General features: G+C 40.6%; 1 protein-coding gene, 1 long non-coding RNA gene and 2 pseudogenes across 7 annotated transcripts; 2 read left to right on the top strand and 2 right to left on the bottom strand.

Annotated features, from left to right (window-relative positions):
• Positions 1 to 13,919: 13,919 nt before the first annotated feature.
• LOC125091540 (ATP synthase subunit 9, mitochondrial-like) lies at positions 13,920 to 14,397 on the top strand (annotated as a pseudogene).
• Positions 14,398 to 28,432: 14,035 nt separating this feature from the next.
• MBTPS2 (membrane bound transcription factor peptidase, site 2) lies at positions 28,433 to 75,126 on the bottom strand. Of its 6 annotated transcripts, none has more exons than XM_047715452.1 (12): positions 74,908 to 75,118; positions 71,682 to 71,830; positions 68,242 to 68,476; positions 61,782 to 61,885; positions 59,088 to 59,215; positions 51,022 to 51,140; positions 49,938 to 50,118; positions 41,431 to 41,525; positions 40,886 to 41,081; positions 39,434 to 39,509; positions 37,717 to 37,935; positions 28,433 to 28,709 (listed from the first exon to the last, which is right to left on the bottom strand). In XM_047715452.1, the coding sequence occupies exons 1-12, from the start codon at positions 74,980 to 74,982 to the stop codon at positions 28,658 to 28,660; spliced, it is 1,629 nt and encodes a 542-aa protein (XP_047571408.1). In that variant the 5' UTR covers positions 74,983 to 75,118; the 3' UTR covers positions 28,433 to 28,657. The 6 variants fall into 6 exon arrangements, with proteins under 6 accessions (XP_047571408.1, XP_047571409.1, XP_047571407.1 ...); XM_047715453.1 differs by lacking the exon at positions 28,433 to 28,709 and adding an exon at positions 35,010 to 36,707; XM_047715451.1 differs by lacking the exon at positions 28,433 to 28,709 and adding an exon at positions 35,010 to 36,952.
• Positions 75,127 to 82,305: 7,179 nt separating this feature from the next.
• Positions 82,306 to 83,636, top strand: LOC125092451 (uncharacterized). The gene is made up of 3 exons (XR_007124931.1): positions 82,306 to 82,438; positions 83,221 to 83,241; positions 83,341 to 83,636. It is a non-coding gene; the product is annotated as an uncharacterized LOC125092451 (long non-coding RNA).
• Positions 83,637 to 88,404: 4,768 nt separating this feature from the next.
• Positions 88,405 to 89,806, bottom strand: LOC125091541 (keratin, type II cytoskeletal 8-like; annotated as a pseudogene).
• Positions 89,807 to 144,179: the final 54,373 nt, after the last annotated feature.

The raw sequence follows: 144,179 nt of genomic DNA on the forward strand, positions 1-144,179 counted from the left end.
ACTCTGTAGATCTTGAAATCACTGTCTTATAGCTCCTCAAGCCAGTCTAGAGTCCAGTATTTTTAGCCTGCCTGCTAAAGTTTCTGCAAATAGCAGGCAAATCTGCATTCCACCCTGTCAGGAACATGATTAATTATCTGTTTGGATCAGCCAACAAAAAACTATGTTCCTGCGTTTCTGTGACACGCTTACTTAAATTTCTTAGCTTTGGTCATGCCTTTAAGTTACAGCGCTTTCAAAAACGTTTGTCTTTGCTTTCTTGCAAGACTAAAGGAAAAACAAAAGAAAAACAAAACAAAACAAACAAACAAAACCCACTGCCAAGCAGTTGGCAGCCAACATTTAAAGATTTCTTGTTGCCGCACCAATGTGCGTTCTTAGATTTCTTCAACTTTTAAAGGAAAAGCTTTGTGTGCATTCTTGTGTTTTCCACAGCTGAATAACCTTAATATGGAAACGTGCTCATGTTACACACACCATAGACATCAAGAGACAGTTTGAAAATTTGAGCTTTTTAATCAGATGATCTTGTGCTCTACTCAGAAAATGAAATTCCATGGGGAAACTGCTACTCAGAGTAGGCTTTGTTCTTTTATAATATTCATTTTCTTTCATTGCTCTCTAACCAAGAGAATACCAAGAGAACCATTTGAATAGGGAGGATGGTATTACAAATGAGCCGTTACGAAATTTTTAAAAATCAGATCTGTTTTGGAAACTACTATCAGTTGAAGAGTGGTTTATATGTGAACTGTGCTAAATTCCTTAAAGGTAAGCCAACTCTGAATATGCTTGACTGAGGAAATAATATTTGTCACTTCAGTAAACAAATAGGCTAGCATACATTACATGGGCTGTAGTAACCTATGTAACCTATGATTGAAAAATAATCACATGTCCTTATGGTTTCATTTAACCAGATTAATCTGCTTTGGTAATGGAATCACTTATGCGTAATTAAATAAATCTAGATTATGATTCTAAGGAAAGGGTAATTTGTGACTAAAAAGATGTCTCTAAAACTTGCAGGTGTTAGAGCAACATCACAATTTTAGGTTTTTGAAAATACCTCTTCACGTGTACCTCTAAGGCAGAAAACTGGCCTTGCTTTAAATAAACCACATCTTTTATTTCTATAGGCTCTTCATAAATCCATTCATGGCCCTTTATTTCATCAGCTCCCACCATACTGGGTTTATAACCCTTAAGGTGGGTGGGATGTATGCAACATTTCATTATGTGAGGAAAAGTTACTTAACACTTGGAACCAAAGCAAAAGGATGACTGCTTGTCCTTTGAACATTGGACCAAAGCTTTATTTCAAGGCCTTTCTCTAACAGCCCCACCCAAGAAATATTTAGTTCTTGAGAGGAACACACTGCTTGGTCAAAGCTCAGACACGTTAACTTGTAGATTTTTGTCCAGGAGAGATGCAAAAGATTTCTGTGCAGAGGTTCTGGATTTATTGTCCTGTTTTGCTTCTAATTTAGCAAACTTATTTCAGCATGCTTTTCCTTTATGAACGTATATATCTGTCTTTCGAATTCTCCTTTGTACCATATTTACCATTCTCCCGCTTCTCTCATTAATGCATAAAACCTGTGACATGTATTCATTCTATATTTTCATTAGGGTCATGTTTTTGAAAGTTATACTTTGTCTCTATGAAGAAAAAGATATGGTGCTCACAAGACACCTAAGAAAATGAATCTCCTTTCTTTAGTTCATCCAATTTCACCTGTCTCCTTGGGGGACATGTTTTATAGGTACTAAACCAATGCATTTTGATTGTCCCCCCCGCTTTAAATCCCAGGTCCTGCTAGCCTTCTGACAGAGTCATCAACCTTACTGTCCCAAGAAAGGAAGGATGGACAGGTGCTCTCATAAGAGAGAGGCCCTTCACCTCTTTTTAGTAAGACAATGTACAGAAAACTCAGGCTTTTTGGGGAAAGGGCTTTCTAAATGACAAAGCTTCCTTTTAAATACATAGGGCCTGTGTGCACAGTAGAAGGGAGACCCTCCAGACTGTAAAGAATGAGGGGGAAAAGCAATTCTGGAACAGTTACAGGGAAACGGGCGGGGGGGCGGTGTGGAGTGGAGTTTGGGAGGAAGGTCACAAGACACAATTGTCCTGAGCTCCTCCTTCCAGGCTGAAGTACTGGGGCAGGAAGTAGGTTAGCTAGGCTCCTGGGAAAGCAGAAGACAGAAGTGGGGCCATCTGGATTCTGCTTTTCTTTGGGAGGATTAACATACGCCCTTTGCCTCTTTGAGGTCATGACAGCCACACCCCTTGCTCACACACCTGGATGTCTTCTTGGAGAGGAGTAGAGAGAGAGTGGAAATCTGAAGGACTGAGTTCTTCACTGAATCATCCAAGTAGAGACTCTTTACAAAGACATTTTATAGGATTGAACTCAGGTAAATAAATTAGACTTGATCTTCTTCCTCCTACCAGTGTCCACACAGAATACAGGAGCTTGTAAGGTCGATGAGGGCAAACTTACAGAAATAAGAAAGCTACATTTTTAGCCCAGATAGGTATATCATGAATAAATTTGAAAGGTTGTGTCAAGGAGGAAAAATTTCTTCTGCCCTTCAAGGTCCTTCCAACTGGACCAAGAGTCAAACTGACATGAGAAAGATTAACGGGAATAAATCAAATTTAATTTCATGAGTATGGGGAATCCACAGACAAGGAAATCCCAAAGATAGTAAAGGAACAAGAGGCTTAAATGAGCTCAGGAGCCCGGTAGGGGTCTGGATACAAAGGGGAGAAAGACCATTAGCAGAAAGGTGAGAGGTATTTGGAAAACAAAGTTGCTCTAGTATGTGGTTAAGTCTCTTGGGTAGAGAGGAATCTTTGTAAATAGCTCTCTTCCTGGAACCAACAAGCAGTTGAGGGAGAGGTAAATAGTTTTTCTTGAATGTGGTGGGTTCTGATTGCTTTTGACTCAAACTAACATTAATGCCAAAGTGGCCCATCTTGGGACATACTTCCTTGGTCCTAGTTTCCTCCTCTGAAACTTCCCTTAAGTTTTACATATAAAATTTAATCAGGGAGATCATTCTGTCTTGTTGAACGAGCTCTGCAATAAGTCAGTTCATTTAAAGTCATTTCAGGAGGCAGTGAGGCAATTGTGTTCTCAAAGTTAGGCCTATGGTTCAAGCCATCAGGTTTTAAAGATGTTTATTTATTCACTCGACAGACACAGATCACAGGTAGGCAGAGAGGCAGGCAGAGAGAGAGGAGGAAGCAGGCTTCCCGCTGAGCAGAGAGCCTGATGCGGGGCTCAATCCCAAAACCCTGAGACCATGACCTGAGCCGAAGGCAGAGGCTTTAACCCACTGGGCCACCCAGGTGCCCCCAAGCAATCAGGTTTTAAATAAGAGGCATTTCTATGGAAACAAAAGGAAAAGAATGGTTAATGGTTGGATCAAATTCTAAACCAGTTTCTGAGTTCTGAGGCGAGCCAGCCAGTTGAGATCTCTGGATGCCAAGCTTGAATCATCTTTGGAGAGCATGACAGCAGGCAGTGTCAGTCTGATAGATTTTCTTGTAGTTCAAATGTTTGTGGTGATTTTTTTTTCTAGGGGAGGTTTATTTAACATTATTTCTATTAGGGATGCCTGGGTGGCTCATTGGGTTAAAGCCTCTGCCTTCTGCTCAGGTCATGATCCCAGAATCCTGGGATCGAGGCCCGCATCGGGCTCTCTGCTCAGCGAGGAGCCTGCTTCCCCCTCTCTCTCTGCCTGCCTCTCTGCCTATTTGTGATCTCTGTCTGTCAATAAAATAAAATAAAATCTTAAAAAAAAAACACATTATTTCTATTAGAATTACATATTTCTGGAAGCCTAATTTCTTTTTTTTCTCTTTCTTTTCTTTCTTTTTTTTTTTTTTTAGTAAGCCCTACGCCCAATGCAGGCCTTGAACTCATGACCCTGACATCAAGAGTCACACACTCTAGTGAGAGCCAGCCAGGTGCTCCGTGTTAATCTTTTTGAATGGCCCAAAGAGCAGTAGACATGTAGATTGCCTACATGTGAGCTACTGAGGCTCAGTCAGGTAAGTGTCTGTCTGCCTTCGGCTCAGGTCATGATTCCATCCTGGGATCATGCCCCATGTGGACTCTCTGTTCATCAGGGGGTCTGCTTCTCCCTCTCCTCTGCCCTTCCCCCCATCCCCACCTCACATGCGCCCTCTCTCTCTTTCTCACTTTCAAATAAATAAATAAAATCTTTTTTAAAAATGGGAAATACAGAGAAGAGATAGCTATTTAGAATGCTCATAGAACTTTGGTAACATCACAGGTTTTTAGATTGAGGAACATTCTCCCAAAATATGAAATCGCACACACTTTTGGTTGCCTACCGAAAGCTATTCCTCTCTCTCTTTTACCTTCTGGCAGGGTCTGCCTCCTATAATAGAGGATAATAATGCCAGATACTCTCTTTCCCACTCTCCTTGCAAGTAGCCAGGCCATGTGGACTAGGTTTGTCAGTGAGCCCTTCAGCAGCACTCTCTTTAGATGCTTCTAGAAGGATTTTCCATCCTGACGAAAGCAGGATATTCAGGGAGAGCTTTCTTTCCCACTTCTTCCTTCCTGTCATTTCATAGGCTATGGGAGCTGTGGAGACCATATTGCAGCCATTAAGCACTAGACAACAGTGCATGGGTCACTGACAACACTATTTAGCTTGGGATGACTGCCTACCTCTAAACCTCTTGTTAGGTAAGATAATGAAACTTCCTGTTATATCTGCCACTTTTAGTTGGATATTCTTTTTTTTTTTAGATTTTATTTATTTATTTGACAGACACAGATCACAAGTAGGCAGAGAGGCAGGCAGAGAGAGAGGGGGAAGCAGGCTCCTCGCTGAGCAGAGAGCCCGATGCGCGGCTCAATCCCAGGATTCTGGGATCATGACCTGAGCAGAAGGCAGAGGCTTTAACCCACTGAGCCACCCAGGCGCCCCATTAGTTGGATATGCTTATTCATAGGCAAACGCATGTTAACTGATTCAAGATTTTAAACATAGTCCAGAGAAAACTATTTTATACCAAATATTTACCAATTTTCCCTCAGATATTGGGAAGGCATGTTACTGAACATAAGCGTATGAGAAAATCCTTTTAACATTGGGATAAAGGGAGGCTCCCAGCACAGAGTCCTGAGGGTTGACCTGGTGACATGTCAAGTTTTATGGTGTCAGAAAGACTTGTTCATAATGTTCAAGAAAAGACATACTATCACAGTGAAAATATATGTTAGGAAAATTTTTTTGGCTAAATTTAGTGGCACAATTATTAGAATACAATTCAAAAATAATTGGTTTAAACTTTAAGACCAAAGATATGACTGTTAATCTTAATTATTTGAGATTTTTCTTAAGGATTTAATTCAAATGTGTCATTTATTCTGATTGTAACAGGAATTTTGAATTGTCCTATTTGAAATGCCATATGAATTCTCAAGATTGAAAGTAGAATTCATAAACAAAGTAGCTTTGAAATTGTTTCTGAAATGTCTTAGAAAACCCAGATAGCAACGCCTGGGTGACTCAGTGGTTAAGCGGCTGCCTTTGAATCCGGTCATGAGCCCAGGGTTCTGGGATGGAGCCCTGCATTGGGCTCCCCGCTCAGTGGGAAGCCTGTTCTCCCTCTTCCACTCCCCCTGTTTGTGTGTCCTTCTCTCACAGTGTCTCTCTCTGTCAATTAATTAATTAAAATCTTTAAAAAAGAAAACCCAGATATCTGACCTGGTATTTTTTTTTAATTTAAATTTTATTATTATTTTTTAAACATATAATATATTTTTATCCCCAGGGGTACAGGTCTGTGAATCACCAGGTTTACACATTTCACAGCACTCACCATAGCACATACCCTCCCCAATGTCCATAACCCCACACCCCTCTCCCAACCCTCCTCCCTCCCATCAACCCTCAGTTTGTTTTGTGAGATTAAGAGTCACTTATGGTTTGTCTCCCTCCCAATCCCATCTTGTTTCATTTACTCTTCTCCTACCCCTTAACCCCCCATGTTGCATCTTCTCTCCCTCATATCAGGGAGATCATATGATAGTTGTCTTTCTCCGATTGACTTATTTCGCTAAGCATGATACCCTCTAGTTCCATCCACGTCATTGCAAATGTCAAGATTTCATTTCTTTTGATGGCTGCATAGTATTCCATTGTGTATATATACCACTTCTTCTTTATCCATTCATCTGTTGATGGACATCTAGGTTCTTTCCATAGTTTGGCTATTGTAGACATTGCTGCTATAAACATTCGGGTGCACGTGCCCCTTCGGATCACTACGTTTGTATCTTTAGGATAAATACCCAGCAGTGCAATTGCTGGGTCATAGGGTAGTTCTATTTTCAACATTTTGAGGAACCTCCATGCTGTTTTCCAGAGTGGTTGCACCAACTTGCATTCCCACCAACAGTGTAGGAGGGTTCCCCTTTCTCCACATCCTCGCCAGCATCTGTCATTTCCAGACTTGTTAATTTTAGCCATTCTGACTGGTGTGAGGTGATATCTCATTGTGGTTTTGATTTGTATTTCCCTGATGCCGAGTGATATGGAGCATTTTTTCATGTGTCTGTTGGCCATCTGGATGTCTTCTTTGCAGAAATGTCTGTTCATGTCCTCTGCCCATTTCTTGATTGGATTATTTGTTCTTTGGGTGTTGAGTTTGCTAAGTTCTTTATAGATTTTGGACACTAGCCCTTTATCTGATATGTCATTTGCAAATTTCTTCTCCCATTCTGTCAGTTGTCTTTTGGTTTTGTTAACTGTTTCCTTTGCTGTGCAAAAGCTTTTGATCTTGATAAAATCCCAATAGTTCATTTTTGCCCTTGCTTCCCTTGCCTTTGGCGATGTTCCTAGGAAGATGTTGCTGTGGCTGAGGTCGAAGAGGTTGCTGCCTGTGTTCTCCTCAAGGATTTTGATGGATTCCTTTCTCACATTGAGGTCCTTCATCCATTTTGAGTCTATTTTCATGTGTGGTGTAAGGAAATGATCCAATTTCATTTTTCTGCATGTGGCTGTCCAATTTTCCCAACACCATTTATTGAAGAGGCTGTCTTTGTTCCATTGGACATTCTTTCCTGCTTTGTCAAAGATTAGTGGACCATAGAGTTGAGGGTCTATTTCTGGGCTCTCTATTCTGTTCCATTGTCTGTTTTTGTGCCAGTACCTTGCTGTCTTGATGATGACAGCTTTGTAATAGAGCTTAAAGTCCGGAATTGTGATGCCACCAACTTTGGCTTTCTTTTTCAATATTGCTTTCGCTATTCGAGGTCTTTTCTGGTTCCATATAAATTTTAGGATTATTTGTTCCATTTCTTTGAAAAAAATGGATGGTACTTTGATAGGAATTGCATTAAATGTGTAGATTGCTTTAGGTAGCATAGACATTTTCACTATATTTATTCTTCCAATCCAGGAGCATGGAACATTTTTCCATTTCTTTGTGTCTTCCTCAATTTCTTTCATGAGTACTTTATAGTTTTCTGAGTATAGATTCTTAGTCTCTTTGGTTAGGTTTATTCCTAGGTATCTTATAGTTTTGGGTGCAATTGTAAATGGGATTGACTCCTTAATTTCTCTTTCTTCTGTCTTGTTGTTGGTGTAGAGAAATGCAACTGATTTCTGTGCATTGATTTTATATCCTGACACTTTACTGAATTCCTGTACAAGTTCTAGCAGTTTTGGAGTGGAGTCTTTTGGGTTTTCCACATATAGTATCATATCATCTGCGAAGAGTGATAGTTTGACTTCTTCTTTGCCGATATGGATGCCTTTAATTTCCTTTTGTTGTCTGATTGCTGAGGCTAGGACTTCTAGTACTATGTTGAATAGCAGTGGTGATAATGGACATCCCTGCTGTGTTCCTGACCTTAGCGGAAAAGCTTTCAGTTTTTCTCCATTGAGAATGATATTTGCGGTGGGTTTTTCATAGATGGCTTTGATAATATTGAGGTATGTGTACGCTATCCCTACACTTTGAAGAGTTTTGATCAGGAAGGGATGCTGTACTTTGTCAAATGCTTTTTCAGCATCTATGGAGAGTATCATATGGTTCTTGTTCTTTCTTTTATTAATGTGTTGTATCACATTGATTGATTTGCGGATGTTGAACCAACCTTGCAGCCCTGGAATAAATCCCACTTGGTCGTGGTGAATAATCCTTTTAATGTACTGTTGAATCCTATTGGCTAGTATTTTGGCGAGAATTTTTGCATCTGTGTTCATCAAGGATATTGGTCTGTAGTTCTCTTTTTTGATGGGATCCTTGTCTGGTTTGGGATCAAGGTGATGCTGGCCTCATAAAATGAGTTTGGAAGTTTTCCTTCCATTTCTATTTTTTGGAACAGTTTCAGGAGAATAGGAATTAGTTATTCTTTAAATGTTTGGTAGAATTCCCCCGGGAAGCCATCTGGCCCTGGGCTTTTGTTTGTTTGGAGATTTTTGATGACTGTTTCAATCTCCTTACTGGTTATGGGTCTGTTCAGGCTTTCTATTTCTTCCTGGTTCAGTTGTGGTAGTTTATATGTCTCTAGGAATGCATCTATTTCTTCCAGATTGTCAAATTTGTTGGCGTAGAGTTGCTCATAGTATGTTCTTATAATTGTCTGTATTTCTTTGGTGTTCGTTGTGATCTCTCCTCTTTCATTCATGATTTTATTTATTTGGGTCCTTTCTCTTTTCTTTTTGATAAGTCTGGCTAGGGGTTTATCGATCTTATTAATTCTTTCAAAGAACCAGCTCCTAGTTTCATTGATTTGTTCTATTGTTTTTTTGGTTTCTATTTCATTGATTTCTGCTCTGATTTTTATGATTTCTCTTCTCCTGCTGGGTTTAGGGTTTCTTTCTTGTTCTTTCTCCAGCTCCTTTAGGTGTAGGGTTAGGTTGTGTACCTGAGACCTTTCTTGTTTCTTGAGAAAGGCTTGTACTGCTATATATTTTCCTCTCAGGACTGCCTTTGTTGTGTCCCACAGATTTTGAACCGTTGTGTTTTCATTATCATTTGTTTCCATGAATTTTTTCAATTCTTCTTTAATTTCCTGGTTGACCCATTCATTCTTTAGAAGGATGCTGTTTAGTCTCCATGTGTTTGGGTTCTTTCCAAATTTCCTCTTGTGATTGAGTTCTAGCTTCAGAGCATTGTGGTCTGAAAATATGCAGCGAATGATCCCAATTTTTTGATACCGGTTGAGACCTGATTTAAGACCGAGGATGCGATCTATTCTGGAGAATGTTCCATGTGCACTAGAGAAGAATGTGTATTCTGTTGCTTTGGGATGAAATGTTCTGAATATATCTGTGATGTCCATCTGGTCCAGTGTGTCATTTAAGGCCTTTATTTCCTTGTTGATCTTTTGCTTGGATGATCTGTCCATTTCAGTGAGGGGAGTGTTAAAGTCCCCTACTATTATTGTATTACTGTTGATGTGTTTCTTTGATTTTGTTATTAATTGGTTTATATAGTTGGCTGCTCCCACGTTAGGGACATAGATATTTAAAATTGTTAGATCTTCTTGTTGGACAGATCCTTTGAGTATGATATAGTGTCCTTCCTCATCTCTTGTTATAGTCTTTGGCTTAAAATCTAATTGATCTGATATAAGGATTGCCACTCCTGCTTTCTTCTGATGTCCATTAGCATGGTAAATTCTTTTCCACCCCCTCACTTTAAATCTCGAGGTGTCTTTGGGTTTAAAATGAGTTTCTTGTAGGCAACATATAGATGGGTTTTGTTTTTTTTATCCATTCTGATACCCTGTGTCTTTTGATTGGGGCATTTAGCCCATTAACATTCAGGGTAACTATTGAGAGATATGAATTTAGTGCCATTGTATTGCCTGTAAGGTGACTGTTATTGTATATTGTCTCTATTCCTTTCTGATCTACTACTTTTAGGGTCTCTCTTTGCTTAGAGGACCCCTTTCAATATTTCCTGTAGAGCTGGTTTGGTGTTTGCAAATTCTTTAAGTTTTTGTTTGTCCTGGAAGCTTTTAATCTCTCCTTCTATTTTCTATGATAGCCTAGCTGGATATAGTATTCTTGGCTGCATGTTTTTCTCTTTTAGTGCTCTGAATATATCATGCCAGCTCTTTCTGGCCTGCCAGGTCTCTGTGGATAAGTCTGCTGCCAATCTAATATTTTTACCATTGTATGTTACAGACTTCTTTTCCCGGGCTGCTTTCAGGATTTTCTCTTTGTCACTAAGACTTGTAAATTTGACTATTAGGTGACGGGGTGTGGACCTATTCTTATTGATTTTGAGGGGGGTTCTCTGAACTTCCTGGATTTTGATGCTTGTTCCCTTTGCCATATTGGGGAAATTCTCTCCAATAATTCTCTCCAATATACCTTCTGCTCCCTTCTCTGTTTCCTCTTCTTCTGGAATCCCAATTATTCTAATGTTGTTTCGTCTTATGGTGTTACTTATCTCTCTGACCTGGTATTTTATCTAATGAAACAGAAAAGGCCATTTGCTAAAAAAATTGTTATTCACAGATAACATTATGAATTAAATTATAGATAATTATATTATGAATTACATTGTTTTTTACCAGCATTTTGCTAGAAAACTCTCTTCATTAAAATTTTAGATTTGGGGTACAGGGGTGGCTCAGTCCGTTAAGCATGCCTTTGTCTCTGGTCATTATCCCAGGGTCCTGGGACCAAGCCCCACGTTGGGCTCCCTGCTCAACCCTTCCCTCTGCCCCTTTTCCCTGCTGTGCTCATTCTTTCTCAAAAAAATAAATAAAACCCTTAAAAATATTTAGATTTACTGTAATTTATATGGAACACACATATTCTACTTATAGATTTGGAACACTTAGCAATTGATTCCCATTTTCCATTTGCTGTGACAAGGCATATAATTTTTCTAAAATGTATTAGATCAAGTTGAAAAAGTGAAATTAATATGAAAATATCTATTAAAGGATGTTAGTATCCAAGCTGTCCACCTTTTCCATCTGTCATTCATCTAGATGTAACCAGAGTTTATTAAATATACCATATGTACCATACCAGTGGTACATAAAATATACCATATGTACCACAACCGGGATAATTGTGTTCCCCAGGGAACATCTGGCAATGTCTGGAGACACTTTTGATTGTCACTACTGGGAAGGGGGCAGGGTGCTGCTGGCATCCAGGGGGCAGAGGCCAGGGATGCTGGTAAGCATCCCACAATGTACGGGTCAGCTCCCCAAAAGAAAGAATGATCCTGACCCAAAATGTTAGTAGGGCTGAGAAACTCTGGCCTACACCAAGCATTTTGATGTTTAAAATACAGTACAGGGCTGCCTGGCTAGCTCAATCAATAGAGCGTGTGATTCTTGACCTTGGGGTCATGAGTCAAGCCCCATGTAGGGAGTAGAGTTTACTTAAAAAACTAAGTAAGGGGTGCCTGGGTGGCTTAGTCAGATAAGCATCTGACTCTTGATTTTAGCTCAGGTCATAATCTCAGGGTTGTGGGATCCAGCCCTGCGTTGAGCTCTGGACTCAATGGGGAGTCTAAGATTCTCTCTCTCCCTCTCCCTCTGCCCCTCCCCTGCTCTCTTTCTAAAATAAATAAAGACAAAAATCTTTAATGAATAAAATTAAAAATTAAATAAAATATAACACAAAATGGTTCTTGATAAGGAAAGAATAGATTATTATAATTTTAAAGTCATCTTAAGAGACTGTCAGGGGAAACCTTGATTCTTACACACTGCAAAATATTAGGTTGAAGTCTAGCTTGTATGTATGTATGTATTATTATTATTATTATCTTGGTTTTTGTGTGAGTGTTTTTTTAAGTAATCTGTACACTGAATGTGGGGCTCAAACTCATGACCCCAAGATCAAGACTCAGATGCTCTACTGACTGAGTCAGGAGGGCCCCTGTATTACTTGTTTTGTATGAGAAATTCCTTCTTTTGATGTGATAATATTTTCTTTCATGTAAAGATGGAATTTAGATGGAGCCTTCCTTCCTGGAATTCCATCTTTGAAAAAAAATCTGTTGTTTTTCTAGTCCGTCTGGAGGTGAACCCGAATGTTACTAACATTGCAAAGATTTCTCACCAAGGTATGAAACTATAGATGTGAATTTAGCATAAATTATACAGCTATAGGAAAGTCAATTTAAAAACTTTTTTAAAAAAGATTTTTATTTATTTATTTGCAGAGGGATAGAGAGCACAAGTAGGCAGAGTGGCAGGCAGAGGGAGAGGGAGAAGCAGGCTCTCCACTAAGCAGGGAGCCTGATGCAGGGCTAGATTCAGGACCCTGGGATCATAACCCAAGCTGAAGGCAGCTGCTTAATCGACTGAGCCACCCGGGCACCCCTAAAAACTTTCTTTGTGTCTCAGTGTTTCCCTGTCCATAGAATAGATACCCACCTTGCTTATACAGATAATGCGGTAACATTTTATTTGGAAAGAAAGTCACAATCCAAATCTAAGATCTGATATAAGAGAGAAGGTCAAGAACACCAAGTCCACGTTAACCTTCCTGGTGTTTGTAATTTAATGTCTTTTTTAAAAAGATTTATATATTTATTTGAGAGAGAGAGAGAGAGAGAGAGAGAGTGTGAGCATACACACATGTGAGTTGAGGGGAGGAGCAGAGGGAAAGAGAGAGAAAGAATCCTCAAGCAGACTTTCTGCTGAGCGGGGAGCCTGAGGTGGGGCTCGATGCCAGGACCCCGAGATCATAACTTGAGCTGAAAACCAGGAGTCAGACATTTAATTGACTGAGCCACCCAGCAGCCCCTAAACATCTTTTCTTTTTAATTGAGAGATGGCATACATTTCTTATGTCTGTGAAAGTTTAAACTGCAACACAGAGAAGGAAATTTGCTTTCTTTTTTTTTAAGGTTTATTTATTTATTTCAGAGAGATTCAGAGAGAGAGACAGAGAAAGAGAAAGCAGGGGAAGGGGCAGAGGGAGAGGAAGAGGGAGAAGCGGACTCCCTGCTGAGTGTGCAGCCTGATGTGGGGTTCAATCCCACCACCCTGAGATCATGACATAAGCAAAAACCAATAGTCAGACACCGAACTGACTGAGCCACCCAGGCACCCCAGGAAAGTTCTTTTCTTTTCTTCTTCTTCTTTTTTTAAAGATTTTATTTATGAGAGAGAGTGAAAGCAGGAGAGATCACAGTGGGAGAAGGAGAAGTAGAATTGCTGCTGAGTGGAGAGCCTGATGTGGGACTTGATCCCAGGACTCTGGAATCATGATCTCAGCTGAAGGCAGTTGCTTAACCAACTGAGCCACCCAGGCACCCCAAATTTATTTTCTTTTTAATGATCTCTAAGGAAAGTCGTTCTGTAGCCCATCAGGTTGTTCTAATATCTAACCTATGTAAGATATGACACATTACAATGTAGACTGATATAACTAGTTTGGAAAGCAGTTTGGCAATATTTATCAACTAATGTCAGAAACTTCCAGGGTGCCTGAGTGGCTCAGTAGGTTAGGCACTAACTGTCGATCTCAGCTCAGGTCTTGATCTCAGGGCCCTGAGCTCAGGCCCTGCATTAGGCTCCACACTGGGCATGGAGCTTACTTAGAGAGAGAGAGAGAGAGAGGAAAAGAAATATCCATGGCCTTTGAGGCAGTAATTCCTTTTTTGAGAATTTATCCTGAAGTGTCATCCTAAATATACACTAGCCTTTCTACAAAGAGATATTCCTAAAAGTGTGTTTTACCCCAGTAAAAAAGTAGAAAGTATCTAACTGTACCACAACTGAAATAGTAGATTAAATTGACTAACTTGATTCAGCTTTATGTCTACATAACAATATTAAAAATTGGGGACCTATTCTTGGTCAGGAGCACCTCTCAGCTGTTGAGCCGATCACTGTGTGCAGTGGTGCTAAAACCACCTGAGACACTGACAGATGAGGCACCTCATAAGGGCCTCAGCATCTTGGCAGCCCCACGTCCCTTGACCTCACTTATTCCTAGCCAAAGCTTCCAAACCAGCGCCATTTCAAGGGACATCGATACAGCAGCCAAGTTCATTGGGGCTGGGGCTGCCACGGTAGGGGTGGCTGGCTCTGGGGCTGGAATTGGGACTGTGTTTGGGAGCCTCATCATTTGTTTTCCAGGAATCCCTCTCTGAAGCAACAACTCTTCTCCTACGCCATTCTGGGCTTTGCCCTCTGGGAGGCCATGGGGCTCTTTTGCCTGATGGTGGCCTTTCTCATCCTCTTCGCCATGTGAAGGAGCCATCTCCACCTCCCATAGGTCTTTCTCCCATGTCTCGTCTGCCCTGTATAATCCTTTTCCTATACCTCCCCAGGCAGTCTGGGGAAAGTGGTTGGCTCAGGGTTTGACAGAGGGAAGACAAATAAATACTGTATTAATAAGAAAAAATAATTGGGGACCTGTCTGGCTCAGTTGGAAGAACATACGACTCTTAATCTCTGGGTCGTGGATTGAAGCTCCATTTTAGGTACTGAGATTACTAAAAAAATAAGCTTAAAAATTGTTTTACAGAACACATGTGATAACATGGGGAAATATTTTCATTAAAAATAAAACAGGATATGAAACATCATTTGCTGCATGACTATAACAGCATAAGAAAATAAATCATTTGAACCCACCCAGGGACTCAAAAAAAAAAAAAAAAAAGAAGAGAAAAGAAAGAAAGAAAGAAAGAAATCAAACAAAATCCTATAAACTCATATAATCAAGACTGTTTACCCAGAAATTCCCCTTCTAAGAGATGATCTTAGGGACATGATTGGTATAAGAAAATTAATCACTAAGCAAAAAAGTTTAAATGACTTTAATGTTTTTTTAGTAAAAAAGTAGAAACAACTCAAATGTTATATCTGTGTGGATACACTGTATGTTTACTATTAAATTTGACTTTCTTCTATGATCTGTCTCATGTCACTTTGACATGAGCTAGAGGGTCTTTTTAAAAAAGATTTATTTATTCACTTGAGAGAGAGAGACCATGAGCAGGCAGGGTAGAGGGGTGGGGTAGAGGGGAGAGACTCTCAAGTGGACTCCATGCTGTGTGTGGAGCCAGGTGCTGGGCTGGGTCTCACAACCATGAGATCACGACCTGAGCCAAAGTCAAGAGTAGGATGCTTCATCAACTGCATCACCCAGGCACCTCCCAGCTAGAGGGTCTTGAAAGGCAGAGGAAATTCCTCCTTCCCAACAGCTGATGCAATCTGTAGGAAACTTGCATTCACTGGGCACCTGTCACCCTGACACTGCTGCAGCTGAGAGACCCTTGGGACATCTGACATTCAGCCAGTATCAGGTAAGATTTCTTACCACGTACGTCTCCTGGAATTGCTATCTGGGGAGGCAAATGGAACCAGAGTGGTGAGAGGCCTTTTTCTCTCTAAGTTTAGATTAGCAGGAAGGGGCGCCTGGATGGCTCAGTGGGTTAAAGCCTCTGCCTTCGGCTCAGGTCATGATCTCAGGGTCCTGGGATCGAGCCCCGCATCGGGATCTCTGCTCAGCAGGGAGCCTGCTTCCTCCTCTCTCTCTCTCTGCCTGCCTCTCTGCCTCCTTGTGATCTCTCTCTCTGTCAAATAAATAGATTAGCAGGAGAGAATACTTATGGAACCAGTTCCTTGCGCTGGGTTACTCTTTGGCTACGTTTGGTAGAGTACTATTTGGTCCCTGATCCATTTCCTCCCAGAGATGGTTTTTGTTTCCCTTTGTCTGTCTTCCGTGTCCTTTAATGCCCACTTGAGGTAAAGGCTGTTGCTAAGGGACGTGTTGGAAGCCGAAGCTGCAAAATTTTAAGTGTTTTAAGTCAAACACTTAACTGTTAGAGTGTTTACCACCTCAAGAAGATTCCAGTAAGTTGTCACAGAACAGGTTAGATCAACACTATGTCACCCCTGAACCTCAAGAAAACATCCATGCAATGAGATATACTGTAAAACAACACATAATTCCTAATCTCACTGCACTTCCCTCCTAAGTATTAGTGTGGCTGTGGCTCCAAGAGACCCAAGGCCTAGCCAAGGCTGTTAATGTGCATGTAAGAGATTTCTCCTTTCCCTCTTGTCCTCTGTGTGTGTGTTTAAAGATTTATTTGTTTATTGGAGAGGGAGAGGGAGCATGAGTGGGAGACGGAGAGAGGGAAAGAATGCCAAGCAGACTCCCTGCTGAGTGTAGAGCCCAACATGGGGCTGAACATAGGCTTGGATCCCATGACCCTGAGATCATGACCTGAGCTGAAATCAAGAGTCAGATGCTTAACCAACTGAGTCACCCAGGTGCCCAGTCACGTGTTCTATGTCTAAGAGTATAGCCGGGGCACAGGAGTGCAAAAGCACCTGGCTCTGGGGCTCCCAAACAGAACAAACAGGTTTGGCCACTTGCCACTGACAAAATCCCACGGCAGAGAAGGGAGTAGTGCTGAAACAAGAAAGGAATTTATTTCAGTGAGGCCAACACCAAGAAGACAGTGGAGTAGCGCCTCAGAGTCTATCACCAAAGTGCTAACAATACTTCCAGGTTTACATCAGGAAAATGTGGGGCAAAGGTGGGTCGGTACCTGCAGGCGGGCAGGGAAGGTCAAGTCGATCACTGAACTGTAAGTCAAGCACGGTCAGGGTCTTGCTGGCTCAGGATAGTCCTTATTGCTTGAAGGAGTAGTTTTGGTTCCCATCAGGAATGCTTTGCCCACAAGGTCTTTTGCCTGAGTTAAGAGATAAACAGGAAGGAAGAACTTAATCAGTTAGAAAGTTTGAGGTCAAAATGGAGGTAGTTAAAGTCCTCTTTTAAGAGCCTTGCTTTGTGAGCAGTGAGAATATTCTCTTGGTCTCCACCATCCAGAGGGTGCACTTTCTTGAGTGCAGTGGGTGGCCAGTCAAATACACTGAGATCCAAGGCTCGCTCTCTTTGTCTGGCGGTGGGAAGTTTGTCATGAGAGGTTCCCGCCCAGAGGAAACCCTGTCATCTCAAACTTCATTGCTTGTCAGTGCTGGAAAGTCCCATTCCAGTAGCACCTGCCCCATGTCACAGATGACCAGGTCTGTAACCGAAGGCATCTCACGATTTTGTGAGGACCAGAGACAGTTTCCCCTACACCATCCTTCCCTCATATGCAAGAAAGGCCTTTGCTTTCTCAGATGAATTCTAGAAGTTAACTTTTGATTCATGGATGCTGTGTCATCTAACCCCTCTTTGGATGCCTTGCATCTCCAGTTGAACTGTTAAGGCTTATTGGTTTATTAATCCATCCTACTCATCAATGGCTGAAGGATGGAGCCTTTAAATTGGTTATATTAAAAACATTTTTTAGGGGTGCCTAGGTGGCTCAGTTGTCAAGTGTCTGCCTTTAGCTTAGGTCATGATTCCAGTGTCCTGGGATGGAGCCCCCTGCTCAGCAGGAAGCCTGCCTCTCCATCTCCCACTCCCCCTGCTTGTGTTACCTCTCTCGCTGTCTCTCTCTGTCAAATAAATAAAATCTTTAAAAAAAAAGAACATTTTTTATTTTTTATTTTTATTTATTTATTTATTTATTAAAAGATTTTTAAAATTTATTTATCTGACAGAGAGAGATCACAAGTAGGCAGGGAGGCAGGCAGAGAGAGAGAGCAGGAAGCAGGCTCCCTGCTGAGCAGAGAGCCCGATGTGGGGCTCGATCCCAGGACCCTGAGATCATGACCTGAGCTGAAGGCAGCGGCTTAACCCACTGAGCCACCCAGGTGCCCCAAGAACATTTTTTTTAACAGACAGCTCTCAACTGTCTTATTATTATAGTGGCTAGCCTTAGGGACCTCCTTGACAAGATGAAACAACAGAAATTAGACTTATGACTTAAAAATAAATGTCCAGGGCTGCCTGGGTGGCTCAGTGGGTCAAGCCTCTGCCTTCGGCTCAGGTCATGATCTCCGGGTCCTGGGATAGAGTCCCACATCGGGCTCTCTGCTAGGCAGTGAGCCTGCTTCCTCCTCTCTCTCTCTCTCTCCTTGTGATCGCTCTCTGTCAAATAAATAAAATCTTTAAAAAAAAATGTCCAGGGGCACCTGGGTGGCTCAGTCCGTTAAGCAGCTGCCTTCGGCTCAGGTTGTGATCCCAGGGCCCTGGGCTCAAGCCCTGCATCGGGCTCCCTGCTGAGCAGGGAGCCTGCCTCTCCCTCTCCCTCTGCCTGCTGCTCTGCCTACCTGTGCTCTCTCTCTAGCTCGCTCAAATAAATAAATAAAATCTTTTTAAAAAAATAGAAAAAAATAAATGTCCACATCCAAAGTAAATTCCCCCCCCCCTTTTTTTTAAGATTTTATTTATTTATTTGACAGAGATCACAAGTAGGCAGAGAGGCAGGCAGAAAGAAAGAGAGAGAGAGAGAGAGAGAGAGTGAGGAAGCAGGCCCCCCACAGAGCAGAGAGCCCAATGAGGGGCTCAATCCCAGGACCCTGGAATCATGACTCAAACTGCAGGCAGAGGCTTTAATCCACTGAGCAACCCAGATGCCCTGTAAAGTCCCCTTCTTAAAACCCAGCTTCACCTGCCTGTTGTAACTTCCCTTTCCCTGCAAGATTTACAGGGAGCACTCCAGCCTAATCTATAGGCTCAAAGTACACAGGTTGGGTGCCTGGGTGGCTCAGTTGTTAAGCATCTACCTGGGTGGCTCAGTTGTTAAGCATCTACCTTCGGCCCTGAGTCATGATACCAGCGTCCTGGGATCCAGCCCCGCATTGACCTCCCCGTTCCGCTGGAAGCCTGCTTCTCCCTCTCCCACTTCCCCTGCTTGTGTTCCCTCTCTCTCTGTGTTTCTCTCTGTCAAATAAATAAATAGTCTTTAAAAAAAAGTATATAGGTTGTTCATGTAAATGTTACATGATTTTTGTCCCCTTAGTGCCTGCGGTTCTCAATCACACTGCTTCGAAGAATGAAGAGGTTGACCAGATTGCAGAGTGGTGGGCAGCAAAGCAACGTTTGTTGAGCGAGAGTATAAAGCTCCCGGAGAAGAAGGGGGGCCCAGAAGGGTTGCCCTCAGAGTTTCTAAGGTTAAGGGTTTTTATGAACTCTTTTGCAGAACTTTCTTAAGCAATCAGGGCTTTGGCCACATATCTGTCTACCTATTAGGTTAATGTCTCTGAGCTGATGGTCCTTTTTGCTCACATCTGGAGGCTTATGTCTTAATTGCCTCTTGCCTGTAATAGAGACAAATACTTTGTGGTTAATTGCCTTATTTTAGGAGGTTTTGCAGAACTCATTTCTGCAAAGGCTGCAAAGCAGAATGCTAGTGTGGTCCTGCCTAAGCTGTAAAATGAGATGTTAGTGTTTTATCTTAGCTGTCCTGACTCCATATTTTCTTGCTGGGGACTCTGGCCCTGACCACCTACCTGTCCAGCTAACTCCCAACAGTATTGCTAAAATTAACTTGTAAAAGGGATATAGGTAGCCAGTTTGAAGGCAAGAGTTTGTAAGATTAGGCATATAAAACTCAGAATGACAAAAACTAACCTATATGTTTTTCACGTTCACATAATCTGGGAAAGTATTCAATATGAAAGCTAATTAAAGGTTGTTGATTAAATTAAAATAACAGTTTTAGAGTTAACAGCATTAAATATAAAACTTAGAGTCTGCCTGTGTTCACTGAAAGTCAAATAAGTCTGTCATCTCTGCTGGAAAATTTGTCCAAAAAACCCCAGAGTAATGGTTGACTTTGTCCAATGGCTCATAAAGTTTTGTGGGTAATCTAAATGTAATTGTTAAGAACAAGTAGATTAAATAGATGTACAAAGGCTTATAAGTAAGCTTGTAAGTAGTTTCAAAATCTTTAGTAACCTGAACTTTAAAACTTTTGCTAAGTTAAATGATGAGTTAAGTTAAATTTATTGAATACCTAAATCATTTCCAAATAAGACAAAATAATAAAGCATCAAGTACTAAATAGAAGTTTATCTGTTTTTCTCTTATACAGAGAAACTAAAGATAAATATGGGTCTATTAGTAAACTTGGCTTTGTTTTATTGAAATATTATACTATGAAAAAAAAAAGAAACATTATACTATGAAAAAGCACATTTCTGGAAATATGAAATGTATTCACAAATTTGCTAATGTAAAGAATAATTGTGTAGCAAATGGCTCAGAACTGCTTACCAGTTTTCACTAGAAACTAAGTTTTCAAAAAGTTATGATTTCTAATAAATGTAAATGAGACTACTGGAAATAAGGGGAACAACTCTGTATGCAAGGAAAATATGACATGTGTTTTTTTTTTTAAAGATTTTATTTATTTATTTGACAGAGAGAAATCACAAGTAGGCAGAGAGGCAGACAGAGAGAGAGGAGGAAGCAGGCTCCCTGCTGAGCAGAAAGCCCGATGCGGGGCTCGAACCCAGGACCTGGGATCATGACCTGAGCTGAAGGCAGCGGCTTAACCCACTGAGCCACCCAGGCGCCCCTGACATGTGTTTTTGATAACAAGTAGTATAGGGAATAGAAATGCATTTTTGTTGAGTTGAGGGAAAGAAAATGATTTTGTCCTAAAATGAGACTGGTCATTTTAAGTGGGAAAACTGGGGCTCCTGGGTGGCTCAGTGGGTTAAAGCATCTGCCTTCGGCTCAGGTCAACCCTAACCCAGGGTCCTGGGATCAAGCCCCGTATCGGGCTCTTTGTTCCGCAGGAAGCCTGCTTCCCCTCCTCCCCTTTCTCTGCCTGCCTCTCAGCCTACTTGTGATCTCTGTCTGTCATATAAATAAATAAATACATCTTAAAAAAAAATAAAGTGGGAAAACTGAGGACAAATGAGAATGTAAAAAAAAATTGCAGAAGTTTTATACAAAAGGAATCTTTTGAAAGGAATTTGTGTGGTCAATACTGGCTAAGATTAAGATAAGTTTAAGAAAGTAAATGAGTTTTAATATCAAAAACGAGAATTGTGCTTTCTCTTTACTAAAAGGATGCAGTTTTCTTGAACTATTGGTCTGGTCTTAATATGACATTATAAACAAAAGTTTTTCTTTACCTTTAACGTTTTCTGCCTAGTGGTGCCTTGGTGACTCTGTTAAGCATCTGCCTTAGGTTCAGGTCATGATGCTGCTCAGTGGGGAGCCTGATTCTCCCTCTTCCTCTGTTCTCCCCCTGCTTGTGCTTTCTCTCACTCTCTCTCCTGCTGTCAAATAAAAATAAGTAAGTAAGTAAGTAAATAAATTAATTAATTAAAGTTACTTGCCTAAAAAACAAGGATTCTATGTTTTGCCAAAATAATTTCCTGTTTGTCAAGTCTTTGATTATTTGAAAAAAAAAAGTCAAAACAAAAATTAAAAAAAAAACCTGAGTCTTAATATTAAAAAAGCTAAATTTTGTTCACTATTACATAACCTTCTGTATTTGTCTTTAATATATTTTATTGTCACTTTGGTTAAACGGATAAATATCATTTTGTAATAATTTGTGATTTTACTTAATTACGTTCAAACCTTTTAATATTTTTTAACATACTTAGCAAAATCAAAAATTTTTTTAAAAGATTTATTTGTGAGAGAGAGAACACATGAGAGGCAGGGAGAGGCAGAGGGAGAGGGAAAAGCAGATACCCCACTAAGCAGGGAACCGGACTTGGGGCTCAATCCCAGGACCCTAGGATCATGACCTGGGCCGAAGGCGGACACCTAACTGAGCCACCCAGGCACCCCACAAAATCAAATTCTAAAATAAAGTCTTTTGGCCACAATCTGGTGTTAAAATGGGCCCATGGAACATTTTAAAGTTTTTGTGAGACATTAAACTAATTAGGCTTATTTGGTATGTTAAATTACATGAGAAGCAAATTCAAAAAAGTGGTACTAAACCCTCTTAGACTTTGAGTAGATGTGTTATTAAGATGAGTGTTCTAAAAATGGTATGAAATGCCAAAAATCTGATGTCCTGGTATGTAATTAACTTGAAATGTTCATTTACAGGTACTTTACTCTGATGCTGTTACAAATGTGTTTCATACTCAAAGATACTCATAGAAAACCTCTGGGTATAGGTTTCTGATAACCTTAAGATCCTAAAACTGAACTGAGTAAGAATTTCTAAAACAGGGAAAACTGGATTTAAGTAGAACAAAAAGTACTAACATGGAACTACATGAACTGAGGAGGGTAATTACAATTTTTATGACTTTGTTTAATACATTGCTGAGCTTTTAAAAAATGCTTTGTTTTTCCAGATTTTAAAAAAAGTACTCTTAAGCTTATTGATATATAACAACTTGATAAAATGTACTTTTGTGAACAGATTGAAACATTTATCTTTTGTCCCTACATGATCCCAGAATTCAGAAACTGTCAGTGTTATTTTTTTTTAGACTTTAAACTTTTTTAAAAAAGATTTTATTTTTAAAGTAATCTCTGTACCCAACATGGGGCTTAAACTCACAACCCTGAGATCAAGGTTCACATGCTCCACTGACTGAGCCAGTCAGGCTCCTTGAGTGTTCTTATATTTTTATGGCAATATATATTTGTATAAATTCAATAAGAATTTGTTTTCCTTGTAGCAGGACACAATTGGAAACATGGATTATACGACACAATAGAAAATGAAAGACTTTGGCTGCCTCCATTTTGACCTCAAACTTTCTAGCTGTGTTCTTCTTTCTGGCTTATCTCTTGGCTCGGGCAGATCTTTTTTTTTTTTTTTTTTTTTTTTTTTAGATTATTTATTTATTTATTTGAGAGAGAGAGCAGAGTGTGTGAGAACACAAGTAGGGGTGTTGGGGCAGAGGGAGAGGGAGAAGCAGACTCCCCACTGAGCAGGGAGACCAATGTGGGGCTCAAAACCAGGACCTGAGCCAAAGGCAGAAGCTTAACCGACTGAGCCACCCAGGTGCCCCTGTACTTCCCATTTTGATTTGAAAATTTAAAAAAAAAGGAAGGAAGCTCCTTTGAGATGGTGTGCGTTGTCTGATCTCCGCAGAGCCTGCATGTTCGAAACTGATTCTGGCTCAGAAACACATGGGTGAATGCCTCAGGCTGTGTCTCTTCTGGGTACCCTTTCTTGAAGAAGAGTTAGGCTGGTTGGGGCATAGCCTTTCTTCCTGAGGAGCAGGTGGCCTCTGCTTTTTGGATATCCTCCTTGAGAGGTCTGCTTCAGGAGTAGGACTGGTGGCATGTGGTCCAGCAGCATCTTCTGTTAGACAAGGGGATGAAGGCCTTTGAGTTTCTTGGGGCTGCTCCTGACAAGACTACAGTCTCTCTGGTCTCTGAGGCCAGGTTGGCCCTTGAAGTTCTGTAGCTCGACAGGGGTGAAGGCATGGGTGTACTAGTGAGAAGGGACTGTAAAGTCTTCCCCTCCTTGAAGTCACGAGTAGGTGGCAGAGCTAAAACTTGGACTCAAAATATTTCTTATTCCATTTCTCCTCTTTTTATCCTTTAATGTGTATAGGAACTATGTAATAATCAAATAGCATGGCAAGGCAAATCTATCCCCAGCACACTCCAATGATATCAAGGATTGATGACCAATCATCCAAAGAGTTCATTCTTACCAGAATGTGGCAAGCCACTTTTATTTTTCTCAGGGGAAGAAACAAACATTACCAAACTTTCACTCATATGACTACAAGATTTTTCCCTCTTTTTAAAGACTACTGCGTATATGATTTTTATAGTAAGCATGGAGCTAAATATCCATGAGTAAAATTCCTGTGCCATCCTTCCAAACCTGGGGAAATTTTTTATGTTATGTCTGGCCTTCCACTGTAATAGTAGAGAGAACAGTTATGCTCATCCATCTTCATGTCTCCAGTAACTGAGGGTAGGTGTGAAATTGGAAAGTACCATATAAGAAGGAGGCTCATTTTCTACCTTATAGAGTGGCCTTAGCCATCTGCTCAAGAGAGCTCATTTTTTTTTTTTTTAAAGATTTTATTTATTTATTTGACAGAGAGAGATCACAAGTAGACGGAGAGGCAGGCAGAGAGAGAGAGAGAGGGAAGCAGGCTTCTTGCTGAGCAGAGAGCCCGACGTGGGACTCGATCCCAGGACCCTGAGATCATGACCTGAGCCAAAGGCAGCGGCTTAACCCACTGAGCCACCCAGGCGCCCTCAAGAGAGCTCATTGACTACCATTATGAACTAGGCCCTATGAGGGTGGCCATACCGAGGGGAAACAAAGAGTCACAGCTCTCAAGGACTTTATAAACCAGGAAACGAAATAGGACACATGAGGTCATAGGTAAATGCCATGAGCACAAATATTTATAAAACACATGCTACAAATGGATAAGCCTTGAGGACACTAGGCTAAGTAAAATAAGACAGTCACAAAAGGCCAAATACTTTATGATTCCACTCATATGAGGTAGCCACAGTAGTCAAATTCACAGAGACACAAAGTAAAATGGTGGTTTCTCAAGGGCTGTGGAGAGGGGGGAATGGGAATTATTGCTTAATGGGTATGGAGTTTCAGTTTTTCAAGATGAAGAGTTCTGGAGATGGACAGTAGTGATGGTTGCATAACAAAATGAATGTATTTAATGCTGTACAACTAAAACGGCAAATTTTATGTTATGTATGTTTTACCACAGTTAAAAACAACACTTGAGGAGAAATATCAAATTATGGTGTAACAAAAAACACAAGAGTTGGAACTAAAAGAACCTGAGTTCTCATCCTTACATTTCTACTGACTGACTGTGTGAGCCTAGCCAAGTCATTTAACTTCATTAAGTGTCCTAATCTATAAGGCAAAGAAAATGACTGTGAGGTTATTGGAAGAATTCAAAGATGTAATGTATGAAAGAACCACTTAGCTAAATGTAGGGGTGATACAAAATAACTTTTTTTTTTTTAAATTTGACAGACAGAGAGCGCTAGTAGGCAGAGAGGCAGGCAGAGGGGGGTGGGGGAAGCAGGCTCCCCACCAAAGCAGAGAGCCCGATGTGGGACTCGATCCCAGGACCCCGGGATCACGACCTGAGCCGAAGGCAGCAGATTAACCCACTGAGCCACCCAGGTGCCCCCAAATAACTTTTATCTTGGAGGTGATGAGGGAAGGTTCCATAGGGCACTGTGATTTGAACTGGTCCTGGAAAGGTAGGGGAAAACATTTATTGAGTGCTGATTTTGTGACTATTTCAGTTAACACAACAAAGTTTTGAAGGTATCATTCTCAAAAAGAAGAAATTAAAACACAAGGATATAATTTGCCCAAATCCAAAAAGCAGCTCTGTCTTTAAAATCCCTCATGCTTGCCATTTATAGGAAGCTGTGAAATAAAAAGTGTTGAAATTGGGAATCAAATAAAACAGAAAGTTAAAAAGTGGAGATTCAATAAATGCAGAAGCTGGTTCTTTTAAAAAAATCATTTTATTTTGAAGTAACGTCAAACAAAAATTTCAAGAATACAAAGGAAAAAAAATACAAATGACTCCCTCATGCCCTTCATCGAGCTTCAAAAATTGTTAACATTTTCCATTTTTTGGAAAGATTTATTTATTTGACAGAGAGATAGAGAGAAAGCACGCACAAGCAGGGGGAGCAGCAGGCAGAACGAGAGAGAGAAGCAGGCTCCCCGCTGAGCAGGGAGCCCAACTCAGGACTTGATCGCAGGACGCAGGGACCATGACTTGAGCCCAAGGCAGACGCTTAAGCAACAGAGCCACACAGGCACCCCAACATTTTGCCATCTTGGCTTTATTATCTCTCCCTCTGAACCATGTGAGAGTAAGTTTCACATATCATGCCCCTTTAGTCTATCAGAGAAAAAAAAAAACTTTTCCTCTACTCTGTTAGGTTAATAATTTGACATCTGCAAATTAAACTAGACAGATAAACAAGAGAAAAAACAAACTTAATTACACACACAGCACAGGAGTTCACAAAGAAATGTGACTCAAGGCACTTTGAATTTGGAGCTTATCTGGCATCTACCAGGGGATAGATAGGAGCAGAGAGTCACTGATGGGAGAATAAATGACTTCTCCGAAGGAGGGGAGAAAGGGCACTTATGAAAAAACAAATGTCTTTTTGGAAAGATAAATGGGCTCCTAAAAGAACTGGTGGGAGATATGATAGTTTTGTGTCAATGCCTGTTTGAGAAGATTTGAGGGGCTCCTGGTAGGAGATTTATGACAACTGAGTTCCTTTGGGAAGCCCTGCTTTTAGGCAGATAAGGCATTTTAGGAACTCAAATGTCTTCAGCTCAAAATCATTTTTATGCCAGACTGTCTTATTCTGGACCCTTTCAACTTCTAAACTTCTGCCCTGTGTTGTCCGAGAACTTAGGTAAACATAGAACATTCTCAAAATCAGGAAATTCAATGCTATCATCCCAGAGCTGAGTACTCTGTACCTGTTCTTCAATTACTTCTGCCAGTGTGTCTTATCTAGAAGGGGGGTTGGTTCAACTGCTCCTTGCAGCTATAGGAGAACTCCATCTCACTCAACAAGGATTTCTGGAGTGCCTACTCTGTGCCAAGCACTGTACTATACACTTAGGATTCAAGATAACTGTATTTGCCTCCATGTTTCCTCTTCCCCCCTCTGACACAGGGCATCTCTCTTGCTGAAGGCTATTGCTCTACTTGTGCTCTGGGGCCCATCTCCTCCCTTGATGATCTGCTTTCTTTTTCTTAGGTTCTTCCCATCAGCACCAAAAACATGCCCATGGTTTTCCTATTGCTAAAACAATAAAAACAAGACTGACACTTTCCTCTATATCCTTTACCAAGTCCCATTTCTCCCCACCCCTTCCAAATAGAACTTTGTTTTTTAAGATTTTATTTATTTATTTATTTACTTATTTGAGAGTGAGGGAGAGAGAGCAAATACGAGCAGGGAAAGGGGTAGAGAAAGAGGGAGAGAGAACCTCAAGCTGACTCTGCACCATGCCCAGGGTTCTACCCTGCGATGCCAAGATCACAACATGAGCCAAAACATACAGTCACAACATGAGTCAGATGCCCAATCAACTGAACCACCCAGGCACCCCACCAAATGGAATTTCTTGGGTATGTTTTCTGCATTTGCAGTCTCTCCCTGCACCCCCACTCCCCACCCCTCCATCCACACAACTAGGCTCAGCTTTTTGTGCTGCACTGGGGCTGTTCTCTCAAGATCACCTATGAACTGCTAAATGGACATCTGGCAGCCTCTCTCAGTAACATCTCACGTTATCGGCATCTTCTTGCTACATTCTCTTCCCTTTGTTTCTCTAATACCAAACTCTCACTTGTGATTTTCTTCTTAATTTTCTAAAGTTCGTTTTTCCTCTTCTGTTGTACCCTTTTTACCTAAATGCTGGTGTTCCTGAGTGCTCTATCCTAGGACACCTACTCTTTCTTTTTCCTTTTCTTCTCTCCCTAGACTATCTACTCCCATGGGTTTAATCACATATTTGGGGTAAATCAGCTTATACATGGTGTCTCCAACTAATGTCTCCAGAGTTCCAGACCTATCTGTCCAACAAACTACTTGAACTTCTCCCAGGCAGTCAAACTCAAGAGTTCCAAATTGAACTGCTCCTTGTCTTGTGTTCCCTAGCCACCATTCAATTGTCCAAGCCAGAAACCTGAAGTCTTCTTGACTCCTTCCTGAATCTAAACCACATGAAACCATCAAATAGAGTGGATCCTACTTCTGATTTGTCTTTCTCTCTTTCAACCTCTACTATCACCATCCTGTTTTATATCACCATCAGCTCTTGCCAAAATTAGTGAAATAGTCTCCTAACCAATTTCCCTGCCCCAGACTTGCCTCCCTCCAATCTATGCTTTATCCTTAGTCAAGGTGATCCACCGAAATGCAAATATGATTATGTCACTCTTTTGCTTGAGACTTCCAAACACTTCCCATTTGCAATTAGGCTAAAGTCCAAAACATATTTGTAGGACCTGGCCTCTACTAACCTTCTTGGCTTAATCTCTTGTCACCCCATGCCTGCAACATTTAGTAATGCTTAGCATATATATTTTGTTTTAAAAATAAATGGTACAAAATACAAAAGAGAAAAACTGACTTATGTATTGCTGTATCCCCAGAGCCCAGAACAGTGCCAAGAACACAGTAAGTATGCAATAAATGGTTCTTAAATGAATGGAAGAATATTTGTATCAGTTCTAGTGGCTATAGAATGGGAATAAGCAAAAAAATGGAAACTTTCAAATCCAATAACCATATTCTGGAATAGCGCATTTACAAGAGTCATATTCTAAAATTTGGCAAATTTAAAAACCAACTACGGGGCGCCTGGGTGGCTCAGTGGGTTAAGCCGCTGCCTTCGGCTCAGGTCATGATCCCAGGTCCTGGGTTCGAGCCCCACATCGGGCTTACTGCTCAGCGGGGAGCCTGCTTCCTCCTCTCTCTCTGCCTGCCTCTCTGCTTACTTGTGATTTCTCTCTGTCAAATAAATAAAATCTTTAAAAAAAAAAAACAACTACAATGATCTCAGAGGAAAAACATTTTGAATGGGGAAAAAAGCACACTTATTCAAATTTTATAAGAAATAAAATACAAATTCATAATATCTTCATTACCTCTTATTTTCATGATTTTAAATTATGACTAAAAATGCATATATGTGAACAAGTAATCAAGGAATGCAGTGTTCCAAACTTAATCATTATATAATTAAAACAGATGAAGATAAGATACTTACTTTAAAGTCTGGACATCTATTCCAAAGACAGTTTTTTTTTAACCTTTAAAGACTAATATTAAACAATCCACAGAGAGAGGAATTAAAGCTTGAAAATCTAAGAAGCAAAAAAATAATTAAGAAGATGATGAAAACAGTACCTTTAGATAATGATATATATATATTAAGGATAATCTCCAGATTGCTAATCTATATTGCTTAGGAATGAGAAACACTATTTCAATAAACTAAAAATGCCTCAGGGAAAAAAATGATTTAAGGACTCTTGGACTCTTGTCAATTAAAGTACAAGACATATTCTCCATTCACTATATTACTAAACTGAAAAAGTTAATAATAAGTAGCTGCCTCCTATATGAATAAGAATGGTTTATTAAATGAGAGATAATTTCACGTATTATATCCATTCTCTCCAAAGGATATAAATTCATGACTTCTTGGCTGGCATGAAATATCTCTTAAGACTAGCCATCTCCTTTCAGATGACTGGCTAATCATTTGGGGATAACAAAGCACAAGGTTATATTCCTACTTTGCACCAACATCAAAATACATTGCATGTAAATTAAAGATTATAATATTTGAAAAAAATGAAATCATAAAATGATCATAAAATGTTTGTGAATATTTATAAAATCTTGAGAAAACTCTGAAAACATTTCACCAAAGGTAGAAAACATAAGGCAAAGGTTGACACATCATGATCTATAAAAATGTAAAAATAAGCATTAGCATTATACTTAAATGTGGTTTTAATTCATTCACATGTAACAAATCAAATGGCAGAGCTGAGCTTATGATGAAAAGCAGTAAGACAATAATCATTCCCATGAAAAACGGACAAAGGATAGGAATAAATGAAAATAACACAATGGCCAATAAATACATTTTAAAATGTTCAACCTTTTTTCTAATCAAGGAAATGCAAATTAAAATGAGATGCTATTTTTACATATCCAATTAAGAGAAAAATGTAAACGCAACAAGGCAATGTGTATATATAAAACATTCACATTTTGAAACAGTAATTTGTCTTTTAAGATTATCATAAGAGTTTCTAGAATTATCCAAAAAATCACAGATATGCAAAAAGACTCAGTTATAAGTATATCCCTCACTGCTTTGTTTATAACACTGCAAAACTGGAAATAACAGGGGTTGGTTAATTATGCCATATTCAGGGGTGCCTGGCTGGCTCAGTTGGCAGAGCATGTGACTCTTGATCTCAGGGTTGTGAGTTTAAGCCCTATGGTGGGCGTAGACCTTACTTTAAAAACAAAAAAAAAAGAAAAAAATATGGTACATTTAATGCTGCAATATTATATATCCATTTAAATAACACTAGAGTATTAATAACATTGAAAATTGTTTATAATACATGATAAAGTTTAAAAAGCAGTTTACCAGTTAATCTATAATATAATCCTATTTTTCCAATTACAATTTACTTTAAGACGTTTTCTATAACAAATGTGTATTTCTTTTTTAGTAAGAAAATTGTTTTTCTATAAAGGCCAAAGGAATCACATTATCTCCCTCCTGTTCCAATTCTATACTCTCCAAGCAAATTCCTGATTATCAACTTCTTTTTCCCAGGTATTTCTGTAACAAAAAAGGGGATGCCCTGGACTGGAGAAGTGAACATTCTGTAAATTGCAAAGTGCTACCCACTTCCCATTGTGGATTTCTGGTGATACATACAGCCTAGAAAGAAAATTAGAAGCCATTAAAGGAGGGAAACAAAGTGACTGAAAGGGAAGAAAACAATGCTAGGAATAAAGTATTAAAGTCAGGGACCTATAAAAGAAGGTAAGGTATGGTCAAATGTATTTGTAAACCCTTGCAACAAATGTGAGTCCTGAGTAATGAAAAGTAGTAAGAAGGTGATGATTACTGCAGGGAAATAGGGACAAATGAGGTGGATTTAAAAACCTACATAAGAACACACATTAAAAAAGAAAGCTTAGCCTCTTTTCTAATTAATTAATGCAAAATAAAATGAACATGTAAAAAAATAGCTTATTTTGAAATACAATATCCTAAACTGTGCACAGAGTAGACAGCTTTCTATAATCTGATGTAGTCCTCAAAGTCCATTCTACCCCAAATTCTCTCTCATATTGGTTCATCACAGTGCGTCCTTCTGAGTTAAAATGTTTGGGTAAGAGCAGGTTTAAATGCCCAAGTTACTATCAGTACACATACCCACAAAGGTCATTTTGAATTGTTTCAGTGAGCAAAATCTTTAGCCAACATCTTAAGTATTATGATTTTTGGCTCATTTTGATTGGAGGAAGAAATATTTAAAAGGGTCAAGGACTGGAAGACATCTGGACAACAAGAGCGAGCCCAAAGGCAGTAGAAGCCAAGGAGGCATATCAAAAGGAGGCAGGATCTGACACTGTGTGATCAGGGATGTCAAGGCAAATTTATGTCATAATTCTGCATTAAGAAAATAAGTAATTTAAGTATATAATATCTTGAACATTCCAGGAACCATATTAAGAACTTCATGTAAACTGCTTTAACAATCTTAAAAAGGAAAATACTGTTATATCTATTTTTAAAAATAGTTCATGCTACATAGAAAAATAAACCTGGAACCTGGATTTCCTACCTCACACCATATATTGTAGAAATCAAAAATCTCATTGTGGGGGGGCGCCTGGGTGGCTCAGTGGGTTAAGCCGCTGCCTTCGGCTCAGGTCATGATCCCAGGTCCTGGGTTCTAAGCCCCACATCGGGCTTTCTGCTCAGCAGGGAGCCTGCTTCCTCCTTTCTCTCTCTGCCTGCCTCTCTGCCTACTTGTGATTTCTCTCTATCAAATAAATAAATAAAATCAAAAAAAAAAAAAAAAAAATCTCATTGTGAAAGTACAACTCTAAAGTAAATAGAAGAAATTGTAGAATATTACTGTGACTTTGGGAAAGGACAGGACTCAAAAAATTAATGGATTTTACTGTATCAAACTAAAGATAAACTTGTTCAATGACAAAACGTCATGAATAAAACTTATAAATGGGTGACAGATGGAAAAATTATTTGCAACATCTAAGATGGACAAGAGATTGATATCTAGAACATGGGCTGTTCTATAAACAGTTAGATAGTAAATATTTAGGCTTTGGAGGTCATATGGTCTTTGTTGGAACTGCTCAACTCTGCTGTTGTAGCATGAACAGAGCCATACACAATATATAAATGAATGAATGTAGCTGTGTTTTTAAAAAAATATTGATTTATTTCATAGAGAGAGAGCGAGCGAGCGAGCAGGGGAAGGGCAGAGGGAGAGATAGAATCTCCAGCAAACTCCCCATTGAGTGCAGAGACTGAAGAGGGGCTTGAATCCCAAGACCCCAAGATAATGGCCTGAGCCAAAGTCAAAAGTCAGAGGCTCAAATGACTGAGCCACCCAGGTGCCCCTGAAAGGGGCTATGTTCTAAGAAATCCTTATTTACAAAACTAGGTGGTGAGCAGGATTTGGCTTGCAGGCTGCAGTTTGTTGACTCCTAATCTAGAATATACAAAAAATTCTTATGGATCAATAAGAAAAATTTAGTAAACTCAATGGACAGCCCGGCAAAGGATATCAATAAGCAGTTGGCAAAATGAAAAATCTAAGTGGCTAAACAAGTATATTAATCGAGAAATGCCAATTAAAAGTAAATACATTTTGCACACATCTGTGAGAACATGAAAGTCAGACAATTCGGGTGGAGGTAAGGGCAGGGGAAACATGGAACCCTCATGCCTTGCTGATGAGGGTCAGTTAGACATTCTGCAGAGCAATCTAGAAGTGCTAAGTTAATTTAAGTATATGTTTCCATAATCTAAATAAAGGAGAACTCCTTGATAAAGGGTAGCAGGCAACTTATAACAACAAAAATATTTGCCTTATTTTGTAATTAGATTTAACATATTTTTCTCATTTCACTAGAGATAGACAAAAACACCATCATAGACTGTCACTAGTCTACAGATCAGCTGTTATAAACTACTTCTATCAATGTGTTTTAGACATGGAAAAAATATTAATATTCTTAGCATCTAATTCTTTCACAGTTTAGAGTTTCGTATCTTTAAGAGAACTGGTTTTAGATACTAGACTGAGTGCAAAATTTACATAAACTTAAGATAAAGCAAGACTTCAATTTTGTAGGATGGACAGCCAATTACAGGGTTCTACTCTTAGATCTTTCTGCGTTTTTCTCTCTTCTGAAGAATGTCAAGAGCACATCAGCAGAAAAATCTGAGAAATGATCAGTTAATAAGAAGGGATGATTATTGAATATCCATCAATCTTTAGCTAAATAAAACTAAGATATGGCCAAAACACCAAGACGAGCTTGCAAATACACTGATTAAAAAGGTGTATTATCTTGGGGTGCCTGGGTGGCTCAGTGGGTTAAGCCTCTGCCTTTGGCCCAGGTCATGGTCTCAGGGTCCTGGGATGGAGCCCCATGTTGGGCTCACTGCTCAGCAGGGAGCCTGACTCCCCGCCCCCACCCCCCGCCCGCCTCTCTGCCTACTTGTGATCTGTCAAATTAAAAAAAAAAAAAAATTAAAAAAAACTGTATTGTCTCAAAGAAAACATATCCATATGCTTTATCCTTTTTTTTTTTAGCAGGGGGAAGGGCAGAGGGAGAGGGAGATAGAATCTTTTTTTTTTTTTAAAGATTTTATTTATTTATTTGTCAGAGAGAGAGAGGGAGAGAGAGCAAGCACAGGCAGACAGAATGGCAGGCAGAGGCAGAGGGAGAAGCAGGCTCCCTGATGAGCAAGGAGCCCGATGTGGGACTCGATCCCAGGACGCTGGGATCATGACCTGAGCCGAAGGCAGCTGCTTAACCAACTGAGCCACCCAGGCGTCCCAGGGAGATAGAATCTTAAGCAAGCTCCACACCCAGCATAGAGACTGACACAGGGTTCAATCTCATAGCCTTGAGTCATGACCTGAGTCAAAATCAAGAGTCGGATGCTTAACCGACTGAGCCACCCAAGGCACCTTCACATGCTTTATTAAGTAATCTCTACACCCAATATGGGACTTGAACTCATAACTCTGAGATCAAGAGCTGCATGCTCTACTGACTGAGCTAGCCAGGCACCCCTTTACATGCTTAACCTTAAAAATGATTTATTTAAACTCTATTCTAGTATTGAAAACCACTTGCGAATTAAAAGCTGTGAAATAAATGAAACATTTTCTTACTTCCCAGTGTTTTATCACATGTTCATTTGCTTAAAAGTTAGTTTATACTAAAGCCTATGTATACTATTGTTTTTTGAGTAGTCATTGAAAGAAAAGTAGTTTACCCAGTGAATTGTACATATTAAACAGGTAAATTTTATAATATTTAATTCTATCTTAAGCTGCTAAAAAAAGTGGTTTAGATAATCAGTCATCTAGTCTTGTGGCTCTTAACTGTAGCAGAATGGGATCAGAGGCAAAAAGGAGTGGAATGATGCCAGCCAATCAGGATTTGGGCTAAATTTCCAGCCTATTTTATCTGGCCTTTAGGTAATCTAGAAAGAGAATGTGTGCCCATGTGTGTGTGTGTGGGGTGTGTAGAGAGGGAAAGTGAGAGAGAGTGGGGAAGGGGAGAGAGAGGAAGAGAGGGAGAGAGAGATTGAGGCTGGCACTGTGGACAAGGGAGGGAGTGCTAGAGCAAAAGTTCAAGATGAACCAAATGTCAGAGTTGCAATACATTTCCATGAATTCCTAAGAAATAGAGAAGACTTCTGTTGGACACTACTGAAAGGAAACGTGACAGTCCTCCAAAGCAGTAGTGGGAGCACAGGAATCTTATTTAAAAAAGACTTCTTTTAGGTGCCTGGGTGGCTCAGTTAGTTAAGCGTCCACCTTCGGCTCAGATCATGATCCCAGGGTCTTAGGATTGGGTCCCACATCAGGCTCCTTCCTCGGCTGGGAACCTGTTTCTTCCTCTCCCCACTTATGCTCTCTCTTGCTATCTTTTTCTCTCAAATAAATACAATCTTTTTTTTTTTTTTTAAGACTTCTTTCTGGGGCGCCTGGGTGGCTCAGTGGGTTAAGCCGCTGCCTTTGGCTCAGGTCATGATCTCAGGTCCTTGGGATTGAGTCCCACATCGGGCTCTCTGCTCAGCAGGGAGCCTGCTTCCCTCTCTCTCTCTCTCTGCCTGCCTCTCCATCTACTTGTGATCTCTGTCAAATAAATAAATAAAATCTTAAAAAAAAAAAAAAAGACTTCTTTCTGTGGTCCGCAACAACTTTCATATAAGGACTGCTTGAGTGGAAACTGAAGGTTGCTTTTAGAAACAAGAATTTAAAAACGAAGATCACACTGTATGTAAAGGGAACACTTTTGGTAGAAAAGAACACGTTTTTTTTTTTTTTTTAAAAAAGACAACACATAGATATGATAAAACACAGAGTGCTGGTACACATTTATTCTTTTATTGCTAAACATCAAATGCCAGTGGCTATGGTATCTTCAACTTGAATACTAAGAATGAATTACAGCATAGTTGAAAGAAAGATCCGTAGAAAAAAATACCTGTGCACCATTAATTAGTATGTGGACATTCAATAAATACCACAGGACAAACTGATGACGGAGAGCCATGTATCCATGAAGTGCCTGTTTAAAATTTGCTGTTAGAATAGATGACAATGACCCTATAAGAATGATTATCAAAAGGTCAAGTTTAAACCATGTCTTTTCCAACTGAGATGAAAAGAATATATACGTTCTTTACACATTGTAGGTGATTTAAAAAACTGTGGAAAATGTAAACAATGTAGAGTAGAACACTGAAAATAAAGTACTGTTGAACAACGTGACAACACAGAAAGCACATTTTTTTCAAATCCTCAAAGTAATTCATTTTTCTAATTGCTCTACATTAACCAAAATGGGTTATTTTCATAAAGATGATAATATACTAGGGACACAAAGACCTTCCAGGTTATTTTGTTGTTAACATATATTTACAGTAAATATTCAATAATACTATTCATAGCTTACTTAAATAGAAACATGCTTTTCTAATCCATAAATACCAGTATTCATCATTCATTCGACCACGTTTATTAAGTATTTATGATGTCTCATGCACTGTGCCAGGGATGCAAAGCCGAGTATGGCATGGTCCTTGCTCTAGAAGTGCCCACAATCAAGCTGAAGAGACAGCAGATAATATTTCCTTTCTTACACGATGAGGCCATTTCTATGCAAATGCAACTGATTTGCTCATTATCCTAATAAGAGTGGTTCTCAAATCCCAACCCTATAGAGCAAGAGACCAAGATGTTCAAATGCTACAAGAAAATGAGGTGTTTGGTTGTAGCTGTTGTTTTTTTTTCCCACCCAGAAAAAGAAGTTAATGGGTAGGATTTCCTCATTAAAATTTTTTTGTTTTAAAAAACTGACCTGCACATATACAACATGTTCATTAGTAAACTGCATAGTTCATGTTATCAAATTAATTATGCAAGTATTTCATGGTATTCTCCAAGTTCTACTATCTAAACAGGTCTGAGCTCTCTGCTAACAGACTTTAATCCTGAATGACTATCTACCTAAGAATACAACAACCACCTTTTTTCCTGGGATAAAAGAATAACTTGTATGATTTTAGTAGTGGTAATAACTGATGACATCAAGTCATTCATAAAATCTTAACAGTATACTCAATAAATAATTTCTATTTAAGAAGGCAGGCAAACTTGCAATACAGTCTAAAGAACTTAAAAATTAAAAACCTTTATTGCTGAAGAGCAGCTCAATAATCAGAAAAAGGTGAACCCCATGGAATGCCTCACTTAGTGAAAAAGTTGGGTACACAGTTGTTAATGTTCTTGAGTGTATGAAGGAAGCACGTATTTTTCAACAAAGAACAGTACGCTCAGACACTTAGAAGACCAAGAGCTTCACAGTGGCATGTTGACTTCCTGGGTCTTCCAGGGTTCCAGCTCCAGTCCAAAAGACCTTGAACTACTCAGGGCTCTTTTGGGCTCAAGAGTCAGTTCCCAGTCTCTGGTAAATCCACATCTGTACTCATGTGTAGCCATTCTCACTGTACTACCAAGTCTTCCGTGGACCCATAGAGGTAGCTTAGGAGAAAGATGGAAAGCAAGGACTGGGTGTTTACAGTCAATACAGAGAAACATGGAAGCTGCTGGTGAGGACAGAGTATGGTTGAGAGCTTAAGGTAGTTGCTCCTTGAAGGCAGGAACCCAGGACCTAGGCCCCAGATAACCCCAGCAGCACAAGAGAAAACGTCTACCCTGAAAGGGTTCTGAGCTTCAAAGCTTCGTGGAGAATGGTAACCAGGACTGCAGCAGATCTGTCTGGTGATCTGTTAGAAGACCAGGCTCAGTTCTGACACTTAACTTTAACTTTCTCAGCTCACATGCTGCAAGTGGAAGATACTTCTTGTAGCTCACTCTGAATGTCAGAACACAGTGCTGCTTTATGAGGGTATGTACGGGGACATTTTATCAAAAAGGCAACTCTTGTAGGGCAAAGCATGTGTCATTGTAAGCCCTACCTCCTACTTTGTTCCCTTATTTGGTATCATTTAACAAAGATTTTCCCTTTCATGTCAGCAGATGCTTTTATAGAATTTTATTAATTGTAATCAGACCTCAGTTGTCAGAGTACAAAATAATAAATCAATAAATCTTAAAATACTTTTCAAACTAAGAAAGAAGACAAGAGAGGTAGGCCAAGGAAATGCTCACCCTTCCACTTGGCCAGAGTCTGGTCTTCTTCAAATCTGGGTTAATGATGCTTTTTCAGAAAGTTTGCCCCAATTAATTTCACCCAATTCTCTTCTCCTTTACACTACTGCAGTATGATATGTAGTCACACAGAATGGTTTAATATGAATTTTCACTTGTTTAGAAATTGTTTCACAAGCATCTGAAATTTGTTAAGTTCAGTCTTTAAAAGTAGGATGTGGTCAGGGACTATGCCTTTCATTTCTTGTTTAGCCCCCATTCCAGAGTTTGGATATTCTGATACAGGAGGAGCTTAAAGTTTTTGGTTAAAATGTAATTTTAAGGAAATGCTTTCTCTTTCATATAAAGTATCATTCTGCAAGATGAGTGCAAACATTACCGTGCTGTAACCATCCAGAGTCCCAGGGTCACGTTGGCAGCCAGAAGTACACTACCACCAAGCAAGATGAAAAATCCTATCAGATCTTTGATGTCATTGTCTCCAACCACTGAGGTAAGGGTAGCATCTAGGAAAGAGTTTAAAATCCACTGACCATCCAAGGCAAAGCAGGGCACTGCATTAACAATAGCCAGAGCTCCTGACAGAGAAATCAGGTACCTGGTTAAAATGAGTTAAGGAGCCGACTGTGAAGTCTGAGTGGAAAACACATATTTAGTAATCAGAAGAAGATATTTTACTAGGACTACATTTGAGATTATACTTGACTTCCCTACTTTCTTTAAATTTCTGCCCCTAGTACAGGATATTCCTTCTTAGATCCTGGCATTTACTTATTTATTTTTTAAAAGATTTATTTGAGAGAGAGAGAACGTGGGTGAGCAAGGGGGAGGGGCAGATGGGAAGAGAGAGAGAATCCTGAAGCAGACTTCTCACTGAGCAAGGAGCCCCATGAGGGGTTCGATCCCACAACCCTGAGACAATGACTTGAGCCAAAACCAAGAGCTGGCTGCTCAACTGACAGCCACCCAGGCAATCCAGATCTCTACTATTTCAAACAAATTGTTTATATTATTTTGAAGCTCAAAAACCTTGACTAGAAAAATAAAGGCCAACCATTTGCAAACTAAAGCAATCTGTAACAAACTCAGAGGAAGACTGAGTCTTTGTAATCTTCTAATGACACAAGGAGGGAAAGGAATGTGGAAGCAATTAGAAATAAGGGAAAATCATTTTTTGATCCTTACTAATACTAACTTATCTTAGGAAACATAAAGATTTTGGCCCCTTCAACTCTATTTTACTATTATCTATGAGGTGATAGAGTAAATATAACTATAACATAACTATTTTATTATCATCTATAAGGTTATGTCTATCATAAATCTCTGAGACAAAGGTACAATCTACAAGGTACAATCTTGATTGTACATATTTTCCAGTAACTGCTCATTTGTTTTCCCTTTCACATTTCTGCAAATTATTGAAAGAAACGAAGATGATTTAAAAGCGACAAAAATATGTATTGTGCACATGAAACTGATGTAACACTGTAATGTTAACTATAATGGAATTGAAAAAAAAAGATCCGTACTTAGATATAAACTTAAAATCTAGAAAGTTTAAAAAAAGTGACAAAAAGAAAGAACCCTTACAAACTGCTCGGTTTGTTCAGATTCTTCATAATGATGGATTTAAAAAATCAAGTTTTATATTCAAACAAAATATGCTGAAGAACTCAAGATATTGTCCTCTGAATTGCTATTTTGATAGTGGAAACCAGTTCGGGCTCCCTTACTCATTCCTCCATTTAGTCAGAGTTAACGGGGCAGAATTCGTCACTGTGATAGAAATTGAAGCTTTCAATCTTTATAAACTTACTAAGGGGTCTCAGATCAGTAAATTCAACTCTCAACTCTCAATTTATAGTCTCGGTTCCTTTTCCTCCCTATCTTAACTTTTTTCCTTCCCCGATCTCTCTCTCTCCTGTGACTTCTTCCCTCCTAGTTACAATTTGATCTTCTTCAACTTTAAAGTCTCCTTTTTAATTGTTAGCAATCAATCGATATTATAAGGTGCGTGCATGCTCTATTCAAGGTAAGCCTGATCATGTTCCAAGTAACACTTTTAAAAACATCCTTCACGCCAGAAAGGATACTTGACAAATGTCTCCACAACCACAGGCAGATCTATGCTTAGAAAGTTGAAACGTGGGATAAAACTGGTGATGCTCACTAAAAAAGAAAAATAAGGAATAATGAATATTGTTCATACAGGTAAGTAACAGTATTATAAAAATTTTTCCATATGGTAAAAAATTAGGCTAGCCTATTAAATTGGTTGAGAAAGCCCTTCCCAAACATATGCAGGCAGCCTATATGCCACATATAAAACAATTATTCTAGAACACCTAATAAATATAGTGGAATATAGAAATTCATGTCCCAGTGTGTACTTACATTCGACTGTATACCAAGTATGACTACCAAATACAGAGACTGACTTAAAAACTATGGCAGAATTTATCAAGAGTCCTTATCCTTCAAAGAGGTATAACCTTAAAATCATATTAATTCTATTAATTAAAAAGAAGAATGACCCAGGTTGTAACTCAGAATATGACTATGAAGCAATGGGAGAGCGTTTTAAAGAGTAACATAAAACCTACATATTCATCAACTGAGGAATGGATAGAGAATGTGGTATGTCCGCAGAATGGAATATTTGGCCATAAAAAGGAAGGGCATATTGACGCCTGCTATACCACGGATGAACCTTAAATACATTACACTAAGTGAGAGAAGTCAGTCACAAAATATTCTACTTATATGAAATGTGCAGAACAGGCAAACTTATAGAAAGTAGATTAGTGGTTGCCAAGAGGTGGGGGGCGGGGTTGGGAAGAAATGAGAACTGACTGCTTAATGGATATGGGGTTTCTTTTTGGGGTGATGAAAATATTCTAGACCTAGATTGTGGTGATGGTGACACAACTCTGAATATATTAAAAACTCTTCAATTGTACACCCTAAAAGGGTCAAATACATGGTATGTGAATTATATTTCAATACAATTGTTATAAAAAAAACAACAAAACGAGTTGGATCATATGATCTTCAGCCATATGGAGAAGCTATCTATTTAGTCCAATCATGTAGCCACTGTTGAAACAATTATGCTGGCCCAGTTTTGAAAATTATATTCATATAAAATTCATGTGTTATACACAAATTATAGTCTTAACACAATGACTCCTGGATTCTCTGGGATATGTTGCTCTTGCCACTGTTTTGGGAGTTTGGAGAGATGTAATAAGCCCTCAGAGAACATCTGAGAGAGCACCTATGTGACTTGGGAATAAATGGTGGTGAAAAGAAAATACATTACTCTCTATAGGCAGACATGGGAATCAGCTCCATCTTGCTTTATAAATTCAGATTATTTTCCTAATGGTAAATTTCATACAACACTTAAGAACAAGTCAATAAGACTTTGAAAAGTGGTCACATTTATAATAAATAAAATTAACATAGGATTTGTACTGAGTTTCTGCCATGAAGAATATATACCATCTTAATGATTTTGGGGGTCGACCACAATAAACACTCACCTGTGTAGTGAAGGTGCAGTGGATGGCCTACATACAACATATCAATTTGAGGTGGATGTTTCACTTTTATTAAGCGAGTATGAGTTTCCAAAGAAGGTATTATACAGAAACTTGAACTTGAACTTTTTTTACAATCTTTATTGGTTCTACAAACTTGCGTGGCTTCCACTGCTTTCCGGGCAGGTAAGCATGTGTGCTATGAACAAAAAATTAGTCAATACTAAAAATAATTTACTAACAAGAAAACAAGAAAGTTACAGGTTTTTAATATCTTTTATGTCACAGAGAATATAAGGAACAAATTCACACAGAAGAAATGCCATTCATGTGCACCTACTATAAATTAGATTCAAATATTCCACTTTGGCCAAGTAAGGTATCACACCTGTAAATTGTTGAAAAGTCTCAGTTGAAATGTGACAAGTGAAATGTAGAAATGTTAATAAAACAACACGAAGCAAAAGGGAAAAGTTTTTAGAGATTCCATTTTAGATCTATATGATTATTTAGTAAAGACTGTATCAGACAAGCAAGGGACAACTCACCAAACGCTTATTAAAGTTATTTCTGTAGGAAAAGCACACATCCGTGAGGCTGTGATTGTTACAACATTCAGTCGAACCATCTAGCCGTTTGTATGCTGGAGAGAAATAATTTTTTAGAATCTGTTATACAGAAGTACATTTAAAAACGTTTTTTTTTACTTATTTATTTGACAGAGAAAGACACAGCAGGAGAGGGAACACAAGCAGTGGGAGTGGAAGAGGGAGAAGCAGGCTTCCTGTGGGCAGGGAGCCCGATGTGGGGCTCGATCCCAGGTCCCTGGAATCACGGCCTGAGCTGAAGGCAGACGCTTAATGACTGAGCCACCCAGGTGCCCCCAGAAGTACATTTGTAATAAAAATTTTGCTTTCAAGACAAAAAATATAAGCAAAATGCACATGAATTTGGAAACAATTGTGTGATTGAGGATTCAGTTTGAAAGGCTACTTGCTGCAGTGACTTTATGGTAAAAAAAGGACATGATATTACAAAAAGAAATGCGCCCAGTTTGGAATCAAGAAGCAGTACTATAGGGGCGCCTGGGTGGCTCAGTGGGTTAAGCCTCTGCCTTCGGCTCAGGTCATGATCTCAGGGTCCTGGGATGGAGCCCCGAATCAGGTTCTCTGCTCAGCGGGGAGCCTGCCTCCCCTCTCTCTCTGCCTGCCTCTCTGCCTAGTTGTGATCTCTCTCTCTGTCAAATAAATAAATTGAAAAAAAAAGCAGTACTTACCCTAGATTAACTGTCCTCACATAAACTTACTTCAAATAAAGCTGGAGTTCCAGGGTCTCAGCAGGTTTTGCAATAACTCCAGCAGGTCAAGCACAAATATTTAATGAGTCACTATTAGCAGCTGTAATGCTACTGATCTAGGATTACTACTGAGTTCCTGCATTGTAGTGTTAGCAGAATGGGCGAGAGGATGCCTAAGAGGCTCTTATCCCTAAAATCCCTATTATAGCAAATATCTATCTTACCTCCATGCTTACCTTGGGGCTTTCCTCATAAAATCAGGGCAGCCCAATTTGACCGCAGAGATGTGCAATATTTGACTGCCTACCAGTAATCCAGTTACCATTTTTGGAAGACAATGGAAACAGGGCAACTTTTTATTCCCATTATTCATTTATTTTTAAAAGTTCTTTGCTAGACTGCCTCACTTGTATCTAGGGCAGAATAAGAAAACTAAGTCATTGATACAGGTGGGATAAAAAATTATTTCCATGTATTTATTTTGGAAGGTTTCCTGTATTCAGCATATCAAACTTGTAAAGCATAAATCGATGTGCAGCAGGGACCAATTAAACTTAGAATCTTATATTCGCACTACCATGCTCAGAGGTGCTGAGGAAGACAGACTCAAGAGCAAAGTTACCACAGAACTACCAAAAAAAAAAAAAAGTACATTTTTCCAGTCCACAGGAAGTTGTTCTATTACAAGAGTGTCTTCAGGAGCACTGGCATGAAGATCTTAGTTGAGATGCAATGTGATTTTATAAGGATTTTCTATTTTTGCCATCAGTTGTTTGCGTTTAAGGGTTTTTTTTTTTTAAAGTTTCATTTATTTAAGTGATCTCTATACCCAACGGTTGGCTTGAACTCCTGACCCTGAGCTCAAGAGTCAGATGCTCTACTACTGAGCCAGCCAGACACCCCAAAACAGTTTAAAAAAAAAAAACTAGGTTATTTGAGGGGTGCCTGGGTGACTCAGTCCATTAAGTGTCTGACACCTGATCTCGGCTCAGGTCTTGATCTCAGGGTCGAGAGTTCAGCCCTGCACTGGGCTCCACACCCAATGGGGATCCTACTTAAAAAAGAAAGGAAAAAAGACATCTTGTATTGGTTAGACTGTCACCATCTTTCCTTGGCCAACATAAAACGAAGAACAAAACAGAGATGACAAAAACTAGCTGACAAATCAGTTTCTCCTCTGCATTGCTTGGCTGTGTGGGTAGTTTTGATTTGTTTTCTTAGCATGATTGAATAGGTATTTAAATTTGGGATGATGAGTTGTCTTTGAAATATGAAAGCAAACTGTGACTATCTAATGGCACAGACAAACCTGTGCCTATAATCATTCATCAGCCCTAACTGTAAAGTATAAGGTAAAAAGTTGTTTAGGATTTTTTATTTTTTACCAATTCAGGCTACAATTTCAATGTTCTCTCTGATTAGTTGCCAAGTCCCACCAATTTTAACCTCCTTATTATTTTTCTCCCTATATGTTCCCATTTGAGTATAGATTCTATTTCCTCTCATGTGACCCATTTGAAGAATCCTAGTAAGTCTTGTTTGCTCATCAGCTAGCCAACACATGCAAGCCTTTCCTACATACTGAATGCTTCAGATTAACCTTCCAATGTAGAACTATGAGACTCCAACTCCTCTAATCCAAAACTTCCAAAGATTGCACTGCTCCCAAATAATGCTAAATTCCATAGACTAAAATAGAGAGACTAGAGACTTCTTTTATCATCTTATCTCATACCATTAACTTGCTGAACCAAGTTACCAGCAGTTCCCTGACCATTTTCTAGTCTATGGTTACGAGGTTCCTTTCTATCTTGGCCTCCTGAAATTCAACTCACTGCTGAGGCCCAACTCAAGGGCCGCTGCTATGAAATCTGCCCTCCTCTTCTCAGTCAAGACTGATTGCCACCAATTCCCATAACTCCACCAATTCCCGTCATTACCCACAGTTAACCTTGTACCGCAATAATATGGTTATGGTCTGCTTCTTTTTTAAAAAAGTTTTTATTTAAATTCCAATTGATTAATGTACGGTGTAATATTCGTTTCGGGTATAATATAGTGATTCAACACTTCCATACCTCACCCAGTGCTCATCACAAGTAAACTCCTTAATCCCTATCACATGGTCTATATCCTTGACTAGATTAAGCTCCTTGAGAAAAAAATTTCTCAATCTTACATAAGGTACATAATTCAATATACATTGACTACATAAATGATGTTCTATGCCATTTGCCTTTGTTTTAGTAATTATTTACAAAATTTACATCTGATGCTTGACCACTAACTTTTCTTGGAGGAATGTATGCAATACAGAATTGAAAATCAAGAATCTGATATCACTTTTGATACAGCATGTCTGGTAACACAAATGCTTACAGGGGCCAACCAGGAAGCAAATAAATGAAGTGCATAGTGTTTGGAAAAAATAGGAAGTGTTGGGACTGTGATGAATTAGGAAACATACATCCTGTTTTAAGGGGTTAGCAGCTAGGCTACTCAACCTGGGGCCCTGACTTCACAGATCATCTATTTTATTCCAAAAGAAATCTGAAAACTGTACTTTCACGTGAAACCTCTTGAATTTTAATCATTGGCATCTAATTAATATTCATATTTAAAAAATACCACACAGGCCAAACCAAATGTATCTGTTGAGGTTGGTTTTGGCCTCTGGGCTATCACCAATTTGCAACCTCTATGTTATGACTTCTTCCTATGGTGATTATTCCAACCAAAACATAAATCCATGGCTGTGGCCATCCTGACAAGTTTAAATACCTCCTGACAAACATAATTTTCCAATAAAGAGTTAAATATTTTGTTGTGATTTGAGAAGTAAATTTGATATTTCTGTTTATCCATTAAAAGGAGGTGTAGTTTTAAAAACTATTTTATAATCTTTTCTACTGGGTCACATTTAAGGACAAGTTGCTAAGCCAATTTTTGTAACTCATTTCTTAACCTATAAGATAGGGATGCCACAGACAATTTTCACATTAGTGTACATAGTTTTATTAAGGATGAGAGGCCAATTTAATTCTACTTTAGAACGAGAATTCAAGACTGCAATGAGAGGCCCCGGAGGCATTCATAGGTTGAATTTAACTCTAGATGATTAGAATTGTCCCTTAAATCTCCTCAGTCTGGGAGACAATTAGGTAATTCAAGAACAGATCAGTGGCAGAATTCTACTACAGGGAGAATCTGCATACTCTAAATATACCCTAAGGGGCGCCTGGGTGGCTCAGTGGGTTAAGCCGCTGCCTTCGGCTCAGGTCATGATCTCAGAGTCCTGGGATCGAGCCCCGCATCGGGCTCTCTGCTCAGCGGGGAGCCTGCTTCCTCCTCTCTCTCTGCCTGCCTCTCTGCCTGCTTGTGATCTCTCTGTCAAATAAATAAATAAAATCTTTAAAAAAAAAAATAAAAAAAAAATAAAAAAATAAATATACCCTAAGATGGGCCTCAACACAGTTGTTGACATAGTCTAGCCTCTAAAGACTAGTCTAGACCAGAGGCTTATTTTATTATATTTTTAATTTTGTTTTTAAAAAAGTAATCTCTACACCTAATGTGGGGCTCAAACTTAACAACCCTGAGATTGAGAGTTGCACGCTCCACTGGCTGAGCCAGCCAAATACCCTACCAGAGGTTAATTTTAGAATAAGACTGGAAAGAAGAGACTTTTTCAATCTACAGTTCATAGTCCCTACTACTTTCTTTTTTTTTTAAGATTTTATTTTTTTGACAGAGAGAGAGAGAGATATCACAAGTAGGCAGGGAAGCAGGCAGAGAGAGGAGGAGGAAGGCTCTCTGTGGAGCAGAGAGCCCGATGTGGGGCTCGATCCCAGGATCCTGGGATCATGACCTGAGCCGAAGGCAGAGGCTTTAACCCACTGAGCCACCTAGGCGCCCCCCTACTACTTTCTATATTACTAAAATGAACTGAACAATTTTCTTACATTAAATATATAAATGTAGTTAGGGCTCCAACATAGGGAGGCAAGCCTAGTTATTTATTCTTAGTTCCACAGTAGAATTTTTATCAGCATCACCTAGTAACCAGTAGTTAAAAAATTATAAACATACACACACAGCCACATGCACACACACACATCATCTCTTCAGTTTAGGATAGCAAAAAAACCTTTGGATCAGAACTTGACGTTCACAATGGAAAAACAGATACTTTACTCCAAACATTAAAGAAGATTCAGGCATAAAAACAATCTAGGTACTCAAAATATATGGAAAGTCTTTCTGAAATTTTCCTCTTATCTTAAACCAGGTGGGGAAGGGTCTTTTCTCACTTGAGGTAAAGATATGTAGGACAGGACAATATTCTCATTGCCAGGCAGTTACAGGGATATACTCTTGCCTCCTCTGAATAGGAATGCAGGCTATTCAAGGGGGCTGTCTGAATCTGAGCTCAAAGCTTCATTTTAGGGAGCAGGTGCTGTTTGTTAAAAATAGATTTTATTTATTTATTTGACAAAGAGAGAGAGAGAGAGCGAGCACACAAGCAGGGGAAGGGGCAGAGGGATAGGAAGAAGCAGGCTCCCCCACTGAGTAAGGAGCCCGATGTGGGACTTGATCCCAAGACCCTGGGATCATAACGTGAGCTGAAGGCGGCCACTTATGAAGCAACTGAGCCACCCAGTCGCCTTTAGTTTTCAATCTCATGATCCTGAAAATGTAGTTCAAATGGTGGACTTGTTTAGTATAGCCTTTCTTACTCAAGACAATGCTTTCAGGAAAGAGAAAAAAGGAAAGGATTAACAGAAGAAAAAGTAGGTTTAAACAATTTAAGTCATAAGGTAGATTAACCACATTTTTCTAACTTGACAGAACTCTATTTGTTAATACTTTTTTTTTTTAAAGATTTTATTTATTTATTTGACAGAGAGAGATCACAAGCAGGCAGAGAGGCAGGCAGAGAGAGAGGAGGAAGCAGGCTCCCCGCCGAGCAGAGAGCCCGATGCGGGGCTCGATCCCAGGACCCTGAGATCATGACCTGAGCCGAAGGCAGCGGCTTAACCCACTGAGCCACCCAGGCGCCCCATATTTGTTAATACTTTTAAGAAGAACATCCAGTATGCTTGATTATATTTTAAAAAATTTAATAATCTACCGTGAGAGGCAAGTGGCCAGATATGACCGGTTGGGGCAGCTTACATGCACTTCCAGGGTCAGATCTTTCTAAGGTGGCTTTATTTTTCTGCAGTGGTGTAAATTCCTAGAATTTTAATTATGTATACTAAATTCCACTCCAAAATGAACACAAATCATCACTTTTGGATTACTGGCCACTTTGTATTACCATATTTAGCTGTATGTTTCCCCAATGTTTATAATGAAGGATAAAAAGCCATATCTAGATACATGTAAAATACTATTAATCCATAGCTTTCTTAAAAATGTCCACAGCCCCAGTGGTCAAGTCTGCCATTAAAAATTAATCTGGTATTTATTTGAAGTTACATTTACAGTCATTAGGATTCCTATAAGCTAGCTAAATATATGTACTCCATTTTAAAATGGTTAAATAGAGGTAAAGGTTTATCAGACACAGTCATCATGTAGAATCAACCTGTATCCTAATACAGTCACTTCTAAGGAGATAAAATGGATACTGAAGAATTATTTTGGGACTGATTTTTTTTATTAGTGTGGAAAGAATAATCACTGCTTTAGGTTTTTACACAAACATCTCCAAAATACAGCATATGACCCACAAAAGTGAAATACTCAAAAAGTTAATAAGGGCTACAGAGTATTTCAGGGAAGATTTTCATTTCTATTCTGTCTGACAGGAAAAGGACAATACCTTAAATTTCTGAAATGCAGCTACCCTAAATAAAACAGTTCTACTAGAAAGAACTTGACTTGATTACTGTGTCAGTGTGGCTTTTGTAATTCAATAGAAATTATATCAAATTTAAAGAAATTGGGAGGAAAATGATAAAGGACTTAAGAAGTATGAGATAATGTATCATTTTTCTCAGAGAAGAATGCATTATAGGACATATACCAACCTTGTGTCATCTGAAATGTTTGGGAAGATGGTAAATGGTTCTTGAGAACAAGGAAAACTGATAACTATTTCAACCTTCAAGAATCAGGTTAGCCCACTGAACAATATTAACATTACCACAGGGTGTAACACTATGTGCCTCCGGACATGATGCAATAGGAAGTAGTGAGCAACAACTATGAAATATTTTCACCCCCTCAAAAAAATATTTCACCCCCTCAAAAATATTTCCACCCCCTTCTGGATCCAGAATTTAAGCAAGTCTCTAAACCTAATGACCATTTATAGGAGATTTGGGAGATACCTGAACATATTAACAACATCATAAGGATAACACAGAGCCAGACAAATCCAGAATACGGGCAATTTGACAAAACAAATGACTGTTTCTTAAATGATATCCCCCTGCAAGAGGGGGAACTGTTCCAAGTTCAAAGACACTTAAAGGGCATACCATTCAACCTAAACCAACTATAAAAAAAAACAATTAGGAAAAAGTGAATGCTAACTAGTTCTTACAAATTGGTGTTAATTTTCTTAGGTGTGACTAACAGCACTATGGTCATGTTTAAAAAGTCATCATATATTAAAGACATGCTAAAGTTCGTGGAGGAAATGATACGATGCCTGGGATGTGCTTTAAAATACTCCCCTCAAAAGTGGGCTAATTAGATTAAAAAAAAAAAAAAGCTGGCAAAATGCTGATAATTGCTGAAGCTGGGAGAAGGATGCAGGAGGTTTCATTTATACTACTTTTTTTTTCTTTTCCTTTTTTGAAAGTTTTATTTATTTAAGTAATCTCTACACCTAATGTGGGGCTCCAACTTACAACCCTGACCGAGATCAAGAGTTGCATGCCCCCTCGACTGAGCCAGTCCGGCACCCCCATACTACTTTCTTGACTTTTATGTATGTTTGACAACTTTTTACAGTAATTAAAGTTCTTAAGATTGGATTATACATGGAAGATTACACTTGAAAAAAATTTAAAAATCAGTTCCTCCTACTCTGCCATTCTTGCGCACAGTACTTAAGTTGTTCTGGATTATTTATATTTCCTAGCCCCAAGTAGATGTGGACAAGCATCCAGGGTATTTCTTGACTTAAAAATATAGTCTGTGAACAAAATTTGTGTTTTTCAACACTGACGATAATCTGGGCCCCATGATTTTGTATAAAGACTTGGGAGGCTGCTTTTTCAGAGCTGAAAGAATTCAAAATAAATCTGGCAGCCTGAGAATAAACTTGTTTCACCTTGTCACTTCCTACACAGAACAAAAGATCTGACTTCAGAGTGTATTTTTGGATGCCAAAATGATTTCCTCTAGATGCCTGCCACATAACATAACTCTATCCCAAATAGCTTTGGATATGATACCACCCATACGGCATGGGGGTATTTAATTACTGGAATTTAGTTAATTGGTTATGGTTGAGCTTGAATGCTGACTTAACACAAGTTCTTCTAAATGAAGAAAGAATCAGACACCAAAGTCCTAAAAGTCAAATATAATATTATGAAATTAGTTAGAAATCAGTAACAATTAAAAATATTAGTACCCAACTTACCAAGAAGAAAATTTCCTAGTTTGGGCCTACTAGTACTTTACTGATTTGCTTTAAAGAAATTAGAACAAAATAAATCCACAGACATGGTCTAAGAATTGATGAATGGCAAGTACTGTTGCTTGAAGCATTATATTATACTGAAGAAATATACACACCTCTAACTGGGAAGCTTAACTGCTGTAAGGTTGATGCACTAATACAGTAACCAATTTGGGGCTCAAAGGCGATGGTATCTAGACATTCATTCCAATCTTGTACATTAGTAACAGGACAATCCTGTAGATGGGTGACAAGGTCTCCCACAAAAAGGCCTCTGGGTCCAACGGCAGGTGAGTCCTTGGGAAGAGGGTACAACCAAATCAGATAACGTATGAAGACAAGCTATGATTAATCTGACCAAATAATAAAGACACTGAGCTACTTAGGTACAATATTTTCACTAATGCAAAAAATAAGCCAGCTTCGAATCCAAGATATATAGTCCTGGAACATTAACAAAATACCTAACAGTTTTCCTACTTTTCCAAGATTCCGAATTTTTCATTACTGAAAAAAAAAAAAAAAACCCCACTTGCCAACTATCAAGATTAAAATGATAAAGTTTTTCCCAAACTGTTAATTAAAATTTTTTGTGAAAGTAGTCATCAGAATGCCTTCGTTATCTTGTACACCCTCAGTGGATAAAATTATAAGACAAGTCCTTATCTAAACACACTTCCAAATATGTAGACAATACCATCAGCACAATGAACATGTGAGCCAGGGACTCACAAAGGTAATTTTCCTCTTTCTGAAGGTCTGAATAGAAGACTTAATGCCATTGTAGTAGTTATTGCCTAAGGCAGTGAAATGAAGAGTTGAAGAAAGTAACTTAAACTCCTATGAAATGTTCTGGCCATCGGTTTCAATCTTTTTACTTAGGACTAAGGACATGTGACTCAAAACCACAGTTATAAAAATAAACAGTAAAGGCAAATGATGCATTTTATCAGCAAAGTACAGGCAGAAAATCTTGATACTCTCTTTATAACTCAGAACAGAAACAATTTTAAGTAATTTTAAAAAGCCAACGGGCTTCAAAAAACATTTTGCTCAACTTAAAAGGATTATAGTAATTTCTTCAGGAGAAACTGAACATTCTGCATATGAAAACTTGAATATATGTTCCTAATATAAAATGCTAAGTGTTATACCACGAAGTCTGGTAAATGAACACCCCACAAAATCCTCATTATTTACCTCAGCAACTTCCGTGATAAGCACCCCGACTCCAGTGTAGTAAAATGGCAAGAGAATTACAGGGAGGAGCACAAGAGCTAAAATACCAAGGAGTGCAAGGACGAAATTATGCCAGATACCTGAAAAGAGAGGAAAAAAAAAAGGATAAGCTCGACCGGGGACAGGAATGATCTAGGTGTGCGACTTCGTAACACCTGGGCATTCTGAATAATTAGTGAAGTAATCAGAAGCAGCTGTGAAGCAGAGAGATCTACTTTAGTACCAAGGAAAGATGTTCAGTTAGAGGCCTCTTCCATTTCAGATACTGAAATGTAAAATGAGCATGTTAATACCACACTGGGAAGACCATATACTAATATGATTTAACATCAGTAGAATCTATATATTCTAATATATATATATATGTAAAAAAATAAAGTGAATTATTATCTTCTACTTGCTTCATCCTCTTTTCAGAAAATGTGTACATTATTAACTAAAGCATACTTGTGATCTTTGAAAAAAATTTCAAAGCTATTCAAATGAAAGATGAAATTAAAAAAACATTCTTGCTGAGCTGGTTTATGGAAATCCAAATGATACTTGGAAAAAGGGAGTGTTTTAAGAATTAATTTGTTATGGAGAATACTATTGATGGACCAAACACAGTAACTTACACCATGTCACAGACTATAACCATATGTACCATATATACAGAGATCTTCTTTCTTTCCTTTTTTTTTTTTTTTAAATACAGAGAAGATTAAGGTGAACTCAGTGGCATGCTGGAGGCTGGTCCTACCAGCTGCCACAGCTGACTGTGTACATCTCTTCCTAATTCCTCCTTCAGGGACTTTGGGCTGGCACCTTGAAATTGGCCAAGGCAGGAGTAATTATACCACAGAAACCAGCAAATATGAGACCAAACCAAACATATGAGAGCTCCTCATTCTTCCCTCCAGAGATAGGGCTTAAACAATCACTACCATATCCACTAGATATCCTTCTCTTCCATACCTAGCCTTTCCCTCTTCTACAGTATTTCTCATGCGGCAGGGTGGGAGCTCTACCAGCACTCTGAACCTCGCAATTCTTTGTACAAGTCTGTCCCTTGCATTACAGGATATTTAGCATTTTTGGCTCCCATCCACTAAATGCCATTACTAGTCTCTCCTCACTGAGGCAACCAAAGAATGCACCCTATGCCCCACACATTCCAAACATCTCCAGAAGGGAAACAGCACCAGTGGTTGAGAATCAATGTTTTATAACGACAGAGATGTAACCTAAAGTCATTTCCTATACTCACAGGAAGCTGAGTATGGCCATATACCACTTTGGCTAACAGGATATAAGTGGAGGTGATGGGGACAGCACTATAGCTACATTGGAGCTATGATGGAGATAAACCTGAGTCCATGACGTAGAAGCTGCGTGTCGGGAATAGTAGAGCTAACAAGATAGAAAGGGCCCGAGTCCTCCAAATAACAGAATTAACATATCAGTGCTGAACTATCTACATTTGGTAAGTTTTATGAGAGTTCAAGCCATTGTTATTTTTAGCTATTGTAGTAGTCAAACACTGGCTAAGACATGTTTCATGTACCTTATTCACACCGTTAAGATGTTCTTCCACTTTTTTTTTTTGAGTGTTATAAGTTGCTTAATTCCAAAAATATCCAGAGTAATTCTAGTCCAGGACACAATGGGTAAACAATCTTTTCTGTTCTATACAGAGAGAAATCTTTTAAATTCATCAATGGTATCAAACTATTTATTGGAAACTATGTTTTGCTTTTCCATGTACGTACTTTGGACTTTCCCCTCAGCTGCATATTCATATCTAGCCCATTTCTTAAATCCACTACTTTATTTTCTTATATCCATTATTTTACTAATTTATCAGAATGCCCAGTTCTTATATCCATTACAGAGTAATCCATGTTAAAAAAAACATACTGACTTATTTATAAGGTTCCCTACTAATGATCACTTAGGTTGTTTTAACATTTTTATACAATGCTGCAACAAATAGCTTTGTTCATATTGTTATGTATCTAAGTATGCATCTGTGGGGTTTGGAAAGTTACACAGAAATGGAATTGCTGGGTCAAAAAATGTGCACTGAAATTGACCTCCAGGGCTGCCTGGGTGGCTCAGTCAGTTGAGCACCTTCAGCTCAGGTCCTGATCCCAGGGTCCTGGGAACAAGCCCCACAATGGGCTCCCTGGTCAGTGGAGAACTTGCTTCTTCCTCTCCTCCCTGCTTGTGCTCTCTCTCTTAATAAGAATCTTTTTTTTTTTTTTAAGATTTTATTTGTTTGACAGACAGAGATCACAAGTAGGCAGAGAGACAGGCAGAGAGGGAGAGGGAAGCAGGCTCCCTGCTGAGCAGAGAGCCCGATGTGGGGCTCGATCCCAGGACCCTGGGATCGCGACCTGAGCCGAAGGCAGAGGCTTTAACCCACTGAGCCACCCAGGCGCCCCAATAAATAAAATCTTAAACAATTGATCTCCAATGAGTCTGCATTAATGTTCTCATAATTGGCATAGGTTTCCTTACCCTGTAACACTGGATGCTATGATGTTAGATTTTGTCATCTGCTATGTTAGAAATAAAATGTTGTGATTTGTTTAAGCTTATACATTTTCCATGTTTATTAAAGGACTATTTGTATTTCTGTTGAGAACTATTTCTATCCTTCACCTGTTTATATATACATTTTTTTTACTAATTTGTATATATTATTCCTGAGTGTATATATTGAAGAATTTGGTCGTTTTTAAGACTTTATTTGAGAGAGAGAGACAGAGATAGTGAGAGAGTAAGGCAGATCCTTATCCAGCCAAGCCACCCAGCGCCCCTGAATTTGATCCTTTGTAAGAGGTATTACAATTTTTCTTCCAGTTTATTTTTTGGCTTGGTTTATAGTTTTGCCTATGCAGACATTTTACATTTTGGTGTGGTCAAATTGCTCCTTTGTGTTAAGCCTTTCCCAGTTCAAGATTATAAGGATACTCACCTGGTGTTTTCTTATACTGCTTTCATAGCTTCGTTTAAAAAACAAAATTAAAACAAAACTTTTTTTTGCCCACTGGAATCTACTCTAGTGAAACTAATTTAGGCATACAGTTATACTCCCTCGCCCTCAAATTGCTAGTCCCAGTACAATTTCACAAAATAATCCATCCCCAACACTGATTAATTTGCCACTGTTAACACGTGTTAAATCCAGCTTTCCCCCAACTCCTCAGGATGACAGTCCACGAGCAGACTGTCATGAGAGTTACACTCTCACTATTTCTCCCTTATCAGGATAATTCCACCACACAACCATAGCATAGACCTTAACATCTTCCCATCCAAACAGTGGGGGGGGGGGCACAGAGCAGCACTGCTTTCCTGAATCTCTGGGCAGTTTCTTTTCTCTTGTCAGGGATGCAGCTGGTATAACATCACCCCGCTAGACTCCAGATTTGCCCAGGATGGCTAAGTGGCAATAAGGGTGGTAGAACATACACATTTCCCTTATTTAAACAACCTCTTGTCCATTAATGATTTGTTTGTAAGTATACCAAAGGAATCTTTGTTATAACTTTTACTTTTTCTAGAGCAGAGTTTTTTGACAGTGACACCAGTGGCATTTTAGGCCACATCATTCTATGATGTGGGGAACTATCTTGTGCACTGTAGGATGTTTAGCAACATCCCTAGCCTCTACCCACCCGATACCAGTAGCACCCTCCCCATTTTCTCTGTTTTCTAGCTATGGTATTTATATAGGCACTTTTTTTTTTCCTTCTTCAGAAGAAGTATTTTATTTTTGTTTTTTCTATTACACAAGATATACACATCAAGTGTTAAAAAGTCAATATATATATACAATATATTCTACAACTGAGCACCACTCTCTAATTGAACATGCAAAGAAATTATACTAAACAGCAGCACCCAGCAGTATTTTGGGGAAATAAAATGACTAAAATAGATTTAAATTGACTAATACTGTTAAGTCACATCTAATTCAAGACCAAGGAAAACAGCGCAGCTAAAAGTTAGCTTTGTGTTAACATCAAAGATTACAACCAAAATTAAGATAGCAAACAAAACCTATGTTTTTTTTAAACAGGAAACTATATATGTAATTGTTCATTGTTTTGCATGCAAAACATTATCAATCTTCAGAAAAAAACATACAAAGAATTACCAAACATATTCCTAAAAGTATAAATATGAACATTTGGAAACTACAGAATTTTAAAAACTTGCAAGCAATACATGAGCTTCATATTTTAAAAAACCCTGAAAAGAAGTTCCATTTTTAGAACAGCTGTGTAGAGAACTGTCTTTTGATATGACGTTCACAAATTGTCCTCCTATTGGGACCAAACTTTACAAAAACACCATGTATTTCAAATAGCATTACAGAACAAGATATAACATCTTAACCATGTATCTTATATAAAGAAATACTTTTTTAAAATTTTACTTTCACTTTTACTAGTCTACCAAAACATGACCCTCAGATGTGTAGGAATCATTAAAAAAATTATTTCCTAGAAGCAATACACAAGAGAGGCATATTTATTTGCAATCACACTCCTAGAAGACACCTCCCAAGTTTGAAAAGGGTCTTCTCTTTTTACTGGCTGTTTTTGTTCCTTGCATGTGTTAAGATATGAGATTTCAGGTTAGTTGACTGAGCGAACTTCTTACTACAGCCATCAAAGGGACACACGTAGGGCCTGTCTCCGGTATGGATTCGCACATGTGTACGCAAATTGAAATCCAGGGAAAAGCGTTTTCCACAGCCTTCAAATGTGCACTGGAAGGGCTTCTCTCCAGTATGCACCAGTTGATGTCGTTTTAGTTTTGAGCTCTCGACAAAAGCTTTGCCACATTCTGCACATACGTGGACTCGAGGACCGTGAGTGTGCAGATGTTTCCGCATAGCAGAGTTATCCTTGAACATCTTCACACAGCCTTTATGAGGGCAAGCGATGGTTCTTGGCGCATCTTCTTTGGGTTTTCTTGGCTTCATTCTAGTAAATTCTGCCAGTTGTTTAGGATCTGAGAGATCAATACCAGGTAATCCTTCGGGAGGAAGCTTCTTCCCGGTCATGTACTCTGAATAATCAGGAGCTGAGTTCTCTGTCTGTCCTGTCTCATCGTCTTTTTTCTCACTCGGGGACCACATGGTGACGGAGAACTCACCCTCCAGAGTTTTGATCTGCACCTGCTTCTGCTCCCATTTCTTGGCGCCCATCTCGGAGTTGCTACTTCCCGCCCGCGGCTCACTGGTCGTGTAATTTTTCTTACCACTGGCCTTCTTGCTTTGGCTGCTGCGCTTCTTGCTGCGGGTGTGGGTTGATGATGCGGAGGCAGACAAGGAAGCCAGGGTCTGCTGGAAGCATTCATCTTCATCAACCGGAAGGACCATCTGGTCCTCGAAACTGCTGTGGGCCTGCAGGTTGTCTGACTCGTAGTAGCCCACCACTTCCTCCTGTGTCTGCACCATGATTATATCCTGGTCGTGGTCCCCTTGGTTCGGGGTGTTGGTAAAGAGTGGCTGCAGCGCGATCAGAGGTGGATGGTGGTGGCCACCGTGGACCCAATTGCCGCTGATAATCTCGTACTCTGCGATGGTTTCCATCGCCATAGCCTCCACAGGGATGGTCTCGAAAGGAATGGTCTCCAGCACGGGTATGGTCTCCACAGGGATGGTCTCCATGGGGATGGACGCCACAGGGACAGTCTCTACTGGGGTGCTCTCCACATGGATCTGGTGCAGCTCCACAATATCTGTGAGTAACTCTGAACTTTCCGTGGAGATGTAGAGAGTGTCATTTGAAGCCACGGCTGGGAGCTCCATGAAGGCTCTGGTTCCCGGGCAGCGAGCGGGCGGCTGGAAGGCTGTGTTAAAGGCTGACAGAAAAGCGAGCGCTCCAGAGGAAAGCGCAAGCGCCAGACGGAGGTGTGGGCGGTTGAGCGCGAAGACGCTGAAGTCTCGGAAGACGCGGCAGGAGTGGAAGATGCACGGGGGACTCCGCTGAAGCCCCTGAAGATTCGGAAGACGCGGCAGGAGTGGAAGACGCGCGGCGGACTCCGCTGAAGCCGCTGAAGATTCGGAAGACGCGGAAGGAGTGGAAGACGCGCGGCGGACTCCGCTGAAGCCGCTGAGGACTCGGAAGACGCGAGTGCTTCTGGGAGCGCCAGGCGCATGCGCTTCCCACTACCTCAACAAGCGCGTGCTTACGTTCACACTCACGCGCTCGTGGACGCTCCAGTCCTCATGAACACGTCACCCTCCCCTCCCCACTCCGAACGCCTCGCTATTGTTTTTTGACTATTAATTCGGTAACCAGGTTCTTCACTGAATTTTTCTCTTTTCTGTTGATTTTCCCTTTTCCTTCCCCCACCAAAGTATGTAATAGTACCTGAAAAGAAGGCTTACATTATTTTTGCTTCTTCGCTCTTACTGTACTGACCCACATTTAGGGACCCATTTCATAGTATCAGTGATAATCGATAATGGGACTGCTTGTCTTGTCCTTTAATAGGAATGCGTGTTAGTGTTATGTCATTAGGAAGTATCTGGCTATTTTTATTTCTACTAAGGGAATTTTTTTTTTTTTTAGCCATTAATGGATGGTAAATTTTGTTAAATACCGAGTCCGATATCTGCTGAGATGAGGATTTTTTTCCCCTAATGGTAAATAAAGCGTAACAGTTTCAAATAGATTTCCTATTGTTGAACCATACTTGTGTTGTTTAGAGACACCCTATGTAGTTTTTGGTACTTTACGGGATGTATCAGTGTTCTATTAGCCTAATTTTAAAAAAAAAAAAAATTTCCTTCTCCATGCGATACGGAAAATTTATACTGAATTGGAATTAAATAAAAAGCCAACTTTCCTTGAAGACTGGAAAGAATTATTCTTCATCAACTTTCTTAATTTCTCCCGTTGTAATTAATTAGCCTATTTAGATTTTTTTTTCTATCTTCTCTGGAGTTTACACCATTTATACTTTGAAATAACTATCCAAGTTTTAGAAAATTTTTTGCAGAGATGAACAAAGAACAATTTTCTAATTGTTTTAATTTTTTCTGTATCAGTTATCATTCCCCAATCTGGCTGCAAATTCTGCCTATACTGCTTTTTACCATGTTTGCTCCTTTTTTTCTTCAAAAAGCCTCTTGGACTTAAGTTCTTTTTTTTCCTAATTTATAATTTTCTACCTACATCCTTATTAATTACATTGCTTCTTAACTATTTTATAGTTCTTTTCTTCTTCAGTTGAATGCTTAACTGACTTATTTTCATTTCTTATTTCATAACTGCATAAAGCAGTGAATTTTCCTTTCAGCAAACCTTTACAACTTATGTCATCATTTTTAAATATACTGCAATTATGTTTTGAATTAAATTTGCCAATTTTCATGTTTCATGGTCACTTGAAAAGAAACTGTTGATATATAGTTTGATATATTTATTGAATTTTACTTTACTAATTTGAGTTTTGATGATCTGACTTTTCATACTTTTCTGCCATGTACTGAGAGATGAGATGAGCTTCCTTTATTACATTTTTGTTTTTTCCTTGCACTTGCACCTTTTTCATTTTGGTTTTGCTGGTTTGTTACTTGATGCAGTGAGTTCACAATGATTACATTTTCACTGTGGATCACACACCTTTTGATTATTAAGTCACCCCCTATGTCTAACTAACTTAATGTAGATATAGTTCCTGTTCACATTTGTATGGTATGCCCTGTTCATTTTACTTTCAACCTTTTAAAAATTGTTGTTTTTGAAGATACTGGAATGTAAATTATTTTGCTTTATTACTAAGAAAAATAAAATTTAAGTAATCTCTGTACCCAACAGGGGGCTCGAACTCACAACCCTGAGCTCAAGAGTCACATGCTTCTCAGACTGAGTCAGCCTGGAGCCCCCTGTTTTGTTACTTTTAATTGAGACTCTTATAAACTGAATTTATCAACCAAAAGGTGAGATGTTTTCATTTGTGATGTGAATGCTTTCTATAATGATACACATATGAATAAAGAAAGTTAAGTCTGTTACCTGCACAGAATATCCTTAGTTGCTGGACTGGTGATATAAGTTGCAAATGAGTAGTGAACAGATCAACAAATGCTCCAGGATAAATAACGAAGAGAAAAATCCCAAAGCCATTAAATCGAACTTGTTCCCTAAGAAATCATAAAGAAAAAGGAATTTACTACTAGTATTGCAGTTTTCAAATTAATAATGTATTTAATCTTAAAACTTGCCACTGTGATTTAAATTCTTGCTTAACAAGTCTCTCTGGACAATTGAGAAAAATAAACTCATATATGATGTATATTTATCTTATAATTTTACAATAGTGTATGGGTTTGGTTATCTATGAAACTGCATTATGTAAAACAAGGGCATTCTGAGATAGGCTTAAAACTTTAAAACTTTTTGAAACCCATAGGCTGAGCAAATAACTTGAAATTAGTCACGTATATAAAGAAATGGTTAATATTTCTGTGAGAAACTAAATGAAAAACATTTTTATGGTTTACTCTGAATTATTTTCAGAGAAGGACACAAAAAATATAATTTAGGTAAAGTATCTATATTTGTTTTAGCTATTATTAATAAAAGTGTAGGTTTATCTAAGTGTATTCCTGAATTATTGTTAATTCATAATGTTAATTCATAATGCATAATGCTCAGATTGTTCTTAAGAGGACTATTTTTTATCAATTCATTCTCTAAAAATGGAATTACTTCTAATAGACTCATAAGTCCAAACAGCTACGCTAAAAAAAAAATTCCCCAAATATATTGTGCTGTCACTTAGTACTGATTGACTTTCACTTGTCAGTTGGATTTTATAAGATTACTCTCACTGTTTCACAAACATACATTGAAGTATTAAACTGTTAATAACAATGATTTTATATGCAAAACCCTAAAAGCTGCAATGCTAAAAATATGGAAGCAAAGGAGAGAGATAAAAAAAAAAGTAGCCTCCTACTTAAACCACTGTATGTCACACTTGTGTAACAGTATATGCTCTGTCAAGATGAAAGTTTATTGGCAGCCAACAGACTCGTGTTCATAAGCAATGGGAAAGTAGTAAGAAGAAATTACATCTTCTTCTATAAAATCTTTTATCTGGTGCACACACCCAGGGGATAAAACACATTCCCATCAGTATGTGTGTTCATCATGGCAGTAATTATCAGAGGGAGTGAAGGGGGCACTGTGCTTCCCTATCACAACTTTATAAGTTTAGGAGCCTTTAAAATGCTCAGGTGTAATTACAATGATATATTTGCATAGTGAAGACAAGAACATGGTATGATACTTGAGCAAGTTCCAGGTCTCATCATCTCTTATCTTCTACTTGGGTTTCTAGACAGGCTATTATATTTGTTAACAATCCCAGAGCTTTCAGTGTTTTTGCTTTGGCCAGCAGAGGCTGTGAGTAGAAGCAGGAAAGCATTTCAGCCAGTAAGTCAAACAAAGTACTAAGAAGGCAGGCAGGTGGGCTCAAGTTTAGCAGTTACCATTCTAACCTAATGATAAATACAAAGATTAGGTTTCAGTTTGAGGAGTTCTTTATAGATCTTGGATATGAGCCCTTTGTCTAACATGAACAGACACTTCTCCAGTGAAGGCACACAAACGGCTATCAGACACATGAAAAAATATTCATCATCACTAGCCATCAGGGAGATTCAAATCAAAAACACAGTGAGATACCACCTTACACTAGTTAGAATGGCCAAAATTAACAATACAGTAAACAACATGTGTTGGAGAGGATGTGGAGAAAGGGGAACCCTCTTCACGGCGGGTAGGAATGCAAGTTGGTGCAGCCACTTTGGAAAATAGTGTGGAGATTCCTTAAGAAATTAAAAATAGAGCTACCCTATGGCCCTGCAATTGCACTGCTGGGTATTTACCCCAAAGATACAGATGTAGTGAAAAGAAGGGCCATCTGTACCCCAGTGTTCATAGCAGCAATGGCCATAGTTGCCAAACTATGGAAAGAACTAAGATGCCTTTCAATGGACGAATGGATAAAGATGTGGTCCATATATACTATGGAGTATTATGCCTCCATCAGAAAGGATGAATACCCAACTTTTGTATCAACATGGACGGGACTGGAAGAGATTATGCTGAGTGAAATAAGTCAAGCAGAGAGAGCCAATTATCATATGGTTTCGCTTATTTGTGGAGCATAAGGAATAACACGGAGGACATGGGAAGATGGAAAGAAGGAAGTTGGGGGAAACTGGAGAGGGAGACAAACCATGAAAGACTGTGGACTCTGAGGAACTGAGTGTTTTGGAGGGGAGGAGGGTGGGAGGTTGGGTGAGCCTGGTGATGGGTATTGTGGAGGGGACGTATTGCATGGAGCACTGGGTGTGGTGCATAAACAATGAATTCTGAAACACTGAAAAGAAATTTAAAAAATAAATAAAAATTTAAAAAAAAGATTGGGTTTCAGGGTTTGATGAAAATCTTGAAGCACCATGAAGATGTAAGAAGGCTGGCAAAGGATAGAAAGACCTAGATTATAGATGTGCATAGTTAACTGAGTATTCATCAATATATTAATCTTTATAAAAGAGTAGGTACCTTAAAATAATGTGGATCTGCACTGGGCAATATTCACAGAAAGAAAAAAAACTATCAAATGTAGCAGATTTTTGTAATAAACCCTCCTAAGTAAAAAGTTATTACATGTAGTAGAAAGAAAAATATCATTACCTAATAGCGGCTATCCCATGTCCAATTTCATGTACAACACCACTAATGAGAACTGCAGCGAAGAAATAGGTCAGTTGGTTGACAGGTAAATTTATACCGGGAACCTGTTCACAGACACAATGATAAATACACATGTGGGCACAAAGAAACCACGATGTTCACTCCGTGTTAAAGCTTAAACTTCCAGGCTGAAGGTTCTGTAAACTAAAAGTAGGGCTGCCAGTTGGTTAAACATCTGACTCATGGTTTCAGCTCAGGTCATGATCTAAGGGTCATGAGATCAAGTCCCACCTCGAGCCCCACTTCAAGCTCAGTGCTCAGCACCGAATCTGCTGGAGATTCCCCCGCAACTCCCACCCTGGCTTGTGCTCTCTTTCTCAAATAAAGAGTAATTTTTTTTTTTAAAGTAAGTAATATGACTATCAGTGGTTACTTCTCTACTTCTATCATAATAAAAGTAAAAACATCAGTTTTTTCGAACTAGGCAGTTTTTGAATTAAGCACACCAATCTAAAGATAATAGTGAACACCAGGTTAAAAAGTCAAAACTTTCATGTCCTGAAGTCTTCACCATGGGAAAGAATTAGGAAGCCAGGCAAAGTGCCAGGGAATGCGGAGTGACAGCGACAGAGTCAGCAACTGTTCTACCCTCAGGAGCTAGAAGCCTGATTTGGAAATTCTTTTTTTTTTAATATATATTTTTTTATTATTTTACTTTTTATAAACATATATTTTTATCCCCAGGGGTACAGGTCCGTGAATCGCCAGGTTTATACACTTCACAGCATTCACCATAGCACATACCCTCCCCAATGTCCATAACCCCACCCCCCCTCTCCCAACCCCCCTCCCCCCATCAACCCTCAGTTTGTTTTGTGAGATTAAGAGTCACTTATGGTTTGTCTCCCTCCCAATCCCATCTTGTTTTCATTTACTCTTCTCCTACCCCCTGATTTGGAAATTCTTGTTATAATTCCTAGTCCTTTCTCTGAATTTTTATTGCAAGGTTCCAAGTACTTAAGTGAGTAATATAGGATATTCCTGCCTCCCATCAATGAGTTTTCATTTTAGTATTCTCAAATTACATGAGTACTGGTAATCAGGGTAGTGTAATCAAGTGCCTCACCGGTGTGGGAGTGGGAGCACCCTGCCCTCCATTTCTTTGATGCCAACAATTTGTCTAGTACATTGGTCAGAAAAATATATCAAAATGATACATAAAATTATTATATTAACATTCAATGCAGGAAGGAAGTCCTTTGGAACATACAGACATACCAAGGACTTACGAAGCAGCAGAACTTGTCCTGCAAGCACATGCTCCCAAGATGTGCATGTACGTATCACTGAATACACAAAGCAAGTTTGCTGTTGTAAGTGTTGTATGGTATAGTTTTTTAGATACCCAAGAATCATCTTGTCAGGTAAGTAACCACTCCCAAGTTATGTCATCTGTTAAGGAAAAATTCCATGCATTAGGTTAAGTGGGACACACCACGCATTTAATATTATTCACACACCGAGCATCTGTTTCTCATAGTCCAGGAGCTGGACCCTAAAAATATCCTTCTAGAGGAAATTCCTCCTCTGTCTTATTATTACTTTAATTATAAAATGTGTTTAAAGCAGGAAAACAGGAAAATTCGAAGAAAAACAGAAGCCTATAATGCTGCTCCCAAAACACAGAACAAAAAACCATTCTCAATGTTTTATGTCCTTCTAGTCTTTTCATATATATATATATATATATATATGCATTTTTAAAAATTATCCTTTTATTACATCTCTGGTTTTGAAACCTGCCCTTTCACTTAATGATATCATCAACATTTTTCCACGAGTGTTTTCTGGTTCAACGTGATTTTCAATAGCTGTATTGCATTCTATAAAATAGACTGTTAGGCATTTAATCATTTTAAAAAGTTTCTCTTATAAATATTGTGATGAACATATTTGGGCACATATATTCAAATATTCTGGGTGAATAAATTCTTAGACAAGCATGGTTGGTTCAGGTTCTGGAGACGTGTCACTTGGGTTTGACATTCTGGATCCATCTCTAACTAAAGTGACCTTAAGGAAGTTTGGATTATTACCCCCAACATTGCATTTTCTTCACTATTAAAATGGAAATAACCACACTTACATAAAGGGTAATTCTGAGGATTATATAAGAATCCTTGGGGTGCCTGGGTGGCTCAGGGGGTTAAGGCTCTGCCTTTGGCTCAGGTCATGATCCCAGGGTCCTGGGATCAAGTCCCACATAGGGCTCTCTCTCAGCAGGGAGCCTGCTTCCCCACCCTCACACTGTCTCTCTGCCTGCCTCTCTACCTACTTGTGATCTCTCTCTCTGTCAAATAAATAAATCTAAAAAAAAAAATCCTTGCCCCATGTTTAATATTATGTGGGTAATAAATGCTGTCATTACACAAAATTTAAAGGACTTTGATACATATCAAATTGTTCTCCAGAAGCAGACCCTTCCATAACCTTGGGCAAACTTGTATTATTCAAGTCTTCCAAATCTGCAATTTGAGGGATATAAAAAGTATCTCATTGTTTGATTTATATTTCTTTGATGATTATTAAAGCTCAGTTTTCCCCCTGCTTCTGACCATTGACAGGTCTTTTGTGAGCAGTCTACTCATGACTATTTTTTTCTCCTAGAGTATTCTTTTGTTCTTATTGCTGTGGAAGATCACTTCGAGTATCAATGATCAGTCCTCTGTAATACATATCACAGATGCATCCCTAAGTTCTTCTGATTTTAATTTTACTTTTAGTTTTTTGATATATAAAAATTTTTATGTCATCAAATCTATCAATATTCATGGTTTGTGCCATTAGTGTTATGCTTATGACATCCTAATTCTGTGTTCATATAGCAGAAGCCCGTTTTTTATCTTTTGATTTCTTATGATTTTGTGTTTCAATTTTAATATAATTGAAATTTATTTTTGTGCACAGAGGAGTTTTACTTTTAAGTCTCCTTTAGTGACTGAAGAGGAGATTCAAACCATGTTGCTTGGATCACTTTCTTTTTTTTTTTTTTTAAAGATTTATTTATTTGACAGAGATCACAAGCAGGCAGAGAGGCAGGCAGAGAGAGAGGGGAAAGCAGGCTCCCCACCGAGCAGAGAGCCTGATGTGGGGCTTGATCCCAGGACCCTGAGATCATGACCCTCGCGGAAGGCAGAGGGTTAACCCACTGAGCCACCCAGGCACACCGCTTGGATCACCTTCTAAATTCATTAATTGCAAGTGTCTTTCCCTAGTTATGAAAATAGTTTTCATAACCTTCATTTTTAATGTATGTGTAATATTTCACTGTATGACAATCCCATAACTTAAGCATTCCTCAATTATACACTGTGGTTGTGTCTAATTCTTCATAATAATAAATAATGTTAAGGTAAAATTTTGAAGAATACTTTTTTTGCATATTTGGAAGTGTTTCCTTAAAACTAGAGTCCTAGATGTGGAAATAAATGGTCAAAAAATATGAATATTTTTATGATGCTCATTATCTGAAGCTCTCTTTACTCAGCCCCTACTAAGCAACTCTTTCTAAGAATATCAGGGTATGCTCTTCCTCATACCTGCTCCGTTTCCATGTTGTCAGGGGTCTTCTGCCTGTTCAGATCACTAGTTTCCTTTTCTCTGACTTCTCTTCTAAATTTACATACTTAAGATTAATTTTTTTAAAAGGTTTATTTATTTATTTATTTATTTGACAGACAGAGATCACAAGTAGGCAGAGAGGCAGGCAGAGAGAGAGGAGGAAATGGGCTCCCCGCTGATCAGGGAGCCTGATGCAGGGCTCGATCCTAGGACCCTGAGATCATGATCTGAGCTGAAGGCAGAAGCTTAACCCACTGAGCCACCCTGGCATCCCAAGATTAATTCTTATACATTCTCTCTATATCACAAAGTATCTATCTTATTTTACCTTCATTTCAAATACATTAGTAGGCTTGATTCAATAGGACATTGGTTCCTTTGCTTTATTATTGTTTTTAAATGATTTTATTTATTTCAGAGTGTGTGCATGAGAGAGAGAGACCAGGAGCAGGGGGAGGGACAGAGGAAGAGGGAGAGAGAAATCACAAGCAGACTCCATGCTGAGCGCACTGCCTGACACAGGGCTTGATCTCATAACCCTGAGATCATGACCTGAGTCGAAATCAAGAGTTGGATGCTTAACCAACTGAGCCACCCAGGCACCCCTTTTGCTTTATTATTTTATGGATGTATTGATGAGATAAGGTAAGGATTTGAGTGTGTGACTATACTAACAGATGGTAGGTCTTATTTGCTGGCAACAGTATGTGAATGCCCATCTGTCATGGCCATGATCACACAGGGTATTAAATGTACCAAAATTCTGATCTCTCAATGACACACAGTGCCAGGTTTTTGGGAATTAATACTGAATGAGGCTGTAGGGAATTATAATGTAAACAGAAAGTACATTCTCTGAGCTACAAGAACTCTAACCAAAACCAGGAGACCTAACATTCTTAAATGTATACATAAATATGCACAGTGGACTACAGAGGACAGCTGACTTATTCATGGTTCTGCAGCATGACTCTCGTCACACAGTATTTTTGTGAACTCTATGAATAAACTGAGAAGCAGTAAGAAGAAATAATAACAACACTTTGTTAGTCTAATCCTAGCGGGCAGACAGGTGAATGATCACATTTCCTCTCAACCTGCTTCTTTTTCTACTATCCTCTTCTTTAGCGCACAACAACCAATGGTGTGGCCTGAGAGTTTAGGATGACTCCAGCCTCACTGAGCCAGCCAGATGCCCCCCAAAATAAGAACTTCGTAGAATGGTCTTTCATAACCCAGACCCTATCTGTATTTCCCATCTTATCTTCTACACCATATGCCATACACCATATACCACCTAGACATAGGCGAAAGTTACTTTCTAGTTCCTTGAAGAATTACTGGTCTTTCTTTAGGGAGTAGAGCATAATGGCTCTGAGGTCAGTGGTGGGTCCACCATTTACAAGCTGTGACTACAGGCAAGTAAGTGGCTTAACATCTGTCTTCCTTGGTTTTCTCATCTGTGATCAGATACTTATCTCTAGATTGTTATAAGAATAAAATAAAATGGAAAAAAAAAAAGAATAAAATGGGCACAAAAACCTCACATAGGAAGCACTGTATATTACCTAGGTTTTATTATTATTCTACTATTCCCCCCTCCCTAATGGGGAACACTTTACATAGGGTTAAAATGTAATTTATTTATATGGTATAGAGATCTTAAATAGGCAAATATGTTTCTCTCTGTTACCAGGATCTCAACTGCCATCTTTCCTTAGAGGCTACGGGGACTTTTCTCATCCTTCCCTTGAACGTCTCCTCTCCTCTCTTCCCAGTGCCAGGGACATCTCAGCATGCATTTTCTCTGTACCATAGTACTTGGTACTCTGTGAACTGTAGCACAATCACAGCAGCTGTCCCTCTAGACTAACAGCTCCATGAGTGCTAGGATTGGATTTTGTTCCCCATGTAAGCAGGACTCAGCATAGGGCCACTAGGCAGACTACATTCAGTAAATGTTGAAGAAATAAATCATCTCTTCTGAGGCCTCACCTAGCAAATCCTTTGAACCTCTAAAAAAGAGCTATGACCGTAGGTGAGATTCATTATCATTCTCTACAAATGACTTCTAAATCTACCCATAGTGGCTCAGCCTAGTAGAAACCACAAAAAGAAGAGTTAAAAAAATTGGTAACTAGCTCTTAAATCATTTATTCCATTAATAAAAGCATGATAAAGAACATAACACCCATGACTCCTGGAAATAAAAACATATATGTAAAAAAATCTGAAATAAAAGTTACTCAGTGGTAAAGCACCCTTCCACACTCCGGAGACATGCATCAGTAAGGTATACAGGTTTATACGTGTGCTATCAAGTGAGAATTATTATAAATAGCTTATAGTCAAAGGAGTAATATTCGGCATATTCTTCCCATCAGGAAATCACAGTGACCATTCAAGGTCTTTTATCTTTAAGTAAAAGGATATTACTGGTTAGAGTCTGAAAGCCATGAAGAGGAGAGGGCTAAAATGCAATTTATTTATTCAGTATAGAGATCTTAAATACGCCAGCTCATTTCTTGATAGAAACAGTCATTTAAGACCTCAAGAAGACAACATGAATTAAATCAAGTATCTGTGTAATTGCTGACAGTCTTGATGGTGGTGCATTTGTTGCATTGCTACTGCTACCACTACTACTACTGCTACCACATATTCCAACAAATCCTTGCTAGATTCCCATTAATATTTTTGTTTAAGCAGGCAGTTGGAGAAATCGTGAGACTTTTCATCTATTTCCATATTTATAACATGGAGAGGAGTTATGCTAGCTAGAAAAAATACCTTATATTTGTGTTGCGATAAACTTAAAAAGCAAAAACAAGGTACTTACCACAACTTGGAGCACTTGCTCATTGTGAAGTGAGGAGGAGGAGGAAGAGGATGAAGAGGAAGATGACGAAGAGGAAGAAGCAGAAGAAGAGGAGGAAGAAGAAGAGGAAGAGGAAGAAGAGGAAGAAGAGGGAGAGTCAGCCATCATTTGCGCCAAAGTCTGCATCAGCGTTTTCCCGAGGAGGAAAAAAGAGCTGAACATGGCAATTACACCAAACACCATTCCAAAATTGAACCTGTTGGGAGGAAACAAAATCACATAAACATACAATTCCATATAATTCATGGGTTAACAAATTAATCGACAAGCCACATTTCACAGCTTCAAAATAATGGCTAAAAATTTCACTACATCTGCCTCGTTTTCTTACCTGAATTTTAGGTATGTGACTGAGGCACAGGCATGGATCTCTCCAAACAATTGTAATAATTTATAATTCTCTCATAACTGAAGAGGCAGAATACTCTTCCCAATAAAAAGCTTCTTTCCTCTCATGTCTTTCACCCGTTTACAAAGAATTGTTTTGATCTCGTTCTCATATAATTATGAAAGCTCTTTTGACATTGTAGACATTCGTATCTTTTTTCCTCTACCAATTCTTTTGTTTGCATTTTTTTAGCTATATTTTGTGATGAGCTTAAATATTAACATGGTAAAATTGAACAAGTTTCCTTCTACTGTTTTAATAATTACAAATTACCCTTCTATAATTGGGAATAATCTATTACATTTTTAAACTTTTTATAAGTTTTTCAAGGAACTCGTCTGTTTCATCTAAATTATCAAATTTATAGGCACAGAATTGTTCACAATAGTTTCATTTTTTAAAAAGTCTATGGAATAGGCAGTAATGTGCCTTTTTCTCAATTCTGATTTTTTTAAAGTGAAGTGCAATTAACATAATACTGTATTAGTTTCAGTTACACAACATATTGATTCTATACAATATTCAATACTCATCATGCTAAGTGTAGTCACCATTCTATATCATTACATTATTATTGACTATATTCCCTATGCTTTTTTTTTTAAAAGATTTTATTTATTTATTTGACAGAGAGAAATCACAAGTAGGCAGAGAGGCAGGCAGAGAGAGGGGGAAGCAGGCTCCCTGCTGAGCAGAAAGCCCGATGTGGGGCTCGATCCCAGGACCCTGAGATCATGACCTGAGCCGAAGGCAGAGGCTTAACCCACTGAGCCACCCAGGCGCCCCTTCCCTATGCTTTTCATCTCTGTGACTTACTTTGTAACTGACAATCTGCACCTCTCAATCCTCTTTATTTATTTCAGCCATTCCCCTGCCTACCTCCTGTGTGGCAACTAACAGTTTGTTCTCTGTATTTAAGAGTCTGCTTAGTTTTTGTTTGGCTGTTCTTTTGTTTTGTTTTTGCATTCCACATATAAGTGGAATCATACACTATTTGTCTTTCTCTAACTTAGAATAATACCCTCTAGGTCCACTCATGTTGTTGCAAATGGCAAGATCTCATTCTTTTTTATGGCTAATATTCCATTATGTATATATACCACACCCTCTTTATCCATTCATCTTTCTTTAAAAAGTTTTATTTATTTATTCGAGAGAAAGAGAGAGAGAGAGAGAGAACGAGAGAGTGAGTGGGGGGACAGGCAAAGGGAAAGAAGCCTCGAGCAGACTCCCTGCCAAGTGCAGAGCCTGACATAGGGCTTGATCCCACCATCAATGAGATCATGACCTGGGCCGGAACCAAGAGTAGGATGATCAACTGACTAAGTTACCGAGTAGCCCCTCCATTCATCTTTTTTTTTTTTTTAAAGCTTTTATTATTTTTTATTTATTTTTGGGGGGGGTAAAGGTGAGGGGGTGGAAAGAAACAGAAGGAGGAGAGAGAGAGTCTTAAGCAGGCTCCACACCCAGTGCACAGCCTGACACAAGGCTCGAACTCACAACCCTGAGATCATGACCTGAGCTGAAACCAAGAGTCGGACACTTAATTAACTAGGACACCCAGGCACCCCTCCATTCATCTATTGATGGACACCTGTGCTATTTCTAGTCACAGCTATTATAAATAACGCTCCAATAAACACAGGGGTGCACCTATCTTTTTTGAATTAGTATTTTTGTTTCCTTTCGGTAAATATCCAGTAGTGGAATTACTGGATCATATGGTATTTAAAAAAAATTTTTTTTTTAATTGACGTATAGTTGGCACACATTGTTACATTAGTTTCAGTGTACAACACAGCGATTCAACAAGTTTATACATTACGCTGTGTTCACTATAAGTGTAGCTACCATTTGGTGGTATTTTAGTTCATTTTTTTTTGACAAACCTCCATATTGTTTTCCACAGTGGTTGCACCATTTATATTACCAACAACAGTGCACTAAGGTTCCCTTTTCTCTGCATCCTAGCTAATGCCTGCTACTTTTTATCTTTTTGATACTAACCATTCAATTCTGATTTTTAGTTACCTGTGTTTTCTTTTCTTCTTGATAATTATGGAAGGGGTTTATTGGTTTTATCAATTTTTTCAAAGAACCAACACTTGGGCTTTGCTGATTTTCTTTCTGTATAATTTTTATTGCACTGATTTCTGCTCTTTATTATTTTCTTCTTTCTATCTTGTTTGATCTGCTATTGCATTTTTTTGCTTTTTAATGATTTTTTTACATTTAGCTCTATTCCAGTTGGAGCTAAATTTCTAGTAAAAAGGAATTTAGACAAAGGCCTCCTATGCCCACACTAGAAATTCTGCCAACTATAAAACATGTCAGTCTCTAAGGTGTCCAAGAGATCTTTATAAACCTCTTAACAATAAACACTATATGCTCCTTGATTGAAGAAATTTGTTAAAATAAAGGGGTATGCCTGGCATGGCCAGGGGATTTCAAAACCCTGCTGCTACAATCTGGCTGGCCATTTTCCCAGTTGGTGTGTGTATATGCCTTACTGGTTGTGACATATTTTAAGTATCATTCCCCTGGAGGGGGATCACAAAAGAAGTACAGGAAAAAGCCTGCAGACTTTTGGATATCCTATGACTCCCAGGACCTTCGATTCTATGTGTGATGACAGGGGACAGAATTCTACAGAATTAGTTTCCTGATGGAAAGTGCTTTTTTGCATTTCTCTTCTTTGTTTTCGCATTTCTAGTAGTGTGTAACTTACACAGCAAAGTACCCAAGTCTCAAATACACAGCTCACAGAATTTTTACATGTGTACCCATGCATCTACTACCCAGATCAAGATACAGAACCTTGATTTTTGATGTATGCAAAAGTACAATGATGTAATCTCCTAAGTTCATATAAAACCAGAAAAGTTTTATACTACTGACATTTTAAAACTCAGTAGATTGGAAAATAATGGAAATAGTTCATTTAACAAGCATGACTATATTTCTCATGACTATAATGACTGATTTAAGCCAAAAAAAAGAAAATGAAGAATACCACTGGTAAAGCATCCTTGCTTTCCGCCGTCCCCAACTGTAAAAGGCACGATTGAAAACAGCAGTTTGCCATCTTATGTGAAAAGGGGAGATGCTCAGTCCGTTGTTTTCCAGCCAGTCTTCATAGGAATGTTTAAAATACACAGATGACTAGGAGAAAAAGAAAAGTTCCATATCACTCAGTTTTGAAGAACATGTATGAAGTTTAAGAAAATTAAAAAAAAAATCTTTTCTATAGGAAAACAAGATATTGACTGTCCAAATACTTATAAATTAAAAGCTTTATGTTTATTCTTCAGGATATTAAAGGTCTCAGACTAGCTGGTCTGTTGAGGTCAGGGTCTGGCAAACTATGGCCCATGGGCTAAATGTGGCCCACAACCTGTTTTTCTTTTCAAGTAAACTCTATGCTCAGTGTGGGGCTCGAACTCACGACCCCTGAGATCAAGTCACATGTACTATCGACTGAGACAGCCAAAGCCACATAATACAGCCTGTGAGCTAAGGATGGTTTTTACATTTTCAAGGGATTGTTAAAAAAAAAAAAAAGACAACAAAAAACCAAGAGTATGTGTCAGAGATGCTATGTGGCTCACAAAGCCTAAAATACATATCATGTGCCCTTTACAGAAAAAGTTTGCTGAACTCTGCTGAGAGGAGCATTGTCCAATAGAAACATGAGCCACAAATGCAAGCCAGATATGTAATTTTAAATTTCTGAATTTTAAAAAGTAAACAGAAGATTAATTTAAATATATTTTTAAACTAAAAATATCTAAGATATTATCATTTCAACATGTAATAAATAAAACAAACTACTGGAATACTTTACATTCCATCTACTTATTTGTACGTAAGTCTTTGAACCCAGTGTCAGTGTTACTGCAAATTTCAATTTGGACTAGTGCCATTTCAGATGCTCCATGACCACATGTAGTTAGTGGCTACCACACTGGACAGCAGAGTTCTAGAAGCCTTGTTACAACAAAAAGAGATCTTGTATTATAATTTAAGAAGACCCCCAACCAATCCAACACAGGGAACAAGTTAGTTGGAATCAGTGCTTTTTATCCTCTTATGAGCAACAACCCTAAGAAATTAGGCGGCCTTTGATCATATAAAAGTACAAAACCTACGTAAAGCCATCTTGGGTCTTTTAACTTACATTTTTCAGGGTTGAGGGGATCTGCTTATACACAGCCTAACAAGAGTTTTATCTTTAGGGAAGTCTGAAGTCCTTGAGTAATGTAGGATTTCGAATAACATAAGGTTGTTTTATATATCCTGACTGACCCCTATTACTCCTCAGTTACAGTAAGTTAAGTATTTTGTCATACTGATGCCCACCCATTTGAGAAATTTGCCTCTAGAAGGATACCTCAGCCCTATCAGTCATAAGAAATGACCTAACCGAATATAGGTATCTGTTCGCCTTTTGATCCGTTAATGTTCTCTGTTCTCAGTCTTCAGGTGAAGTTTTTAAAAATTTGCTTGTTTTCCAGGACTTGGGAAAGTAGAGCGACACACTCCTTCAGTATATGTCTACTGAGGAAATCCGAGAAGAACCAACCGTGGAACAGCAGACCAAGCTGGAAGCAGAGGAGCTGAAGGTGTGCAGACTCCTGAACTTGAGGTCTCTCCATTCCCCACGCAGATATTCTGAGTGAGAGTTAGGTTTTTTGCTCAAGGGGTAGTGCTCTGTTGGGGACCTAGGGGTTAATACTGCAAGTGAAGTAACCTGATCACCTCACACACTGGACCAGAGACTGTAGAGGTTTGAAAAGTTCTTTTTATTTTGGATTTCTGTCACATAGTCAACGTGAAGAAATCACGTGGCTTTGTTTTTTCTAAACAACAGAATCCCTGTTTAAAGAAGCAGTGGCCCGTATCGGTATGATATGCTAAACACTATGCCAAGTACTTGGAGAGGAAGCGCCTAAGGATCTTGTAAATACACAGATTCTGATTCTGTAGGTCGAGATTCTACGTTTCTGACCAGTTCCCAGATAAAGTGCTGCTGGTCCTTGAATTTCAGGTTGAGTAGCAAAGCCTTATGTGCACGAACTAATGTAATTCTCTCTACAATCTCAGAAGATCCTCACTATTATTAACTCCATTTTGAAGATGAAGAAACCCAGGCACAGAGAGTAATTTGGCCAAGGTCACAAAGGGTGGGAAGTGGCTGAACCCAGCCCTTGCTCTAAGGACTCTACTGTAAAAACCTACTCACTTTGCAAGTTTAAATCCAAGAAAGCAGCATAAGTATCATTTCATTTTACTGTTACACCTAAAACACACAATACTAAACTCTAATATTCTACTTAGAACGGTATTCGTAACATGAAGGTTTTATTAAGCACTTAAGAAAGGTACTATGGAATAAAATCTGTATATTGTAATGACTTTATTGTTACCTTCGCCCCCCCCCCAACTATTCCATTTCAAAGGTTGCTTGAAACATATGGTCAGGCAAGTGTGCCTAATTTCTGTTACCCTTCCCAAATAGCTAAACAGTGGACCGTGCACCGGGGGTGTACGTGTGGGGTGGGGAAGGAGGGCAGTGTGAAGAAGAGGGTGCAAATTAGAATTGGAGTAGTCAGAAACTAGTTATCTAAATCCTTATTACCTGAGTATGCTACTTTGAAGTATGGGCTATAGACTAATAACAAAGTTACACCTGGGAACTGCTTACAAATGCAGACTTAGGCCCCACCCCAAACCTGTTGACTCAGAAAGCGATTTTTAACAGGAACCCCAAATGATTGTATACACTTTAAAGTTTGAGACCGCTGGTCTAAATCGCAACTTGATTTAGATTCATTCCAGTACCACATTCTTTGGAGGGTCGTGGCCTTAAAGACAATGAGGGAGAACAATGCCTTTCCCAGGCGGACTTTTTATTTTCCTCCCAGGTGCACTGCCGCGGGGTCTGGCAAAGCCCAGGCCCTCCCTAGCCCACTACTGGCGCCTCCCTGGCAGGACCCGAAGGTGGCGGGGCCTGCACAGCCCCGCAATATGACTGCGGCAGCTGTGCAGACAGTCTCACCCCTCCCGCGGTCCGCCGTGTTTTATTTACTCCACGGGGCCCGGGCGCCACGCGGAAAGGCGCACGTGGGTACTGGCCCCGCGGCTTCCAGCCCGGGAGGTGCGAGCCAGGGGAAAAGGCCTCGGGCCTTGCGCCCGGCCCTGGAAACCGCGGGCTTGGGCTTTAGGCCCGAGGCCCTCACCTTCAGTACCAAGTCGGTCAGGTAGACGGCAGTCCAGCCGCCCACCACCACTACCACCAGCGACACTGGAATCATGGCAGTGGCGGAGGCAGCGGAGGGATAAGCGAGCCCGGGCGTCCTCCTCCCTGTGAGCCGCAACGAGCCGAAAGCGCGACGCCTATAGCCCCAGCATCCGCGCAGGAACCAAGCTGTCACCGGTTCCTTTCTCCCGGTTGCGACGTTTCCCCCCGGACTCTTCCGGAAAGCACACAGCCAGCCATGCGCGCACCGGAAAAGGGCGCGGGGGCTTATTTTCGTGGCACACCCTGGAACAGGGGTGGGTGCGTCTGCTCGGCACCAGCGCCCAGCCCTCTAGCGATTTCTTAGGCTCTGGCCCTCCCTGCTGTTGGCTCTGTATTCTCTCCAGTTCTGGTCCGGGGTTTGCTGTTCCTTTTAAGCCAGTGAGAGTTTGGGGTCGTGTGAAGACAGCAGGTCATGTCTCCGTCTCGCAGACCCTGTCATAAGCATCCAGATTTAATTATGTTTATTCTTTTTTTTTTTTAATTTGAGTGTAGTTTACATAAAGCGAAATCATAGTGCAGGTCTCAATTGTCCATTTCAGCTAGTTTTGATAACTGTGTATATCTGTGTACCCTAATCTAAATAGAGAACATTTGCACCTCAGGAATTTTCTTCCTTTCTCTTCCCAGGCCGTCCCTCCACCCACCCTTGTTCTAATGTATTTAAACTGTATAAATAGAGCTATACAGTAAGTATACTCTTTTGTGTCTGGCTTATTTTGCTCAACATAATTTTTTTCTTTTTAAAAATTTTTATTTAATTCAATTAGTTAACATATAGTGTATTATTAATTTCAGAGGTAGAGTTCAGCGATGCATTAGTTACATATCATGCCCAGTGCTCATTACATCACGTCCTCTCCCTAATGCCCATCCCCAGTTACCCCAAGCCCCCACCCACCTCCCCTCCAGCAACCCTCGGTTTGTTTCCTACCATTAAGAGTCTCATAAGGTTTGTCTCCCTCTCTGATTTCATCTTATATTTCCCTCCCTTCTCCTATGAGCCTCTGTTTTGTTTCTTAAATTCCACACATGAGTGAAATCGTATATTTGTTTTTCTCTGACTTATTTCACCTAGCATAATACCTTCTAGTTCCATGCACCAACATAATATTTTTGAGATCCATCCATGTTGTTGATTAAATTAGGTTCTTTTTGCAATCCCATCCATTACGAAATTTGAGATTGGTGCTGTGTTTAAAAATTGGAGCTCCAGGGACGCCTGGGTGGCTCAGTTGGTTAAGCAGCTGCCTTCGGCTCAGGTCATGATCCCAGCGTTCTGGGATCGAGTCCCACATCGGGCTCCTTGCTCATCAGGGAGCCTGCTTCTCCCTCTGCCTCTGCCTGCCATTCTGTCTGCCTGTGCTTGCTCTCTCTCCCTCTCTCTCTCTGATAAATAAATAAAATCTTAAAAAAAAAATTGGAGCTCCAAATATCTGCACATATTTGTATGCTGACCTATACTTGATTAAGTGTTGACCTGGAGTAGTGGTTCTCAGCCTTGGCTATACAGTAGGATCATCGCGGGGCTTCTAAAATTTCCTATGTCCATTTGCAGCCTAGATTAATTGAATCAGAAGCTCAGAGTGGGACCCGAGTCACTATTTTTTAAGGTCTGTACATCATTCCACTGTGTAGATGAGATTGAGAATCACTAAACTAAATGACTTCTAAAGGGAAAGAAAACCCTTATTTATGAAGTGTTTTTCTGCATTCTCTTAATGTTCATATTTTTGTAAGCCAACTTTTCCAAAAAAGCATCATTAGCAATAATAGTATCAATATTAATATTGGGAACATAATACTATTTTAAGAACAAGTATCCCTAATAAAAACAGACCCTCATATATAAACGGCCTCTGATAGAAAAATGACAGTATAATACTAGAAAGCTGTTTTACAGATATTGCTACTAATTTGCCTCATTCTCTCATCCTTTTCCTAAAATTTTAATAATTTAACACCATGTCCCTCCAGCTTCAAGAGACCTCATGAGTCAGTTTTACATCTCCTTGCATACATGTGTGCATATATGTTGTTATAAAATGTTTCAACTTATTTTGGATGTAGTTGGGTGTAAATTATAAAAGTTTATATTCAAGCACTCTGTGGCCCCACAGTTTTCCATGTACAGGTGCCCCAACAGTCTTAGTGCACTTTAAGGTTTTGATAATTTCAGAAGTATAGTTGCTACAAACTTGTAAAAGCCATCACTTGAAAGTTCATTTAAATTTCTTTTATACTTATTTCGTTTTGTGAATTTTGGATAATTTTAAATTTCAAGTGTTTTAGTCTCAACTGAAGATAAACATTGAAAAAAATTGAAATACATTACTGTTTAAAAATTTCCAAGACTAAGCATGAAAGAAATTTAGGTATTTTTTTACTTTTTTTTATAAAAGATTTTATTTATTCATTTGAGAGAGAGAGAGAGAGGGAGAGAGTTCACAAGCAGAGGGCAGAGGGAGAAGCAGGTTCCCTGATGAGCCCATGAACGGGGACCCCGGGGCTCAATCCTGGCTGGGTCCCAGACCCTGGGATCATGACCGAAGCCTAAGACAGACACTGAACCAACTGAGCCATCCAGCTGCCATAGTATTTTTATTTTTAAAAGATGTTTTAAGTTTGTGGAATTTGTACTTCTGAAGTTATTAAAACTTAAAACTACACTAAGACTGTTGGTAGGCTATTGTGTTTGAATTGGCCTTTGTTCACTCTTACATAATGACTGCAGTTTTTAACACTGTTCTTCCCGGGGAAGAGAATATGAATTTAAGATCTTTTTTTTTTGTTGTTAGCCTGGACCCTTGTCTGAACCCCTTGCTGGGACAAGTACCAGCTACTGTGTGGCTATATGATTACCTGAAATATGTAGGAAATGAGTTGATTGTGTTTTTCTGTTCCCAACCTAAAAATTTACTTATTCAGCTGACTTGGTGTTCTCCTCAGGGACCCAGCAGCCAAAACAAAACACTGAATTGAATCCTGCTGGTTTCTGGAACTTATCAGTGGTGGAAGCCAGCTGGTGGCAGCAGATGAGACAAGATAGAGGATGCAAGATGGCAGCACAAAAAAATACCTGAATTCCAGAAGATCAAAGTATTTTTCCTAAAAACAAATTTGTGACCTATTTTACAAGTCGCTTCAGGTTTCTGGCGGTAATTAATTAATTAGTTAATTGAGGTGCCCCTCCTCTCCATTTTAAATCCAGTCTTGGTATGGTTGCTGAAGATGGCACAGTTTGGTTGAAGCAGTCCCACAAATGGAAGTTTCTAGTGCCAGTTGAAGAAATATTTTCTGAATCTCTTCTGAAAGTGCTGTCTTCACTTATGTTTCATTCCTAATGTATATAGACTTTGACTGCAACTGCTGCTTTACAGTCATGTAGATAATGTTTGTCCTTGGGGCGCCTGGGTGGCTCAGTGGGTTAAGCCTTTGCCTTCAGCTCAGGTCATGGTCTCAGAGTCCTGGGATTGAGCCCCACATCGGGCTCTCTGCTCAGTGGGGAGCCTGCTTCCCCTTCTTTCTGCCTGCCTCTCTGCCTACTTGTGATCTCTGTGTCAAATAAATAAATACATTTTTTAAAAAAGTCTGTATAAACCTTGGTTCTAAAAATGTGCTAATGGAGCAAAATAATTGCTTTCAAGAAACCAATCATCTAGGTTTTTCCACCTGCATTTCAGTTTCACTTCGTGTACATTAGTGTCTTCATCTTTGTGGAGTGAGAAGAGAATCTTTTTAGCAGCTATCATGTAACACATATTTGTACTCTGAAAATACCAGTTTGGTTCCTTCATCAGGTTCCAGCAAGCAAAGTACTTTCTCTGCAAGCAGTTTCAGTAAGATGTATTGTTTTCATCCAAAAAGCACATAATTTTGGTTTTGTTCAAGATGGCTTCTAAACACGTTTAGACATCTTGTTAAATATATGACAAGGCAATTCCAAATCTTTGGACATCATGTACCTTTGTCTTTGACGGAAGTGTGATGATATGGTCCACTATCCTTCTGCTTATAGACAGAGATAATGGCTTTCTGATTATAGTACTGAAGTGTGTATCAAAAAAACATTGTATACTTATGATTCCTAAATCACTCTTAGCCTTTACCATGTTAGTTCTATTATTAATAATAGTGACACATTTTACAACTGGTTTTCCATCTTACAAGTAGTTCTTCAGTCAGAGCTACTGAACAGAAGCAGAGTGGAATTCATTACTAATCTACCATATCATCTGACTTAAATATGACCTGTAGTTGTTTTTGCATATCCAAATGTCTGATGTCCTAGATAAAGTAGCACATTTAACAATATTATAGCCTTTCCACATACAGAACACTATTCAAGAAATTTTCCAGTAACACATTTTCTAGAAGGAACTTAAGAACTAGCATTCATAGCTTCAGCAAATACAAAAAAAACAAAAAACAAAAAACCCCTTTCATCTTTGACTATTGAAAATAGTTCATTGTATGTAGTAGATGTCAAATTATGGCCTGAGGGTCAGATCTAGCCCTCTGCCTGTTGTGTAAATGATTGGAACACAGCCATGATCTCTGTTTGCATGTTACCTACCTTTGCACCACGGCAGAGCTGAGTAGTTGTGAACAGTGACCTAATGGCCTGTATTGCCTAAAACGTTATCTGGCCTTTAAAAGAAAAAGTGTGCTGACCTATGATCTATAGTAATATTGTTGATAAGATTTTCTTTAACTTTTAGCTTCCCTAATAGAATTATAAGGACTTCTCTTCTTTTTTTTTTAAGATTTTTTATTTGTTTATTTGACAGAGAGAGAGATCACAAGTAGGCAGAGAGGCAGGCAGAGAGAAAGGGGGAAGCAGGCTCCCCGCTGAGCAGAGAGCCCGATGCGGGGCTCGATCTCAGGACCCTGAGATCATGACCTGAGCCGAAGGCAGAGGCCGAACCCACTGAGCTACCCAGGCACCCCAGAACTTCTCTTCTTAAAGCTTTCTCAAGAAGTCTATTATTTAGAGATTTGCTACGTGGGAATAAAATGTGGTTTTGAGATCTCATTTTGCTTTAGCACCTTCTTTATGTATAAACCGAAGATGATTTATCAAGGGTGCTATAGAAAGGGACTTAGGAATTTTTCCAGCTTGTGAAATTTTGACGTGGTAAACTGACATTTTGTCGTTAATTTACCCTTGCAAGATGTGAATAAATCCTTAGTGAGATTTTTTTCTTGTAAGTCTTATAACCTAAGTGGAAGTGAAGAAAAAAATTAAATACAGTTCTTTATTTTAGAATTTGTTGCTACAGCATAACCTAGCAAAGGCCAAGCAATTCAAATTATTAATTGGTTCTCTACATAAGCTTAATAGTTTTTTAAAAAAAATCTTTTTATTTATTTGATGGAGAGAGAGAGAGAGCACAAGTAGCCAGGGCGGCAAGCAGTGGGAGAGGGAGAATTAGGCTCTCCGCTAAGCAGGGAGCCCGATGCGGAGCTCAGTTCCAGGACCCTGGGATCATGACCTGAGCTGAAGGCAGCCGCTGAACGACTGAGCCACCCAGGCACCCCATAAGCTTAATAGTTTTAAAAATTATAATTATCATAGCATTTTACTCTTCAGTAATGGGTATACATTTGCTAATCAAGTGATGGATTTAAAATTAGCATGTAGGATCCCTGGGGTTCTGGGATCGAGTTCCATGTCGTACCCGTGGGGCTCGGGCTCCCTGCTCGGTGGGGAGCCTGCTTCTCCGTGTCTTTCTGCTTCCCCTGCTTGTGTTCTCTCACTCTGTCAAATAAATAAAATCTTTTAAATAAATAAATAAATAAATAAATAAATAAACTTTGCACGTAAAATTTTTTTTTCACCTCAAGCTATTTTAGACTCTGCAAGCGTGTATGTTTGAAAGTGAATATTAAAATATTTACAGTACATTCAGTGACATACCTTATTCATATTATTTACATTGTTTCACTACTTATATATGATGATAACTACTCTGTCATATGATCACTGGTTGTGCAAATTTTCAGAGTTTCCAGAAATTATGTTGAAGTAGGCATTTGGCCATATAGGGAAGGAAAAATAATTTTCCCTCTACCCTCTGAGTTCCTCGGCTGAGACTCACCCACCATAATAAAGGATTAACAGGAGAAAAGCAAACAGAAACTTAATAAAATGTACACATCCTGTGTACAGGGGAGAGACCCAGGAAAACTGAGTAACTCCTTGAAATGGCCTAAGCTACTATCTTAAATACCTTCTGCTAAGAACAAAAGACGTTGGTGGGGGAAGCCAGTTATGGGAGGTGACCAGGAAAAGCTCAACGAACAAGGGTAAGGTTGTTAAGCTGATTTAAATTGTTGCCTTCTGCACAGATAAGAGTTTCTAGAGATTAAGAGTCTTCCTCCTCCTTCTGGTACAGAGGGAGACAGCCCTACACAGAGAGATTCCCCTTGTAAATGTTTCTTTCTTAAAAAGGGTAACTTGTTTTCAGAGCATCCTCTGTGTCAGCTGTTTAAGAAAACAAAAAACACAACCCCCCCCCCCACCAAACTAGTTTAAAATAATCACTATGCCAAAAAGGCACATTCTGGGGTGGTATATTTTGCTCTGCTGCAGCCATTTGGACTTCCAAGACAAGCCTCAGGGGGAAACAAAATCCCAAATGCTAAGTTCTAAGGTTTAAACAAAACTTCAGTGCATCCCTGTTATCTGATCCAGCAGGCTCCAAAAGTAATCTCTTCCTGCTTGTCTGAAAATATCTTGATTTCCCTCTTATTTTAGATGATAGTTTCATAGGGCATATAATACTAGGTTGAAAGTTATTTTCATGCAACATTTTGAGAATGTTACTTATTTTCTGGCTTCTAGCTGCTGTCAAAAAGTCTGTTGTCAGTTTAATTGTCTCTTGTTTTAGGTAATGCGTCTTCTTTATGGTGTTCCTCTTCGGCATGTTTAGATGTGCATTTCTTTTTATTTAACTTGCTTGGAGTTTGTTGGGGTATGGGTCAGGGTCCAGGCAGGAAAATGGCAACCATGCTAGGTACTTCAAAACAGGATTTTATAAGGGAATTGGCTACACAAATATTGGAAGGTTGAAAGAGGAACAAAGGCGAGGTAGCTGGGAGATTGGAAAGCATAAAGCAGCTATTACATCTCTAGGGCTCAAGGCACCAAAGGGAGGAGGCTATGCTACCAGAACCTTGGAGGCGAGAAGAGGGGAGCCACCATCCCAGGAATTGTTGGGTTGGATGATTGGAGGAAATGTTGTGCCCAAGGGCTTGTGGCCAGAAGGAGAAAAAATTAGAGAGCAAGTGTGAGAGAAGAACTCCTACTATTGCCCTCTTTCTACTTATGATTAGGTACCAATGCCCCTTATTGGTGGAATCCAGGAGGAAGATATCTGCTAAAGGAGCCTAGGACAGCATTTTGCGAGCACCCAACCCCAGGGCTCCCTTGCTGGGGATAGAAGGATGAATGTGGAGCGGAAAGCTAGGTGAGTATCCAGCACTATTCAGCTTGCTGAATTTTAGGATTTGTCATCTTCATCAAATGTGGCAAATTCTTAGCCATTCTCACTTTGAACATTCTTTTTCCCCCCTTCATTTTGAAAGTCCGATTAGATATAATAGTTCCTTTATCCTCCATGTCTTTTTCCCCTCTCTTTAATATTTTCCATGTCTTTATCATGCTGCATGCTGGGTAGTTTCTTGAAATCCATCTTTCAGTTCATTATTTCTTTTTTTTTTTTTAAGATTTTATTCATTTATTTGACAGAGAGAGAGCACAAATAGGCAGACAGGCAAGCAGAGAGAGAGAGGAGAAAGCAGGCTCCCTGCCAAGCAGAGAGGCCGACGCGGGACTTGATCCCAGGACCCGGAGATCACGAACCGAGCCGAAGGCAGAGGCTTAACCCACTTAGCCACCCAGGCGCCCAGTTCATTATTTCTTACTTTGGCTGTGTTTATTTGCTGTTCTGACCAGTCTGTTGATTTTCCAATTTTAATTATTTTATTTTTAATATCGAGAAATTACATTTGGTTTTGTTTCAAATCTGATCTGCTGGTTTTTTTTTTTTTACTTTCTTTTGTTCCTTAGTCATGTTTTCAATTTTACATATTAAACATACTCATTATATGCTGTGTATCTGATGATTCCAGTATCTATAATATTGGCTGTTCTGATCCTTTGTTTCTGCTAATTATCGCTCATGATAATGTGTGTTTTTTTCCCTTTTTATTGCAAACTCATGTTTGTTGGAATTCTATCTGGTGGAAGTAATTAATGCCGGAGCTTAAGGTAAGTTCCTCCAGAGAGGAGTAATATTTACTTTTGCCAAGTACCTAAAGGCCCCACTAACCTGAGGGGTCACTTAAATCTAAATCATTAATTTTTTAGGTCTCAATGAGATGGATTAGAGGTGTGGAGTCCAGTTGTGATAGGCTGCTTCTGAAATGGCTCCCAATGATCATTGCCTCTTGGTGATCATGCCTCGTGTAATCCCCTTGCTTTGTGTGTGGACTAGAACTAGTGACGTGGTTCTAACAAATACAATACTGCCAAAATGATGGGGTGTGACTTCCATCATTATGTTATAAAAGACTGTGCCTTCTGGGGCGCCTGGATGGCTCAGTGGGTTAAAGCCTCTGCCTTCGGCTCAGGTCATGATCCCAGGATCCTGGGATCGAGCCCCGCATGGGCTCTCTGCTCACTTCCTCCTCTCTCTCTCTCTGCCTGCTTCTCTGCTTACTTGTAATCTCTGTCTGTCAAATAAATAAATAAATAAATCTTAAAAAAAAAAAAAAAAGACCGTGCGTTCTGTCTTCCTTATTCTCTCTCTCTCTTTCTCACTCTTCTCACTCGCTCACTCTGATGAGACAAGTTACTATGTTCTAAGCTGTCCTGTCAAGAAGCAAAGAACTGAGGGTAGCCTCAGCCTAACGCCTAGTGAGAAACTGAGGCCTTCAGACCAACAACCTCATGAGCAGGGCTGGCAGCAGAGCCTTCCCCCACGGAACCTTGAGATGACTGCAGCCCAGATGACAACTCGACTGTCACCTTGTGAGAGACCCTGAGCCAGGGGACCCAGCTAAGCTGTGCCCAGATTCCTGACCCACAGAATGGTGAGGACATGATGAATGTTACTTCAAGACACTCAGTTTTGGTGTAATTTGTTATCAAGTAGTAGATAAGTATCACACCAATCACCAGCAGTAACAGTCCTATTCCACTCTGTACATGTTGAGCCAAATCCATGTTATTATTTCCCCTTGTGGCCATCATTCCTGAAGAGGATACTGGAACAAACCAGAAAGTACCCAAAGAAAGACTGTTAGCGGGGTAAGAGGTCTGGAAAATATGTCATATGGAGAACAGGTGAATGAATTAAGTGAATTCTACCTGAAAAGTTTATCTATTATGATTTTTTTTTCACATCTAAAAGAAAGATGGTGTTTGAAAAGAAGCCTCATTTGGCAGCAATAGGAATTATGGAGACTTACAGGCTCCAAAGCTGCTGGAGGCTAGTTTGTAATCAGAAAATTTCATGGGAGACTTTTTTTCCCCCTCTTCCATCTATAGCCAAGGCCAGGAGGGGCGAGTTTCTTCTTTAATGTCACACTCTGGGGATGGTTGGTCTGTTCTAGTTCCCTCACCGAGGGTCCAGTTTCTATACCTTCTGTTCCTACTGAGGACACATTCAAATAGCTAAGGTCAACAGATGACATCAGGGCGGCCACCGGTTTTAAAGCTTACTCCCCTCTCTGAATTCATGTTTTCTCATCCTGAATTTTTTAAAAAATCTTTGAGGGGTGCATGGGTGGCTCAGTTGGTTGAGTGTCTGCCTTCGGCTCAGGTCATGATGTCAGGGTTGTGGGATTGAGCCCCACATGGGGCTCCCTGCTTGGTGGGAACTCTGCTTCTCCCTCTACCTCTGCCTCTCCCCGTGCTTGTGTTCTCTCTCTCTCTCTCTCTGCCTCAAATAAATAAGTAAAAAAATCTTAAAAAAAAACACCAAAACCTTTGAGGATTTCCCTTACTTTCCACTACCTCAACCATAAATTTATAAAATATTTAAAATACTTTTCTAATATTTTATGCATTTTTGTCCTAGGAAGTTTTCCAGGATAGCTAACATGCTATATTACTGGAAATGGAAGTCCCTACAGACCTGTTTTTTAAAATAGTGGTAAAATATACAAAACATAAAAATTACAGTTTCAGCCATTTCAAAGTGGCATTAAGTGCAGTCACAATGGTATATAATCATCATCACTACTTCCAGAACTTTTTCATCAACCCTAAGAGAAATTCTGAACCCATTAAATAATAACTTTCTATTCCTTCCTCCTCAGCCCCTGGTAACCCCCTATGGGCTTCTTTTAAAGGGGTAAGTTACTGCAGATCTTTAAGAATACATCTGCCGAACCCCAGCTATCCTCAGGCCCTAGGTTGAGGGAAAAAGGGTCAAAGACTATAAATTTAACATTGGGGACTTATACTGGGCAAGTGGCTATTGATTATTTCTGTGCTCTGTGCCAATGACCAGTTCTTTTTAAAGTTGACATGTGCTGCTAATATTCCTATTTTAGGAAATTGCAATTTGGCTTTTCTGCCCTTCTCCAGAAGTCCTGCTGTTTCCCAGTTTTACCTTTATAACCTTCAGCCAAAAAACCCCCATGAGGCATGGAGGTCCTGGTACGGGTTAGTAGATATTGCTAAGAAGAGCGAGATCAAAGCTTACCGCATTTTAAGCGAGGAGTCTGTTGTCTGTACGGGTACCCATTATCATTAAAAAGAAATAATTACTCAGTGGTACCTTTTCCACAGGAAAGTTTAATTAACTTCATAGTTGAGTGTATGAGAAGATATGATACATTACTGGCTGAGGATTCTCTACCTCTCTCCCCATAACTGTCTAGTAAAGAGAATTTTGGCTTTGCTATCCTACTGGAGATCTTTCAGGATGCAGAATTGGAAGAATAAGATGGACCTAGGAGGAGCTGGACCTGAGAGGTGGTGAGCAAGAGGGAAAGATTTAGTGAAAAGCCAAGTCAAACCTGGGATTAAGCTCAATCTTAAGGATTGAGCATGATGAATTTTTACATATGTTTACACCTGTGTAACCACCACCAAGATCAAGATAAAGAACATACCAGCATCCCACATGCCTCCCTCATCCCCTTCCCAGTCTGCTCCCTAAGAAGTAATCACTCTTCTAGTTTCTATCACCATAGATTAGTTTTTGTCTATTTTCTCAACTTCCTAAAAATGGAATCATACAGTATGTACTCTTTTGTGTCTGCTTTCTTTTCACTCAACATTACATCTGTAAGATATCAGTACTGTTGGGGTGCCTGGGTGGCTCAGGTAATGATCCTGAGGTCCTGGGATTGAGCCCCACATTGGGCTCTCTGCTCAGTGGGGAGCCTGCTTCCCCCTCTCTCTGCCTACTTGTGATCTCTCTGTCAAATAAATAAATTCTTTAAAGAAAAAGATATCAATACTGTTGGTAGGTAGCAAAAGTTACCTTTATTTTTTTTTAAGTTAGAAACAGGTTATTTGTAGTATTTCACAAATTAATTATCTTCTGTCTACTTGACAGGCATCTGGATATTTCCAGAGTTTGTCTATTATAAATGCTATGAACATTCTTGTTTGTGTGTGTGTGTGTGTGTGTGTGTATATATAATGTATATATGTATGTGTGTGTGTGTGTGTAGACATAATCACTTGTAGATTATGTCTTGTAGACATAATCACTCATTTATGTTGGGTATATATCCAGATGTGGAATTACTGGATCATAGAATGGACATATTTATATCTTAGTATTTGTTGTTAAATATTTTTCCAAAGGGGATGTACCAATGTACATTCCCACCAACAACGTGAGAGAGTTCTGGTTGTTCCATGTCCTTGCCTGGACTTGATATTTAAATATTTTTTTCCAGCTGTATTGCGATATTATTGACATGTAAGGACTTGATATTTTCAGCTCTTTAATTTTAGTCACCGTTAGTGTTCTTTTGAGGGGCACAAGCAGAGATTAGAAGTCCTTTTAAACTATTTTTGTTGTTAAACTCTGTTTCAGTATAAAGAATTCTTTTTTATTTATTTCTTATTTTTATTTATTCATTTTCATTTTATTTATTTATTTTTTATTTAGAGAGAGGGAGAGACCAGCAGGGGTGGGGAGGCACAGAGGAAGAGGGAGAGGGAGAGAATCCTAAGCATGGAGCCTGATGTGGGACTGGATCTCACCACCCTGAGATCATGACTTGAGCTAAAATTAAGAGTTGGAAAAAAAAAAAAAGGAGCTGGACACTCAACCAACTGAGCCACCCAGTCACTCCATGCTTGAGTGTAAAGAATTCTGTGTGTAGACAGATACATGAAGCCTTGAAAATTATCTGGGTCATGGGAGACCTAAGGTTTTGGGTCTGTGCAGATCCAGTTGAGCTGATGAAGTAAGCATATATTTGAGAAGAACTGATGAAGATCATTGTGGTCTTGAAGGTGAAATTTTATTCTGTAAAGATAGAAGATAGAAGAATGGCTCTTAAAAGACAGATGGTTCAGTAAAGACTGGCTAAGAGGAGATAATGTCAGAAGAGGGGATAATGCATATTTCTGTCAGGCCAGTTGTTAAACTTGAATGTGCATCAGAGCCCCCGGAAAGCTCATTAAACCACAGCTCACCACTCCCACCCCCCAGAGTTTCTGAGTAATCAGGTGTGGGGTGGCAGAGGGGGCAGAGAATCTGCATTTTTTTTAAAAAAGATTTTATTTATTCATGAGAGAGAGAGAGAGCACAAGAAGGAGGAGAGGCAGAGGGAAAGGGAGAAGCAGACTCCCTACTGAGCTGGGAGCCCAACATGGGGCTCAATCCCAGAACCTGGAAATCATGACCCGAGCCGAAGGCAGACACCCAACCATCTGAGCCACCCAGATGCCCCAATAATCTGTATTTCTAATCAGTTTCCAGGTAATGCCCATACTGCTGATCCCAAGAGCACACTGTGCTGTGCGAGCCACTGAGGTCCCTGATTATGATGTCCCAGTGAGAGGCAGTGGAGGTGACAGCTTGTTGGATTTAGGATATATTTGGAGGGGTCTAGCCAATGAAACTTTATATTAAACATTGTGATCCTAGGTTGTTCTTTAAGTAGGTTTCCTCTTTGTGTGTTTCTGCTTTTTAGTTTATTTCTTTATTTTAAAATTTTAAAAAATTTGAGCCTCAGATGGCTTTATTTGGAAAAAGACACTTGAATTGGCTTTTGGTTAGGGGCATGGGCAAGAGGGGGTACCCAAGGCAGTAGATGCCTCCAAGAGTAGGCTGAGGTCTGAGGCTGAGCCTCAGGTATGTTTCTTGCTCCTGATGTAACCTTGCACAGCTCCTTCCCCCAAAGGCTCTATGGAAGCCTCAGGAGCAGGGAGGCTGGAAGGGATCACAGTGGCTGTTCACTGGGACTGCACATCAGGTACTGTGCACACCAGCTTCACAACCATGGTCTTGGAGAAGCTGACTTGGCTGAAGGAACTGGAGCCTTCCCTCAGCTGAAGCTGGACTGGAAGGAGCTTAGGCTGTAGCTGAGGCCAGGGCTCATGAGGCCACTGTAGGCTGAGCCCACATGAGTCACCTTCTGCATCCCAGACTCCAGCTGGCTCTCCTTCCCCTCCAGCAGCTTGCAGTAGGTGGTGATCTCGATGTCCAGGGCCAGCTTGACGTTCACGAATTCCTCTTACTCATGCAACTGCCATGCCATGTCCTGCTTGGCTCACTGCAGGGTGGCCTCCAGCTTGACCAGCTTGGCATTGGCATCCTTAAGAGCCAGCTCCCCACACTTCTCTGCAGCAGTGATGGTGGTCTCTGGGGAAGCCCTCTGGCCTTTGAGGCCCTCCATCTCAGCCTGGAGTTGGCTGATGTTGTTTATCTCGGAAATCTCCATCTTCGTGCGACAGCAGCCATCCCTGTGCTTTCCAGTCAATATCCACAGCTCCTTGTACTTGATCTAGTACACGGTGTCAGCCTCAGCCTGGCTGTGGTTGGTGATGTCCCTGTACTGGACCTTGACCTTGGCAATGATGCTCTCCAGATCCATGGAGCAGCTGTTGTCTATGGTCAGGACCACGAATGTGTCTGAGATCTGGGTCTGTATCTCACTGACCTCTTCATACAGCTGCCTTAAGAAGCTGATCTTGTTGGTCTGTCCTTTGAGGTGAGACTGCAGTTCTACCTTGTTCATGTAAGTTTCATCCACCTCCTGCTTGATTAGGACACATTTACACTCCATGTCTGCATGCTCTTTGATCTCCTCCTCCTACTTATTTTTGAATCTTCCACCAGTCCCTGCATGTTGCCAAGTTCCACTTCCAGCTTCAGCTTCTCCTGGCCCAGGGTGTCTAGCTGCCACCAAAGGTTGTTGTGATAGCTCTCAAACATGTGCCTGTTGTTGCTCCAAGCTGTTCACTGCTGCTGCATGAGGCCCCACTTGGTCTCTAGAATTTTGTTCTGCTGCTCCAGGTGCCATACCTTGTTGATGAAGGAGGCAAACTTGTCAAGGGTTTCCAACTGCTCCTTCTCCTGGGGTCCACCAGCTTAGATCGGGTCCATCCAGCCTAGATGCTAGGGTCCACCTCCAGCTTAAGGGGGCTCAGCAGGCACTGAGCTAGCAGTGAGGTCCCTCATACCCCCGGCCACGTGGTGGCTCCAGACCGTCCTCACGCCAGTGCCCAGCCCACATGGGACAAGGCTGAAGAGCTGATGTGGGTGCCAGGTGCACTTGTGTACTCGCGACTGTTGAAGGCTCCGGGGGCTGCAAGTGGACACCTTGTAGGACTTCTGGGTCACCCTGATGGACATGGTGGAGGCTAGAGTGGAGGTGAGTAGGCTGAACCTGAGAGAGGTTGGAGAAGGACACAAGAAGCTGCTTCTATGTGGGGGCTTTTTAATTTTTTAAATGTAAGAGCCAGTGCAGTTTCCTTTTTTTATATTTTATTTTGAGATTTTATTTATTTATTTATTTATTTATTTATTTATTTGTCAGAAAGAGAGAGAGCACAAGCAGGGAGAGCAGCGGGCGGAGGGAGAAACAGACTCCCCACTGAATAGGGAGCCTGATGTGGGGCTCGATCCCAGAACCCAGAGATCATGACCTGAACCGAAGGCAGATGCTCAACCGACTGAGCCACCCCAGCATGCCTCAGTGCAGTTTTCTTAAACATACAAGCTCTAGGTTCAAATCAAAACTCTACCACCTTCCAGTTGTGCAGTCTCGTACATTACTTCATTTCTCATTTGTAAAATGTGGATAATATGAGCCGGGGGTTCTTGCAAGGAATAAATGAGGGACCTCTTGTAAAACTTATCATGGGGGTGCCCGGCTGGCTCAGTCAGAAGATCATGGGACTCTTGATCTCATTGTTGTGAGTTTTAGCCCAACATTGGGTGTACAGATTACTTAAAAATCTTTTTTTAAAGATTTTATTTATTTGAGAGAGAGAGTGAGAGAGCACGAGTAGGGAGTATGGTGTGGGGTCAGGGGAGGGGGAGAGGGAGAGGGAGAGGGAGAAGCAGGCTCCCTGCTGAGCAGAGAGCCTGATGCAGGGCTTATCCCAGACCCTGAGATCATAACCTGAGCTGAAGGCAGCCACTTAACCTACAGAGCCACCCAGGTACCCCCAAAATAAAATCTTAAAAAAAAACCTTACGGTATATGGAATATGGATTTTTGCCTAGTTCAAAATGGGACAAGGAGACACTGCTTTGATATTATAATGAAGATTGTCAAAACAACAGAAGAAACTTCTCCATTTCTTTCCGTTAAAAAATTTAATTTTTTAAAGTAATCTCTACACCCAACGTGGGGCTTGAATCCACAACCCTGAGATCAAGAGTCATATGTTCCACCGATGGACCCAGCCAGGTACCCCTCCATTTATTTTCTAATATTTTTTGATAGCTAAGAAATTTGCAGAAAGCTAATTTTTAAAATTTCCATTTTTATCACTTTCACACACAGCATATATTGTGTCAACAATAATTCTGATTGTCAACAATAATTTCTGACTTGAAAAATTTAGCTTGTATCTTCTGGACAAATTCTGTACAGTATTATGTACAGTATTCACAATGGACATTTTTGCCACTTGGATTCAATGGGTGTTGGTGAGAACTGCAAACTGGATATCTGTACTTGGCACTTGGAAATTTTCATTTACTTATTCAGTTATCTTATCAGTGGCACAATTAAAAATTGCTGAATTATTATGCATTCAGCTACAAAATTGCCAAAGGTCAAAACCTCTGATACCGGTTTTTGGCATACTGACAGGCCAAAGGAAATGATGCAAAAATTTTAAACTGTTTTCAGAGCTCAGCACAATTTTGGCCAAGAAAAGTTTTCATGCAGGAAACATGATGCAAACATCTATTTTTTTCTTACCTTTCAGAAAATGGAATTGTCTGCTATATAATAATACATAATTTCAACAAATTCTTCTGCATCCAATTAGCTATAAAAAGAACTAACCATCAAAAGGCAATCATCTGTAGCAAAAGCATTTTATCTTTGTAGATGCCAATAAAGGTTTCATTTCTTTGGAAAAATAGACAAAGATTATTCTCTAGCAAAATATAAACAGTCCCCTTGCATGCTGTAATGATCCAGTCTTGTTGTTTTCTGTTCCAGTGGTTTTTAAGTGGAGACACACATCAGAATCACAGAATCACAATGTCCCTGGTCCTGGCCACTGGCTGGATGCAAGGCTGAGACAGTCTGAGGCTGGAGCATGGACATGTTCGTGTTTACATGTTCTTTAGGCTCCTATCGTAAGACCTCCATTTTGTGCCACGTGGCAGTTTGGGTAAACAGAAAGCCCTTCGGCTACAGAACACCTAGAAGTGCTGGATAAAATAAGGCGAGCAACTTTCTTATAAAAATTTTTTTTCTTAATTTTTAAATTTTATTCTCTTTATTATTAATCTCTATGCCCAACATGGGGCTCAAACTCACAACCCTGAGGTCAAGAGCCACATGTTCTTCTGACTGAGCCAGCCAGGTGCCCCCCAACCTTTTTCTTAAAGTTTATTTATTTTCTGTTAGAAGGCAAATATAATTTTTTTAAGATTTATTTATGGGGGGGCTATGTACACTGGCATGTGAGTGGGGGGAGGGGCAGAAGGAGAGAGAATCTCAGAGTCCCATCTGAGCATGAGCCATACTGGGGCTTGATCTCATGACTCAAGAGATCATGACCTGAGCCGAAATCAGGCACAGACCTAAGCCACCCAGGCACCCTGAGGAGGCAAGTATCATTTTATCTATCTGTTTATCTACGGATTTTATTTATTTATTTATTTATGGCATGAATGGGGATAGAGACAGAGGGAGAGGGAGAGAAAGTTTGGAGCAGACCCTGCACAGAGTCTGGAGCCTGACTCGGAGCCTGATCCCATGCCCCTGAGATCACTACTGGAGCCCAAAAGAGTTGGAAGCCTAAGCGACGGAGCCACTGAGGTGCACTGGCAAGTATCATTTTAAATGCATCATTAGGAGAGTAAGGAAAATATTTCAAGGCCAAAATCAGAGCTGGACCTACAGTTCTACATGGTAAGGAGCTGCTGACACTGTTTCCCTCTGGAGAGGAAGAGACAACTCTTAATCTTTGTAACCAAGATGCTTAGATTTTAAGGGCCTTGGGGGTCCAGAGAAAAGGGCCTGGAAGCAGACAAGATGGGGAACTGGAACTAAGAACCTTGTATAAACTTGGGACCCTGAGAGGGCTACAGTGGGCCAGAAAGCAAAGCCATTCATTAGGTGAGGTAGAAAACAAAGAAGCTTGCTATGCTTGTCTGACCTTTGAGTGAGGGGGTACACACACACACACACATCCACGGGAATGAATAATTATCACCTTTCCTGAGGGTCGCTTTCAGTCCGAATTCATATTACCTCTGTGGTCTGGCAGCCCCATGCTAGGAAATTAGTTGAAGAGATGATTGTAGACTGGATCATTTTCAGGGCTCTTGGAAAAAGCAAATGCAGGACTTCTCTTGAGGGGCACAATCAAGTGAGACCAAAACAAGGTTGTGGGGGACTGTGGGAGTAATTTAAGCAGAGCCCAGGTGCTCCTGGGGTGCTGCAGAGTGGCTGGAGCCAGGGTGGACTATCTTCTCCAAGTGCCACTACTCTGAGAGTCCAAAGGTGTACCCTAAGCCTGAGAATTTGTCCAGTGGGATGAGAGTAAACAAGGGACTCTCACCATCCTGTCCCCAGCAAATGATAGAGTTAGAGCCTTGTGTGAAAACTTGCATACAGGAAGTACTCCTTGCTGCTTCCCTCGAACTTCAGAGTTGACTCAGATTAGGGCTGGCCTTCAGCCATCACCTGCTGGTGTGAGGCCACGCTGCCAGGACCTCCATGGGAATATGAGTTCAAAGGCCAAAATAACCCAACATCCGAGGAGTACAGATACCTCAAAAGAAAAACAACAATTTATGCAGGAAAACAAGTACCAGTTGTAGTGGAAATACTAACAAGCCAATCGAGTATTTTAAGTAAGTGAGAAAGAACTTCCCCTTCCAGTTAAGATGGAAAAAGTTGCAAGATACTGCCATTCCCACTGGACCAGGTGATTTGAAAGTCACCGCCAATCGAAATCTGCTATTCTGTTCCAATAACCTGCAGAGCAATAAATGCATGGGTAAATGCAGACAGGCTAAATTTGATAAGAATGGTGATCTATGGTGATATTATTCACATGTGTGTGCTTACATTTTATTCAGTACCATACAATTTTATCTTGAAACTGCTGAGTCAATTAAGGGTAAATTGGGGGGAGATGTAAAGGTGAATGCATCCCTAACAGAACGGTCTATTAATCTGTGGTTCACTGAAAGACTAAAGATTGTTCAAACAAACAGCTGTGAAATTTTCCCTAACCCTTTGTCATGGAGGTATAACCCCAAATGAAAATCAGGGTGCCAACATTATGGTCCTACAACCAGCTTTATAAGAAGAGCCAGTCAAATTTTAATTTATTTAGCATTACTTCACTTGCAGATTATTTTCACAAATTGCATTCACCTCTTCAACCTTTCTGGATTGAAACATACCATGTAGAAGAGCTACATGGCCTTGAGGTAGGGAATTGTCCTCAAAAGCTTTGTGGAAACCTAAGTGTCAATCAGAAGCAAGATTTGGTCAGTAATGGAGCCCTAAAAAAAAAAAAAAAAAAGCATGGTGAGCTAGGTAAATATTCTACACACTGTCCTGGGGAATGGGTCCACTGTGAGTCTCAACAAATGTCCAAAATGTGTGATGCTTCAAACCCTGAAATTATGGCAATCTAAAGAAACCTGATTCCATTTTGGGGAAGGGACAGTCTCTTTAATAAATGGTGTTGGGAAAACTGGACAGCTACATGCAAAAGAATGAAACTACATCACCTTTTAACACCATACACAAAAATAAGCTCCAAATGAATTGAAGACCTAAATGTGAGACCTGAAATCATAAAAAATCCTAGAAGAAAAAAACAAGCAGGGGTGCCTGGCTGGCTTTGTCAGTAGAGCATGCGACTCTTGATCTTGGGGTCATGAGTCTGAAACCAACAGTAAGTGTAGAGATTACTTAAAAAAGTTTTTAAATCTTGGGACGCCTGGGTGGCTCAGTTGGTTAAGCGGCTGCCTTCGGCTCAGGTCATGATCCCAGCGTCCTGGGATCGAGTCCCGCATCGGGCTCCTTGCTCAGCAGGAGCCTGCTTCTCCCTCTGCCTCTGCCTGCCATTCTGTCTGCCTGTGCTCGCTCTCTCTCCCTCTCTCTCTGACAAATAAAAAAAAAAAAGTTTTTTAATCTTAAAAAAAAACACAGGCAGTAATTTCTCTGACATTTGCTTTAGCAACATTTTTCTAGATATGTCTCCTAAGGTAAGAGAAATAAAAGCAAAAAAAAAAAATGGGGGGGGGAGACTACCTCAAAATAAAAAGATTTAAAAAGATTTTGCACATAAAAAAAAGATTTTGCATAGCAAAAGAAAACATTAACAAAACGAAAAGGCAGTCTACTGAATGTGAGTAGATATTTGCAAATGATGTATCTGATAAAGGTTTAATATCCAAATGTATAAAGAACTTAGACAACTCAAAACCAACCAACCAACCAGACAAAAAAACCCATCCAAACAATCTGATTAAAAAAATGGGCGGAGGACCTGAACATACATTTTTCCAAAGAAGAATCCAGATGCTAACAGACACATGAAAAGATGCTCAACATCACTCATCATCAGGGAAATGCAAATCAAAACCATAATGAGGTATCACTTCACACCTGTCAGAATGGCTAAAACAAAGAAGACAAGAAACGACAAGTGTTGGTGAGGATGTGGAGGAAAAGGAACCCTTGTACACTGTTGGTGGGAATGTAAATTGGTGCAGCCACTGTGGAAAAGAGTAAGGAGGTTCCTCAAAAAATTTAAAAAAATAGAAATACCACAGGATACAATAATTCCACCACTGGGTATTTACCCAAAGAAAACAAAAACGCTAATTTGAAAAGATATATGCACCTCTATGTTTATCTCAGCATTATTTACAATACCCAAGATATGGAAGCAACCTAATTTCCTATCCACAGATAAGTGGATAAGGAAGATGTGGCATGTACACACAATGGAATATTACTCAGCCATGAGAAAGGATGACATGATGCCATCTGAGACAACATGGATGGACCTAGAGGGTATTGTGGTGAGTGGAATAGGTCACACCAAGAAAGACAAATACCATATGATTTCACTTATAAGTGGACTCTAAAAGAAGTGAATAAACAAAAAGCAGAATCAGACCTATAAAAACAGAGAACAAGCTGATGGTTGCCATAGGGAAGGAGGGCGCAGGGGGAAGGGGAGTGGGAGATATAGGCTTCCAGTTACAGACTGAATAAGTTACGGGAATAAAAGGCACAGAATAAGGAATACAGTCAATGATCTTGCAATGGTGATGTATGGGGACAGATGTAGGGGCACCGATGGGTGCTACACTTATGGTGAACACAGCATAATGTATAAGCTTGTAGAATTACTACATTGTACACCTGAAACTAATGTAACATTGTCAACTATAAGAAACAAACAAACCCGATTCCATTTTAACACTTAAATCCTCTTTCTTTACTCTAATTCCAAATATCTCAAGCCAATTTCAAGCCACCTTCTAAGGATTAGATATCCCATATAGATTCTTTAAAGGGAAAAATGTACTGGTTAGACAGATAAGAATAAAAAAGTTCACTCAGCAGTTTTATTTCCCAATAGAAATTTGTCATGAAGCATCTTAGGGTGTCATATTTAGTCCCTTGTGGGGTAGTCTGAATCACAATCTCGGGGATAAAGCTCATAGACAGTAACAACCAAGGGTCAGACTTAGACCAGGGTGAATTCATTAAGATAAACACCATCAAGGGAGTAGCCATCCTGCTGGCCCTTCTTGGTCGTGTACCTTTCCTATCCTGTCTACAGTGCATATGGTGACTATTCCAGTCCCTACTGCTCAAGAACTTAGAACGAAAAGAAGTAAGGCGAGGAAGCTAGTGTTTGCAGTGTGGTGTTTTACCCCGGCACTCTAATGAAACTCTGCCCTCAAAAGTCAGCAGGACCGTCCTGGTGGCCCAATGCAATGTCTTCTCAGTCTTTATCCTACACTCGCTTTGCTACTTGAACCTGCCAACCACCGTCTCAGTTCACGGGAATCCTATCTGAGGCAGTCCAGACTGCAGAGAGACAGAAGGGTGAATCTGAGCCACAGTTCAGGAAATTAAGCATGAAACCTAAATATTTATAAGGCATCCAGTAATTATGTGTGCTAGGCATTTTCTTTCAGGCACCTGTGATGTATCAGTGGGTAAAACAAAGACTGCTGCCCACGCAAATGAATAGAAATGTCTCCAGGAACATTAATAGAATTAAGGATTTTATTCTCCCCTTCATGTCCCTGTAGGTTTTATTCTCATTTTTATTATAGTACTTTCAATGTATTATTATTTTTTAAGGTTTTATTTAATTATTTGATAGAGAGACACACAGCGAGAGAGGGAACACAAGAAGAGGGAGTGGGCGAGGGGGAAGCAGGCCTCCCGCTTAGCAGGAAACCCTATGTGGGGCTGCATCCTAGAACCCTGGGATAGTGACCTAAGCCAAAGGCAGCCGCTTAACGACTGGACCCACCCAGGTGCCCCAGTACTTTCAATATATTATTGCAATTGTTTGCTTATGTGTCTGTCTGTCCATCCTGGACTACGGCCTTTGGGATGGCGGGGATGGTGTATTTCATTATCCTGACACTTGGCAGACATTCCATAAATGTCAGTAGAACTAATCCTGAATGAACAAATGAAGCCGGGTTGCTGAACAGTCCTGAGCGATAATGTCTTCGAGAGATTGTGCTTATCTTGATCTTAGGGGAAACCAGATTTTATATTAAAAAGAAAAAAACCCCCACAATATAGGAATACTGCACTAAAGGAATACATATTAAACAAGAATCAGGGCTTCTCTCTGCCCCCTATCACTGACACTCAAGGCAAGGCCAACATCATTTACTTTTCTCTGGTTTAACAAAACCATCTCCCAGCTTGGCTGTGTTCCTCTTCCAACTGGTCTTCTCTCCCTCAATCTGTTCTTCATAATGGAGCCAGGGAGTGTTTTAAAATACGACTATGTCTGTGTCATTTCTTTTTGCAAAATTTGCCATAGTTTTGTATTTTCATCAGTTTTTGCTGTATAACCAGTCCCCACATCTGAGTGACTTATCAAAATAAATATTTTGAGCAATTTGGCTCACCCAGGCTGGCTTCAGTTGGGTAGGACTCCAGGTTTCTGGTTGGGTTTAGGTGTCATTCCAGGGCCGAGCCTGAAGGGGCAGCAGATCCCTGAAGCTTGTTCAGGACACAGACCACCACAGGGGCACAAAAGGGCAGGTGAACCCAAGTAGCTCATTCATAGCTTCCACGGGCCTTCTCCGGTACCATTTCATTGGCCAAAGCCAGTCATATTGCTAAACCCAAGGTCAAGGGGCAGGGACGTTCGCTCTGCACACCGTAAAGCTGTGGTCAGTTCTGTAACATGAAGTGGGGAAAGAATTGGGAGCAACAACCCAATCTTAGGGTTGAGTCCAAAAACCCCTTCTCCATCTGTTTGCTTACTTTCCCATCTTCTTTTGCAACTTCTCCACCTCTCTCACTGCAAGCCTTCATCCATGCTACCGCCGTCTCCTGATGCACTCGTCCGTCTCTCTCCCTCACCCCCACCTCCCTGCTCCCACTCGCCCCACGGGATTCATATTTCCTGGCTGTGGGTGTAAGCCGTACCTCCGTGGGACTGAGCGGGTCGCTCCTTCTCTGCATTGCCGTGGCTGCAGCACGTGATTTTATCAGAGCCTTTATGACCAGGCATTGTTTGTAATTGACTGGCTCCCCTGACTGACTGGGACCTTCCTGAGGTTGGAAGACTGTGACTCCGTTTCACCAGCCTGGCTCCAGTTAGTGCCTTGCATACAGGTACTCATTCTGTTTTTAATTCATCAAAGATACACGTAAGCAGGAACAGACAACAGAGAATACGATTTGGTTTGAGGGTCAGCTCAAAGTAATTTATTTTGAAAAGTCTAGGATATACACATGTCCAAAAGGCTCAAAATATGTGCATGGCCTTTTCATTTTTTCAGAGTCCTCTCTGGTCTCTGATGCTTATTTTCATTACACAAATCTCCCCTTTGTTAGACTTTTGTCATCTGCGCACGGCGTTGCAAGACAGCCTGCCGGTGAGCCCGGTAGTGTGAGGAAGGACTTTACCCTGTGGCTGTAATAAAAAGACAGAACTGCGCTGACGATGTTTGCAACAATTCAAAGGATACAGCCCGAATATTGATCAGCTCTTGTGGCTGAACGTATGCGGAGGGACAAAAGCATTTCCCCCAGGACGCAGTGGTGAGATCTGCCTTTGTTAAGATACACAGGCTCTAAGTTATTTGTTTATAGCCAGAAGACTAATTCTTAATTGATGCATTTCTGAGTGAAAAGACCCAGATGTTACATGCTAATTTTCTCTTTTAGAGTGTGTCAATTTATGCAGTTCTGGCTTGAGGGCTGGGAGAGTCTATCAGTCACACCTGACTACCTGCTCTACAGGAAAATATGAGAACTAGTGTGTTGTCTCTGGAATTTGAGGAAGAAAATCTCATTAAGGACGGGAGCCATTCCTAGTCCCCAGCAAAGGGCAGACAAGATGACCAAGTAAAGATCTGAAGGTGACCGGCTGGTGGGTGTGGGGCGTGCTTTGGGGGGATGGGGATGGAAGAAGTCATGGCGGACCCAAACCTTCCAGGTCCCAGCATATGGGTTTGTTTACTTCGAGAGGTGATTGCCAGCTGAGGCCTGTGTTCTTGTAGCTTATTTCAAATTCTGATGATAGAGAAATTATTCCTTTTTCTGATGATGAGAAATCTGATCCAAGTTGCATAGGCTTAGAAATGTCTATGCTAGTAATTTGCTAAATTTAAGGATATAGGATTTCACAATTAGATTCTCATTTAAGAAAAACCATCTTGCTTATTTAGAGAATTAGTCTTTTATTAGTCAAAATGGATTTGCTTCTGAGGCTTAAACTACTTGGACTCATTTCAGGCAAATGTTTTCTAAGAGCTGAGTTCTTAAATTGAAAGAGAAACATAAGCCAACATAATAACATCTTTAATGAGCTGCATGAATGCCTTAAAAAATCCCATCCTGGCCAAACAGTAGAACAGATATCATAACCAAAGCTGCCAAACAGCTTCTGCCAAAGGGCCCAAATTATCCTAGGTTACAGGATAGACTCATGGCATTTATCTATTTTTTCTATTTTCTTCATTTCTTCTTATACAAAGCTCGGTCCTTTTAAAACGTAGCCTGATTTTTCCCTGCTTGGCAACACGGAGTTGACTGTTTTTCAGACGAGATCAATAATCTCTTCGGAAAAGCACGTAGGCTCGTGTGTGTCGGGAAGCAGTGGGAAGTGGTTATAAAGAGACGGTGGAAACACTTTACATGTGCAAGCAGGGATGTGGAGGACTCCAGATTGCATGCTTAACCTCTTTCGAAATGTCTCCTGTCGTCTGTGTTGTGAGCCTTTATCTCCCAATTACTGCAGAAGTTGCCGTGAAATTCTCAGCACAGCTGCCTGAACTTCACAACGGCCTTGGGCACGTCCCCTCTGCGCATTCCATCATTCACAGGACCGTGAACCTGTTCCGGTGGCCACAGAGACGAGCCCAGCAGGACAGGGCTGGTGGAGGAGGGCAGGGGAGGGAGAGAGGGCTGAGGCTGCAGGGAGCAGCTATTCCGGGATCTGGAGGCCTGGAAGATCATGGATTACGAGGTGAAGAAATGGCTTCTCGATGCACACATTTCCAGGGCTCCAGGGAGCGGCCCTGGAAGACGAACTTGCAGGGATGGGTGTTCTGCGGACCATGCTCTTCTGACTTGCCTCCTGAATCCGACCTCCTTGGGGTCCTCTCATGGCTATTCTGCCAACACCTGCAGGCCTCCCAGCGTTCTTTAAAGGAACCTGACCCAGTGTGGTTGTTCGGTCATTGCCAGGGTTTTTGGCTAATATAAGGAAATACTTAATGAGCACAGACAGATGAGAGTTATGGATCTCCTCCCCCACAAGCAGGTGGATACCACTACAAAGCCAACCGAATTCAGCCGAACGTAACTAGTACTTAGAGCGAATAGTCACCAGACAACTTGTTCTCAGGTTCAGTGAGCTCACTGTCATCTCCTTAGGCTTTCCAACAAGCCCCTGGTCCCAAAGGTTTCATCCAAGGCAGACCTGGTCCTGCTGTGAAGGAGGTGACCGGGCCTTTCGGTGAGATCAGGCCCCTGTTGTCCTTTTGGAAGGGAGTGCTCGCCATATCAAATAGATGGGTGTAACGACCCGCTTGGCTGTTAGGTGTAGTAGATTCTTATTTTCTTATTTATGCAAGAGCTGTGAGGCTCCTGGAATCTTTCTGGTCCCTCATGTGTCTCCAACACCACTCATTTCACCAGTGAGCAATGATTTCCGATGTCCCCTGAGTTCACACAAAAGCCCCACGGAAGATTCAGATGGCCGTGTTTGCACAGCTACCCTGGAATGTGGTTTACTGATGAGAGCCCTTCAGTGTTCGCTAACTGCCGCGGGGGTGTAGATTAAAGTACATTTTCAGTCCTGTAGCAATTCCTATGCTCCTTTCCCCCCATTTATCTCATGCGTATAATGAACGATATTATACACATCCTTCACGGAAATAAAATAACTCAATAAAATCCCTGCCCCTCACAGTAAAGCAGTGTGCACATTATTAGCCATTGTTCCTCAATTCCAAACTCCTCTTTGTGATGCTGGCATGGGGACTCTGCGAGTGTGCCTGCTTCGCCAGCCGTCCCTGTTAGGCTCTGGCTGTAGGGGCCCCGGGGAGGGACTGCAAGGCTAGAAGAAGAAAGCACTGCTCTTTCCTGGGTTCAGCCTCGGCCCAAACTACACTTCACTTTGTCAGCAGTGTTACCTTGCCATGCTTCTGATGCACCAGCACCAGCGTAACCCCTCCCCGATCAGAGGTCTGGGTCCCAGCTCCACGGGACCTTTCCTCTGGGAACTGACTTCTTCCCCTTGTCTCTTCAGCCTTAGGGTGGGTATCTGTTTCTGGCAGTTACTGTCTTTGAGTTACCTCATTGTTCCTGTTTTATGTTTCCAGGCCTCCAGTACCTGCTCTACTAAACCCCTATATTAGACTCACTCTGTTAAAATAACTGGTCTGGGTTCTGTTTTCCAGACTGGATCCTAAATGATACAGTCAGGGTCTAAACAGAAAAACAGAAGCAGAAAAAAAATTCTAGGAGCTTTGCAATGAAAATTTCAAACCAAAAGCTTGGTTTACAAGGAAAGGACTAAGAGAATATGATTATCTTTGGATAGCCCAAGGTCAAAAATGTCAGTATGGTAGGCCTATATCAGGTCATTAGAAGATTTTCCAGAATCTGGTTGTTACAGTGATGTGACAGCAGGTATTGGGGAAGCAGGAACTGAGTGCCTGGGAGTAATAGACTAGCTGGTCTCTGAAGCTGGCCCCAGTAATATCTTCCCTCCCTTTACACACATACCACTCTTTCCATCAGCATAGAACTTCTTTTCCCTCCCTGTGAATTTGGGCTTTCCCTGTGACTTGCTTTATGGTGATATTCTGGGAATTCTGAGCCCAGTCATTAATAGAACTGCCAGCTTATGCTTCTTCCCCTTGGGATACTCCCTCCTGAGACAGTCCCTCTCATAACCCATTCACTGTGCTATGAGAAACTCAGGCCACAAGGCAAGGCCACATAAAGGCGAACTGACATCCACTGCTCAATAGCCCCAGCTGAGAGCCCAGCAGACAGCCAGCATTTGCTGCCAGCCATATGAGTGTGCCATCTTGAATGTTCTAGACCGGCTGGGCGCCCAGAAGACTGTAGTCCTAGCTGACATCAGGTGGAACAGGAGAACCACCCAGCTGAGCTCAGTCAGCTAAGGGATGGTGAAATAGAATGAGATGATTGTTTAAGCCCCTAGGTTCTAGAGTATGTGGTATGTAACAAGAGAGAATGAAATCAGCCAGAAAGACCAGTTCCCAGATATTGGGAGGATGAGATCACTGATAGGAAACCTGGGAACATGGTTACTAAGATTGGTCAAACCCATCCTAGAAGTATTTGTACCTCTACAAAATGATTCCTTGTAAAACAGCATACCAGCATGAACATCTGATTATCCTCGATGCTACCAGAATTTAGGGAAGGGTCTGAAATCCTTTGGAGGGCTGCTTAGGGGATGGAACATGAAGCACTGGGACAGAGTGAAGAGATGAGAAAGGTCTCGGCAAAATTGCCTATATGGGAATGGATGGGTATTCCTGGAGTGAGTGAAGACAGGAAGACCCAAGGTGGGTGTGAGGCTGAGATTGAGAGTGGGCAGGGGGCCAGGCAGTGGGCAGGAGGCTGAATTCTGGAGAAGTTCCTGGCAGTGAGCAAGTGGAAAACTTTGAGAACAAGGTCGTCCAGTACTCAGTATTTGCTCTATACTTATGCCTTTTTGGAATGTTTTCTGTTGAAACTGATGTGGGAATGAGACCACAGACTCCAGAGTTTTTCAAAGAGAAACACTTGGCATTTACTAAAACTACTTATGTGAGAAGAAAGGAGGAGAGCACCTGCAAGCCAGAACCAAATGACGATTTGCCTCAGTTCTTAACACACCAGTTTTACCACTTCTGTAAATCATGTGTGTGGTCCAAGATGCACCCCCTGCTTCCAGAAATTGTGTTGGGATTTGCAGGGGATGAAGACTCTTGTATGCATAAACAGATTTATACAGCTTTGGAAAGCAATTAAAGTATACATTTTGAAAACAAAGGAAGTCAAAGTAAACAGAATGAGTGTTCACCTAGAAAAAGATTCAGGTGACTTAAAAAGAAAGAATTGTGGTGATGTCTTCTTGGCCCAGTTGATAGAGCATGTGACTCTTGATCTCAGGATTTTGAGTTTGAGCCCCATGCAGGGGTGTAGAGAGTACTTAAAAATAAAATCCTAAATAAAAGAGAGAGATTTGCCGTATTCACTAAGAACCTAGGAATTAAACATTGAGGGAACAAAACATTAAGGATCTACTTTGTTCATTGGGTTTTTAACTTTTGGGGCACATAACAACTTTTTTGCTCTGGGGATAGCTAATTTCCCTCAAGTAGATGAAGGATAAAGGCATTGCCTTTCTCACCTGGACAGAGATGAGACGAGGTAACAGAATAGGAAGAAATGTGTGAGTGAGACTCAGGAAGAGCTGGGATTCCTACTGAGAAGCGGTCAGGAAATTATGAACTCCTACGCATTTGCAGACATTTGGGGACAGCTTTGAGTTTCTCACAAGGTTTGGAGAGGCTTGAGCTGACTGAGCTCCTTCAAATCCAAAGAACAGACCCAGGTGATAATTAGAAGACAGTTCCAAGAGATTTAGACCCTGGTGCACATCACACATTGAATGTAATGCATTAACTTCTTTCCTGTGCATGTGGAATAGTGCTTATTCTCAACTATCCTTGGGAGAATTAAGAACACAGTCACCTGAATCATCTTTTGTGTTCTGGGGTTCAGAAATGGATTCCCAATTGAGACATCAGGCTTTTATAGCCCAAATAAGGTACCTTCTGTTACCTTCAGAAGAATTTAGAGAAAAACTTCGGCAGTTTATTGAAGGTCCTGGTTGGTGAGAGGGTCCTTATTCTAGCAATCAGAACCTCAGGTCTCCCAGCTGGAGGGCACCTTGAGAGTCATGGGCTTCAGGGCCCTTATTTTCCTGATTGTAAAATGAAGCTCAGAGAGGTGAAGAGACTTGTCCAAGGTCAAGAGTTTGTTAGGCAACAGAGCTGGAAAGGGAACCCTGTTTTTTGACTCTACGCCTAGGGGTCTTCTGAGAAACAGTCCCATGTACTTGTGGCAGATTGTGTTACTGTTCCCCTAAATATTCCCTTTTTTTCTCTCTCTTCAGTACCCCTTCCCTGTGGCTCATGATCTCTCTTTTCCTTTTGCCTCAACATATTCCTGAGGGAATATGGCAAGGAGCAGAGCCATGCCAGACATCGGGTGTGAGTGAGCAATACCTTTTGCTCAGTGTAAGCCACTGAAGTTTGGAGTTGATTGTTACCACGGGCTGACTTAGTCTATCCTGACTGTTGCCATTTTCTTCTGCCTTGTAAGCAGGCCATCTTGCAAGTAAGGGAATGTATTATCCACCAGTTGGCCTAGAAACTGCATTTCTCCTATAAGCTATTCACTTGGAATGCTGCTACACATTCATTTCCTCTGAGTCTGGGTTGCCTGAGTTGTATCTGAATGGAGCTAATCAACCTGGATAACTGGAAAGTAAGAGTCAAGAGTTTGGAAAAGAAACAGTGATGTAGAGGCCTTCCCTGACCATCGCTTCCTCCACTAGAGCGAAAGCAAGGGAGAGGGGTGGGAGGGTGAGGGGAAGGGGGCCAAGTTAAGAAAGGGACATGGGGGTTGCAGACAGGCAAAATTGACCAACTTTGTATGTTTGCTTAGGGCCAACCTTGAGAGTTAAGCTCTGTACCTGACCCTTAGAAGGTTCTTCCTTACTTGGTACTATTCCAGATGGCCGACCCTTTCCCAAGAGGCTATTCCATGTCTCTAATGAGGGGCAGAAGGAACTTTTAAGATGGTGGCTTTTGGACTATATCCTAAATATTAAATTTCAATTTCCACCTTTGTGGTATAAAACAAAGTCTTCATTCTATATTGCTTCTTTTTTTTTCATAATCCAACTTTAAATGATGAAAGAGGTCAAATTAAGGTGTTCAATGGTGATTGTTTATCACATTGTCATTAACGTCACCCATTGTGTCGTTAAAGTGAATCAGCTTAAGGTGAGGTAATGGTGGCCCCAAAAGTAGATTATGTCACTAGATAGTCACCCTTTGGCTGAAAATATTGTATACTTGCCCGGTGATGCACACATCACCTAGAAGCAAATCTCAAACACCCGATTTAGTTGAAATATTATTTTAAGCTTTTAGAATTTTGGCATCCCCCTCAACGGAGTCTGAGTTACCTAAAGGTGCTGCCAAAGTCAGAGGCATCGTTATGACCTCAAAACCCTAGGTCATTAAACAGCCACATATTTTAATCCCAATTTCCTATGTTTTATAGAGTTGTGAGTACCCTTTAAAAGGAACCCTGGAGGAAATCCATATGGATACAAAACCCTTCTAAAATGAATTTTATACTTGGCACTTCATGGACAAAAAGTCACAAAGCAATGGAATCAGATAGGAGCAAGCTTTTTGTCCCTCGTGACTCTGGCAGTTCAGACAAAAGTGATCTCACGTCAGCGTTAGGCAAGGAGCCATAAAGTCTCTCTGAAGTAACTGCATGAGAAACAAGATGTTTTGTTTATGTATTGTAAAAAGTTCACAAAGACTCCACTATGTGGGAATGTTAAATATAACCCAAGTGACAACTCCATCCTAACATAGGCTGTGGCCGATCTTGCCCGGCCCACAGCAACCTAGCTACAGAGACTGCTCTTTTCACAAATATTTGGATTAGACACTCTCCGTTTAGGTTTCTTGTTAACACAGTGTGCCACTGTCCAGATTGAGTGATCCTCCCTGTCCAGTGGATGCCACCACAACCTACCATGACAGCACTGGGTGAGGGCAACAGACCCCGGGAGACAACGAATGAATGAATGGCAGTGCCCGGCATTCCTTCTTCAACCACATGCTTCCTCCTGCTTCTGTGTGCTGCATGTCTGCCATGTGTTGTTCAAAGCACAGCAAAGCTGACCTGGATCAGAGGCAGGGTAGTGGTTCAGAGCATGGATTCTGGGGCTAGGCTGTCCTACTTCAAAACCTGGCCCTGCCATTTACTAAAAGTTCCTTAACCTCTGTATGCCTCAGTTTCCTTATGTGTAAAATGGGTATGATGTTGACTATGCCTACTCACAGGGTTGTTATGAGGGTTAAGTGACTCTGGGAACAGAAAGGGGATAGAACATGTTGTTCCTGGCTCATGGGAAATGCTCTGTAAGTGCTAGCTGTCACTGGTTAGCTGTCATTGCCCCTGGTTGCTGTGATTTGGAATTACATCTGTCAGGAGAGGGTCCGTCTGGTTTATTGGAACACTCAGGTGCCAAGATGTCTAGAAAGACTATCATGGGAACCAATTTGAGGCCCTGGTCTCCCAAAGGCCACCCAAAGAGACCAGAGTCTTAGGGGGGGCAGTTTCACTAAATTTTGTCACTGGGTGGGGCCAAGGTAGGCTTGGCCATCCCTAATGATGGACTTTGCCATTATTTCTTATACGAAGATAGGATTTCACATACATGGTTTTAGGTTAAGAGGATTGCTCCAAAACATATGTCTGCGCTAAAGACCTACAACCAAAGATTTAGTCCTACACAGGCCCTGTGCCATATGAACAAGAGTATTAGTACCTCCATCCTTACTAGGAAATGGGGGTCTGGAGTTGGTCTGGTTGCCCAAGCCTGGTGTCTGGGGTGCTTGATGGGGAGACCCTGGGCCCCAGCAGGTCCCAGCAACCTGCAGCCTTCCTGCCATGCCGTGGCAGATACTGTTGGCTGGTTATTCTATAACCATTCCTCTTTTTCCTTTGCCTACTTCACACTGGAGAAGTGCAAATTCAAATACTACATGGTCTTGTGGGTACTGATGTGACAGCTTTGGCCAATGAGACATAAGGAGAACTCTTCTGAGAAATAGTTCCCCCTACTTTCTGCCTTTGGGGACAGTTATTTGAAGATAAAATGCTGATAGCTGTGGCAACCATTTTGTGACCATTAGGTAGCAAGTCCAAGGGCAGAAAAGCCAATATGCTGAAGAACGGTAGGAGGGAAGGATGGAAACCCCCCGAAATCTCTCTTTCCTTGTTGAGCTCCTGAATGAATCCTGGGACTGCTTATCTCTGGACTCTTTATGAAGTAAATAATAAATGCTCTTAAGGTTTAAGCCACTGTTAGCTGTTTTTCTGATACTAACAGCCAGAAGCATTTCCAAATGGTGCCTTAACTCTCACTCTGTGTGTCTAGTTGTGTACTTGAACTGCTGTCCTTTGTTCTGATTTGTACAACCTTTGGCCTGGAGGCAGGCCCTTGTCTGACCAGGCTTTGACTACCTCACCAGCTTTTCTATTTCTCTCTCTCCAAGGTGGTGGAGTCAACTGTCCTTGGCCATTGGCTGACCCAAGGATGCCCTGCTTACTTGTTCTCACATGCAGAATCTGGCCGATATTCCTGCCCTGGTGTCACATTCACCGAATCACACCCCTGCATGTTGAAGTCCTTCTAGCCCCAAGTCTTCCCTATTATTTGGAACATTTTAATTTGAACTACAGGCCTCCCAAGGCAAGGTCAGTTCCTCGAGTCCCAGCCCTGCCCAGTTCTGCCTGACGCCCGCTTTCCTGATAGGCCTTTGGCTGAGGCGACATCCTAGCATGGCTGGTAGCTAGGCCCACACTGGCTGGGACCCACACAGCTGGGAAGGTTAAGGTCCTGAAACTGCTCCTCTTGGGGCTGAAGATGTTGAGTTCAGGGTGCTTTATCCCTCATCGCTCAGAATTTCTTGTGCTGCTGACTTGTCATTTTGACCTTAGCCAAGAAACCTGATCTTAGTCCCTACACTGCATCTGTTCAGAGCGGTTTCTCTGAAAAGAGGCCTGGATTTGAAGAGTTAGGAGGTTTTGGCTCTGGTCCCGCCTTTCCCACAAACAAATCAAAACAGGCTGCTCCTGTTCCTTTCTGGGCTTCTATTTTCTATGTACAAAACGGGGTGTCCTTCCTTTGCCCGACACTGCCATTTACACATTTTAGGGAGTGATTTTTAAACTCAGAGACACAATAAAAATTACAGAGTACACCTTGAAGAAATTATTGAGGGCACTGAGGGAAATTTCTGTAAGGTCTCATGTTGTCTTTTTAATTTTGAGGTTTGGGGAGTATAATGAAAATTTCACTGGAGCCTGTCTTAATTTTAAACAAATCACATTAATTTTCCCCCAGGGTTTTCTAACACACCAGAAATAAATTACAGAAAGGAGGGAAAAAAACCCACCAAATAGTAATTCTTCCCAGCTGTAAACCTTGCTTTTTATGTGAATTAAGTCTGTGATCCCTAAAAATCCATTTTGCTCTTGGACAAATTCCAGAGACACTGCCCTCTTGGGGGAAACAACGGTGCCAGGGACAGAATGGCTGTTTGGGGATGAGGTTTCTCCTACGAGTGTGCGATCCAAGAAGGAAGCTTGAGGAGTGGGAGGGGGGCAGTGAGCTCCATGTTCCTGCTTTCTGGCATATGTGAGGTACCTTCTCTCCTTTTCAATTTACTCTGCTGCTTCTCTCTGCTCTGATAAGAAAAGCAGGTCTGGACCAACCTCGGTGGCAGGCCTGCTACATTAGCTCTGCTAGAAATGGCGGGGCCTGTAGTGTGCAGTCAATCCTGTGCTTGGGGAAGCTCCTCAGTTTTTCATATCTGAGCATTGCCAGGCTCCAGCAACTGCCCACAGATGTGCTGAGAGGCAAAGTGGGTGCAGGGCATCAAGAGAAGAGAGCCCATCTGGGGTCACTCATACAGAGCTGGTAATAGAGATTTTTTAGAGAAGTTTTTAAAAAAAATTGTGGTCAAATATGCATGGTATTTGTCATGTTAATCATTTGCAAGTGTACAGTTCAGTGGCATTAATTACATTCCCAATACTGGGTACCCGTTACCGAAACTTATCCTCACCCCCAATACAAACTCTGTACCCATTCAACAACTGTTCCTTATTTCCCCCTTCCCCCAGCTCCTGGTCACCTCTACTCTGCTTCCTATTTCTGTGAATTTGCCTATCCTAGATATTTTGTATAGGTGGGATCATACAGTATTTGTCCTTTGTGTCTGGTTTCTTTCACTTAGCATAGTGTTTTCAAGATTCATCCATGCTATGGCAGCTGTCAGAACGTCATTCCTTCCCACAGCTGAGTAACGGTCCATGGTACGGACAGACCACATTCCGTTTATCCACTCATCCATCCATGGACACTTGGGTTGTTACCACTTTTTGTTTGTTGTGACTAGTGCTGCTATGAGCGCTCATGTAAAGAGATCTGGTCAAGTCCCTACTTCCAGTTCATTTGGATAGGGTGGGGATGCTGAATGGTAAGGATTTTACATGTGGCCATGGTGTCATTAGCACCAACATAGGCAGCAGGGTTTTGCAAAGAGAAGACACGTAGCCACATCCAGAGGGCTGAGGTAAGGATCAGTGCAAGGAGAAGAAAAGGTTGGAAGAGATGGACCATATGGTCGTCCTCTAAGATGCTAAGATTTGGTCAGATCCACAGGGAAGGCAGAGCCAGGGGTCAGGAGCTGGGCACACGGTCCCTTTGCAGAAAGACTGCAGGAGATCAAGGGAAAGGGGAACAGAGCTGACAGACAGGGAGACTGAGCAGCCAGGAAGGCAACGGGCAGAGTGTCGAATAGCGGCCGTGTAGTAAAGAACCAGAGAATCCACAGAAACCGAGTTGCTGGACAGAGTAGGGGTCAGGGTCCAAACTGATCATCCAGAAGGCATTATAGGACCTGGAAACTAATAAGCTCTGATCCTGTGGACATCCCCCCAAGCTAGAAGGCCTCTTGTATCCCTCCTACTGCTACAGAGAGAAAACCGGGATGGATCTTGGTTTGTGAGGAAGGGCATCTAGATGAAGACACATCCTGACCCAAACCTACCTGTGGGGAAGGATTGTTGAAGCTATTCCCTTTTGAGACCAAAGTGAGCAGCTGAAGGCTCACGATGATCCATCATCCTGGACTATGACATGAGGGACTACTGCAAAACAGCACCGTTTTATTATATGTTGGACCCAAGGGTAAATATATTGCGTGTGTAGGGGCGCCTGGGTGGCTCAGTGGGTTAAGGCCTCTGCCTTCAGCTCAGGTCATGATCCCGGGGTCCTTGGATCGAGCCCCGCATCGGGCTCTCTGCTCAGTGGCGAGCCTGCTTCCTCCTCTCTCTCTGCCTGCCTCTCTGCCTACTTGTGATCTCCGTCTGTCAAATAAATAAATAAAATATTAAAAAAAAATATATATATATATGTATATTGCATGTGTACTGGGCAAAGTGTTCTGTTAGGAGGCCAAGAAACACACATACTAAATTCTAGGTGATGACTAACTCCCAACCACTTGGCTTAAAAATAACAGCAGAGGCCACTCCAGGCCACAGAGGTCAGTCATTCTATGAGGGCACAAACCAGGTGGCATCCTAATCCCCCTGTGCCACAGCCTGCTGGGAAGGGAATTTACACCTCCTCTCCAGGTTTATCCCTTGAGCAGAGGCAACAATAGAGAAGGTCACGTAGCAAAGACAGCCAGAACAGCTGTCGGGGCCCAATCCAGGGTAGGGGAGCTCTCAGCCCAGAACTGTACGGCTCTCCACGTTCGGGCTCACCAAACACGGCGACACAAATCCTGGATGGTAACAAAACCCGCCCGGGTGGTTTTCAGAGTGGCCTTCGAGACCAAATCATTTCTGGGGTCAGAAGTTGCACAGCCCGGTTAGGCTCTATCTGTGAGCTTCCCTGGGACTCGTTTCTACTGAAACTAGCAACCAGGTGTGGTTAGGCAAGTTTCCTCTGCCACATCCCTGTGGCAGAGAATCACACCTGTGCTTTCAGAAAGCTCCCGAACGCTGCTCTGAACTTGCACACTGCATAACCCCTGCGGAGAATCCACATTATGAGAGAATGTAGTTCGGGTTCCTTCTCTGACACATTCCAAAATCGGCCTCAACAGTATTAGGTCCCACTGTAGTCACCTGACACTTGGAGAAAGTCCTCTGCTTTCTGGCTTCTAATGTGTTTCTCTACAGCAGCTGCTTTCTCTGGGGGCCGTCTCTGAACTCCTCTAGGCTCCGAGATGCCTTTTACGTAAACCTCCCTGGGATTGCTTGCTGCTCCCATGGGCCTCTCCCTCCTCTGCAAACCTCGAGTCACTTGCCATATTCTGTTTTATTTGTGTATCTTAAACTCTCCTCTACTAGATGAGAAACTTCTTGAGGTCACATGATTTTCTTTGTTTTTCCATTTCTCCAGTGTGTCTTGTACTTCAGTGGCGTACAAGAGGTATTGATAGGCAATTAATGAATAAACTCACAGATACAGAATGAAATTATATTTAGTATAGTTTTTTGGAATCCCTATTCCAATAAAATTGTGCCAGTATATTTGGGAAAGTGTTTCTAAGTATCTGACATTCCCAGTGTTTCAATATATCTATTTTTTCCTCCTTTTTCTTAGTAGAAAAAGCACCATCTGCTATATAGTTTTACTTAATTAATTAATAAATGATTAGTTAGGTCTCAAATGCCTCTCCCTCTCCTCCTTCTTCAAGGTGGTTAACTCTCATTCTTTCCTGTTCTCTGTTTTCTACCGCCCGTGCTTCACTTTCCTTGCTAGTGGAAAGGGTCAGTATGTGACCTCACTGTGTTTTTGTTGTAAGGAAGTGACCGGTGCCAGACAAAGTGAGATTGGACTAGGAATTTTTCAAACCCTCGTGTAGAATGACACATTTGGCCATATGGGAGAAGACAGCACCCTAGAACAAGTTGTTAGTCATAATGAGCTCTGGGGAGATCGTGTACCATGAGAGTCAAGCGAGGAACAGGCAGAGAACAGGACTAAGGACATTTCCTCCATTAATCATGGGACTGAGCACAGAGCTCTCCTGTGTACCCACTTAATCAAAACAGCATAGCTCCAAAGCAGAATTTCCTCCAAAGCAGGCTACACCTAAACCACACAAATGCATTATTTCAAAGTCACCGGAGTTGCCTTCCAGAACAAGACAGCCTATTAAAAAATGAATAATGTGCATTTCTTTCTGGAAAGAGCAAATCAATACCCCTCAGTGGGCCCAGTGCCACACACCAGCCTCCAGTAGTAGGAGGGGATGGAAAAGACAGCTCTTCCTTCCCATCCTTCTGGCTCACCCATCTCACCCCCAGGGGAAGGGACAATTCACATCTTGTCTCCCCACACTGGCTGAGTCTGAAGTAAAAGAAGTTGCCCTCCCCCTGAATAATACATTTTACATTTAAGCTATGATAGATACTCTGCGGGGAAATATTTTCTTCTACACTGCATGCAGGCTTTAGGTTCGGATTACTCAGAGAAGTACAATTGTTCATACTGTAGATTCAACTACAGCCCCTCGACGGTTCAATTTAGTTAAATAGATGTTTATTTTAAGTTTAAGGTGTTTATTTGAGCTTCTCCTGTACACTAGATACTGTGCGGAGCATTATCAATTATCATTTCTTCTCTTGTTTTATAAACAAGGAGATTGATATCAGAGAGGTTTACTGTTATGCCCAAAGCCACACAGCTGCTAAGTGGTAGAGCTGGCTTTTGAACCCAAGTTTCTGTGGCTCCAGAGTCCTTACTTTTAACCATTAGGCTATGGTGGTCATGGCTGTGTGGCAAGCACTGGATTGTTAGGAACACAGGAGTGAACCAGATTTGCTTCTTGTCCCCAAGTTGAGAGACTGGCATATCATGCCTTTCTCACCTATCTTTTTTTTTTTTTTTGCCCCAAAGATTTATTTATTTATTTCAGAGTCTGAGGTGGGGGAGGGGCAGGGGGGAGATAGAGAGAGAGAGAGAGTCCCAAGCAGACTTCGTGCCCAGTGCAGAGCTTGATGCGGGGCTCAGTTCCACGACGCAGAGATCACAACCTGAGCCAAAAGCAAGTGGGAGGCTTAAACGATTGTACCACCCAGCCGCCCCTCACCTATCTTTAATTTGGAGTTTACTGGATATCACAACCCACTGTCGGGTGGAAAGTGAAGAGCCACAGAATTTAAGGTCTTGCCCAAAGTCGGGTTAGTAGGTGACTGCTTAGGGATTCAAACCCAGGCAATCTCACCTGATTCCACAGCCCACACGGCTAAGCACTGTGCCCCATTTCTCCCTGCAAACATTTGCAAACAGATATTTACATAAGGCATGACAACCTCTTTAAGGGAGGTACATGTACTAAAACATAACCATGGCTTGGGTTGAAGAGTCAGGGACACCAGGTTTGGGGCTTAAACAGTGCCACTAAGGGAGTTGACAGAAGTGGGAAGGGCATTCCATGCCAGGGGCCCCAAAGAGCAGGAAGATGGCTCTGGGCCCAACACACAAAGCTCCTCACCTCAGTGCCCCCATTCCAAGTGACCCAGGAGCCTGGACATTACAGAACAGTCTCCCACTACCAGAGGTTTGGTTTGTCATTTCTCGTTGGTTGGTTTGCTCGTTTGTGACTTTTTATTGAGGTTTTCCTTACATACACTAAAGCGCTCTAATCTTAGGTGTACAGCTTGATGAATTTCTTTAAAGGGATACACCCATGTAGACACCACCCAGAGGAATACATAGATCATTTCCATAGCCTGAGAAGGTTCCTTCATGTCCTCTCCCAGGCAGTCCCCATACCCCTGTCTTGAGGGTATGATCTCTATCATCGTCATCAGTTGCTTTTGTCAGTTCTTGAATTTCACACAAATAGAATCATACAGTATGTGTTCTTTTGCATCTGGCTTTTCCTTATCATAATGTCCCTACCATTCCTCTGTGTGGTTGTGTGTAGCAGTAGTCTGTTCTTTTCATGATGGTCTCATTTCCACTATAGGCATACACTTCAATTTACTCATCCACTTTAACGTTCATGGATGTTTATGTTATTTCTAGCTTTTGGATATTATGAATAAAAGTACAACATCTTGTACACGTCTTTTGGTGGACATATGATTTCATTTCACTTGAGTTTATACCAAGGAATGGAGTCATCAAATGAAAAGTTCTCTGTGTGTGAGTGTATATCTCAAACCAAAAGGTTCACAGGCATATGTGCACGTGCACGCGTGTGCGCGCGCACACACACACACACACACACACACACACAGACATGCACATTTAGCATTAGTAGGAATGGCCAAACTATTTTCCAAAGTGATTATATCAATGTATACTCCTCTATCAGCAGTGTATGAAAGATCCAATCACTCCACATTCCTACCAGCATTTCACATGATTCAGTCTGATCACTGTTTGTTTGTTTTTTAAACTTTTTATTTTGGAATAATGACCAATTGGAAGAACCATGATCAAGATACAGAGCTGTATAGTTCTACCCACCATGCTCCCCATACCATCCCAACCCTTGACAGTCACTAATCTGTTCCCCATTTCCATACTTTTGTCATTTTGAGAATGTTACATAAGTGGACTCTTGCAGTCTGTGAACTTTTGAGTTTGCCTTTTTCACTCAGCATAGTGCCCTTGAGATCCAGCCAAAATTGTTGTATATGAAAAATCATGTACAGGTTTTTGTGTGGTTCTAAGTTTCCATTTCTCTATGATAAATGCCCAGGAGTGAGATTGCTGGGTCATAAGGTAAATATATGTTTAGTTTTTTAAGAAACCATGAAACGATTTTCTCGCAAGACTATATACCATTTTACATTCTTCCCAGGAGTGTAAGAGACATCCCATTACTTTATATCCTTTGAAGAAGTTGGTTTCATCACTCTTTTTAAATTTTGTTTGTTGTCTTGTTTTTTCCTGCTTTCCTGTGGGTTACTTGAACATTCTTTAGAATCTCATTTTGATTTATTTTGTTTCTGTGATTTGTATTTGATTTACTGTGTTTCACAATGTATCCCTCTAAATAACATTGTAAATGGTATATAATATGTATATTACATATATGTAGCTTATCACAGTCTGCTAGTACCAACGTTTTACAAGTCTGTGTGAAGTGTAGAAATCTTACTTCTCCTTAACCCCCTTTACCCTCTCTCATTCATAATATAAGTGTCTAAAATATTTCCTCTACATACTTTGAGAACTACATCAGGCAGTATTATAATTTTTGCCTTAACTGTCACACATAATTTGGAAAACTCAAGAAGAGAAGGATGGTCTATTGTATTTACCCATATTTTTATTCCTTTCATTATTTTTCCTTCCTCCCTGATGTTCCAAGATTTCCTTTTATCATTTCCTTTGTGTTCAGAGAATTTCCTTTTGCCATTATTTTAGCATGGATCTGCTAGGGACAGAGTCCCTTATTTTTCCTTGATCTGAGGATGTCTTTATTTCCTTTTTTCCTGAAGGTTATTTTCACTGGATGTAGAATTCTGGATTGGCAGTTCTTTTTTTCTTTAGCACTTGAGAAATCTTTTGACCTCCCCAGGTCCTTATGAGAAATCTGCTGTCATTTGAATTGTTTTAACCCCTGTGGGTAATGTGTCATTTCTCTCTCACTATTTGCAAGATTTTTCCTTTTGTCTTTTATGTTCAGAAGTTTGACTATGATGTGTCTTTGTGTGAAACGCCTTAGGTTGATCCTGTCTGGGGTTTGCTCAGCTTCTTGAATCTGTTCATATCTCTTGTCAAATTTGGAAAGTTTTCACCATGATTTCTTCAAATACTTCATAAGCCTGGACCTTTCTCCCTTCCCCTTTTTGGACTCTGATGATATGAATGTTAGATTTGTTATAGTTCCACAGGTCCCTGGTCTATCATTTATTTCTATAAATATACTTTCTCTCTGTTGTTCAGATTGGGTAATTTAAAAAAAAAAAAGAATTTATTTGAGGGAGAGAGAGAGCGAGAGTAGTGGGGAGGGGAAGAGGGGAAGGAGCAAGCAGACTCAGTGCTGAGCACAGAGCCTGAGCTGGGGTTTGATCCCAAGACCCTGAGATCATGACCTGAGCCAAAATCAAGGGTTGGGCACTCAACCAACTGAACCACACAGGCGCCCCTAGATTAGGTAATTTTTATCATTCTCCCTTCTGGTTCACCAATTCCCTTGTATATCCTTTACATTCTTCTGTCTAGCTCATCCAGTGAATTTTGAATGTTGGTCATTGTATTTTTACTTCTAAAATTTCCATTTGATGCTTCTTTATGTCTTCTATTACTTTCCTAATACTGTCTAATTTTTCATTTTTTGGAAACATGTTCGTAATTGCTTATTGAAGCATTTTTATGATGGTGGCTTCAAAATCCTTGTCAGATAATTCTAACATCTGTGCCATTTCAGTAATGGTGTTTGTCGATTGTCTTTTCTCTTTCAAGTTGAGATTTTCTGGTTCTGGATATGACAAGTGATTTTTGGTTGACACTTGGACGTGTTTGGTATTATGTAATGAGATGGTGGATCTTATTTGAAGTTTCTGTTTTAGCTGGCCTCTTTCAACATCACTCTGGCAGGGAAAAGAGAGGGCTGTTGCCTTGTTACTGCTAGGTAGAAGTAGAAATCCAGGTTCTTCAATGGCCTCCATTCACACCTGGGTGGGAAGGGCTCCTCATTACTGCTGGGTTAAGGTGGGAGTCCAGGTTCATTTCCTACTAGGCCTCTGCCAATACCACCCTGGCTGGGAGGAACAGGGTGCCTCTTTATTGCTCCCCATATAGCTTCCACTGACATCATGAGGGGGCAGCCTCATTACCTCTGGGTGGTTGTAAAAGTCTTGACTTTATGCTAGGCCCCCTTTGATACCACTCCAATTGGGGAAGGGGAGTGTGCCTCATTACTTACTGGTAGGAGTGGAAGTCCAGGTTTCCCATGTGGTCTCTGCTGACACCAGGAAGTTGGTGAGCCTTGTTACTGCTCAGTGGAGAAGAAAGTCTGGGCTCCTCGTTTGGCCTTCTCCAAAAACCTATAGAAGTACGGATTTCCCAGTCGACCTTTGCTGATGAAGATGGATGTGGCTGCTAGAGTATTTTCTCTGGTTTAGTCTGGGGTAGAAGGGTTATTGTCTAAAAGTTTTCTGTCTTTCTAGTTTGTTCCCTTCATGATCTTTTGGCTAGGTCAGGCAGGCTTTTCTTGGGGCTTCTTTTGGTCTGTGCCCATTGGAATTCTAGCTAGTCAAACCTCTCTAGTAGCCAGACTACTGGCTATTTGGGTATTTGAGATAAAACCAAAACGCAAAAAACCAGAAACTCATACCATGTTGCTTTTCAGGCCCCAAGGTCTCTAGCCTCTCTACCTTCTTTTCTCTACCTTTCTGAATCTCCTTGTATTTGTTTGATCTATAATGTCCAGGAGTTTTAGGGTATCTTTAGTGAGTGAAATAGGGCAAAGTACAACTACTCTATCTTTCTGAAGACAGAAGTCCTTTCTGAAAGTTGTTTTAAAGTGCCATTTCATGAGGTCACAGGCTTCTGGGGTGTTACCTCAGGAGCTTCTATGGTGAGGGGAGAGGGTGACAGAGGGGAGTGTGGAGTGATCGTTGATCCTCTAGGAGCCCTTCCCTATGATTTTATGGAACAGCTTCACTTTTGTTGATTTTACGTATTGGGGTTCCACCTAAGATCTCAGGAATAAAAGGGTTCTGCTGCTTAAAAGAATTTGGAAACCACAGCCACAAACTATTGAAATGTCCTCAAATTCCAACATTTTGTTTTCCAAACTGTGGCTCTCTCACTGTCTTTCACACCTGAAAGAAGTGCAAAGATCTTTTGTCAAAACCATGTGTCTATATTTTCAATTTGGACAACATGGTAGCCATAACCATATGCCATGAGAGCAAAGTGTCTTGGAAAGTCCTAGATATTTGCACACCTAACACAGATGTTCTGTTTTGCTGGTGGGACTAGGAAAAGGATTCATCCTCTGGGGTCTAAATGCCTAGATTTGAGGCTAAAATAATTTCTAGCTGTGCGATCTTATACAAATGATAACTTCTCAGAGCCTCTGTGTCTTTTTCTTAAAATGGGGATATTAAGATGTAATTTATGGGATAACTTGTTAAATGCTGACAGCCCCTACTCATTTAAAAGACTGGACTCTGCAATGTTGTCCAATATGGTAGCCACTAGCCATGTGTGCCTACTGAGCATTTGAAATATGACTGGTACCACTGAGGAATTGAATTTTGTTTTATTTGAATTAAAATTTAAAAATTGATACTTGATTCAGTTATTGGAAAACTTTGCAATATATTTGGAACGACTTGCTTTGTGAGTATTTGGAACACCTTCAGTATGGAATAACTGTAAATGTTATGAAATCTAAACACAGGTCAAGAATTTCTAATGAAAATTTGGTGTTTGAATTGCAGTGTGTTCTGAGTTAAAACACACTGGATTTTGAAGACAGTATGAAAGAGAATGTAAAATTTTAATACTGTGTATTTACTACATGTCGAAGTGACAATATTTTAGACATATTGGATTAAATGAAAGATATTATTAAAATGAGTTCCATTCAGTTCTTTTTATTTGTTTTTAATGTGGCTACCAGAAAATTTAAAATTATATAAGTGGGTTACATCACATTTCTGTTGGTTAGTGCTGTTCTAGAATGACACATATGAAGTAGGTTAATTAACATCACATTGCTTTTTACTTTGGTGAGACTGAATGATTCCTTTAGATAGCTTTATTGCTTAAGCCATTAAAATATATTTTCTTAAACAGTTGAGCATATACAGAATACAGAGAATTTTTGCCTAAAAGTTGGCTGACTGAAATTATAAAAAGGAAGTTCCTCTCCTTATTGGTGGGAATGCAGAATGATATAATCCTTACCAGCTAATCATCCATTCATTCATTTATTCAGGAAGGAGATTTTGAGTTTCTACTTTGTGTTGGATGTGCCAATATGTGGGACTTTACTTTTGTGGCATGTCATTATTATGGCCACCATGTTTCCCAAACTAAAAACATAGACACATGTTCTCAACGAAAGATTTTTACACTTCCTTCAGACACGAAAGTGAGGAAGATAGAGACTGGAAGCCAAAATGTTAGAACTTACTGACTATTTGGGAAGTCAGTCATTTGAAAAATAATTACAAGAAGAGTCATTTAGTTGTAGTTGTGATAGGTTCTACAAAGTAAAAAAATACCTTTTAAAATAAACATGCCATTTATACAGAAACTTTCCCCTTAGGAATTTACCCTAGAGAAATAATCATAGTTGTCCCCAAATGTATGTATAAGAATGTTCCCTTAAGTGTTAAAATAGCAAAAATACCTCGAAACAACCCAAATGGTCAACAATTAGAGACTGGCTTTCTAAAGTAACCATTTGACAGAAAACTGTGCAGTCATTAAAATCATATTCAGAGAGACATTGAACGATTTTAAAATGTGATCATAAAAGCAATATGTACCTTATCATCCTGATTAAGTAAAACATACAAATGCATATAAAAATACAGGAGCGATCTTCACTAACATGTTAATAGTATATTTCTGGTGGGGCAATGAGTGATTTTTCTTTCTTTGGCCTTTGTGGCATGTCTACATCTCCTTCACAATGAATGTCTTTTCATTTGCCATCCAGAAAAAAAGACAAACATATATGTTTTTAAAGGCAGCTGATTGAATCAAGCTGTACATCATTTCATAATTGTGCTTAGTTGGGACAGATGACAGGAAATGGAAAATGGGAGTGTTAGTCCTACCGGATTCAACAGTTAATTAAAAAAAGTTAGGCCATGTTTATTCTGTATTCACTGCTCATTTGAAACAATTAGCATGAAAGCCAGAAGAAATTTAAGATAAATGAAAAAGATAGCTACCTCAGCAACCTGAGTGGAACAGGAAATGGTTGTTTCTTCTGTGCTTGACTGAGTTCATCATCATGAGCCAGATTTCTCTGCACAATTTAGCTTTGCTAAAGCCATATTTTGTAAATTCAGGTGCTTTACAATGTCACAGGAAAGGTGTTTAATCAAAGCTGGAATTTGTTCTATTACAAAGATTCAATGTCCCCCTCAACAAAATGGAGATCACTTGAGGTTTATAAATAAGCTACAAAAGAAGAAGCAGTCTTTCATGTTTTACCAACTGCCTGATGCCACTTGGCGCCTCCTGTGTTTTGCGGGACCAGGAGTTGGGTTCTTTCCCATTGTACCTGTTCCTTTGGGCTGTTCCTTTCACTGTCCAAGCAAAAGTCTTCACCAGTCTCCTACTGTCACTGCCCTGAAGACTTTGTCTTCTGTAGTAATCCTGCTTCCTTTCCTCAGATAAAAACTCTTATGTTTAAGCAACAACTTAAAGGGGGTTGGTAACAGTTAAAGAGTGCCAGTGAGGGGAAGAGTGCCAAAGGAATCAGAGACAGATGACTTAGAGTGAGGACCAGACCAAACCAACGTTCCTATCCACTTTACTATGAGGATGATATACATTTCTCAATGCATGTCATGCGCACCGGGGTCGAGAAAGAACTGTGGTCCAGTGGTCAAACTGCTGACCTGCAGAAAGTTTGAGGACATGTCCAAGGAGTTGGGGACTGGGATGAGTAAGGGAACATTACGAGGTCCCAGGGAAATAACAGCACACCAATAACAATAACTACTACATTAACTGAATATCTACTTTGAGCCAGGCAGTGGCCTGAGTATTTTATTTTTATTTATTTATTTGACAAAACAAGTGACCAAGAGCGAGCCAGAGCACAAGTGGGGGAAAAGGGAAGAGGGAAAGGGAGAAGCAGACTCCCCACAGAGTGGGGAGCCCAACACGGGGCTCTATCCCAGGGCCCAGGGATCATTCGTGACCTGAGCTGAAGGCAGACACTTAACCGATTGAGTGCCCCAGGGCTTAGGTATTTTAAATAAGTTAGTTGATTTGCAAATTTATTCTCAAAACCCTTGAAAGGTGGGTCTTGTTTTTCTCACTTTACAGATGAAGAAAGTACGGTTGAGAAAGGTTATGAATATGAATGCAATTACTATTGTTACCACTGAAATGGCTGGTTAATTTTATTGAGCAATAGCTACGCACCAGCCACATGCTCTGTATTTATCTCATTTAATCCTGGCAACAACCCAATGATGTAGACATCAGAACACACACCTAGCAAGCTGGGATTTATATCCAGGTGTGTTTGACTTCAAAGTCCAGCTCCTTCTATTTCACCGTACAGTGTCATTCACCACCAGTTACCTGTAAAATTGGCAATTTGAAGATATAAATGAAGAATAGTTGAAGATGGGGCGCCTGGGTGGCTCAGTGGGTTAAAGCCTCTGCCTTCAGCTCAGGTCATGATCCCAGGGTCCTGGGATTGAGCCCCGCATCGGGCTCTCCGCTCAGCGGGGAGCCTGCTTCCCTTCCTCTCTACCTCTGCCTGCCTGTCTGCCTATTTGTGATCTCTGTCTGTCAAATAAATAAAATCTTAAAAAAAAAAAGAATAGTTGAAGAATGAAAATAAGCTTAATTTTCTTCTAGTTCTAGGTTTGCTTTAGATTTCGTTTGGGGGTTGCTAATAGGTTGTCTGTATCACAATTTTTGTATTCCTCCTTGAGAAGATGACATTTGGGGCACTTGCATTTATTGCAGTGTTTATTTCTATCCCATTTATCGAAGGAAGAACCCTTGGCTCACTCAATGATGATTCCTGGACTTGATCCTCAATCTATTCCCATACTAGTCTCTCTGGCAACCCAGTCCCCAACAAACATAGAGTAGTTTCATTATTTTCCTTAAAAGCTTGTCCAAAATCAACTAGGAAATTATCTTCTACTCCAAATCAGGACGGTAGAGATCATGAGTAAGTGTCACCTAGTCTACTGGATTTGTCCCCAGTGGGGTAAAAGGAATCTAGACTACCCCAAGGCCCTCCTCAGTGTGATTATACACTTAAAAGAAAAATCCAGGGGCGCCTGGGTGGCTCAGTGGGTTAAGCCGCTGCCTTCAGCTCAGGTCATGATCCCAGGTCCTGGGTTCGAGCCCCGCATCGGGCTTTCTGCTCAGCAGGGAGCCTGCTTCCTCCTCTCTCTCTGCCTGCCTCTCTGCCTACTTGTGATTTCTCTCTGTCAAATAAATAAATAAAATCTTAAAAAAAAAAAAAAGAAAAATCCAGTCTAATTCTAAAGCCTTCAAGAACTGTGTGGATCTTTATTCAATACTCAGCTAGCTCTTCTTTTGTTCTTACCTCCTTTTCCATTCATGTTCAGTCACTTGATCTTACAAGTGTGCATTTTAACCTATTCCCCTGATCACAATGATACCAAATATCAGAGCAGCACAAAGTAGGGGATGGACGGGCACAAGAGTCACGAGACACACTTTGTATATTTACAATTATTGTGTCCCTGTTACCTTGTAAACAGTGTCATTGTCCCTTCGATGTGGTGGTTCTCAACCCACTGCACATTTGAATTACGTGGGGAAATTTCTATAAAATATCAGAGGCCCCAGACCCCAGCCAGACCAGTTAAATTAGAATTTCTGCCTGGGACCTGGGCACTGTTTTTTTTTTTTATTTTAAATTAAAGTATAGTTGACATATAATATTAAACTAGTTTCAGGTATACAACATAGTGATTCAACAATTATATACATCATGAAATGCTCATCACAGTAAGCTTATTACAGTATGATTGACTATATTCCTTATACTGTACTTTTCATCCCTGTGACTTATTTATTTTATAACTGGAAGCCTGTACCTTTGAATCCCCTTCACCCATCTGGCTCATCCCTCTTCTGTTCCTTTTGGCAACCACCAATTAGTTTTCTTTATTTATGAGTTTGGTTCTCTCGCTTTTGTTGTTGTTGTTGTTGTTGTTGTTTGTTTTGCCTTTTAGATTCCACATGTAAGTGAAATCCTATGGTGTTTGTCTTTCTCTGTCTGGCTTATTTCACTTAGCATAACACTCCCTAGGTTCATTCATATTCTGGCAAGTGGCAAAGCTAGAAGTATCACAACCTCAGATTTTAGGACATACTACAAAGTTGTACTAATCAAAGCAGTATGGTACTGGCATAAAAACAGTCACACAGATAAATTGAACAAAATAGCCCAGAAATAAACACATGCTTATATGGTCAGCCAATCCAAGACAAAGGAGACAAGAATATACAACGGGGAAAACATATCTTCAAGAAATGGTGCTGGGAAAACTAGACAGGTACACACTAAAGCATGAAAATGGGCCACTTTCTTACATCATACCCAAAAATAAAGTCAAAATACATTAAAGACCTAAATGCAAGACCTGAAACCATAAAATTCCTAAAAGAAAACATAGGCAGTTATCTCTTGGACATCAACCTTAGCAATATTATTCTGCATCTGTCTTCTCTGGCAAGAGAAGTCAAAACAAAAGAAGCAATTGGTACTACTTCAAACTAAAAAGCTTTGGAAAGGGAACAGCAAAGGAAGCCATCAGTAAAACAAGACAATCTACTAAATGGGAGAAAATATTTGCAAACGATATATCTGATAAGGGGTTAACTTTCAAAATATATAAAGAACTCATACAACTCAACACCAAGAAAACAAAGAATCTGACTGAAATGTGGGTAGAGGACCCAAACGGACATTTTTCCAAAGACATCCAGATGGCCAACAGATACATGAAAAGTTGCTCAACTTCACTAATCATCAGGGAAATGTAAATCAAAACCACAATGAAATATCACCTCATACCTGTCAGAATGGCTAAAATCAACAACACAAGAAACAATAGGTGTTGGTGAGGATGTGGAGAAAAGGGAACTCTTGTGTACTGTTGGTGAGAATGTCAATTGGTGCAGCTACAATGGAAAGCAGCATGGAGGTTCCTCAAAAAATGAAAAATACAGTAACTCCACTCCTAAGTATCACTAATTCAAAAAGATATACATATCCCTGTGTTTATTATAGCATTATTTAGTCAAGGTATAGAAACATCCTAAGTATCCATTAATAGACGAATGGATAAAGAAGAAGTGGTACATAAACACAATGGAATATTACTCAGCCATAAAAAGAATGGTTTGTTTTTTGATCTCAAGTGATTTTAACATGCAGCCAAAATTTAAAACCTCTGCTTTAAGGGATCTGTGGTTGAATTCTTCTGTTTCATCTCTTCTAGGACTTGGCAAGTTTCCTTTTTGTCTTTCTTGCTTCTATCTCTCTCTCTCTCTTTTTTAAAGATTTTATTTATTTATTTGAGAGAGAGAGTGAGAGAGAGAGAGAGAGAGAGAGAGCACATGAGCAGGGGCAGAGGCAGAGAGAGAAGTAGGCTCTCTTGCTGAGTAGGGAGTCTGACATGTGGCTTGATCCCAGGACTCAGGGACCATGATCTGAGGCAAAGGCAGACACTGAAACAAATGAGCCACCCAGGCACACCTGTATTTCCTGCTTCTTAATTTATTTTCATGTTTGCCTTTCAACCTTTCACTTTTCCATTCTTATTTGTTCTCTCACACATACTCTATTTCTAATCAACATATGGAATGAGGATTCAAATACAAGTCATTCCTTAGAGAGGTGATCCTGGGAAATCTCCATTTGGGGATGGGGAAGTAAAGCAGGGCAGGGAAGGCAGACAATAAAGGATGCATTATCAGGGGTGCCCACTCTGGGCAACTAGAGCTTAATCTGGTTGAAAAGGTAAACACATTCCTCAGAGTTATGCCATCCAAGGAGGAAGGGAGCTAGAAACTGGATCTACCAATTCCTGCCAGTCTTTGGTTGAGGACTGTTCCCAGGGACTCTTAATTCTCTGCCACTTCTAGCCTGCAGGCAAAATGGGCTATGGTAGCCAGAGAAGGCCCTAAAGCCCAGGACTACAGGTGCTGATAACTGGAAGTCTGGCTAGTACGTAGCAGAGTTAAGCCACCCCATACTCTTGCTCCCAACCACTCAGATCAACAGATTCAGGTTCAGGATGTATACAACTTCTTTAGTATCTGCATCAAGTCTATTTTTCCTCAGCTTTCTTCTTTTTTTTTTCTCATTGTCTTACTTCATACCATGATACCTCACACTTCCTCTTTACTCATATTTCTACTTTCCTCTCTGGCACTCTCATTTGATGTTGAAGGCTATGATAGTCTCCCTCCTGGGCAAATCTGAAGGACATACAGGTGGTCTAAACACTAGTGTGTTTGCAAAACACATATTTGATCCTGTCACTTTGCCAACTGTTTGTCCTCAAGACCTAGCCCTTCTTCTCTTCATGCCTTTACCATATTTTGCATGTGGCTGACTCATCCTACAATACCTTCAATACCTTCAATACCTTCAATACCTAGCTCAAATATCACTAACCTAATGGGTCTAGTCAGAGAAACTTTCAACAGAAATGAGTTTGGGAATTGTCTCAATGCTGGGAGAGCAACAATAAAAGTTAGGAAGTGATTGAAATTTGAGGGTATACAATTATATATAACCGAACTATATCCTGTAGGACAAATAATGACAGTATTCGTTATGTTCAACTCATTGTCATGGTGAACTCTTATTTGCATGATAAAAATCAAAGGTACATCAAGCATAACCAGGTATGTGAGTCATAATAGCTTTCCATAGCACAATAAGTTAGAGGTGGTGGAGAGAGGTACAGGCCAGTCTTTGAAAGAATGGCGTGAAAGAACCCTAGAAAAGAATTTGAATCAGGTAATCCATTGAAATGAAGCTATTTTCATTTTGGTCTTGTTCTATAATTTTGCCTGCGTAACTTGACCTCTCTGATTTAATCACCACCTCATTAGTAATTTAATACTTTACCTCCTTGAGATGTCATTGTACTTATGTTGGCATCTATTTTTATACGCTTTATTTTCAACATTCTTGATTCAGAAGGTGCAAGTTGGAGGTGCAGGGACAAGGGTTCAGAGAGGGAAGGTACTGTGTCGGCAAATGGTTTGGAGGTGGACTGAGTAAAATTTCACAATGTCCTGGTAAATCTGCGATTTATGAGTTGGGGAACATTTCCTTATAAGGAATGGGTAAACGATGATCTCTGCTTTTCTTTTACTTGAACTTTTTAGCTACCTTAGCCGTCTCCATCTTAGAGTAAATAAAATAAATGTCTTTAGTATTTTTCATTATTTGTTTTTTTAATTTTGACAATTTTTTAGAAATATGATAAAGTATAGAGACCAATATAATAAGTACCTTTGTACCCATGAGCCATAGTTTGCTAATGACTAACATCAAATTTATTTTTTATATAGAAGAGGCATTATAGCTAAACTTGAAATGTTTCCCCATTTTTTTCTCCTTTCCTAGAGGTAATTGTTTTTGTGTGTTTTGTATGTATCCTTATCATTCAATTTTTGGATTAACATATTTAGGTTTGTTTTTTAAATTTTTAGCAGAATTTTCTTTTCTAAACATTTTATATCCCAGAGCTGGAGCGTCTTCATCTAGGCTTCTCCACCTGGAAAACTCCTTCTCATCCTTCAGAGCCCAATCCAAAAATCATTATTTCTTTGAAGTCTTACCTAAATCCCGTAAGCAGATTAATGGTGAGTTCCTCAGCCCTTCCAGAGCATTTAGTCCCTGCCTCTGTTGCACCCCCAGTCTAGTTAGGTTTATCTGTTTTCCTCACTATGAAACTCTCGGGGATCAGAACATGTTTTATTTCTCATTGTATTCCCAGGTCTAGTTCAATGACCATCAGAGAGGAGTGTCTCAGTAAGTATTTGCTGAATGAATAATTTGAAGTTTAGAACATTCTAGTAGCTAAGGATTGAAAATAAACACTTTTATTCGAGGAAGAGAGATCATATGGGAGTGCGAAGAAAGAACTTGATGTGTTAGGTAGTCTTTCAAGATTGGGACTCTGACGAGTTTGAGAATTAAATATGTTTACACAAAAATCAATGAAGAAAACTAACCCAAGTTGTGTAAAAATTTACATTACCTGTTTGAAATTAGCTATGTTTATTTCCTCCATATAAAGTGGGAATTTTAGGCTATTTCATCTAAGGGAGATATGTAAAAATAGTAAGAATGGAGAAATTATGAATATTCATGAGGGGTTATTACTCTATTAATAGAAAAAGGAGGCAGGTCCAAACTTTGTTGAATCTGGGTCATAACTGCTTGCTGACATAAAGTGTGAGCTCTAAAGACAAGTGCCATTACGATTTTTATGAAGGCACATTATTCTTCAAAATATTTTAATTAAAAGTATTCAGGAGAACACTCAGAGCAAATTCAAAGTTTTTTTCCTCCTTTTTTCCTGGTGGGGTAGTCAGGGAGAAAGCAGGTCAGAAACAACTCTGGAGATGAGGAACAACACATCTCACACCAGCCCCCTAAAGTGCCAATTGGAAGTAACATCTTGCAAACCACATGGCTCACACTGTGGTGGCAAGTGATTTTTCTACCACTCAATTTAATATTCCAAATTTGGGAGGATTTTAGATGTAAATGTTCTCAAAAACCCTTCACTTTTAATTTTTAAGGACATTTAGGGCATCCGTCTAGTGTCTGACCTTGTTTTGTAGGGCTGAAAAATGAACTGGACCCCGAAAGATGACTTTGGGTCTTCCTGGGAGCTAAGTCACTGGTCATGGCATTTGATCTGATGGAATGCACTACAAAAATGTCTCTTCTGCTGTGTGTGTTTGTATGAGCTACCTCACAGTTGTAAGACTGACCGGATAGCCGTCTTCTAAATTCTACCCATTCCGGGGCTTCTTAACCTAGAGTTAATTTAGGGAGCTTAAGGACTTTTATCTTCCTTTTCACTATCTTCTCACCAAAATTTCGTATTTACCTCAATTATGAATATAGGCGATGAACCACAACAATACAATTAGGCATTAATCTGTAACTTTATCACCAATGGAACATGTATTTTCCAAGGACATTATAACTGCTGCAATTGTTGAAACACTGTTTATGCTCACCAGTTGGAAATTATGATAATTAATGGAAATACCTCTGGATTTTATCAGTGAATGCATTAATAAATCAGCACATATATTATATCACAAGTTTATCTTTAGTATTTTAATAACTATCTTGACATAATTGATTAGCTTTGTAGTAGTATATATTTTATTTTATGCATTAAAAACACTACTCTGAGGAAGGGCCCATAGGCTTTCCTAGACGCAGAAGGGTCCATGGCAGAAAAGTAAGAATCCATGGTCTCCAGAAGGATTCAGCTTTCTCAAATGAAACATTATAAATGCAGCTGTGGTGTGGACCAGTGTTTTCGAATCTTTGTAAAGTCATTAAGCCCCGTCTTCAAACAATAGCTTCTCGTGGAAGGCCAATGTAGACAGCAGATCAAGGCATAGGTGCTATGTTTGAGGTGGGACCCTTAACCTCCAGCCCCATCTTGTGGTCTGTCATTTTGAAGTTGGCCCTGTGCAATGTTACAAAATAAGTCTGTGATAAACTCCCTGTAACCTTGGATGGAGTTAGAGAGAGCAATAGAGAACAGAAGTAGAAGAGAAAAAGTAACAGAGGTTGAGGAAGGCCAATGTAGAAAGCAGACTAACAAAAGATAGAGGAAGGATAGGGAGGCAAATCTTCATGCCACTGGGTAGGGTATCTTTGATGTACCAGAGACAGCTAGCCCTCCTTCCGGTTTTGTATTACAGTTTACCCTTGAATAACATGGAATTGAAGTGTGCAGGTCCACTTATACGGAAATTTTTTACACTGCAGTACTGTAAATGTTATTTTCCTTATGATCTTCTTAATTACATTTTCTTTTCTCTAACTGACTTTAGTGTAAGAATACGGTACATACTACATAAGTGAAATATGGGCTCACTGCTTATGTTATTGGCTATGGCTTTTGGTCAACAGTAGGCTCTTAGCAGTTACATTTTTGGGGAGTCAGAAGTTACACTTGGATTTTTTACTGTGTGAAGAGCACATGCCCCTAATCCGGGCATTATTCAGCTGTAGTTGTAGAAATCCAGTATTTTTTTTTTAAAGATTTTATTTATTTATTTGACAGAGAGAGATCACAAGCAGGCAGAGAGGCAGGCAGAGAGAGAGGAGGAAGCAGGCTCCCTGCTGAGCAGAGAGCCCGATGCGGGGCTCGATCCCAGGACCCTGAGATCATGACCTGAGCCGAAGGCAGCGGCTTAACCCACTGAGCCACCCAGGCGCCCCAGAAATCCAGTATTTTTTATTATGAGAAGCCTGTTTGCTTGCTAGAGTCAAAGGAAAATGCATGAAAGTTTGGTCTTGCTGCATTTTTTCTCAGACCCACACGGGAGGTTCAGTGGAGGTTTCTTGGTGGAAACGACCTCTGAAAAGGAACTCACCTGACAACCTCTTGAAGCCTAAGGGATGCTGTTGGTGCTCTGCCCATATCTCTTTTAATTAAGTGCATTAGCCACCCAGCTCCTGTGAGTTTGGGAGCCCCTTCTCCAGAGTTGCCCTTGGCTCAATGTGGCTTCTCCCACCTCCAACCCCGCAGAAAAGACATGGGGGTGCCAATGCTGTTGCCTTATTGGTGTGTTGCCATTTGTACTCCAGAGCTCTTTACTGCATCAGGCTAAAGCTGGTCTCCAGCTGAGACCACATTCTTGCAAAACATCTGCCCCTTCCTATCCTGTTTCCCTCACACCACTTCTCCCCAGAGCACCCCCACCACAATCACGTGAACAAGAGTACCATGTCAGACTCTGCTTCCAGAGACCCCAAATTAGGACCTAGATCGTTATATCTCCCTCCTTCCCTTCCTCCCACTCTCCTTCCCTTCATTCCTTCCTTCCTCCTTCCCTCCCTCCCTCCTTCTCTCCTTCCCTCTCTCTCTTCTTTCCTAAGGCCAGTTTTATTGAAGGTAGGAGCAAAAAACAAGAGGCATCAGAACACAGAACCTGAGTTTCACTGGCTTCATAATTTTGCCTTGGATTTGGGACAGGGATTACTCTATTTTTGTATAATCAGTGCCTTTGCCTAAAAGCTTATCAGTTGCCTTGAAAAGCAATAAGTCTCTCCTACTCATGCCATAGATTTCCTTGGTACCTGATCTTATTAATGTGACGCATATACAAAATCCTTCTTATGGATTCCTCATCTTTTTTAAAAGGCAAATAACTCCTACCTCTCAGAATTATAGCAAGAATTTTAAAAGATGGTAGACCGACAATTAGAAAATATGATGATTAAGTGCTTCTAAAAGCATTAAATTCAATTTCCTCAGTTCTTGACCCCAAATGTTTTTAAATGACTACAGATTTCTGTCTTTTAAAAAAATACTGCCTTTCACTTCCCACATGCAGAAAGAGAGAAACAAAATATAAATGTGTATGTGCCAGAATGTTGAGAGGCTCTGTTACAGAGGGGTTAGTGGTTGGACTGGGGAGTTGGGCTGCCTGAGTACCACCAAGACTAGCTCTGTGACCTTTGGGCAATTAATTTATGGTGTCTCAGTTTCTACAATTATAAAATGGGAAAAATACTAGTACTACCTACTTTATAAGATTGTACAGTGGAATAAAGCACTTAACCACATTCAGTATAGAAACATTAATTATGTTTTACCTTTATTATGTGTACATTCTTTTCCACTTTATTCATGTCTTATGAATTTGATGATAGCCAAAGTCTGTGAACTGTTTTTTTCTCACAAAGTTGACTAATTATGTCTGTTAAGATTCCTTTCTCACCTGAATTTTACATTTTTTTAAAAAAATGGGCTTGAACTCATAACCCTGAGATCAAGACCTGAACTGAGATAGAGTCAGATGCTTAGCCGACTGAGCTACCCAGGGGCCTCCCCTTAATTTTACTTTTAAAGAGAGAATTTCAATAATTCATGTTTGAGGTTTACTTGTCTCAGTGAAACACAACTCTTCAAATGTAGAGATCTGGTAGATCCCTGTATAGTTACTTACTGTTCATCAGGAGAAAAATAATGAAAGAAACTGAGATCATATACAGAGATGATTAGGCATATACTGATTTAGAAAAGCATTCAGTGAGTATTCTGGTTATTTGTGTTTTGAAATTAGTGTCTTTTTTTTTTCCCACATACTACTTTCGTTCTAATCCAATGAGGGACAAGGAAAGAATGTATGCATTGTTTTTAATTTGCCAAAGAACTTTAGTTTGGAAACCAGAGGTAAAAAATTAGTAAGTTGGGAAATGGCTGCTTTAATAGAGGAATGAAAAAGTGAACTAACCATTACCAGATATAGGAACAATTAATTTACATACACTTGACTTGAGTTTTCTCCAAAGTGGTCTACAGAAGGAATAAAGCGAGGAGGGATGCCCTGGGATCTAGGAGCAGTGCTGTTATAGACACGCAGATGGTGACTGAGAATAGCGTGGGGGCGGGTACTCAACTGTGTTCATCTGCTAGGGCTGCCATAACGAAGTACCACAAACTGGGGGACTTAAACAACAGGGATTTATTATCTCACAGTTCTGGAGGCGAGAAGTTCAATATCAAGGTGTTGGCAGGTTTGGTTCCTTCTGAGGGCTGTGAGGGAGAATCCGTTCTATGCCTCTCCTCTAGGTTCTGGTGGATTGCTGTCAGTATTTGACTTTCCTTGGCTTATTGATACATTACTCAGATCTCTGCCTTCATGTTCCCATGGCATTCCCCCCAGGTGCATGTCTGTGTCCACATTTCGCCTTTTAATAAGGACACCAATCATATTGGATTCGGGGCCCACTGTACTCCATGAGTATGACCTCATCTAACGGATCATATTTGCAGTGATCCTCTTTCCAAATAAGGTCACATTCTGAGGTACTGGGGGTCACTAGTTCAACGTATGTTTTTTTTGGGGGGGGGACACAAATCAATCCATAACATCTATTACTGGGAAAAGTACCAATCATCATTTTAAAGCTTGGCTGTGCCCCAGAAGTAGAATTGCTAATGGGTAAACTCTTCAGATAAAATGTAGACATAAAATACAGAGTTAGCAAGAATATTTCTAATGTCTTTCTCTAAACAAGCAGGATTGTTCCTTCCTTTGTCCTGAAGACATTCCTCTTATCTACTTTCCAAAACATTCTCATGTTAATGAATGTGTTTCTGTCCAAGGCCTTTCTTGCCCTAGGCTGCTTTTTCATTTCTATTTTGGGAGGATATCAGTCCTTGCAACAGGTGACCCAACACTCCCCAAACTACTCAATGGATGGTGACTAGAACAAACTATTAGAAGAGAAGTCAGGGACTGGGGAAGCAATGTGTCCAGACGGCAGCAATGAACAGAACTGTGAATGTTAAGTATGACTATCTTTGAGGTTTTCAAAGCTAACATTTGCCTAGTTCCTATCTCTTCAAGGCCTAAGTTCTAGTTCATAAGCCAAAGGTTTTTTTTCCCCCTAAAACCTACTTCAAATGTCAAAGGACAGAAAACCTGTTGATTCTAGGTAGAGTGATGATTTTTAGAATACATATAAAGTACTACTTGGTAGGGAAGAATAAAATTCATGCTGCTACCTTGATTAGGTTATGTGGCTATGACAGCAGTGTTTTGATGCTCACCAAGGCCCACCTGGGACTAATTCAATGCCAAGTGATATGTTAGTTTCTCAAGGAGTTTTTCACTGCTGGATATTTGTTATATTCAAAGATTAAGTGGTAACTGAAACCAACCTTGTGTTAATGCAGCTGTCCCAGAGTTATGTTTCAGTGTTTGTGTGGGCTACATTCATAATACACTTTGTAAGAGCTTAATATAAATTCTTGGAACTCAGATAATACTTCTATGTCTATTAAAAGAAGTTAGAACTTTGGGATTTAAGATGAGGTTGCTTGGCAATACTAAAACAGAATAAAGCAAGCCACCTTAACACAAAGCAATTATTTCTTCTACAAGAAAGACTGTCACAATTTAAGGGGGAAAAAAGCTTTCCTTTAAAAAATTAGAAAAAAGCAAGCTACCACATTGTTAAAATACATTTTTTTTTCATTTATAAAAGCAGAATTTTATTTCCTATCATTCAGTAAAATAGAAAGAAACAGTAATTATAATTCCGTGTTCATCATATTAGCATCTAAATATAGTTATATGTATTGCTGGAACAGTTGAGAACCTACCATCCCACGTTTTTCACGTCATCATAAGGAATTTGTATGAATGAAGGTGGTTGTTTTCACACATGAAAGCAAATACAGTTATTCCCCACGGGGAAGAGAAGGAGGATTTAGAAGAAATGAGTGACCCAGGGAACATTTGAATGTCACAGTGTAGCAGAAATCGGCAAACTTGGGCGGCAAAAGGCAGATAGTAAACATGTTAGGCTCTGTGGGTGGGGCCATTTCCATTACAACTACTCTATGCTGCCTCTGTAGGGGGAAAGTGGCCATAGACAGGGCGTAAGTGAATGGGCGTGGCTGCGGGCCAGTAAAACTTGGTTTACAAACACCACCAGCAGGCCATAGTTTGCCAACTGCTCCTATGTATCCATTAGGGAGACTGTCATGATTAAGTACTACACAGTACACAGGAGAAATAACACTATAGATACTCTTCTCACCACTGAGGAGGACAGCTTTAATGAGCATTGTATGAGAGCCTCTATGAGCCGCGAGTTTCCTGAAGGCAGGTTTCATAGTCAGTTCTCCAGTGCCCTGCAGTGTGTGTGGAATCAACTCAGGGCATTTCTTGTGAACTCAACGCATGAATTGTACTTCTCTTTCTACTTCAGTGTAGACAGAGAACTACTTTGCTCTGTCTCAGCGATGCGTTTTACCCTTCAAAGCAGCTGTTCCTCTGAGTCCTGTACATTTGGAATCTTCCATATGTATGCAATTTGTATTCCTAAAGATATTTCAGTTGACCTAAAGAATGAGGGTGGAGTCAGAGAGTTTAGAGTTTTCTTCCTTGTATGTAACCTGCCTGTGTGGATTAACTTAATGGAGCATCTAACACCAGACATTTAAAAAGGAAACAAGGACTACTCTTACGGGCACAGCGGACAAGGAAGAGAAAGACAGAATCCCCTACTTCGTTATTTCCCTGACGTTGGAGACAAGGCAGGATGCTCTCTTGTTCTGGCCATGCCCTTGAGATGCAAGAGGATGGACAGGATGAGGTGTTTCAGTGATGGTTTTGGACCAAGGGGTGAATTGCCGCTGGCCCCCATTTTGAGTCATTTGTTCCTAAGCAGGAAGTAGTTGAGCCTACTAAATTAGATCTCAAAAGTATCTTCTAAAGGAGAAGATATACCCTGCAGAAGTTTCCAAGTTAGCTCAATAAACCTTTGTATTTTTTGCCTCCATGGTGATTGAAAAACATGGCCATACTATTTTGTAGTTACTTGCATCAAGAAGTAGAGCTTTAGGGCTATGAATTTGCCTCTGAGTGTGCATTGTTTTCACCGTGGTTGATTTGTAAATGGGTTGTAGTTGTAATTTTCATGTTTTTCTTCAGTTCCTGAGTTATTTGAAGAGTATTTCAGAGTTTTCCTAATAGTTTTAGTTTTTTCTTTTTGTTGCTTACTTCTAGTTTTTTAGCATCTGGATCAGAGATTGGATATACAAGTACTAAATGTGGGCATTTCAGGTTTTCTTGGTTTCATAGTACCTTAACACTTTGTTTAAAAAGATTTCGTTTATCCATTTGACAGAGATCACAAGTAGGCGGAGAGGCAGGCAAAGAGAGAGGGGGAAGCTGGCTCCCCACTGAGCAGAGAGCCCAATGTGGGGCTCAATCCCAGGACCCTGGGATCATGACCTGAGCCAAAGGCAGAGGCTTTAACCCACTGAGCCACCCAGGCACCCCAACCTTAACACTTTTTACATATTTCATGACAGGGGTGTGTGGGTGGCTCAGTTGGTTAAGCATCTGCTTTCAGCTTTGGCTGTAATCTCGGGTTCCTGGGATCAAGTCCTGGGTCGGGCTCCCTACTCAGTGGAGAGTCTACTTCTCCCTCTGTCCCTCCCCCCACTAGTGCTCATTTTCTCTCTCTCTCTCTCAAAAATGGATGGATAAAATCTATAAAAAATATTTCATGGCAGTAAGAAATGAATGCCAAATTAAACATGTATGTGTGAACAATTATGTATGTATGTATGTATATATATATACATATATATATACATATATAGTCAATCAGGTTTAATAACTGTAGTATACTCTTCTGTATCTGTTTTTAACTAGATGGTTTTCCCAATTCTGAAGAGGTGTTTTGTCAGAACTTTTTTTTTATTTAAAATAGTCTCTGCTCTCTTTATTTTGATATAATGCCATCAGTACTTAGAGATTCATGATTGATATGTTTTGGTGGCTTATATTTATATTAAAAATACTCCTAACTTCTTAGGGCATGTATTGCATGGAACACTGGGTGTGGTGCATAAACAATGAATTCTGGTACACTGAAAAGAAATTAAAAAAAAAAAACTTTGCTAGGTTTTTAACATTTGAAAAAAATAAACCCTTTATTTGTCCCCCCAAAAAGAAATATTATAAAATTCTTGTATATAATACATGAATAAAAGAGGAAATCAAAACTGAAATGACACACTATTAAGAAAATATTAAGGAAAATATCTTCGGATGAAGACTGATTCTGGTCTCACTTGAAATTTACGATCTTAATTGGGTTCAAGAACCAACTACACTTTCCAGGGCAATTCCCTCTCTGTCTCTAAGAGGGCTATTTTAAACCTTCTTAAAATTCCCAAACTTATTCCTCAGTCCTCACTCTCAGCTGCCAACCTTGCTTATTTTTTTGAACTATTATTTTCCATCAGAAAAGCACATCCCGGGTGCCTGGGTGGGTCAGTTGGTTAAGTGACTGTCTTTGGATCAGGTCATGATCCTGGAGTCCTGGGATTGAGTCGGGCATCTGACACCCTGCTTGGCAGGGAGTCTGCTTCTCCCTCTGACCCTCCCCCTTCTCATATTCACTCTCACTCTCTCTCAAATGAATGAATAAAATCTTTAAAAAAAAGCACATCCCCCTAGCAAATGAATCAACCTGCCTGCCTCTGTAGCCCCATGCCTTGTCCCCCTCTTGTCACATTGGCCAGCTGCCTTTGTTCCTACAGAGGCCAGCCCTGCCATCCTTGCAAATCAGGTCCCTACCGTTTGTTGCTACTCAGCTTAGCAACAACTGTACCTTCTCTTTCCTGTTTCATCACTGTTTCTTTTTCTGGGGGACCATTTTAACCTCAGCCTTGGAATCTGATATGTTATCTTTCGTGTTAAAATAAGACTCCTCCTATGACCACTTTCAGCCACTGTGCCCATTTTTCTGCTGCCTGAGGAGGTAGCCACCTGCTCCATCTTCCCTAACTCATCCTCCTGATGCTTTTGAGCTCACTTCAAGCAAGCATTTACCTCCACCTGTTTTGTTCTCAAGGTCACTGCCACTCTTCACATTGCCAAAACCAATGGTTAACTTTTTGTTGATTTCTCAGCAGTATTTGACTTGGTTGATCCCTCCTACCTTCTGGAAAGACCTCTTTCATTTGGATTTTTTGTCCCCATTTGTCTCTCTCATTCTCTCTCTCTTCCTTTTTGTAAGGTTGTAGTAAAATACACATAACATAAAATTTACCACCTTAACCATTTTTTTAAAAAAAATTTTCAACCCTTTTATTCACCTTAACCATTTTTAAGAGTATACTTCAGTGGCATTAAGTACAATCACAATGTTGTGCTGCCATCACTACCCCTCCTCCACCCACAGAATTCTTTTCAACTTGCAAAATGGAAGTGCTGGACCTATGAAACCCTAACCCCCAAGCCTCCCCCACTCCTCAGTCTCTCCTGAACTTCTAAATGTTGTCCTGCTCCAGGGTTCAGTGCTTTGACCCTATCTTTTCTCCAGTTACACTCCTCTGGGAGATCTCATCTAACCTGGTGTCAGGTACCAACTCCACAATGGTGACCCCTCAAATTTGGATTGCAGCCTGGACTTCTTTCTTGAACTCTGTATTTGGATTTCTAACTTCTGTCATATCTCTATTTAGATGCCTAACAGGCATCATGAACTTAACATTATCCAAACCAAACTTTGTTTTCTTTCCCCAAATCTTCTTCTTCCATTGTGGCCCCAACTCAGAATTCCCCACCTCACCATTCACTGACTTGCTTAGGCATGGAGCTGGGGCTTCTTCTTAGAATATAAGATCCAAAAGGGCAGGGATTCCTGTTTTGTCTATTGAGGTACCTTGAAGACCTAGAATTACACCTGGTACATAGAAGATTCTCTAAAGCTTTACACGATCTAACTGTGGATGTATGTTTTACTCTACCCCATTGGCTTGCTGCTCTATAGCCATTTGGTTCAGCATGACAAGCAGGTGCCTACTTTAGAAACTTTACAAATTGTTCTTCTTCCACCTAGTTCTGGAGTGATTTTAAGAATATGAACTTAAGAGAACATTCTTAAGGGAGCTTAGGAATATCCAAAGTAATCTTTTACTCGTCATTATCTCCTCCACTCCACCCCCGGATATGGTCCTCAAGGGAAACAGATACACGCAGGGGGCAAACCAGGCTCTATTACCATGTGGAGTTGTGGCTTCCCATCACAGTGCCACCTCATGGATATCACAGAAAATCCCTTTACCTTGTCTAGCTTCACCTTAAAAGCCAGCCTTCTTTTCAGAGCCTAAACCTAGGCTGAATATTGGCCCTTTTAAGTGCAGAAGGCCAGGAGGAGGAAATGGGGTGAGAGAGCCCCAGCAAATGGGCATGTTTGTTTCAGGGATTAGAGCTGCCTCCCCAAACTTTTTAAGGCAAGACAAATGGCCCTGGGTGGGATGCAATGGTGGAGAGAGAACATAATAAAGGGGGAGACGAAAAACTGGAAGGAAGGATCAGAAGTTGCAGAGGGGGAGACAGAGACCGACAGATAGAGAGCCAAAGAGTGATAAAGAGAGATAGGTGTGGATAGAGCCACAGAGACAACCACAAAGAGACCTGGGGAGAGCAAGCCGGTTGGAGTGAGCAATAGGGCAGAGCGTGGAGGCTGGGGAGAAAGGCAGCTAGTGACAGTTTATACTAGTGATGCCCACAGCAAGAGGAGCTGAAGACATTCGGGACAGTAGCTTAAAGTCATTTATCAAGGGCGGGGGGCGCCTGGGTGGCCCAGTCAGTTGAGCATCTGCCTTCAGCTCAGATCATTATCTCTAGGTCCTGAGATCTAGTGCTACATTCGGCTCCCTGCTCAGTGGGGACTCTGCTTCTTCCTCTCCCTCTGCCCCTCCCCTCCTTGTGCTTGGGTTCTCTCTCTCAGATAAATAAATAAAATCTTTAAAAAAAGAAATAAAAATAAATAAAATCTTTAAAAATAAATAAAAATAAAATCTTTTTTTTCTTTTTAAATGGGCCCATTTTAAACTTAGTAATATTGCCATCAAGTCACCCATGGCCTGATCTCTCCCCACTTCTGAAGGTTTTCCCAGCTGTCTCGGTAAGCCGTTCAAAGCTGCTGGGAACGAACATGTAGAAGAGGCTCCCAGTTCAGAGGAAGAAAACAGCCTAAATTCATTCATTTGTTCATTCAGCCATTCAACAAATATCCTTTGAGCATCTACCATGTGCCCGAAACTGCACTAAGCCATGAAAATAAAGCAATGAATAAAGATAGCATTAGACCCCTTCCTTATAGAGTTCATGGTCTATGAAGAAGGCAGTAAACACAAAGTCACTACAAAGCGGGTGGCTGCACTCCAGGCAGAGAAAGCTAGTCTAGCTGGAGAATCCGAAATGGAATCTATAGTAAAAGCAGATGCTGAGAGAAACTGGATGCAGGTAGTTGCTTTGGGAAGTCATCCCTAGGAACAGGAACAAGGGAGCAGGGAGAATGAGATGGCAAGATTTTTATAAAAGCCAGGGAGAGGTGCCATAGTGAGCAATTTGCCTTTGTGGGCCACTGAGGCTCAGCCCTGCTGGGGACCCTTCGAGAAACTGTGTGGAACACACCACAGAGTTACCTCAGCAGAGCACAGGGGACCTTGGGCATTTACCCAGTGCCTCTGTCCTCTGTTCTTGAGGCTTGCGTGCACACACACCCCACACACATACACATACCCACACTTCTGAGCTGTATAACCCTCAGGCTTTCTTGGCCTGGCACGACTGACATTTGGGCCAGCTTGCTCTTTGTTTCTGGGTAAGGGAGGGTGGGAGGCTGTTCGGCAGCCTCCCAGACCTCTGCCCACTGGATGCCAGTAGCAGTCCCACATACAGTGACAGGTGATGACCCAGAACATCTCTAGACACTGCCAAGCGTCCCCTGGTCTACATGCAGCTGAGCGAGGCTCCAGTGTCAGAACATTCCCTTAGTTCAAGAAAGAAAAGGATGCTGGCGATGAGGGGTAAGCACCAGAGATGAGGGCGGGGTGTGTGTGTGTGTGTGTGTGTGTGTGTGTGTGTGCGCGTGCGCGTGGCAGCGGGTGGGGGGGTGGGGCTGGACACCTACAGCAGCCACTGCAACTTCCCCGAGGGTGTAATGGTGGCTAAGCTGTGACTCCAAGAATGGGCAGGAATTGCTCTTTGAAAGTGGAAACCTAGGGCGCCTGGGTGGCTCAGTAGGTTAAGCCGCTGCCTTCGGCTCAGGTCATGATCCCAGGTCCTGGGTTCAAGCCCCACATCGGGCTTTCCGCTCAGCGGGGAGCCTGCTTCCTCCTCTCTCTCTCTGCCTGCCTCTCTGCTTACTTGTGATTTCTCTCTGTCAAATAAATAAATAAAATCTTTAAAAAAAAAAAAAAAAAAGAAAGTGGAAACCTAGACTGCAAGCATACCCGCTTTGCTGATGATGGAAGCCCAGCAGCCCAGCACTATGCCCAGTGACATGTAGTTGGAGCTCAGTTCCAACCTGGACTGCTGCACATCAACGGAAATGGGGAGGAACATAAACTAGGGGAGCCCTCGCGTCCGGGCGGTGCAGCCCTACAGACACAGGGCTGGGCAAATGAAATGTGCTTGACTGAATTTCAGCCCCACTGGCCCCCTTGTCCAGCCCCGTGTATATCCAGCAGCCCCACCGTAGGCCCCACCCTGTACACCCCTCACCCCTTCATGCCTCCTAATCACCAGGTACGAAGTCTGTGCTGTGTCATGGAGGAGTGGGGTAGCATCACACAGCTTGATGGACAACTTTTTCAAAAAAGATTTTATTTACTTATTTGAAAGAATAAGCAGGGGGAGCGGCAGGCAGAGGGAGAAGCAGGCTTCCTGCCGAGCAGGGATCCTGATACGGGGCTTGATCCCAGGACCCCGGAGATCATGACCTGAGCCGAAGGCAGAGGCTTAACCGACGGAGCCACCTAGGCGCCCCTAAAATGGCCTATTTTATCAGATTCTACATGCTTGGAAGATTAGGACCGTGGCATATGAAATACAGTCCGAGAACATTCTCAATAGTTTTGTTTAACAAAGCAGAGACTCAAGGCTACAAAGTAACAAAGAGAATTATCTCAGGGCTTCAAGAAAGGCAAGTTGTAAACAGTGGGAAACTTTAGCGAAGGAAACGGGAAGGAAAACAACAATGATGGGTCACCTCCTATGTGCCTGGCCCTCTGCCCTATTTCCACTGGCTCACTTGGTGGTAGGTATCATTATAACTACCCATTTTGCAGGTGAAGAGATTGAAATTCAAAGAGGAAATTGCAAAGCCCAAATATGAACTTCAGCGGCCCCTCTCCAAGGCTTATGGCATTTTCTGATACAGCATGGGGTGTAGGGGCATCCAGATGCTGCCTATATTTGGAGCAAGTGTGGTGGTGAGGCAGCCATTGCACGAGAGTTTGGACACCATGTCCTTCTAGGTTCCTTAAAATGGGAGGAATGTGTTACTGTCTCCTTTGTTGGCTCATCAGTTTCAGCTTGGAGGCAGCGGGCATTTTCCCATCATTTACTTTCCTTGATTGTTCTCATTAGTTAGGACTCCATCTTACAGATATCGAGTCCCTGGCATTTATTGCATTTCAACTGAGAAGCTACTGGTTGGCTGGTACAAGGTCATCCTATGTGCCCCTAAGAAAGAGAAAGCACTGCTAAACATCATTATAAGATGCCACAAATTTTAACGAGTGTCAATTTCAGAGATGTTAAAATGTGAAAAATGTGAATCTTTGAATCCATGAACTATTGCAAACTCAAATTCCCATGACCACATACTCAGTTACCCTTAAAGCAGGAGCAATATCCCTGCCTGTCCCCTTTCCTTATCATCGATCTACACTTAACGGATACCTGCTATGGATAAAGCTGAGTCAGATGGTTTGAAAAGAATATAAAATAATCCAGAACCAGAACCCCAAATTATAATCAGGGTAAGGTGATTTTAAGATATGGCCAGAAATTTTATGGCATTCCTCCCATAGTGAGGGAGGTCCATGTCCCCCTTCCCTTCAACCTGTGCAAGCTTGTGACTGTTTGGGTCACAGAGTATGACAGGAGTGACACGATGGCATTTCCAAGGCAAGACATAAAAGGTCTTGCGGCCTCTGTTCTTTTTACTAGATCCCTCGCTCTTGGAACGCTGAACCTCCATGTAAGAAGCCAACTACCCTAAGGGAGTCATCCTAGAGAGGCCACATGTAGGCATTCTGGTTGTCAGTCCCAGCTGACCCAGCCTTCCAGCCATCACTGCCAAAGCACATCAGACATGGGAGGGAAGCAGCCATCTTTTTTTTTTAAAAGATTTTATTTATTTATTTGACAGACAGAGATTACAAGTAAGCAGAGAGGCAGGCAGAGAGAGAGAGAGGAGGAAGCAGGCTCCCTGCCGAGCAGAGAGCCTGATTCGGGGCTCGATCCCAGGATCCTGGGATCATGACCTGAGCCGAAGGCAGAGGCTTTAACCCACTGAGCCACCCAGGCGCCCTGGGAAGCACCCATCTTGAAAGCAGGTCCTCCAGCCCCAGCTGGTCCAGCTCCCCAAAAGGGCAATAATCCCCAGTATAAGTCAAATAATCCTAGGCTGTGCCAGTTACGAGCCCAACTTTCTGTAGACTTACATGATAAACATTTATTTGTCACTCATGTCAGAGTCTGATGTGGGTCCAGTGATCCTTTTCCATCTTGTAGCTATGACATCTAGGACCAACGGCTTCTAAGATTGCTACAGGTGGGGGAGACAGGTCTGGATTGCACAGGATGCTTTTAAAGACCAGGCTTGGAACGGCTTATGGCAGTGCTTCTTAAACCTTCTCAGGATGAATTTTTTTTTAAAGATTTATGCATTTATTTGAGAAAGAGACCAAGTGTGAGTGGGGGGAGGGGCAGAGGGAGAAGGAGAAAGAGAATATTCAAGCAGATTCCCCACTAAGCACAAAGCCCAACTCAAGGCTCTATCCCAGGACCCCGAGATCATGACCTGAGCTGAAATCAAGAGTCGGCCACTTAGCTGACTGAGCCACCCAGGTGCCCCATCAGGATGAAATTTTCTAATCAATCACATACCCATACTTTTATAAAAATACAACAAAAATGAATTACTAGGAAAAGGAATACATATAGTAGTAATGTCAAATGGCCATAAAAGTCCCTAATAGCTTACTTAAAAGCTTCTGTATTAGGTCATTGCAAACTGGTAACAATCTACAAGTGGGTACTGGTGCATGGCTTATAGAAATTGGGCCCACATCCTATTGGTCAGAACTCAGTCACATGGCCCGAGACAGTTGAGGGAGCCTGGAAAATCTAGTGTCCTATGTGCCAGGAAGAGAAGACAGTGTGCTGAATTCACAGCACTGCCTCAGCAACACGCAGTAAGTCAGGGGTTTACTCCTTTCTCTCTAGGAGTACTCAGTTGTTTACAAGTATATTGTCTAATTTATGTTCAAAGATCTAAGTTAGGAACAGGTGGGTGGCTCAGTTGGTTAAGTGTCTGCCTTCAGCTCAGGTCATGATCCCAGGTCCTGTGAATGAGCTCCTAGCTGGGCTCCCTGATCAGCAGGGAGCCTGCTTCTCTCTCTCTCCCTCTCTCCCTCCCTCTCCCTCTGCCCCTGCCCCCCTACTTGTGTGCTCTTTCTCGCTCTGTTCTCTCTCTCTCTCTCTCTCTCAAATAAATAAAAATCTTTAAAAAAAAAGTCTAGGTTAGAGAAAAAACCCAACTTTTCAGGGCAGGAGGGAAAGGAGAGCTGGGAAACTGCCCTGCACAGTGTATGGTGCAATTGTGACTCTCTCCAGTTGTTCGGATCCTGACCTTGGGTAGAATTCCAGTTGGGTACACATTTTGTTCAAGGGCACATGGGCTGCAGTGAATTTTTGGCCACATTCCAGATCTCCGATGCGTGTGTCAGGTGGCTACTGTTACTGCTTCAGACCTCGGAGGAGGACCCTTCCCCATCTACCATGTGTCACCAAAGAGACTAGAGTTACCCATTTTTGAAAAAGAGCCAGATTATAGAGGTCTCATGTGACAATGCAGAAAAATGTAATTCTAAATACATGTACATGCTGTCCAAACTCTGTGAAAATAGTCCCTTTCAACACTCATTAGAAAACGACTAGTAAGCAACAGAAGTGCTCAACACTGCAACAATGTACTTTGGAAGATTGTTTCAAATGAACTAGGCTTTTTAGAAACAAGGTGCCAGTGTAGTTCAGAAGGACTTTGCTGAGGCCTAGGTGCCATAAAGGAAAGCTGCATTGGGCAGTGACGGAGTGCTGCCCAGGTCCCCTCGCATCCCATTTCCCCATTTGTTGTCTGCTCCTGGCTTCACTGGGCCTTTGTTTCTAACACCTTAGTGCTCCTTTGGATGCCTGCTCTAGGGCCTCTGGAGCATGCCTTTCCAGCTGGTAAGGAGAGCCAAAAGCCCTGGGAATTTGTCCCCCCTCTCCCCCGGCAGCCCTGAACTTATGACAGACAGGTGCAGGGGTATGACAGCTCCGCCTCCTTGCCTGGGGTAGGACTCGATGGTGTAAGTTCTCACACTCCAGAGCTCTCTTGCAGGATCAAAAGGGAGATAGCTTCTATG

The sequence above is a fragment of the Lutra lutra genome, chromosome X (genome assembly GCF_902655055.1).
Source record: "Lutra lutra chromosome X, mLutLut1.2, whole genome shotgun sequence".
NCBI lineage: Eukaryota > Metazoa > Chordata > Mammalia > Carnivora > Mustelidae > Lutra > Lutra lutra.

Coding starts and splice junctions, on each gene's coding strand:
- MBTPS2 (XM_047715456.1), bottom strand. CDS start 74,982: ATGATTCCAGTGTCGCTGGTGGTAGTGGTGGTGGGCGGCTGGACTGCC. Junction 71,831..74,907: donor TGACCGACTTGGTACTGAAG/GTGAGGGCCTCG, acceptor TTTTTCTCCTAG/TCATCTGTGTATTTTAAACA. Junction 68,477..71,681: donor GCAAGGATGCTTTACCAGTG/GTATTCTTCATT, acceptor TCCTCCCAACAG/GTTCAATTTTGGAATGGTGT.